Source organism: Nannobrachium achirus (genome assembly GCF_963921795.1).
Source record: "Nannobrachium achirus genome assembly, chromosome: 13".
NCBI lineage: Eukaryota > Metazoa > Chordata > Actinopteri > Myctophiformes > Myctophidae > Nannobrachium > Nannobrachium achirus.
In genome coordinates this window covers 29,641,106-29,785,284 of record NC_137833.1, presented here as the reverse complement: position 1 = coordinate 29,785,284, position 144,179 = coordinate 29,641,106, and the positions used below count along the sequence as shown (strand labels likewise).

Sequence of the window (144,179 nt, the reverse complement as noted above, 5' to 3'; positions counted from 1 at the left end):
GTACGACTCAGTTGTTGGGAGATATGTTGTGAACATATCGTTGTTGTCGGGTGAAAACATATGTCAAAAACTTTCCTTTTTGTTATTTAAAAAAAGATTTAAATGGTGAAAATAGACGATCTACAGTGCGAGGCATCGTGTGCTTGTAGATCTGCTATTTTCACTAGTTTCGTGCAAGAGTCTTGCATGATGAAGCAGGGCTTAACAAAAACAAAATACACGTTTGAAACTTGGAGATACGTGGATTCTGCCCAACAGTGTCAATATTCTATAGCTTTTGCACATCAAAACTCACTGCATTTTCATCAGTCAGAGTATCAGATACAAGAAATAATTAACAGAGGAGGAGGCATGTTTTTGGGGGATAATTAGAAAGGAAGCACATGGATATGGAGCGGCAGTGGCTCAGGGGTAGAGTTGCCATCTTAGAACACGGAGGGTTCCCAGTTTGATCCCGGGCTCCCCCAGAGTTAGTGTCGAAGAGTTCTTGAGCAAGACCCTGAACCCCTAGTTGCTCCCAGTGAGCAGGTTGGTATGGGATTAGATTCATGCCAATAGTCCAAACCTTGAAAGTAGTATTTCAAGACTGTAAAATGATTTTGAATCTCTGAAAAATGTTTTTGAATCTCTGAAAAATGTTTTTGAATCTCTGAAAAATGATTTTGAAACTCTGTACAATGTCTTGGCAGAAATTCTTCAGAGATACAACACATTTTTTCAGAGATTCAAATCACTTTTCAGAGTTTCGCCAACACATTTTCAGAGTGTCAACTTCATCAGAAACACAGTTTCAGAATATGCATTTTGGCACTTTTCTCCCTCTGTGTTTCATGTTTGAAACCTTGTTAACTCCTAAGGTTTCAAAACCTTGAGAGTTATTTTCAATCTCTGAAAATATTTTTTGCAAGACTGAAAAATGATTTTGAAACTGAAAAAATGTGTTGTATCTCTGAAGAAATTCTTCTAAGACATTGTGCAGTGTTTCGCCAACATATTTTCAGAGTTTCAACTTTTTTTTTTTTTTTTTTTTTTTCAGGTATTATTTTCTCAGATCTTATTTTTGGAGCTGTGTGAAGCACAGGCTCCCTATACGTGGCTGTGTGGGTCTGTGTGTGTGTGTGTCTGTGTGTGTGTCTGTCTGTGTGTATGTAGCCTGAACTTCCTAAACTTCGGCACGCCACTAGTCCCACAGTTTTGCCACCACACACTCGCGCCATATGTCAAATCGACCGGCTTACTCGGGAATCGTGGGCTATTACTTTTCTAAGAGAAAGGTTCTATAGTTTAATTGATATTAATTTATTAGTGAATTAATTTTCCCCATTGACTTATAATGGGAATTGCAAAAACTCACATTCAATTATTTGTCTCTCGCAAACCATAGGGGCTAGAGTTTCAAGACTTGGAGAGGAGGTTCATAATGATTTCAAGGATTAAATAAAAAATAATTGTGTCATTTGGCCGCATGGTGGCGCCATAACACCCCACTTTACGTTTTGGCCTGTAACTCTTGAACCGTAGGTCGGAAAATTAAAAATATTTTTTCCCTGGATTCCTTGGGTCATGACGCATCTCCCCATATAGGCCACGCCCATTTGCGCCATGATAGATTTTCCGCCATCTTGAATTTTCTCCAAAACACACTTTTTGCTCCTTTTCCTACATATTTTCTTCAAATGTCTCAAAAATCGGTACACATGATCCACACACACACACACACACACACACACACACACACACACACACACACACACAGCTCCACTTCACACGGGTGTGATTTTACAGATTCAAATAATATTTTTTCGGTTTCAGATTATTATTATTATTATTTTTTCTTACTTTTTCAGTTTCAACATGAAAAGTTTCAAGTCTCAAGTTTCAAGGTGCAGTTCTGGCAGTGTTTATGGCAACCATGCAGGGTTGCCATGTTTGATCTTACCTTTTCAGTTTCAACTTGAAAAGTTTCAGAGTCTCAAATCTCAAAGTGCACTTCTGGCAGTGTTGGCATGGCAACCAGCTAGGGTTGCCATGTTTGCTAGAAGTGAGTTCTCTGGGCTTTCCTATCCATAAGTTTAGCTTAATCCATCACCAGTCCCTGTCCCTATGGAAGAGATCTACATGCCCATCCACATGTTCTATAGATCTATGGAGTCATCATATGTTTTACAGATCTACAGGCCCATCCCCATGTTCTATAGATCCATATTTCTAAGGTCCCATCCATGTGTTTCACAGATCTATGGGCTCATTCCTAGGCCCATCCCTATATCCTACAGATCTACAGATTTACTAATACATTCTATAGATCTATGGAGTCTTCCCTATGTTTTACAGATCTACAGGCCCAACACCATGTTCTATAGATCTATGGGGTCATCATATGTTTTACAGATACAGGCCCATCCTTATGTTCTATAGATATATTGAGTCACCCATGTGTTTTCAGATCTACAGATGCATCCCCATGTTCTATAGAGCCAATCCATGTTTCTAAGGTCCCATCCATATGTTTTATAGATCTATGAGCTCATTCGAAGGCCCATCCCTATATGCTACAGATCTACAAATGTACCCATACATTCTATAGATCTATGGAGTCATCCATATGTTTTCAGATCTAAAGGCCCATCCCCATGTTCTATAGATCTATGGAGTGTAATAAGTGTAATAGTGTTGGCCCTCTTCTAGCGCCACCTTGAGGCCGATTCTTGCAAAACACATTTTTGGACACAGCTCCTACAATTTTTGCCCTAAAATCACGCCAATCGGTACACAGTATCTCTACACTCATGTCATCAACATGGATCTGTCCCATATAGCGCCACCTTCAGGCCGATTTTTTAAAACACATTTTTGGACACTGCTCCTACAGATTTAGCCCTAAAATCACGCAAATCGGTACACAGTATGTCTACACTCATCTCATCAACATGGATTTCTGTCCCATATAGCGCACCATCAGGCCGACTTTTTCAAACACATTTTTGGACACTGTTCCTACACATTTTGGCCTAAAATCACGCTGCGACCTGACGATCGCTTATCTCCTGATTAGGGAGTCTTACTGGTAGTGTAATAGTGTAATAGGGCAATAAGTGTAATAGTGCAATAAGTGTAATAGTATAATAAGTGTAATAGTGTGACAAATGTAATAGTGTAATAAGTGTAATAGCGTAATAGTGTAATTGCGACCGTCAGGTCGCATTTACTATCAAAACCTCCACCGCCTGTCTGTCCGTCAGTGTGTCTGTCACGTCACGTCACACTGTTGCCCTGCTCATATCTCCGCAACCGTTGCCCCGATCCATGCCAAATTTTGCACACACTCCTTGCCTGCCAAACCACAACCTCCACCAATTCTCACATGGCCCTCTTCTAGCGCCACCATGAGGCCTATTCTTGCAAAACACATTTTTGGACACTGCTCCTACAATTTTTGCCCTAAAATCACGCAAATCGGTACACAGTAAGTCTACACTCATCTCATCAACATGGATCTGTCCCATTTAGCGCCACCTTCAGGCCAATTTTTTAAAACACATTTTTGGACACTACTCCTACAGATTTTGCCCTAAAATCACGCAAATCGCTACACAGTATGTCTACACTCATGTCATCAACATGGATCTGTCCCATATAGCGCCACCATCAGGCCGATTTTTTCAAACACATTTTTGGACACTGCTCCTACACATTTTGGCCTAAAATCACGCTGCGACCTGACGGTCGCTTATCTCCCGATTAGGGAGTCTTACTGGTAGGTGTAAAAGTGTAATAGTATAATAGGGCAATACGTGTAATAGTGTAATAGTGTAATAGCGCAATAAGTGTAATAGTGTAATAAGTGTAATAATGTAATAAGTGTAATAGTGTAATAAGTGTAATAATGTAACAAATGTAAGTGTAATAAGTGTAATAGTGTAATAGTGTAATAAGTGTAATAGTGTAACAAATGTAAGTGTAATAAGTGTAATAGTGTAATAGTGTAATAAGTGTAACAAATGTAATAGTGTAATAAGTGTAATAGTGTAATAAGGTAATAGTGTCATAAGTGTAATAGTGTAATAATGTAATAAGTGTAATAGTATAATAGGGCAATAAGTGTAATAGTGTAATAAGTGTAATAGTGTAATAGCGCAATAAGTGTAATAAGTATAATAGTGTAATAAGTGTAATGATGTAATAAGTGTAATAGTGTAATAAGTGTAACAAGTGTAATAGTGTAATAGTGTAATAAGTGTAATGGTGTAAAAGTGTAATAATGTAATAAGTGTAATAGTGTAATAAGTGTAATAGCAGCTTTAATAATTACAAAAAACTTCAACCCTGAATAATTTATTACCAGCTCACATTGTGAAATTGTAGATGTGCTATTTTCAAATGTTTTTTCTACATTGTATTCATAGGAAAACTTGTGAAATGGGACATTCTGCTTAATGAGTACTTTCTACCATTGGTACTTTAAGTGCATTTTGATACCAATCATTTTGTACTTTTACTCAAGTACATTTTAATTCTGAACTTCTACTTGTGGCAGAGTATTTCCACATTGTAGTATTGATACTTTTACATAAGTAAAGAATGTTTGTACGTTTTCCACAACTGTTCATTTAGAAAGGAACGGCTCCCTACTTTTCACCGGATCCCATTTCAAAGAGCCATTCAAAAGACTTGATTCATTCTCAAACATCCCACTTCTACTTCAAACCTTTATTGAACAGTGGAAAATAACATTCCAAAAAAATAAAACGTTTCTTAATAATGAAAAATAACTTTTAATAATAAATATCAGCGGCAAGGGACCCCCGGGGACCCCCCCTGAGGAGCAGGGGTCCACGGACCCCTCCCTGGCTGAGCCACGGCCTGTGGAGCGGAGCTCGAGCTTATTTTTCCATTTCTTTTTTACCGGGGTACACCGTGGTCCGCGTGGTAGTGGGTCGGCCGCCAGGGAGCCCCTGCGGCTGACTCACCATCGGGGGCCCTGTGGCAGCTCTCGTGGACCCCTGGCTCGGCTGGGGAGGGGTCCGCGGACCCCCCGCTTCTCAGGGTTGTACCCCCCACAGAGCGGCTATTTTCAAATGGCAGGTATGTACCTACAGTATATATATATCCGAAATAAATGTATTTAGGGTTGAAGTTATTTGTAATTATTAAAGCTGCAAGCAGCAATGAATGGGCCCTCGCAGGTCTACCCTATTAAACCTATTACACTATTACACTTATTACACTATTACACTATTACACTATTACACTTATTACACTTATTACACTTAATACACTATTACACTTTTACACCGATTACATTTGTTACACTATTACACTTATTACGCTATTACACTTATTACATTTATTGTGCTATTACACTATTACACTTATTACACTATTACACGTATTGCCCTATAACACTAATACACTTTTACAACCATTACACTTATTACACTATTACACTTTTACACCTATTACACTACCAGTAAGACTCCCTAATCGGGAGATAAGCGACCGTTGGTCGCTTATCTCCACAAATAGGCCAAAAGTTTGTTTTACCAAAATGGTCCTGATGGTGGCGCTAGATGGGACAGATGCGTTTTCATTACATGACTGTAGAGATACTGTGCGATTTGTGTGATTTTAGGGCAAACTCTGTAGGAGCAGTGTCCGAAAATGTGTTTAAAAGAATCGGCCTGAAGGTGGCGCTAAATGGGACAGATCCATGTTGATGAGATGAGTGTAGACATACTGTGTAGCGATTTGCGTGATTTTAGGGCAAAGATTGTAGGAGCAGTGTCCAAAAATGTTTTAAAAAATCGGCCTGAAGGTGGCGCTATATGGGACAGATCCAAGTTGATGACATGAGTGTAGACATACTGTGTAACGATTTCCGATTTGCGTGATTTTAGGGCAAAAATTGTAGGAGCAGTGTCCAAAAATGTGTTTTGCAAGAATCGGCCTCATGGTGGCGCTAGAAGAGGGCCATGTGAGAAATGAGGGGTGGGGTCTCCGCGCCGCCGAGGCGGACGAATAGGTACCGGCCCCGGCTCTCCCGGTCGCTCCTAGCCCGAGTTAAGGCATTTTATGTGAGCTGCAGTGGAGGGGGTCCTCCACTGGGGGCGCCACCACTTTTGCATCCGTTCTGGAGCACCAGGAGTCGGTGGTCCCCGGGAATTCCCTGTGAGCAGCCCCGTTGGGGTGGTCATTTTTGCACATTTGGTCATTTTTTTACACCTGGGGGTCCCTGGAGCTCCGGGGGTCCTTGGAGGTTGTAGTTTGGCCGGCAAGGAGTTTGTGTGAAAATTTTGGCATGGATCGGGGCAACGGTGGCGGAGACATGAGTAGGGGGAAAGTGTGACGTGTGACGTGTGACGAGTGACGTGACGGAAGGAAGGACAGACAGACGGACTGACGGCGGGTGGAGGTTTGGATAGTATGAGAGTGTAAAAGTAACTGTGACCTACGGTCGCAATTACACTTATTGCACTATTACACTCCATAGATCTATAGAACATGGGGATGGGCCTTTAGATCTGAAAACATATGGATGACTCCATAGATCTATAGAACATGGGGATGGGCCTTTAGATCTGAAAACATATGGATGACTCCATAGATCTATAGAATGTATGGGTACATTTGTAGATCTGTAGCATATAGGGATGGGCCTTGGAATGAGCCCATAGATCTGTGAAACACATGGAAGGGACCTTAGAAACATGGATCTATAGAACATGGGGATGGGCCTGTAGATCTGTAAAACACATGATGACTCCATAGATCTATAGAACATGTGGATGGGCATGTAGATCTCTTCCATAGGGACAGGGACTGGTGATGGATTTAGCTAAACTTATGGATAGGAAAGCCCAGAGAACTCACTTCTAGCAAACATGGCAACCCTAGCTGGTTGCCATGCCAACACTGCCAGAAGTGCACTTTGAGATTTGAGACTCTGAAACTTTTCAAGTTGAAACTGAAAAGGTAAGAGCAAACATGGCAACCCTGCATGGTTGCCATAAACACTGCCAGAACTGCACCTTGAAACTTGAGACTTGAAACTTTTCATGTTGAAACTGAAAAAGTAAGAAGCGCAAAAAAATAATAATAATCTGAAACCGAAAAAATATTATTTGAATCTGTAAAAATAAGATCTGAGAAAATAATACCTGAAAAAAAAAAAAAGTTGAAACTCTGAAAATATGTTGGCGAAACACTGCACAATGTCTTGGAAGAATTTCTTCAGAGATACAACAATTTCTTTCAGTTTCAAAATAGTTTTTCAGTCTTGCAAAGAATATTTTCAGAGATTGAAAATAACTCTCAAGGTTTTGAAACCTTAGGAGTTTACAAGGTTTCAAACATGAAACACAGAGGGAGAAAAGTGCCAAAATGCATATTCTGAAACTGTGTTCCTGATTAAGTTGACACTCTGAAAATGTGTTGGCGAAACTCTGAAAAGTGATTTGAATCTCTGAAAAAATGTGTTGTATCTCTGAAGAAATTCTGCCAAGACATTGTACAGAGTTTCGAAATCATTTTTCAGAGATTCAATTTTTTTTTTTCAGAGATTCAATTTTTTCTTTCAGAGATTCAAAAATATTTTACAGTCTTGAAATACTACTTTCAAGGTTTGGACTATTGGCATGAATCTAATCCCATAGGTTGGTGCCTTGCATGGTTTCCTCTGCCATCGGTGTATGAATGTGTGTGTGAATGGGTGAATGTAATGCACAATCTCTGTAAAGCGCCTTGGATAAAGGCGCTATATAAATGCACCATTTACCATTTAAGGAAAGTCAACACAGAACATCCACACTCAAATATAACGCAAACTTAAAGTGATACAATGGTGACATCTGGTGGCCTTCCCAGTGATACCTCTCATTGCTATCATTTCATTGTTTTGTAGATAAATAAGTGGTTCTGAACTATAAGTCATGCAAAGGCACTCTTGTTGAGTTCCAGAATTCAAATATAATAATAGCTAAATATTAGAATAATAGGCTTTTTTTGCTGCAAAAACCCAGGCGCTGCCTTTTAGCACCATGGACAGCGCCTCTCTTGTATGTGGCGTACAGTCGGCAGCGAAAATGCAACATTTGAAACTGTACTACCTTTTAAATTAATTGACTGGAGGTAAAAACATGATTGACACAGGAACAATCAGACCTATGCAAGGGCTACCCTGGGATCAATCTGGGAACCCATCATCAAAGAAAAGGGAAAAACAGGACCCTGGGATTAAACCAAGGGGCCCCTGGAAAGGTGGCCCAAAACATATTATGATTCTTTTTTTATATATAATTATTGTCAAATTGTCAGGTATAGCCTACCTACAAATGGGATGAATGAGATGTTTTATCTGCATGGGAGTGGAGTTGAGAGGGAGGATTCCTTGCTGTTCCACTGCTCATGATGCTGACCACCACCACTTTGGACAGAGAAAAAAAAAGGAATAAAAAGATGCATTATATTTTGCTTCATAAACACCCAGTTGGGTCCCCATCAGGAATCAAAGGGGGTAGGTACATTTATTGTAATTTCTGTCTTGTCTGAGACAAAAAACTAAAAATATTATTGAACTCAAGATGGCCTGAGTAATTTGTCATGTTGTGGTTGAACTACTCTTTTAAGCACCATGGACAGCGACTAGCCCCCCCTTGTGTCTGGTATAGGCAGCGAAAATAAGACCAGTGAAATATATTTTATACCCTTTCATTGACTTGAGGTAGAAGAGAAGTCTTTTTGCACACCTACAAGGAACAGTGAACTTAGACAAATAGAGGAATGGATTCCCGCACACCGTCTTCACTCACAAATAGTTTAATTAGGCAACGGTTTGGTCGCTCAGACCTTCATCAGGTATCTACTTGAGGTAAATGCCTCACCAGGCATTTACTGGTAAAAACATAACTGACACAATAATTCAGGGTTTACGGAAAGCTGTTCAAAATATATGCACATGATGCAATGTAGGCTATTTTGAAACATCATTACCTTACATTATATACAATGTACCACTTGCTATCTTAAAGAGGTGGTGCCATGGTTTTTTTCCCCCCTCTAAAACATGATTATCAGGTATTATGATTATACTAGGAGGAAGATCTTTTCCAAAAAAGTATACAGAAAGAGTTAAATTAAGTATGCATGGATGTCATGGTGGGTGGTGGTGACCCAGCTGAAGTTAGCCACATCCCACAGTGTTGGTAATTAGGGGAGGAGTTGATTCTGTGATGTAATCATATCTGTGTTTTTTTAACTGACACTTTTGACCACAAGGTGGCAGCCTCCAAGAGAAAACAAACAAATACCAAGAGAATACATAATTGCTTATAAAAACCACACCAGGGGGTCTAATGAAGTACTTTCAACCTCCTAGACACATGAAAAACAGAAAAAGTACAAAACTATGGCACTACCTCTTTAAGTACTGGCCAATAACCTTTGACATTGCATAGCCTACAAGTCTTTCTGTCATCCTCACAGAGCAGCCTTGCCCTTTCTTCATGTGCTTTACATTAGTTACATTGGTTACATTAATTACATTGGTGTTTATATGCTCCTCTAGTCTCACATAGACTATCTCCACCTGTCAGCAAGAGTGCAGCCATTTACAGTAACACAATGACTGCCAGGCATGTTTTGGGGGGATAATTAGAAAGGAAGCACATATCATGGAAAGAATGAATGACAGTAGGCCTACTAGTTCTACTGAAGCAGAGCTTGGCAAATACGTTTAAAAATATAGTCTACAGGGACCCTCAAGGAGCCCCAGGGCTCCTTGAGGGGTTTACAGTGGGTCCCTAGTAAAATTAGTTAAAGGTAGGTTAAGTGATATTTTTACCCCCCTCACTTTTTTAATCCTGTATGAGTTCTCTCTCTGATGATTCGATAAAATTGGTATCCCGACTTGAAAATACATTTTCTGTATATTCAAAGAGCTGGAGAGACCATTACTGAACAAACACTTCATAGCAACGATTACCATCATTTAAACCTTGTTTTAATGCAGCATTAAAATCAGTTTAGCCACTTGAATCCACATTGGCTATTTGAAATAGCTTTCTAGGTGTTGCAAAGTAGTTGTAGATCTGCTATTTTTTAAACATTTTCAACAACACAAATCTGCTATGGACGTTCCTGGCAGAACATACTTTCAGATGGGGCCAAACACATGTTCATGTGTTGTGTGGGTCCTTGACATGAATTAGTTTGAGTAGAGCTACCACTGGATGTTCCTACCTACCTGCTATGCTGCAGTATTTCTTGGTTGGGAATCTGGGATGTGCCAGTCAGTTGGAGTGAAGTGTTGTTGGAACACTCTGGTGAGCTGCCTGCTAGCTCAGCTCAGTCAGAGACCTATAGGCCTATTTGTTTTTCCTCATTTCCAAAACATGACCTATAGGCCTCCAGTATGACTGACTGCTGCAGTTTAAAGCCTATTAATCGCTTACATACGCACGCACGTGTGAGCTTCGTCGGCTATGTTCGAGGCTAAAGTATCTATCTAGCTCTGAGTCTGAACTGAGCTAGTATCGTGTAACCAAGTAGGCCTATGAATCCTTCCTGAATCGGGTGGTTTATTGTCCATTCACTATGTTAATGGAGCTAATGTATTACTAGCTTAGCTTACTCTGATGTGACACTGCACAGCAGCACTGTAGGCATATGCCGCATATCTCCCAACTGTTGCCTCTGCCTCTCTCTCTCTCTCTCTCTCTCTCTCTCTCTCTCATCAACCAATGGAAATCTCAAGCTCAATTAGCTCAATTAGCTATATTAACTTCGTTTTTGTTTACTTTGTTCATCAATATGAAATGACTAATCTCAGATTTTGTACACAGATCATCAACAGTTTTTGCACATTTCCTTTTCTTGGTTTTTAACATAATTCAATTTCAAATACTTTAAATGATCAATGGTTCCCAAAGTTTTTAGCTCAAGACCCAAAAGAGAAATGAGACGTTTGCCCGGGACCCAAAACTAACTCTCTTAACATTTGTTTATGGAATTTCTTAGATTTTTTTTTCTTTGATTTCTTCATGGAATGACATTGCTTTTGTAATGTATGTTATGAAATAATATTTAAAAATAAAATGTAGGAAACAAATTCAATAAAATAATAAGTCCGCGAACCACAAATGGGTCCCGACCCAGTGTTTGGGAACCAGATTGTTTTATAATAGGAATGGCTGAATTTGGATTAATAATGTTGCCATTTAATACATCCACAGGCAGGGGGCGTTGTTTCACGGCATAACGACAGGAAATCTACGTGGCAGGCAGACGACTCATTTCCTGTTTCCTGACTTCTCTGTTGACAACATCGGTATCACAAGAGAATTCATAGAGATTCCAAACAAAGTGCTATCGATTGTAGGCTTTTAAAAAAAAACTAAGGTACATGTGGAGAACGGTATAGGAGTGGATACTCCGCCTGTGGGGCGGTGGTGACCATGGACGGCCTGTTGTTGGTGTTTCTGGGCGGTTTGTTGCTGGAGGTTTGCAGCAGTGTGTCAGCAAACAGAGGAGGAGGATACCCGTCATATACCGATGAGATCCCCTTCAAGATCAACTGGCCAGGGACTGAATTCACACTGGTATGTACTGTAGTGGTGGAAAAAGTACTCACATTTTTTTTTTTACTTGAGTAAAGTATCAATACTTCTTGACTATATTATCAAAGTCCACCATTTATTCGGCATTTGAGCCACGGATCATCCGGACCACCATTTGATTTGAGTTGTAGCCTCTCAGACCCAAAACTAAGAATATTCTGGTGTCGTTGGATAGGATTTTGTCCACAATTCCATGCTGTATTGATGTTGGTACCATAGGAGAGATAACAGGCAATTGATCAAAATAACAATTCTTCTACTGTCTGTAGTGTAATAATAAGTAATGCAGGTGTTTAAGTACAATAACTTTACTCTTGACATTCAATCAATCAATCACTTTGGAGAGTAAATGATTATGGGTGTCTGTCTAGCTAACCTAATCTTGGCCTTTGCGTTTCAGCCAACGTCTGGTCCACTTTACAATGAAGATGACTTTGTCATTATGACAACAGCAGAGAAGGAGAAATATAAATGTCTCCTTCCCTCCCTGGCAGCTGGTGATGAGGTGAGTTAAGCTCCCTCTCTAATCATAATGTGCACACACACACACACACACACACACACACACACACACACACACACACACACACACACACACACACACACACACACACAACCTTGTTTTTATGCACAATGTGATGATGTGTGTGCTGGTGGACGTGGGCTTGCTTGGATCTTCAATGTGTTTGCTGTCATTTCATATAGCTCAGCCTGTCGCTCTGTTGTAACGCTGCACAGCTAAAGTAATTGAAAGTTATGCTGTTATAAGGGGTTGGTTCTTTATTGTTGCTGAAAGAAAAAACTCCCGCACACTTAAAAATATTGAATGGGAATATAACAATGTTTCTGTCTATTAGACCTTCATCAGGTAATTATTTTCCCTTGCATTTGAGGACAGTGTCTGTGGGATTTGTTTCTCTAATGTTATGTATGCATTGTATACAGCTACTGTAGGTACATAAGAGAACAATTCCTTTTGCAGACCATTTGGCAACATTGGTTGGCAATACAAAAATAAAAGGCACAATAAAATCACAGATGCCAATGCCATTACATAATACTTTGTTAAAATATGATTATTTGGGGAATTGCGGCCTGAAAAGGTTGAGGACCACTGTTGTTTACTGCGTGGTGTCTGTGTCCCAGGGTGATGATAAGGAGTATGCTGGGGCCAGTCCGGCACAACTGCTTGAGCCTCTCTTCAAACAGAGCAGCTGCTCCTACAGGGTAAGAGCCTTCAACGTCACCTTCTGCTTTTCTACTCCCTGGTTACACAAAGTGTGGTAGACATATGCAGGGGCGTCACAAGTGGGGGGGGGGGAGTGGGACTGAGTTACCAGGGCCCAAGGTGCGTGACATTGTTGTGCAACAAAGTATAAAATAAGGCTTACTGTAAGGGGTTAATCAGTTTGTTGTTATATAAAAATAAAAATAACTACTGTGTATATATTTTAAGAACTACATTGGTAGAATCGCTGAGACAATAATTGATAGTTGCAGCCCTATCGTGACTGGTTAGTTGAATGTTCTTAAAGTGTTTATACTGTAATCCCCTTGTGATCATTGCAGATTGAGTCTTACTGGACATATGAAGTGTGCCACGGGAAACATGTCAGACAATACCATGAAGAGAAGGAAACAGGCCAGGTGAGCATGCTGCATCGACAGTATGAAATGTATAACATTGACAGTGTACAAATGAAACCAAATGGGTCCATTTTGTTTCATTTGTAGAAACCAAGTGGTCAGAGTTAAATTGACATTCAGAGTTTAAATGTGTTCTGTGTTGAATGATTTTTCCCCCCCTGACACTTAGTACAGCATCCATTAAAAATTACCCATTATTTTTCTAGAAAATAAGTGTACAGGAATACTTTCTGGGAAACATGGCTGCTGCAAAGAGTCACACCACAGGGACAGGTGAGTGTTTGTGTGTAAACATGAACATGCATTGTATTATGGTTTACTACTGTTAGTTGTTTATATACTTAGAGTATCAGTTAATCGCTGTCTTATGGAATTTCTGCTTCTCGGTGTGATAACACTAGAAACAATTTTTCTTTTTGTTTTGTTTTACAGAGAAAGTCGATGAAGCAGATGACATGAAGGCAGAAACTGTGAAAGAGGTTAGTTTAATAAAGAAACACCTTATTTCTGGAGCCTCTCATCTTCCCCAATCTTCTTCTTATTATTATAAAGTGAACCTGCTTTTTGTTAACGTTTGCACAACAGAAAAGTGAAGCTTTTGGTCATGCTTCACACACTGTTGTCATGCTTCACATGACATCACAATATAATATAATTTAGATTATATAGTGTGATGTCATGTCTTATATCATTTATATATTATAAACTAGACCAGGTCAACCTGGTTGTGCCAGACCCCCTGTCTGTCATCATCATTTATGACATCATGCCTTTTGTAGGCATGTCATCATCATGTCATCATCATATATACCCTTTATATAGAAAACCCGGACCGACATTTGCTTATGTAGGCCTACCCATTTCATGGGTCTGGCAATGATAAGACGAAATTCAGTTCCCAGTGGATTCCTTGCGACTCGCGTTAGTGCAACACACTTGCAATTTCCCAGAATTGCTCTTGGTCCGAGAATATTTTGCCAGCAAAGTGGACCTGCTTTTTATTACTTTGCACATCATCACTTGACATCATAATATATAACATAAATAGTAAGACAGAATTCATTTCCCAGTGGATTCCTCGCGAATCACACTCGCAATTTCCCAGAATTGCACCTTTCTAGTTATTATTAACTTTTTTGGTGCCATGATTTTTTCTCTTCAATGTCCCACGATGCCATGGTCTCCATAGACTTCCATGTAATTTATAGTGCACGGATCGTGCACGCCCATGCCTAGATGATGCACCACGTGTGTGCCCACTGTTCACAGCTTTCAAACAAATAAATCCGCTTGGAAATCCAGTTCAGGCATTCATGATTTATCAGCCATTATGTTTTCTTCAGATGTATGGGGGTTAAACATGCAATTTCGCGATCGCGATCATGCCTAACACATTTCTGGAGGTCCAAAAAACATTTTTGAAAAAAAAAAAAAAAAAAATCAAAAACGGCCCAAACTCGGGAAACTCGGGGTTGGCACAGCGTTGGTACCAATACAAACTCGGAAAACTCGGGGTTGGCACCATATGTGTTAATCACTTTAACCCTGTATACGTTGTTGACCAGGGTGCCCCAAGGGTCTTTACTTGGCCACCTCCTGTTTTCCCTTCATCAAATCTCTTCTCCGAAAAAAGCCAGTCTAGTACAACATATCGCAGCGTGACGGTTGTGTACCTGTAGATCTGTCTATCTGCCTATTGTTATACCCACAAGAGGGACGCTAGGGCTCATGTGGTTAAATGCTATCACTAATTATGATTATTCTCCTGTTTGTCTCGTGTCTAGGTGCCTACTAAGAACATTGAGGGCCAGCTGACTCCTTACTACCCAGTAGGCATGGGAAATGGGACTCCTTGCGTGCTGAAACAGAACGACCCGCGCTCCACGTCTGTGCTGTACGTGTGCCACCCGGAGGCCAAGCACGAGATCCTGTCCATCGCCGAGGTCACCACCTGTGAATACGAAGTGGTGGTGCTGACGCCGCTGCTCTGTTCACACCCAAACTACAGGTAACACCATCCTTATTGTGGGCCGTAAGGCGGCGGGATGGTGTTTTCCTCTGGTGTTTCAGTCCGAGTGTATCAAAGGGTGCGTTCGGAAATGCGCACCGGGTGGACTGCGCGGGCGTTTATCGTGGGCTTGCCCAGGCCTTACGGCCTGGGCATAAATATAACGATTGCATTCACCACGGCTTTGCATTCACCGCGGCCACTCGCGCCTGCGGCGCTCGGGGGCGAAGAGCAGGACCAAGGTCCGCTGGCCTTCGCGCCGCTTGCAATGTCGTGGACAATAAAACGAGCGCACCCTTTGATACACTCGGACTGAATCACCAGTAGAAAACACTCTCTCGTAAGGCGGCCCCCAAACATTGGGCCAAAAATGTATATGATAATATAAATAAATAAAATAAAATAATGTAGAAACAATTACAAGGTATATTTCTTTAAAACATTGGGGGGGAAAATTATTCAATAGGAGCTTGACAAAACTAAGTTAGTTCCATTGATCCAAGCTGGAACACTATCAATTGATTGGTCATTAAAATAAAGATGCTCTTAACTCTTTGACTGCCAGGATCTCTATTGATTCTTGGTGCCAAGATGGCTTTCAAATAGGGTTGGGTCATATCATGACTTAAAATATCATGATCATTTGAAACTTTTGTCTCTATTACTATTTTTGCTCACCATAATAAGTGTACAAAAAAAGTCTAATCAAATTGAAAATATATATTTAAAAAATATATTTCTTGGTTATTCGATTAACCTACAAGAGCTAGATTAAGTTTGTTAGATAGTCTAAATGTTTGTTTTGACATATCTTCGGTTAATTGCCCAGCCCTACTCTCTAATCTCCTACCTTAGGTTCAAGTCCTCTCCAGTGAATGCTATATTCTGCCAGGCTTTGGCAGGCTCCCCACTGCGCCCGCTGCGGCTTGAGCAGCTGGACAAAGAGCGTGAGGAACAACTCAAACCAACCTTCAGCGCCGTCCCAGAGACCAAAGAGGTGAGCGACCGCATGTACAGAAAAGACGAGGGAGTGTGAAACGCGCGTAGGCATCTCACGTGTAGGGATGGGATGATAAGCGATATTATTGTCTATCGTGATAAAAAAACAGATTTAATTTATAGTGATATCGTCCTCCGTCACGCACTGGGATCAATTCATCTTTTATTTGCCGAGCTGCATATCCGGTACCACTTAAACCCTCTATAATTGGTAAAGGTACTTAGGGTATAGTATTTTTTTTTTTCACTCTATCAAATGTCTTTGCCAAAAAATAGCCGATCTACAAGCTCACAACGCGTTGCGCTGTGACGCGTTGTGAGCTTGTAGATCTGCTATTTCTTGGCAGGATAATGGATTTTGATTATCGCGATAATATTGTACAATAATCACAATAATCGTCCCATCCCTACTCACGTGTGATGATAACGTCTGACAATGTTACACAGGAGCCGGTTTCACCCGTGAGAGAGGAGGCCTTCACATCCACTCACAAGCCCATGACTGTTGGGGGTCAGTCTCAAGTCACTGTTGGAACCACACACATCTCCCGTCTGACAGATGACCAGCTGATCAAGGAGTTCCTGAGTGGTTCATACTGTCTTCATGGGGTGAGGCCTGCTGGTTCCTAGTGCTTTAGAAAGGTTTCATGTGCTGCTAGCCAGACTATGTCTAAACCTAAAGGCTTTTCAGGGCCAGTGTCCACTGAAGGCGTTTTATGAGAGGAGGGCCGTTTTGTACATCATGTTATCAATTGTTTTTATTCATTGTATCTTAAAAACTACAATTATGCCCAGCATAACATATACTTTAGTAGGGTAGATCAGAGGCTCCCCAGAGCACCCGAACAACATGTTTTCGAAACCTTTTTTTTTCCTTCTTCTTTTTGAGCCTTATGGTGATTGGAACAAGTAGAAGATTTCTTCTTGTTGCAGTGGTCAACTAATGTCCAATGGCGTTCATTTTTAATGATTTCTTGCACCTACCCATTCACTTACTATACAGGAAACATTCAACATTGTAGGGCAACAAAGATGTATTTTCAAATTAAAAAATAACAATCTTACCATAACCTGTGTTTCAGGGGGTGGGCTGGTGGAAGTATGAGTTCTGTTATGGGAAGCATGTGCATCAGTACCATGAGGTAAGGATCCATCTTTTATTTAGCAGAAGAAATTTAGATTACAATTGCAAAAAAAAGTGTGCCTTAGATGGCAACTGCATCAGTGACTGTTTCATGTGTTGACATATGAAAATGGTTCATTTAGGATAAAGAGCAGGGGAAGAACATTGTGGTGGTGGGGAACTGGAACGCTGAAGAACACCTGGAGTGGGCCAAGAAGAACGTTGCTCGCTCCTACCAACTCAAGGACGATGGGGTGCAGAAAGTCAAGTAAGTCCTCCTCGCTCGTAGTTCACCCCAAAAACGACATATTTATTTCTATCAATTACACACCCCCATGAAACCTTGAATTCATGGAGATTCTTTTGTCACCTAAGCCAATAATTCTTCATATTTTATACTTTGTTGTGCGATGGTGTCACACAGGGGAAATACATCTACAAGCTCAATATGTTGCAACGCAAGCTTGTATTTCTACTATGTTTGCCTCAGGTAAAAGTGACTTTAAAAAATATGTCTGCGTTTGCTCTTAGATTGGTTTCCCACTACTATGGCCATGGGGATGTGTGTGATCTGACGGGGAAGCCCAGACAGGTCATCGTCAAGCTCAAGTGAGTGTCGTTCACAAGACACCGCTAGTCTTTATACAGGTACATCTGCTAAATCGGCTAGTTTCTTAATGCCATTCTTCTGTCGTCTCCGTCAGGTGCAAGGAGTCCGAGTCTCCCCATGCCGTCACCGTCTACATGCTGGAACCTCAGATGTGTCAATATATCCTTGGGGTAAGATAAATATGCGCAATTCAAGAAAATAATATTAGCCTTCTATCTGGAAACATGGGTAGACATCATCAGGCCCTTGGACTTTCGTCAACACAATACATTTTTGGTTTTTACTGTCATTTTCTATCCTTGTTCTTTTCTGTACTTAATTGGAATTTATACATTGGTAGGTTTCTAGTAGTTAAAAATGTATAACATTCGTTTTGAAAAGGAATTACCGGTACAGTAATTATTATTGTTGGTTTCGAGTTATTATTTGTGTCATTATTAGAGCTTAAAGTTACCAAACCACCTAGGTGGTGAGTTTGACATTAATGTTGAAACTTATAAGCACAAAACTATAGTTCTATCCTTCTTCACTGTAGGTGATTTATTAGTTTAGCCCCAAAGCGATTGCTGTAGTAATGAGACTGACTGATGAAAGTATGCATGACACTCAATACACTATCTGTATCATCGCCAAATCACAACAGAAGGCCATGAAACGTAATATTTTAGATAGATGCTTTTCAGGTCTGTAAGTGTACAAATGGAACCCTTATCAATTGGGTTACACTTGTACACCCAAGTTAAAATTAACACTGGACTAGATTGGGATCCCAGAGATAAAACATATGAAATGGGGGTATGTGGCCTAATGCATAGCAAACTGGAGGTCCTTGAAATGGAAAAAAGGTTTAGAATCGCTGCTACAGTCTACCTTTGCTTTCTTGTTATCAGGTTGAATCCCCGGTCATCTGCAGAATCCTGGACACAGCCGACGAGCATGGACTTCTATCAATCTCCAGCTAAACGCTCAAAGGCCCCATGATAGGACAGAGAGAGAGAGAGAGGGGGCAGAGGGCAAGCAGAAAATGGAGCAGATGTAGATGTTCACACATGTTGAGAGGACACTGGTTAATAAAAGACCACATGGTGTTGGAATAGAAGAAGCCCGTGATACTGCGCTAATGGCTTGTCCAAATGGAACCAGAGGGAGGAAGAACGTTTTATCCTGAGCCTTAAAGTAGCCCAGGAGAACAGCCCCCAGCCCCACGCACAGATCTGTGCACAGGGCCTATGCTGCATTACAGCCTTAAGCCTGATTTATTCTTCATCGCACGATGGTGTCGTGTGGCAGAAAAGAAACGATCTACAAGCTCGTAGGTATGAGCTACGACCTCGTAGATTCGTTTATTTTCAGCACGTGACGAGACACCATCGTATGACGGCTTATAAGTTAAGCATCCCCCCATGGACAGACTCATTCACACTCTTGAGAAGCCACACTTAAACATACACCTCACTTTATAAGGCGATGGACTTATTGCCTGTACTTAATTTCTTTAATCTGTTATTCAACGCCGGCAAACAACGGATTGGTGAATCAGGGGATCTGTCATCATCAGGGGAATCGACAATGTTCATGGTGGGGTTTTTTTGTCGCTATTTTAAGTTTATGTATGTGTGTATGTATGTGGGCCATTTGAGTTGACGCTTGACTTTGGCTATATTCAGACTAGCAGACCAGATTGGAATCAGATCTGTCTGAACAGCAAAAAAAAAAAAAACACATGGAAACTGATTTTTGCAAATCAGAATTGCCATTCTTAGGTGGGTGGAAGAGCGATTCAAATTTTCAGTGAGTGACACCATTATATGACGAAGTATAGATTTAGCATTACTCGTGTCTTTGTTGTCACGTCATTAACTGTCAGTCCTTAGTATCAGATTTGATCAACACATTGGATTTGCCTACAGTCTGAACAAAGCCTTTGGCACTTTGCACTTGTAAAGTCAGTTTGAAAATGTGTTCTGTGTGATAGTGTGAATGGGTAGAGTTATGTTATAGGAGTGAATGTAACTTATACATTAGCTGTGCTGTGAGATGGCAGATGGTGAGTGTTTGATAAAAAAAAAGATTTATTCCCATTGATGTAAATTCTCTCCTATGTGGTATTCTGTGGTTTTATGAATAAGAATGCATGCTGGGTTTGATTCTGATCACTGCTGTATCACAGACAATTAATACATTGTGTTAAAGAATAAAATGATGACCTCTTTTAACCCCTAAGTGGTGAAATATTTTCTTTTATACAGCATGCCATACCATTGCGTGTGAAAATAATTAGTGGAGGTGGGGAGGTATTTTGAAAGATTACACCATGAAGTGTTTGGTGGGGCGAGACGAGAGTACATTGTGTTGGAGCAGCAGCCTATTGTCTAATTTAAGCTATGCAGGGTTCGTCGCCATGCTGGCTTGTCAAAATATTGTTTTTACCATGGACATACAACATTGGTGGATAATAACTACCAGAAACACAAAGAGCTAGCCCTGAATGACCATAACAGATCTGTAACTCTAAGAGTATTCAAATGGTTCAATTTGTACAGTCCAAGTTAAGGGGGTCCTTAAAACATTTGAGAACCAGTACTACTAGTAGACTCATGTTCCATACATAGTTGTATTAAATCAGTGTCATACATATTCTTAAGAAAACCATGGAGACTTGACATTCAGTAATTAGGTCTCATGATCAAAATAAGAACATTATACTGTAAAGGTGTGTATTGTGTAAAAAGAAAATTGGCATGTACAACAGTAAACGGCCACCAGAGGGTGTTAATACCAAGTGTTGAATATGATTCTCTCTTGCTTACTAAAGAGACCTGAAACCATAGGCTGATGTTGTGGTTTTGTTTTCCGATCACTGCAGATGTGCTAGTTATATTGTATTAACACATGCTAACATACCTGTAGATTGGTTAACATTTTAAACACAATAATACGTTCAGGATTACTGCTTTAAGCGAGTTTGAATTCAGAATTTCGGTCATGTATTCGTATAGAAAATGTAGCTGGCTGGCCCTTTATCCAGGGATGAGGTCACTCCTAAATATTAACAGTAAATCAACCTAATAGAAACTTGTGTGACCTGTCAGAGACAACATTGTTTTGGGAGAGTTATTACATTTTTGGAGCTGTAAAACACAGCAAAATGTCTGCTTAAAGCTTGTTAAAAAAACAAAATATTAGAGCACCATTACATTTACCTGCAAATTAGAGTAAAATGGTCAGTTCAGATGTCAGGGTACACTTGACCAATTAAGGAAGAACAGAACATGGTAAAGTCCTCGTTGTTCATTTAACTCTTGGGTGTACAAATGGAATCAAATGGACCCATGATGGGTTTAACTCCCAAGAGTTCAATTACCATACCACTGAGCCCTCTACTGTGCTAAGTTAATGCAGTGATTATATAAAAGTTAAATCAGTAAAGCTCAAATGCACTGCTTGCCAAACATTTATTGAGATAAGGAGTAGAAAATGTATGAGGTTCACAAATACAGCTTTCATCGGAAGAGAAAGACCATTTGAAATATACAAATCTGAAAATGCGGCTGCCACATCATCAAAAATAGTTTCCAGCCAGTCCAATAACACTTAAGAAACACTTTAGGACAAACATTTCCATCACAATAATTGTCTTGCATCTGAACAAGACTCTCCTTTAGGGCTGCATCTATCGTGTAACTTCTTAGATATTAATATCAATGTCAAACAATTCTAAATTATTACTTGTTTTTAATCGAGCAATAAATCGATTGGTCTAATTGGTGCAGTAATAGATTTTTTTTGTTAAAATACATCTCTATATTCTGAGAGTTATCATTGCAATAGAGTTTTTGTTCAGTAACAGGAGTCTCCCTGGCTTTCCAGTTCTTTAGCAAACAGAAAATACATTTCTTTGAGGATACCACTTTCATTCTATCAGGATAGAAGAGAACTAATACAGAATACAGGGTAAACAGGTGAAATTGGTGACAAATAAATAAGCAGACAAAACTGGAACTGGAACACTATAATACTATAATTAAAGCCGATAAATGAGTACTCTCTCTTGGCAAACCACCTGAAAAAGATTTTTTTGTTGGAGACAGGGAGACCGTTGTCATTGGACAACACTCTATCTATAGAATAGATAGAGTATAGATTCTATACTATAGCAATGATTACCAAATGAATAAAATATAGAGCATTAACCTTTCCACACAAAACATAACCAAAACATTTCACTTAGTTAGCCCTAGTTTATACTTTGTTCTCATACAACGCCAACGGTGTCATGCAAAAATAGCACGTCTACAAGCTCACAAAGCATCACATTGTGTTTGTAGAGATGCCATTTTATTTGTTTTAGAATTGATTAAATTGATTATTACAATTAACTGTTGCACCCCTACTCTCCTTCCTCATTTCCTTGATATAATCTAAAGTAGTGCTGCTTCATAAATCTTCCTCCGCAATCAAATTATCGTAACATTTATTTAGTTATGATGTGGTGTTTCACATGAGATTTAAAGATGTTCTAGACTGAGGGAATGGGAATCTGATGCACAGAGGTACTTTCAAAGTCTTGCAGTGCTTCCTGGTGAGTGTGGTAGTGCATGGCCACATAGGACTTAGCAAAGCCAAAGGTCTGAGAGCTGACAGGCTGCAGGCTATTTGGAGAGCTGGGTGCCGCAGAGGGACTGCTGTTATATATACTGTAGTAGGGCTCGATACGAGTGTTGATGGGGGTGGAGGTGCTGGGCAGGCGAGGTTTGCGTCCGCCCGTGGCCCTCGGGCTGCCAACACAGTCCCGGGAGTGACTGGGCCCACAGGCCTGGTCCACCAGCCTCCGCTGGGGCTTGGGCGACAGCACGTAGGCCGAGTTGGTCTCGTGGTGGGAGGACTTGTTGCGGTTGACCTCCAGGTTGCCCTTCCCCATGGCGTGCAGCCGGGTCTTCCGCTTGCAACAGAGGAAGCCCAGCGCCGCCCATCGGACGCAGCACAGCACGCGACGGCGGAGGCCCGCGCTGTTGCGCGAGTACACGAACGGGTTGATGCCGGACTTGAGGAAAATGAGCACAAAGCCGCACAGCTCGAACTGATAGTGCGCGAAGGTGCTCTCCGGCGACAGGACGTCCTGCGCCAGCGAGACTCCCATGGGCAAGCAGCAGAGCAGCACGGAGAACACTATCACCACGCAGGTCACCACCGCCTTGGAGTCCTTGGCCGTGGCCAGGTTGACCGTAGAGACCAGCTGGCAGCAGGTGGCTCCAGGGGCAGCGCCCGGCACCAGGGGCACCTGGCTGTTCCTGTTGGCGTACATGGAGTGCGTCTGGACGTGCCGCAGCTTGTCGTACGTCTGGTTGCGGTAGAGGGCGGGCACGGCGACCGCGCACTGCATGCCCTCGAAGCCCGCCGCCACCAGTGCAGGGGGCGGAGGGGGCCGCGTGGCGTCCACAGTGATGACGGGACACTTCCTCACCTGCACATTCTTCCTCAGCGTCTGCGCGATCATCAGGTAGGACACTGACACCACGGCCACGCAAAAGGCAAAGTCCGCCAGGTAGACGTACAGCACGACCCTGGCGCGCCCACCCACCAGGCCGAAGTGCGGCAGGCAGGGTCCTTCTTTCCGCGAGTACGCGCGTACAGTGAGGAGGGCGGCCATGGTGAAGCTGGATGTCCACAGAAGGGCAGTGAGGGCCAAGGTGCAGGGGAAGGAGGCAGTGCGGTTGGGCTGTTGCCCCAGGACCATGCGCAGTCTGTGCAGCGCGATGACGGCCACAGTCTCCAGAGACATGATGATGAACCCCGAGCTGGTCAGGTGGAAGGCCAAGCAGAAGCTCCTAGACACGCCGTCTCCGCCCCCCGCATCTAGGAACAGCACCAGTGCAAACATGGGGGCGGTCACGCAGCAGATGAACAGGTCGCAGAACGACAGGTTGAGGATCATGAAGTCAAAGTTGGTTCGGAACTTGCGGAACGCCGGGTCAAAAAAGGAGAGGAACACCACCAGGTTGCCGTAGGAGCCCAGGCAGAAGATGAAGACAAGCAGGAGAGAGCACAGCGTCAGCGTAGCGGTGTGGATCACGGCCCAACCGGAGGACACCCGTGCGACCAACTGGGTGCCACTACTGGAGTTCAGCTGCTTCTGCAATTCCAAAAGGCCCGATGCCAGTGTGCCAGTGACATTCATCGTGCCCAGGAGGAAATTGTAAAGATCACAAGATTGTTTGGTTTAATAAGATTCCACAGCATGGAAGGGTTACAAAATGATGAGAGTAGCTGCCCCCTCCTCCACCATTCCGGCTCCCATGGTCAGGTGCTAGAGAGGAATACAAAGTCAAATATTAGGCATTCTGGACTGAACCTACACCAGTTGTTACCAAACGTTTTAGCTCAAGACCCAAAAGAGGAATTAGACATTTGCCACGCTGTGAGCTTGTAGATCGACTATTTTCACTACTTCTTAAACATTTGTTTTCTAATTAATTTCTTTTATTTTTATTTTATCTCTTCAGGAAATTACTGAAAAAAAATCATTGCATTGGTTTTTCATTCATGAAAATTGTTATTTTGGAAATGTTTTGAAATAATAACTAAAAACACAATGTAGGATACATAAAATTAAGGGACCCACAAATGGGTCCCGACCCACTGTTTGGGGAAAGGGACACAGTGGCCACACACCGCAAATATGCCATAATAGCCTCTACTGGGTGGGTATTGAGAATAAATTATAATGATACATGAACATTTTTAACCATTATCCATAACTTAGCCCTTCTTTAATGCCCCCTCCCCTCCCCCAAACTCATACATTTCTTGCATAAAAATCCGCGTGGGTGGGTGGGCACTAGAATTACATATGTTCATATTAGCTCATAATGTAGCCTATATTATTCATCATTGACAGTCTCACTGTCTCGCCCTCACAAATTCCATAAACCATAATTCAAACGATAGCGTGCGCGTCCACGTTGAGAAACACAGCCTCGAGTGCATGGTGGACAGTGCGTTTGTCGTCGTTTAATTTAACGTAACTTATTTCCGTCTAACGTTAGTGCATGGCCTGATTGACAAAAATGCGTATTGCGTAGGCCTATATCAGATTCATCACAATTAAAGAATTGCCCATTGGTAAATGTCGAAATATAATTCACATACCTTTCATTTCCATATAATAGTCTTTTTCACGCAAGCAGCATAAACAACAGCCAGGCGGTTTTGGTTTTCTTGTCGACACATCCATCCTTCTTAGCGCTGAACTTGACTGAAGCAGTGACTATGATGCACACAGAATGACTATGAAGTCATCACTGCCCACCTATCCAAGCCTACTACTGTTTCCCAAACACTGGGTCGGGGACCCATGTGTGGGTAGAGGACACATTTTTATGGGTCCCTTAATTTTTTGTTATCTACATTTCTATTTTTATTAGGCTATTATTATTATTTCTAATTCTAAACCTTTTCAAAAAGCTTTCAAAGATTTTCACGAATAAAAATAAAATGCAATTGATAAAATTCAATAAAAAAAATGCAATGATAATCATAAATAAATAAAAGAAAAGAAGAAATTCCATTTAAATTAGACAACAAAATGTTTAAAGGGCCATTTCACCCTTGAGACAACCAGATCTTATTTTATTGTTGTTTGGGACACAATAAAACACAATCCTATGTTATTTTGTGTGTTCAATCTGTGTTTTTAGATATTTTAGGATTTCAAGTGCTCATGATGCATTTTGCATCATGAGAGCACTTCCTCATTTTGTGTGCGTTCAGAAATGTGCACTCAACGCACTGGTGTGCCATGTTCATGTTGTCGTTCATCTATTCGGTGCACATCAGTGCGGTGTCGTACTGTCGTTCGAAAATCCATCAGTGCGGTGTCGTACTGTCGTTCGAAAATCCAGTGCGCTGCGCCCCGGGTGTGCAGACTGCCGAGTGCGCACACCCACCGACTCAACTCAGATGTTGGTGTTTGGCAGTAGTGCGTCAACGTGGTGTTTTGATTGGTTGATTTTTATGACAACAGGTGTAATGGGGTTTGCATTACACAGACTTCGGCACGCGCGTTTCCCGCCGCAGCAGGGAGTATAGTGCCCGGCCTCGACCCGACCCGATACGCGGTTTTACTGAACCGGCATGAAAGGTTCGGAATCTCCGTATGCTGAGCTAATGTCTGACATCAGTGTTTTCCGGAACCGGCACTGTGTCTGTGTAGTGATACGCGGAAGCGGGGATTGAACCTGGGACTCCCACTCGCCAGTCCAACGCACAACCAGTCGTGCTAATAGGGCTGAGCCCGAAAAGTTGATCAGCAGGGAACCCCCTAGTTAAATTGTTGATCAGGCAGTTGACCGGCAGGGACTGTGTTAAGTCTGACCTCACAAGCCCCATATTTGGACCTGGACGACCTCATGCTGCTTAGAAACCTGCAAGCAGGTCCTGGCCGCACTCTCAAGAATGGCACCAGAATGGTGGTAATGCAAATGATGAACAGAGTCATTGTGAGATTGTAGTAGGCACAAAGAGTGAAACAATCTTCCTACCAAGAATACCTCACTATGACAAGAGATGAGCTTCCCTTCACCTTCATTTATTTTTGGATTCCCTATCCGTTTAGCTTTCTCTGTTACCATCAATAATGGTCAGGGCCAAGAGATTGATCGAGTTGGCATCTACTTGCCTAAACCTCATGGCCAACTCTACACAGCCTTCTCCAGAGGTTGTAAAAGTTTTCATTGTGGATAATGACAAGGGCATTACTGACAACATTGTTTATAGCAAACTCCTTTAGGATAATGAGCATAAAGGGACACAGACAGATGGAGATGTCCATATATGGGCATAAAATGGACGCACACAGACAAGATATCTCCATATATGGGCATAAATGCACACAGATGGTCAAAACGGGTCCTATGACAACAGGTATAATGGTGTTTGCATTAGGTGGGGCATTCGTTCCCTATTTACATCATGTCAGGTACCGACCACGGCCGAGTCGGCCGAGTTTCTAGTATATTATAATACACAAACACAGGATTTTTCCATCTACTGTTAGGTTTGTGAAAAACATATTTTTAATTAAAGGCCTGATGACACGCCCCGAAATTATAATAGTTATGATTATGATACAGTAGGTCACGTGGTCTCTCTGAAAACGGTCTGAAATAGTCTGAAACTCATGTCACAGTGTAATCTGCCCCTCGCCTCCCAACAACAGCTGACCAGTACAGTAAGTAGTCTAAGTACAGTCAATTCATTTGATTGGCTTATAATTGCGCATTCTCACAATGACATCATAAACATATTAACTAATATTTTAAGATTACTTTTTAAAGTGACAGTAACCCTTTAGATGACAGACCTACTTTAAGTAATTAATGAATTCACTAATTCATGAATGAATGACTATCAACAAGCGGCAAAAATTTCAACTGCTGTATTTAATGTTGTGATTGACACTCATGTCGTAGATTGGTTGTCTAGAGCAGTGTGTGTGTGTGTGTGTAGAAATTACCAAAAGATTTATCAAGTGCGCCAATTTGCCATGGCAGCTCTTGGCCTGTTGTAAGGTAGGGATTTATTTTCAGGCTCAGCCCCTCTTCGCACCCATTGGTTGCTGTGTCATGGTGGGACAAAAGTCCCTTCTCTCCATCCACTACCATTGAAATTCAGTTGCTTCTTATTGTTATTTTGTGTATTTAATTCTTATTTTAAACTTGGTTTCAGTAAAAAAGGAGCCTCTCAGGTGCAGTATAGTGACTGGGCATGTTTTTAAATGTTTTTCTTTCCCCAAAAATGATGTTTTAGCTAATTGAACACAAAAAAGGCGGAACCAGGGCGGGACAAGGCAGAAAGAGCCTGCTGGTTGGTCAGTCAAGGACCAATCAGAAGGCTGACAAAGGGTGAATTGAAATGAAAGAAGTAGGTTATTTTTAAAGAGATTATTAAATTAGAAAAAGCAGTTATTTGTAAATTACACCAGCACTGGCACGTTTGGGCGGTCACACATGGCCACATTTCTGCATGACATTATTCATTATTTTCCTCATAGCCATATCTGTTCCACCTCTGAGCAGACCGATACAACATGGTTGGCTAGATACCATGTCATACTGTATTGCCAAGGCCTTTAACAGGGCATGAGAGACAGCTGTTCAGCCCCTCCGTTTGTCTGAACAGAGGGCGGAGCAACAGGAGAGGAAAAGACTGACATCCACCCTCCACTTCTTCCTCCCCACTCCCTTCCTCTGATGCTCCTTGAATCCGAACGTTATCTCCATGGCAACATATTACTGCAGCCTGTGGTTTCCTTAGCAACAGCGAGAGGGCCAGAGGGGGAGAGAGAGAGCAGAGAGCCAGAAGGAGCCGAGTGCTGAATCATTACAGTGGAGCTGAAAGACGGTGAGAAGTGTAAACAAGCGTGCACTAACTAGACAATCAGCCAATATTACCGTTCGTTGTGTTCCAGCCTTGAGGCTTAGATCATGCCTTATTAAAATATCTACATTTTTGTGTGTGTGACTGACTATGTGAGAGAGATTCTATCTAGCCGCTCATCCTTTAGCAGTCATATGACCAGTGCCGGCACACCAGCGACTGCTGACTGGTCACTCATGAAGGTGAACAGGTTGTAAAACACCATGATGTGTAGGCTACTAGGTACGTCAGCACCAGGAGCTGCTGCCAGCTATCTGCAGCCGTACCTCGCACAACTTATGTGATTTCAGATTTTCTCTATAACAATATTAAAATATATATCATACAAATGTAGTAGGATAATGGCCTTCTCCTAACTGGTATTTCATCATTTTGGGCCCTTCACACAGGTTGCAGTGTGATTAGCGTGCGCGCAAAAGGAAGAGTTGTGCGCGAGTGATAGAGATGAGAGGCAGAATGACGGCTGTAGCGTGGTTAAGATGACTCACCTCCTGCAGAGCACCGGGAACCATTGGAATCTGCTGTGGGTCGAGCCGAGGAGTCCTTGTGACATCAGAGACAGGCAGGTCTTAGCATCCCTCTTCAGCTCATCATCATAACTTACTGTCGTCATTCTCCACCGAACGAAATGCAACACGAGAAAGATGGGACAGAATAGATACAAAGAGGACCCAAGCCAATTGAGGATGGTCAAGGTTTATCTGTCACTTAGGTGAGTGTAAAAGCCTAATTTATACTTGCAGTGTGACCATGTCGTTCAGGTACAGGTAATGTTCTATTTCCCCAAAGGTCATGTTCAGTTGCCCAAAAAATGAAACATATTCTTATAACAAAACACTTAGATCAAGACATGATCAATACATAGTTACAGTAAGACATGATTTATTGATGCATGTTTGACTGGGAAGTTCTTGCTTAGCCTACATAATAAGGCCAATGATTAGAACCACAGCACAGAACGACATGACCATGAAGCAGGCGTACATATTAACACTGAATCCATCAGTTTCATCAGCATAATGTTCAATGAAGGAACCCACTACATAGGCCTACTGAGTAATTATGGGTTGAGAGAAACAGGCTTATCACCAACTTTCCACTCCTGGGGACAATGAAATGAGTGGAAAGAAAGAAAGGTGAGAAATTCCACAAACTAGGAGGATCATGTGTTCTCACTCAGTGTTAGGCCATGACCCAGAGCAGACTATTTAGGAATTCCACAAACTAGGAGGATCATGTGTTCTCACTCAGTGTTAGGCCAGGACCCAGAGCAGACTATTTAGGACGGGCTAACTTTCTGTATAAAGAAATAACATTTTATGTTATAGGCATATTACAGCTGAGGTATGTGCTCAATTCATTAGTTTCATTCATTTGGTTGTCCTAATTATCACTGACTAGCTGGCTGGGAAAATGACAGCCTTATGGCTACTGGCAGCTTTCAAAATTCACTTTCACAAAACAAGTCTTCTTCAAATGTTTATGGAAAAGAATCTTTAGATATATTTCTCTGGTATGACCTCTATAGGCTACTACAGTGTTTAACCTTTTCAGGCGGGGACCCCCAAAATAATCACATTTGAACTAACGATCCCCCACCCTGACAAGCACTTGGTTCCACGGATAAATATTGTGAAAATAGCATATCGGCTATTTACCCTCCCTTATATAATTTGATACTTTGGCCAATGTTTGACCAGTTCTTATAGTTTAGTTTGTTGATTATTTTTTCTTTTCTTTCCTTGAGGTATTAAAGGGATAGTTAACCCCAAAAAAAGAATTATGTAATCGATTACTCACCCCATGGAGACTTGAATTCATAGATATCTTCTTGTTTGTGTTGCATTCCTAGGCCAATAATTTGATGACCAGCAGTGGTTCCCTATGGATACAAAAAGAGTCTGCTTTGTTCCCTATGGAGACAAAGAGTCTCCTCAAATTATTGGATTAGGAATGTGACAAAACTCCAAAAATATCCATGAATTCAAGTCTCCATGGCGTGAGTAATCGAGAGAAAAAAAAAAAAAAAAAAAAACATAAAATCTCCTTAAATTCATCTGGGGGCCCCGACCCACAGGTTGAGAACCATTGGGCTAGTACACCCTTCTTCCCTGCCATGGCACACTGCCCTCTGCTGTTGAACAAAGGAAGTGAGTGATTCCCTCACCTCTAGCAAGACTCCAGACACTTTGAAAGTAGCTGATCCGATCTGGGTCTAGATCATGGAGAAACTGTGCATGTATGTGTGTGGGTAAATTGCCAGATATGGAAGGCGGGTTCTAAAGCCAAAGCCTGGTTTTCACTTTGTAATCAAGAGCTTCTCTGGTAGGGAATTTTCGATCTCCAAACCCAAGCTGCCTGCATTCCTTTACCAAAGTTAGTTGGCAGCATAGTTAGATATAGATACCCAAACGCCATTACTGCTTTGGCTTGCAAAAAATGAAAGGGGTAGCCCACATCTAAGTACTAATAAGACAATGGAGGATACAACTTTGGAGTGAACTCATTACCTCTCATTTTAGGAAGACCAAGCCTTTGTCACCGGGTCCCCCGTTAGGCCCCCCCAGGATAAGTTGTAACAGTTGTAACAGATTTGGATGTACTGTATTCCTTTGAGATAATTAACATTTTTCTGTTTCCAAACCACTATATGTCTCAGATGTATCTTTCGAGTTTTTCAGTATTATACTCATGCTCTTTCAAAACTGAAACTCAGCAAACATACAGCATTTGTTAAAAACAATTTATTGTTCTCATTAAATAAGCAAACAGTACATCTAAAAAAAAAAGGAAAAAACAAATCACTTAAGTTTTGGCACTACTCTATACATAAGTGAGGTACTAAATGGTTGAATTACACTGATTTCAAGTCTCTGTGAAAAAGCAACCAAAAATTATTTCATCATTTTTAGAAAAAAATAATAATAATGATCTTGAGGAGACAAGATACAAAGTCACAATTATGGACAGGCAGTTTGGTTGTTTCCTTGCATTGAAACATACATGCCATTGTGATCAACCTTGTTGCTCCTAACCTTCACAGCAAATGCGTCATACAGCATAGCACTGAGTTCCTGTCTAACGGTAGATGAACACTAGCTCCACTGCCAAAAGCTTGAGAACCTACTCAATCTGCAACTCACTATGACAACTTAAACCACTTCAAAATTAAATAAATAAATATGCATGCGAGTGTTTGTCATACGTGTTATATACACATATACGATGCATATGATCATATGTAGTTCAAACAATCACACAACCATGTGTGTTCCAGGTTAGTCTAAGCTGGAAAGACTATTGTGCAATAGTCATCTTCTGTGCCTCTTAAAAATGATGGTAAAGACATCTTTGTCCTACACTGGACATGTTGGCTCAGAGCTCACATTCAGGATACACTCCTGAGACGCATGTGGACACCTACAGGCATTCGTCTTTAAAAGCATCTCCACAAACACACGCTCGCGTGCATGCACTCTCGTGCACAGAAACCTGCTATAAGCAAAAAAAAAAAAAAGAAGAAAAAAAAAACTGTACAGTAATGTTACAAACTTGCAGGCAAAACATCCCTGCTATTTAACCTTAAATATTAAGTATAGTAGAAAAGTAAATGAGGGCTAAATACATTAAATACACAATTCAATTCATTCAATCATTACATTGACATGCTTATCATCCTCCGGGGTTGTAGCACTCTGCCTGTTGGCCGTGTTCAGGAGCCTCTTCTCTCATGCAGGCTGGTGTGCACAGTCAGTCTGAGGTCATCCCAGACCAATACAAGCTAAAATCTAAATAAAAAGGTGGCTCACGGATATGAGAATATATCCCTCTAGCAGCAGCGACGGGCCCTAAAAGGACAACATGGATAACATTCAGTGATGATGACTAATACAAATACTTGGACATGATTGGGTGCATGTACAAGTGGCATGTTGACTTCTGTGTGAAGCCTAATTTATATTTAATCATATGACTGTGTGCTCTGATTTAACAAAACAAACACAAGTTGGAAGAGAGTGACATGGTCGAAGTATGAATCAGACTTCAAGTCCCCCTCCGGATTGTGGTTAAAGTATGTAAAACTAGAAGCAGTGCTCTTCCGAGCACAGGTCTCCACCAGGCCGTGCGTCCTGGTGGTGCTACTGTATAATAGGCCAATGTAAAAAGGGTGGCATATGTTCTTCACCTTAGATCTTTCATGGCAATCTGATGCTGCATGCATGATTTGAAGCATTGTGTTCCAAAAATGAGTTTTGCTAAAGTCTACCTGCTGGTGGCGCTATAACAGGCCAATGTGAAAAAGGTAGCATTTGTTCCTTGACCTAGTGGGAATATGTGTGGCAAATTTCACGGTAATCGCAAGCTGCGTTGATGATTTGAGGCATTTTGTTCAAAAACGGAGCAATCCTGCAAGCTTTGGAAGCCAATATTAGCCAATCAGGATGGAATATGAAATACAGACGGATCGGACTTGATCACATGACTATAGAGATACTGTGTACCGATTTGCGTGATTTTTGGATAAAATCTCAAGGAGTAATATCCAAAAATGTGTTTTACATAAGTCGGCCCAAAGGTGGCGCTATAAAAGGCTGATGTGAAAAATGCAGGGTAAAGGTTTATCCTTAGCCTCTAGGGAGTGCGCTTACAAAGTTTGAAACTGATCGGTGGAGTTATAGGTAAAACCACAAATCGGCATGTTATAGCGCCACCATGAGGCTGATTAAAAAAGATTTAAGTGGTATTTCTTCCTCGGCCTAGTGGGAACGTGTGTGCGCGATTTCATGATAATTGCACTTTGCGTTTGTGATTTGAGGCATTTTGTCCAAAACGGCTCAATCCTACAAACTTTGGAAGCCAATCTTAGCCAATCAGGATGGAATATGCAAAATCGGACAGATTCGTGTCGATCACATGACTGTTGAGATACTGCCTACCGATTTGTAGGATTTTTGGACAAAATCTGTAAGAGTAGTGCACAGAAATGTGTTTTGCGCTAGAAAAGGCCCATTTGAAAAATTTAGGGCAGAGGTTCTAGATTGGCATCCAGGGAATGTGTGTGCTCACTTTGGCAGCGACCGGGCCAACGGCAACTGAGATTAGCTGCACACAAACTGCGAGGACGCACGGACGGACGCACGGACACACGGACGGACGGACGGACGGACACACGGACGGACGGAGGGGAAAACATACTCTCCCCCATGCCTTCGGCTGGTGGAGACAATAAAATAAAGATATATATACTCTAGTCCTACAGGTTAAAAAAAAGGAAGCCCATTACGCTTTCTCCCCCAAATAAATATGCTGTATTTACGACTATTCACAATTATGCAAATACCACAGGCAATGCACCCCACCCACCAATGCTGCTCAAAAGCAAAGTGGTTTCATGTTTCACCAAGTGGCTAAGTTGCATATTGCACCATGATGGGTTTGCCAGATTGGTGACATCACACAGCCATACAGTTTCTGTATAGTCAAAGTCATGCCTTTTTCTACAGTATAACTGTAGGGAAAAAAAGCATTTCTGGAGGGGGACTTTACAAATAACAAGGTGGTGGAATGGGACTGCTGTACCAGTTCTAGGCATAGTAGCAGGGTGAGACAAGCAAGTCTGTCAGAACCAGCAGCTGGTCATCTGTAAACTGCTGCTTGTGCTCCTGCCAGTTGTCATGGTGAGTCCGACGGAAATTAGACAGTGTTTTCTTCACGGTCATCTGAAAGATACATGTCAGAGAACAAATTAAAGCATTATCTTTTTATTTCTGTGCCAAAGTCCAATTGAAATGAAGCACATTCAATAATGTCACTGATATATTTGTGGAGTGGCGGAGGTGAGTGACAGTTACGCACTTCAATGGGTTGTGTGTCGTTGAGGTGGGCGCTCAGGTCCATGAGCAGTTGAGGCATCCACGTGGGTACATCATATGGGCTTGAGAGAATACAAGCACTTAATCCCAGCACTCCTGCATGGCGGCGAACCAAATCTATCCAAAAACAATGAAGGGACAACATTTAAAAGAGGATGGGCAGCAGTATACTTTGGGAAAACAGAATTTCTATAGTAAATAGTACAAGGGGAGGTCGAGAATTAGCAAAATATTCAACCATACCAGCAGAGGGGATAAGGTCCACTACAGAGCCCAGTTCCCTTTTCCTCTTCTTGGGCAAACGAGTCTTGCAGAGAGCCTCAAAGTGTGCCTGCATGGCGTCGTCCATGGACAGGAAATTGCACTGCAGGAAGCCACTCAGAGTGGTGGCAGCCATTTCTCGTACCTGCCACACAGGTGCAGCAAGAGGAGAGGATGATTAAAATAAATCACTCCACACTCTTAACCCGGAAAATAGTTTGTGTCCCCAAATGGTAATTTGCTTTTGGAGAAGCCGAGCATTTAGCAGATTCCTTGCTCATACGGTCTTTGAGTGAATTAGTAAAAGGGGTTATCTGTAGATTATGCCAGCCCTAGCACCTGTGGTCACACATGGCCACAATATTGCACGACATCATTAATCCTAATCCTGTTTCCTCATCAGATTGCATTCTTTAAGCCATTTAAAGCCATATATCCGTTCTACCTCTGAACAATAGCAACCATAGACTACACAGAGGTAGATACCATGTCATACTGTATTGTCAAGGCCTTTAACAGTGCACGAGACAGAGCTGTTCAGCCTCCATTTAGCTTAAGAGAGGCGGAGGGAGAGAAAAAAAAGCCTTCTTTCTCCCTTACTCTGATGCTCCTTGAATCTGAACATTATCGCCATAGCAACAGATTACTGCAGCCTGTGGTTTCCTTAGCAACAGTGAGAGGGCCAGGGGGGGAGAGAGAGAGTGGAGAGCCAGAAGGAGCATAGTGCTGAATCATTACAGTGGAGCTGAAAGACGGTGAGAAGTGCAGCTAGTGTAAAAAAGCATGCATTAACTAGCCAATGCTTTCTTGAGTATAACATTGGCAGTAGTGATGTCCGATATTGACTTTTTTACCGATAATCGATAACCGATAATATCCAACTCTTAATTCCAGATACCGATATTAACCGATACCGATACCGATATATGCTAATATTTTATCTAACAGGGATTCTCAACCATTTGAATTTCAAGGACTCCCAGTTTGAAATGCATTAGGCTACTGACCCACATTTAATAGCATTTATTTATCGCTAGGACCCCAATTTATATATCATATTAAGATTGTACAAATGGAATGGGTCCATTTGGTTCCATTTGTACACTAAAAGTTACAGACCCCTAAGGGTCCATTTGGTTCCATTTGTACACTCAGAGTTACAGACCCCTAAGGGTCCATTTGGTTCCATTTGTACACTCTAGTCTAGAGTTACAGACCCATAAGGTTCCATTTGGTTTGATTTGTACACTCTAGAGTTACAGACCCATAAGGATCCCTGAGTCCCCAAACACTTTGAGAACCACTGTAACACTGTGTGTGTGTGTGTGTGTGTGTGTGTGTGTGTGTGTGTGTGTGTGTGTGTGTGTGTGTGTGTGTGTGTGTGTGTGTGTGTGTGTGTCTGTCTGTCTGTCTGTCTGTTGCTGCACGTCTAGCCAAGCAAACTAGCTACTTGTGTTAGCAACACACATCAAAGAGAGGTCGGGTCAATAGTTGAATAGGCCTTAACGAGCGTCAATTAAGAGTACATTCCTCCACGGCTGTGTGGAAGGGTGCTTTGATGGGCCATCAGCGCAGCAGGCAGTGAAAGACAGAGATCGGCTGCATTATGATTTTCATTTTTGAAACTCATTGTAACTTATTACACCTCAATAAAAAATACAATTCGATGTTTGGCACACCCCTAACTACCATACAGTAATAATTCCTGTAAAAAAAAAAAAAAAAAAAAAAAAACATAAAAATATTATTATTTGCCCCAAAAAATACCGATATCGATATTTTCCGATATTAATTTTTATGCTAATATCGGCCGATAATATCGGCCGGCCGATAATATCGGACATCCCTAATTGGCAGACTTTACTGTTTGTTTTTCACTAGCTGTCATCATCATCTACTGATAAACAACTGTTCCATCCAAACTGGACAAAAGGCTTAGTGTAAACTAGTCCTTGCCCATTCGAACATAATGTGCTCAGAATTATGAGCTGTTTGGGTTATGGGGTGTGCACTGTGCACAGTATAATGAGGGTTTCAATGTAGGAGTCTCAGAAGTAATGTTGGGAGAACCCAGACGTATCTGTGATGTCAGTCATCTCCAAATTTGGGCACTATTTCAGCATGCGGCTGTTACCGTGGCGGTGACGCATGCGCAGTACAGCCGGCGGTATCAGTGATGTCAGTCATCTCCAAATGCGGGCACTGTTTAGTATCAGTGATGTCGGTGTATATCAGACAGACATCGGACGAACAGACGGACATTCTGTCGTTTATTAGTAGGATTTTCTTTTTACATTTTAATTGTTATGCCATATTATGATATCTACCCATCTGTGTGCGACTGTGCGTGTGGCCGTGTGTGTGTGCGTGTGTGTGACTGTGTGTGTGTGTGTGTGTGTGTGTGTGCGTGCGTGCGTGCATGCGTGCGTGTGTGTGTGTGTGCGTGCGTGTGTGTGCATGCCTACTGCCTACCTCCAGCTGCTCATCCTCCAGCAGTCGTATGACCAGCGCCCGCACGCCATCGATGGCTGACTTGTCACTCATGAAGGTGAACAGGTTGTAAAACACCATGATCTGGACGTACGTCAGCACCGTGTAGCGGGCGTGCCAGGAGCTGCTGCCAGCAATCTGCAAACACAACGAAAATTTTGATTATTTGTGAGGTCGCGTATTTTGGGGGTCGCGTCCCGAAAAGGTTGAGAACCACTGGTTTAAGAGAGTCGGTCCTGAGACTGGGAGGTTGGGGTTCAATCACCGGCCGAGTCATAGCAAAGATTACAAAAATGTTATTTGGTACCCAATGCCTCTCTGCTCGGCACTTGGCATCAAGAACAGGATTGGCGTCCAGGGGGGAGGGGGTTATGTACATCAATCTGCCTCACGCTATGGAAACAAGGGATAGGCTCCTGAACTAACATGCCTCTGGAAACGTTGGTTCCTTAAGGCTACTTGTACAAAGTCAATAAATATACAAATATTATCCACATGCAGTTCAACTTTCACTTCAATGTAGATTCAACAGCATTATAGCACAGTGGTTCTCAACCTTTTCAGACCACGACCCCCAAAATAATCATATTTGAACTGGGGACCCCCTACCCTGCACAAGCACTTGGAAGTGTAGGAGTTGGACATTACATTTAGTTTGACTTGATCTATTCAATTGTGAAAATAGCCGATCTACATGCTCACAACGCCTCGCAATGCGTTGTGAGCATGTAGATCTGCTATTTTCACAATTTCTGCCGCTAATATTTGACAATTTGGCCAATGTTTGACCAGAGGTATCAAAAGGCCTTTAAAGTCCTTAAATTGTCACTTTAGAAACTTGCAGATACTGTTTGCTGTTGAGTGAGAAAACAATGTTAACATTTAGCTAAACATCTGGGGACCCGCCAAAATAATTTGGGGACCCCTCTGGGGGTCCCCAACCCACAGGTTGAGAACCATTGTTATAGCAGATAATGTAGGGTGTTGGCCTTCTCCCAACTTGTCTTTTGACACTTACTGTCGGTTCTTTAACACAGAGGAGGTTGCAGCGCGTCCCAGAAAAAGGCAGAGTTGTGCACGAGTGACAGACATGAAAGGCACAATGACAGATAACTCACCTCCTGCAGAGTGCTGAGGACCAATGGGATCTGCTCTGGGTAGAGGAGTCCTTGTGACATCAGAGAGAGGCAGGTCTTGGCGTCCCTCTTCAGCTCATCGTAACTGTCGTCATTCTCCACCGGAGCGATCTGTCCCGCAAAGCAAATTAAATGCAACGTGAGAAAAATGGGTCAGATACACGTACTGTACAAAGAGGAGCCAGTTGAGGACGATCGATAAATACATTTATCAGTAATTAAATCGCACAACTGTGGTTTCACAACTTGGTTAACATCAACACAACTAGACAGAAGATAGTACCAACCTTGAAGAGCAAGGGCAGCAACTGGAGCTGTTCTGTGAGGGCCGTGGAGAAAGAACGGCCAGCGCTGGCAATCTGCCACTTGAGCACTTAAATTAAAGAAAAAACAAAAACAATGAGCTAACAAAGAACATCAGTGTTTAAGGCTTCAGTGTACTTACAGGTAAACTAAGAAATAATGTGTTCAGAACAGGAGCCAAAACAAAAAGCGTGGCCGGGGGGGACCATTCATTAATATGGTGTATTTGACTGTAATTCGACCACATTGAATTGTTGTTACCACAGGATTAATATCAGAACCAGGCCTGGAATTGTGTCATTTTAGGGTCAAGGTCACTTGGCCTTTGGTGTTGTCCATTTTTTGAGGACACAAAGGCCAAATGCCAGGGCAGGAAGGACATCAAATAAAACACGATTTTAGTCCATTGAAAGATGATAACCTAATCTGCAGTGAAATAGATACATGATGCTATTTAGAATCTGATCCATGCTCAGCCCAGCACCATTCAAAGTCACTGGATTGGTTTAAATATTGGGACTCGGGAGTTAAGATTTCAGAATCTCAACAAAAGACACCGGTGTCTACTGTCTACATATTGACAAGAAAGAGGCAGAGGAGAAAGTGGTACAGTCAGCTGGGGCATTAAGGCCACTGTGGCCTCAGGTCATGCCATTGGTTTGAGGGGCACAAGGCCAAACTGAGGGGCAACGGCGGCCATGGCCTTCATGGCCTCCATGAAATTCCTGCCCTGATCAGAACTCTAAAAGAACTCTATGGTTGTGACAGTTGGTTTTTAGTCGTAAATTCCTCATTATTCTGCTCAGCTCTGTGACTACTACTTTGCACTCCCACCTGTTTTGAGCAGTTTGATGGCCTGGGTCCTCTCGTCCTGCTCCCCCGCCACGTCGTTCTCTTCCAACACGTGGTTCTGGATCTCCTCGTCGCCCTCCATCAGGGGCTTGAGCTGCGACACGATCCGCACGGTGAAGTCGGCGATGCGCGGAGAGGTGGTGGGCTGAATGCACGGCAGGTTGACGTCGATCATGAAGATGTACGTGAGCACGCTACCGAGAGTTCAGGACAGAGAGACACGGAGAAGTCAATAAGAATATGTACAGAATATCAGTGGTGGAAAAAGTAATAAGATATTTTACTTAAAGAGGCGGTGCCATAGTTTTGTACTTTTTCTGGTTTTCATGTGTCTAGGAGGTTGACAGTACTTCATTAGACCCCCTGGTGTGGTTGTCATGAGCAATTATGTATTCCCTTTGTATTTGAGGTTTCTTCCTGGAGGCTGACAAAAGTGCCGATCCAAAAACACAGATAATATGACATCATATACCGGTAATCATCCTTCCCCTTTTACCATTCACCCAACACTGTGGGTGTGGCTAACTTCAGCTGGGTCACCACCCACCATGACAACCAGGCATACTTAATGAACTGGTGGGTGTGGCCACATAAAAACCTAATTTTAACTCTTTCTGTTCACTTTTTTGGAAAAGATCTTCCCTCTAGTATAATCATAATACGTGATAATCATGTTTTGGGGGGAAACAATCATGGCACTTCTTTAAGTAAAAGTATCAATACTACTGTAGAAACACTCTGGAAGTCAGGAATTCAAAATTCACTTGAGTGAAAGTGCAATTGGTATCAAAATGCACATACATACCAAAAGTACTAAAAGGAGGTCACGTTACCTGCCAATGCGCTCTCGTACGTTCTTGTACACCTGTGTGAGCTTGGGCTCCAGATACTGTAGAAGGCGATGGAGCAGCTCTGGGACGCGCCACTCCTGCTGTGCAAGACCACCCTGCAGCACATAGAGACGACTGCACAGGAAATGACACGGAAGCACAGTCAGCAAAGAGGGACAAAGTAAACACACCCATAAAAAGAAAGTTAAATCTTTCAAAAAGTATATGATGTGATTTTTTTTCTTTGTGGAGGTACTGTACATCTGAGGCCTGTTGTTAATGTGTACAAGAAACATGCTGATTGGACTGGTAGTTTGCAATATTAGCTCACACAATAAAAGTTCTAGACGGCTATACTAAAAGAAAAAAAGTTAAAACCGCTTCTGCTCACCAAGCATCCACAAAGGAACCCCCTTCCCCGGTGACCGGTGACTCCATCAGCATCTCGAACAGCCAGTGCAGCTTACGTGGGTCTCTACTCTCCTGTACAGATCAATAGGAATTACAATACACCTCAGTTAACATTCTTCATGAGATGACAGATCTAAAGTTCAGGTAATAGTACAAGTACAAACAAGACAAAGGCTTACGCAGGCTGTGGCAATGCAGGTGCCCCAATCTGCGTAGGTTTCTATGGTGATGTTCGACAAGGCGGTACGAAGCAGCGGACACAGCAGCGCCCAGAGACTCTCAACCTGTGATGGAAGCACAGCGGTGGGTCAAGTAGAAAGTGCTTGATGAGAGTGTTATATTCCACAGCAGGGGAAAATCTAAGGATAATTTTCAGTCATTTGTGTAAAAGAATATCAAAAGAATATTCAAAGTAGGCATTTATATTGCTTGGAGAGACAAGGAAATGCACTGGTGTGGGATATGTAAATACATAAATCAAACAAATAAAATGCTTTCGTAAATATGACGATTCTTAATCGAGGGCAATTTGGGGGACTTCTTCCAAGAAAGCCCAAGCAAGGCAATCTGGTCACCTCAGTGTGGAAGAGGACGTGTTAAACCATACCTTGGTGTAACTCCAATGTTTGCAGCCCCTGATGAGGCCAGATATGATCTCAGCAACGCAGCGCTGCTTGCTCTCGTGGGAGTCAGCCACCAGACGCTCCATATGTGGTCGCAGCAGAGGCAGGAAGGCATCATGAAAGTTCCGAAACAGTCCCTGCAAAGAATTTAGCAATTTTTTAGTCTTGTTTAGTCCTTTCAAACTTTCCCGGGGCTGTTAACACCTTCTGATGGTGTGGTCTCACCTTGAACAGACAGAACCTGCGGGGGCTGAACTTGTCCTTGCCCTTGCGATCCTCCAGAGAGAGGAACTCGATGAGCTGGTTGATGAACACTGGGTCTGAGAAGTGGTCATAGATGATCTGCTCCCTCTGTTAGGGATATGGATATGGGTAAGGCTCTGCACTCTGGATGCTATGTTAATTTTGCCTGACATTGTACAGATCTAAAAATAATAATAATAATAATGTATAAAAGAAATATTAAAGTTTACATTTCTAATTAAATTATGTACACAATATTCTATTTTTTTTTTTTAGAATCATGTGTAGGTGTTGCCAAACCTCTGTCATCTCCTCTCTGGTCAGGTTCTCTTTGGGCTGCTCCTCCGGTGGGGAATACATCATCAGATTTCTAGAAATAGAGCAATAGAAAATAAAGTTAATTATGCCATCAAGAGAATATAGGAGGATAAGAAAGTGAATGAAACGGGTTGAGCTGCCTAAGGCATGGGGCAGATTGTTGAGTGAGCACCTTGGCCAGCTGTAGTATCCCCAGTGAGTCTTTTCTACAAACACACAGTCATCCCAGTCCTTCTGTGATCGTGGCAGATTCCCACTGTGATACTGGAGCCAACGGTTGTCTGGCCGGTCGCCCGCAATAATGCCATTTGACTCCTTCATCCCACCTTCCAGAGAGACGTCGGTAGAAGTGGGTGAGTAGCATCAATTATCATAATTTTTGCATATTTGAGAACACAAGGAAAAGCTAAAAGTTAAAGGAAATGCTTTTATTTTCCTTTTCTTTTTTACTTAATCACCATTATTGACAAGTGGTGCTCGAATAGAATAGAAAGCACTTTATACTTACTGTAGTACTCGACAAGCATAGAATAATCATACTTACTGAGCTTAAAAGGGCTGACAGGTGATTTCTTGTGAGGTCTCTTCAGCTGCTTCATTATTCCTGCCACGGCCGATATCGCCACCTAATGGAGAAAACAAAATGTCCATCCATGATCCACTTTGAAGGTGAAAGCAACTGATGCAGCTTCAAATGCACTGTTAATATTTGTATTTTTTATTGTGAATGGCTGTGAGAAATTGGCCTAAGAAGACAGACCTTGCGGATCAACAGGGAGTCATGATTGAGGCTTTTAACAAAGAACAGGACAGCTTCTGCAGGGAGTTGGTGGTCGTCCCTCAACAAAAGCGACAGGAAACCGATAGAAATGTGTTCAAACTTCCAAGGCCTGGAACACCAAACACACCAGGACATAAGACCAAATTGATTAAACAAAGCATGAGCCCATGAACCTGACAGACTAAGCGTATAGTGAATTAACTTACATGTTTCTGTTGCTGATGCAGTCCAGGAGATCATTGACCAACTTTTTGTATTTTCTGTGAGGGAGAGAACAATATTAGGCTGATATTAATTACAGAACAGTTAGCTGATTTCAACCTAAAGATGTGAGGAGATACAAAATACAGTGGCCAAACTTCCCTACATATTTGGCATTTTCCTCCATGAAATGTCGACAGGTGCATAACGATGTCAAATGCATAATTTCAGAGTTTATATTATACATACTCAGTTTTGTGGGGAAATTCACAGAACACATAAGCCACACTATATTATTTATCTCCGCAACATCAGAACAACCAGAATAGAATTTGGGTTGAAATTAGTTTAGGGAGACTGGTATGTACTGTATGCAAGCACGCCTACATACACACGTTAAATACAGTCTTGAACTGAAGTTGATGGCAAAATTGCCTTTTATTAAACACTTTTCCTGTCAGGGGTTTATGATTTTGGTAAATAAGTTCTGCCTAAGAAGGTGATCTCCGTTTAAGCGTTTTCTTTTTTTCTTTTTAAATCAGTATTAACATCGCTCTAGTTTATCGTTCGATCAAGCTACCGTTGCTAATAGTTGCTAGGAGACGAAATAACCCAGAAACAAAACATCCGTTCCCCATCCAGTCCCATTATCTGCAGAAGAAGAAATGCCCAGTATCTTCCGCCCCTAGGTTTCGAGAGGGGAATTTGCGCTCTCGTCACAAGGAGTACTTTTGACAGGGAAGCGAAACCACAGCACGCTGACACACAGCAAGGGTGTCAAAATCACCACAAGCAAACGGAGAACACGCACGGCACTGTGCACGCACGCGATCGTCCTCCAAAAAACTGGTAAAAACACCTGAAATACCTGGCACGGAACTAGAAAAAAAGATAAGAAGGAGATCTCCGTTTTAGGCAGATAATGTGTTAAGATGAGGACATGATGTTGGTGGCGTGAACTCACTCTACGGATTCAGAATTCTTGCGCTCCTGCCTTTTCAGGCCATCAGCCACTTCCTCCTCAGAAGGAACAGGCTCTCCTGGCAAAGGACTGGAGGTGACCATCAGCTGGTGTGCCACCCCACGGCACTCATCAGGAATCTAAAGAACACAAACACTTTGGTGAATTACAGTCTGATTTTGAAACTGTTTTCTTTGATCTCTATTCCCCCTTGCATCCCCCCTTCTTCTTTGTTTCTTTTTTTTCTATGGAAATAAAACGATAGACTTGCACAAAAGTGTTTTTTTTTTCGTTTTTTTTACTTAAATCTGAGACGTGACATAAAGCTGATTCTAATTCTGAACAACAAATGCAATTTATAGATGTTTTCACAAGACCTGATTATATAGTTTCAGCCTAATTAAGTGCTTTAATATGCTTGCAAAATATATGAATAACACTAACATATATAACATGTGTATTTTCCATCTGGATTTTTTTTCCCCCCCTGCTTGTCCCTCCAAACAATATATATATATATTTTTTAATTTGGTTGGATATAATTATTTTTTTAATTGCTAAGGATAATCCACCTCTTTCTAATAAAATCACACCTGTGTGAACTGAGCGGTGGTCGTGGGGGGTGCCTGTGTGTGTGGGGTGTGTGTGTGTGTGTGTGTGATGTGTGTGTGTGTGTGTGTGTCTGGCCTGGCCTGGCATGAACAACAGCGCCCCTCCCTTAACATGTGTGGTCAGAAAAGGTACTTCGGGCTACATACAGACACACACGCACGCACACACACACACGCACGCATACACACACGGCCACGTATAGGAGACGGTGTAACCACCGCTCAAAAAAGGGCCAATGTCAATTATTCCATCATACTACTCTTGGGGTGTCTCTTTAGTGCTTCTACTACTTTAGTCTGTATAATGATGCTTTGATTGTACAATCTCCGTTTGAGAGTTTCCCGGATACTTTTATCGTTCCTTACTGAGAAGTCGATGCCAATGGTCTCATATTGGCGGTGGATTTTATCTGCAAGGTCATCGAAGAGGCGTACTATGGAGGGCTTCTCCAGGGACATCGCAGAGCTGAGACCCGAGCGCACAATGGCTGGCCATGTCAGGGCAATGCAGTCCCAGTCATGCAGGTTAGCCAGGCACACACCACTGTGATTTCCCAGAAGACAGTACAAGGCACCCTGAAGATGCACATGGGGAAAGAATGTTAGAGTAAATGCACTCAAGTGAAGCCTGAAGCCTAATTTATACAGCATAGTTTGACAGTGTCGCTTGCCAAAAAGAAAACATCCACAAGCTAACAACGTCTGGCAAGTTGCCAGCTTGTAGATCTTTTCTTTTTTGGTAAGTGACACCCTCGCAAATATAGATTAAGCTCAAGTTTTAGCTAGCTTGCTATCTATAATAGCATTGGGATTTTGTTGTTAATAAAACACAGGGCCATCATACTTTGAATTGCTGCTGTGTGACACCACTTGCATCCGGATTAAGGTACTCCAGAACATGTGGAATCAGATCCCTGCAGCAGAAGTTGTAGGTTCCCAAAGCGGAGAACAAAACAGCTTGAGCTCTGCTGCGTACCTGTTTAAAGGGGGAGCGGGGAGGGGTCATATTGGGGTATTGATTTTCAGCATACGGACACAGGAGAAATGGGTACACAACCAGTGGCACAATAAAATGTCCATTTCTGTAGCATTAATCATTCATCTCACCTGACTGTACGTGCTTGTGGTAAGTCTCAACAGATCTCTCATTAGCTGCTGGTGAGTACTCCTGTACTGACAGCCTTCCACGGTCAACTTACGTAGCTGATGAACCACACGCAAGATTAATATTCCCAGCAAATACTGTCATGGTGTCATAAAATGTTTCAACAGAGAACAGATGATTTACCTCATGTTGGAGCATTACTCTGTCTATGAGCAGGGCTCTGATGTGCTGCTTTCTGCCATGAAGCTGAAAACCCCCCCAAAGAACTAAATTAAACAAACTTATTGTCAAGTAATCTCTGGAGATGTGGACTCTGCATACTGAAAACAAATGCTATGTAATAAAAAACAATCTCTCACTCTGTTCTCCATGGATTTCTTCACAAGACTGAAGCTTTTCCAGCGGGAGTCAAACTCATGTTTGTGAGAGCCTTTGAAGTGCATAAGGTCACTGATAATCTGTGAAAATAATGTCACAGACAAGACAACAAAAATATTATTCGCTGCAAACTGGAAGACGCCATTACTTAAGCTAGGCTACGGCTTCAGGGTATTTGGTCTATGTGAGCATTCATCGCATTCCCATACAGGAATTCGGAGCAAAAAACAGATGCTCTAGGTAATGGGATTTTTTCTAAACATTCCAAAAACGTTGGCTAACTTGGGTTTCATTTCTGTTTTTGACACTGACTAATGCGCTTCTCATTGACGAATGTGGTCGGACAGGTGGCGCAAATGATAGGAGTCAATTGTCTTGAAAGTTGTGAAAATAGACAATGATATCTAAAAACACACTGGGAAGTGTGATGCTTTTAACTGTGACAGCTTTTAAAATTCTATAATCTGAGCCCAGTTTTAGCAGAAACCTATCTGTATTTTCGCCATACCTTGATTATGGAGAAGAGAGACTTGGTGTCATCCTCAGAGTGCTCCAGAATGTAATCTAAAGAGGGAGAGGAACACAGGGAACATTAATGATGGCACATTGTTAGCCTGTTTGCTAAAGCGAATGTGACTGAAAGTCAGTTATGGTTATGGCTCCAGTTCCTTCACAGCAATCTTAATCTTGAGAGTGAAATACTGAGCCTGAGTGTAATTAAAGGCAGGCACACTTACGGAGCAGCTTTCTCATCACACTACAGATAGCATCTCTGTAGTTCTCTCTGCTCTCATCTGAAGTCAAACACAGAAATAGCAGATGAAACGATCAAGTTGCAAACCTCCTTTTAACATCGATGCTGTACACAGGTTTTATCACATGTGGCATAGAGCATCTGTGAGTTTAAAATATCTTACCGTACACCATTCCTGTATACAGGTTTGTCTCATCCAGATTCACCATGCTACGAACGCTGGAGGGAAAAAGAGAAGAGATAAGTTAAAAGATTAAAGAAAACTAAAAACAAACAGACATACAAGTCCAGTCTGGAGCTGGACCCTTTTTTTATTACTTTTTTTTTAAATTTGTGATCAACAGGATAAAGACTAGTCAGAACACAGCAAAAACTATTGCCATATTCATAAGAGAATAATTTGATGACTGGGTGGCTGCTCAGTAGGAGACTCTTTGAGTCTTCTACAGCTGGTAGGTTTATTCGCTCAGGAATGTGTCAATAACACACAAATCACCTTGAATTCAAAGCTTTATGAGGTGTGTAATTGATAGAAAATAAGTAATTTGCGTGAACAACTTCTTTAAACTGATCCTCATCGATCATGTGAAATCAATAGACTTACAGTTCAGGAATGGGATCTCCTTTCAGGGGAGGCAACAGACTTCCAGCTCCCAGGAGGCAGTGCTGAACAATAGACAGGCTCTGCAGGACATCATCTCTAAAAAATACAGAAAATCACCATCAAACCACGCATTATTACCCCGGGCAATACAAAACAGCTGGTCTGGGTGCAGACAGAGAAGCTCATCTGGGACATTGTTGATTTCGTCGACAAAAAATATGACAACAAATGTTGGTCGACTGCCTTTTTTCACTGACGAAAACTAAACAAAAACTAAGCTATTTCGTCTAGACTAAAATGTTAGGGAGGGATTGGGGAGAAGAGATCCAGTAGAACTAAAAGACAAGTCATTCTATGATTGGTTAAGTTCGGGTGTCGGGCGCTCTGAAAATAGCATATCTGTCAGTACAAGCTCACAACATGTTGCTCTGCGACGCGTCGTGAGCTTGTAGATCGGCTATTTTATGCATGCAATCAAGTGTAAAATCTGCCATTACGAAACCATCAAGGCCTGCCAAAATACATTTTAAAATCAACTGTAGATTCCGTCCACTAACATTTTATGATACTAAACTAAAACTAGACTAAAAAGGAAAACATTTCGGATAACTAAAATATGACTAAAACTAAATGCGATTTTATTCAAAAGACTGACAAAAAGAAAAAAAGGAAAAATTCTGTCAAAATCAACACTGATCCAGGGGCGGGAAGAACAAAGCTGTGCGCTTCCTTCGGTCTTCCTTACCGGCTCATGTTCTGCTCGCCCTGTGCGTATCTCTGAAGGCGCTGGAGCTCCGGCTGGAGGATCAGGTCCAGAACGTAGAAAGCAAACGACAACTCCTCCACACAAGGCACATGCCAATGGATATCCAGGTTCCAGAGGTCCCCAGGCCGGCCCCAGTCCTACACGGGATTATTAGTCTTATTAGCCTTTAGGTGATCAACATGTGCAAATATCTTATCTAACTATTAATCGATCAAAGCTTGAGGATTGGTCAAGCTTCACATGACATTTTGGCTATCCAGACAATAAATAGTCAATCACACTTTTACCACACAATGTGAGCACATTTGTTTGAACTGGTTAAGGACGGGTAAGGACTAGTAATGCGTAGTGTTTGTTCGAGTTCTTTTAACTCCTAGAGTGTACCCTTAAGGCTCCATTTGGTTACATTTAAAGGGACAGTTCACCCCCAGCTCAGTGTCCGCCCTGAGACAGGGAGGTCAGGGATTGTTCCCTGGCTGGGTCATACCAAAGACTCTTACAAATGGGACCCAGTGCCTTACTGCTAAAGAAACAGGAGATAGGCTCCTGGCCTATGGGCCTCATGGCCCGGCAAGGTTTACTTATCACCCCCAAAATGACATTTTCCCAGATCAATTACACCCTTATACAGACTTGAATTAATGGATACAATAATATCCGGTAGACACAAATATTCACCTTTGTGTCTCCTACCGATTACACAAGGGTCTTTATTATTATCATATTATTGGCTTAGGAATGCAACAAAAAACAAAATATATCCATGAATCCAATGCTTCATGTGGTGTGTAACTACTCCTTTAAGTCAACACTGACACGTTTACTGTGCTGGGTTACCGAAAGTGTTGATCTCTCAAGACAAATTCTGCCAACAGCAGAATCTGTTAGAAGAACTACAGTACTTTAATAGGCAACATTTCAGTCGTTCAGACCTTCATCAGGCATGCCTGATGAAGGTCTGAACGACCGAAATGTTGCCTATTAAACTTTTTGTATGTGAAGACAGTGTGCAGGACTCCTTTCCTCCATTCGTTAACTACACTGTTCCGACACACCTGTCTTTGTAGGTGTGCATAAGGACTTCTCTAAGAACTGCAGTACTGCTTTAAACATCTAATGTTGCCATTAGTAGGAATAAACACAGAAGCACCCGGGAGGAAGTGGACTAAAAAGGGAGAGGAGACAAATACCAATTCCTTTTCAACACAAAAAAGGAGGTTGAGGAAAAAACAAATGCTTTTTCCCACATATTAACCGAATGTATTCCCAGACTGCCGAAAGCCTAATAATTGACCATTTAATGGCCATCAAGAATCAGTTCTCAAACGTTTTAACTGCCTGGTCCACTTTCGATCCATCCATTTCATGGCTTTGAAAGCCATCTCCCAAGACGGAGAAACATGAAACATGTGAATGAATGAAAGGTCACAGAGCAGCAAGGTCAAGAATGTGTCACTGCATCCTAAAGTAGTAGCACGTGGCGCTAATAAAAGACGCACTTAATACGTAACACCCTGCTGTAAGCCAGCATAGTGCCTTAACAACTTATGTGTCCTGGTGTGCCAAGAGAGCAGTGCTAATCCAGGCAAGTGAACTCCTCTCCAGGGCTCTGGTGGCCAGGAGACATAACAGGATCAGAGCAAAGGTCCCTTTCACTGACTTAACTACACACACAGGGGTCAAAACAACCAATCAAATAGGGCCAGGGTAACAGGTCTGGTTTAACCACATTAATCCTGGTATACGTATTTTGGATAAAGCTTCAAAACAATGCAATAATGATTAAATGTGAATTTGAAATGCACATGCAGTCAGGCGCAGTAACATGAAAATGCGTCTCTGCCCCTCTGTCTCTGTGTGTCCAGTGCACATATATGCATTTGTGCAAATCATCGTGTGCATGAGCATGTGCGTGCTTCTCTCTCTGTCCATGTAAAAATCTTAACCCTGTAACCAGGCCATGGTGTTGAGTTGGTACCTTGATGGGTAGGTAGTCGCCGGTGGGCTGCTTGAAGCCTCCTTGCACACTGCAGTACTCTGTGGGGTAGATGAGGACGGTGGAGCGCAGGATATGGTGCAATAGGTTGCAAGCGAGTGCGTAGCCCTGCTTACACTTGAGGTGGAGGGTCAGCTGCAAGATCTGGACCAGCTGAGAGCGATAGGGCAGGATCTTGTCTCCGTCGACCCGAGTCACCTGAATAGCAGGGAGGCAACAGAGAACAAGGATGATCAGCTTGATGTTTGTCCATGAGGTCTCAGGAGCCCTAGTCTTGCATAGCCAGACAACTATTTCACAATCTCCGAAATGCAATATTGAGTCTGGAACTATACCTCCTGAAATCTGAGTAACAGAAGCTGGCATTTGAATTTAAGAACATTTTAAATATAATTTCTGCTAAGCAGCAAGCTATATATGCTCAGATGATTTCTGTTTATATTAGGATAAATGTGTGTGACTGTAAAAAGGAAATGGATGAAATGAAATTCACATCCGCTTTATCGCTCATGATCAGAGCTTCTGTTCCCCAGACTGTATGACGGGATCATTTGCAAATTGTGGGAGGCAACAGTCTGGCCAAGCGAAACTACAGGAGCCCTAGCGCATCAGTGCAGAAATCTGGATTTTACACTGTACATTTATTCATGAACCGAGACTCTACCTCGGACAGTAGCTGGAGGTTCCATAGCAACTCCTTGTCGAGCTCCTCCTCGTTCAACACCTCCTCATCTATAGGGACAAAGTACAAATCAGGCACCAAAGGAATAAATGATGGCATAAACATGATGTATTGTATAAATCAACCAAGCACTTACGGACTGCAATCTGATTTATGGCATTGCAACAGTGTGGCACAAGTAGCTTGAGAGCCTCTTCGGGGTGACACTGAACAGAGTGGAACAGAAACATGTCAGAGTGAGGGTATCAGAAAACAGGCCTGTGATTTAAGTGTGCCGTGTACCTGTACAGTAGACCAACCTTGGAGGCAGCTCTGCACATGTCCGCTACCATTCTACCAGACACGCGCGTCTCAAAGATGTTGGTGGTGGCAAAGTTGAAAACCTTCTCCAGAGCCACCTATGAAAAGAATGCAACACAAAATGATTCTTATATTTAAACATACTGTAGGTGAGGTTCTATTTTAATCCCTATGGACTGCCAGATGGGGTGCTTAAAGCACTGAATATTCCCCTTTGCGCATGCACAGGGGAATATTGAATGTTAAAACACCATCCCTGGCGGTCAATCTGGATTCACAGAAACATAAGTTACATTTGTAACTTCCATTAAGAGAGAGAGCAGAGTGGACACTCCTCAGTGTTAACTTTAATGTAACTCGAGTCTCACCATGAAGATGTCTACTGAACACTGTGTGAGGATGGTGCTGAATGTGGACGACAGTCCTAGCTCTACTAGACTCTCTAGATGAGTCATCTTCTCCGTCTCCGTCTCCTCTCGTGTCTGCTCCAGTGTGCTACTCTCTATCAGCGCAAAACACCTACACACAAACAAAAACGTTGAGTTTTATACGTTTTCACAATTTCCACTGAAAAGTATGTAGATATTTATCAAAAGCTCCCATTCAGAGGCACTGGAACCTGAGCATAGGCTGTTGAACATTTTGCTAGAGTTAGATAACAAGATATAAAACACATTTCAATTTTTGTATATTGCAGAAAATGTTCTTTAACACAAACACAGTCGTTTGCAAATAGATCACAGTTGTTCGCGCATACCAATGTATAAAGGCAACTTGATACGGATCTGGTTTATTTAGTGTTTGTGCTTTTCAAATATTTCACAACAACAGATTGTTCATCAGTTGGCCAGGAGAGAAAAGCAGCCTGACGTCAAACAGTCAGAAACTGTGATTCACACAATAAGGGGGTTTCATACCAAACCCAAAGAGATACTGTAAAAGCTGGAGGGGTTCAATTCAGCCAGACTAAAGAGGGCTGATGGTGAAAGCACGATTTAATCTATAGGCTCTTTCAGCCATGCTTAGTCCAGTTGAATCAAACCCGAGGGTACCACCCTAAACTCATTCATATGAAGTAATGAACACTACATGTTTTGAATAATTTATAATAAGATTTTTCACAATATTTCTGCAAATGAGAATGTCTTTTTGGGATTTTGGACAAAGGTTATGTAGTTTATCGGTAACCCACATTAGTTTATAGGCCTTATATAAAACATGTTTGTACTTATTTTGTCTTCATACCTGTCCATGAACTGAAGGACAAAATCTTCAAACTCTGCAGAAGCCGAACACAACTCTCTCTCCACCTAAAAGCCAGAGACAAATAATGAGGAACTACTTCAAGTTGGCAGTAAGGTTGAATTTACATTTTCTGTGATTGCAAGTATGATGACTCACTTCTGTCAGGTCAGTTCTTTCGTGGAGGGCAGACGAACAGTCTACCAAAGGCACAAGAGTCACAAACGTAGCAATGAATTGGAATGTTATCTGTAAGGGATGAGAATGGGATTAGGATTAGAGTCAAATGGGGCTTTTCCACAGCACCATATAACAGTTCTGACAGCGGTTATTAACCAATTCCAACTGCATTTCCATTTGTGCACGGAATGCACGGAAGGCATGGAATGGTTTAAATCAGGGGTGTCAAATTAATTTCATGTCTCGGGCCGGTCAGGTAAAAATCTGACTTTGTGTGTGCTCCCACCACTGAAAGGCACGAATGCTATTCTAGTCACGTTACACAAAACATGATGGGTGGCATTATTAGGCAACTGATTTCAGGTATAGGACTAAAGGGGAATGTTTATAATATACTTTTTATTTGCATTACATACATAGATGTGTACAGGAACTTTCTGCATAAAGTGTCCAAGGCCTCTCAGTGTACCTACTGTATAGTGTGATTCAATGATGGAGTGAGTGTGAGCACTGAGTTCATGAGTTAATGATTATAACTAATACGTTCATGGTCTCCTATTGTATTGAAACTAGAGATTGTACTAGATATATCTTATATAGATCAATGCAAATTCATATATTTTGGAAAACAGTGATGGCGTTATCAACAGTTCTTCTCAAACATTCCTAAACAAACAATAAAAAGTAAGCACAATGAAAACACCCCAACAATATTAAAACATAAGGAAAAAGTTATATTATGTTTTGCTTCACAAAACACTTAAACACTTAAAATAAATAGTTTTTGTCCAGAAGTCTATCACATAAATACAATAAATATGCCTATGTCAAGCCTTAGGCATGCCCACCCACCATGCACTTGCTGAAGTCGTTGGGGTCGACACCAGGCAGAGCCCTCATCAGCAGGGGCAGCATGTGAGTAGGGCCCTCAGGAAAGTGCTGACCTCCAGATACCAGGCTGCGTGCTACACCGATCATGCAGCTGAGAGTGGCTGTCAGCTGGTGAGGCTCCGTTAAAGTCTCCATGGCAGGATATGTCCTACAGAGGAAATACACACACTATTGTAATTACCAGTCGCATGCAAAAATCGGCCTGATGGTGGCGCTAAATGGGACAGATCCATGTTCATAACATGAGTGTAGACGGTTGCGCTAGAAGATGGCCATGTGAGAAATAAGGGGTGGAGGTTGTGGTTTGGCAGCCAAGGAGTGTGTGTGCAAAGCTGCGTGATTTTAGGGCAAAATGTGTAGGAGCAGTGTCCAAAAATGTGTTTTGCAAGAATCGGCCTCATGGTGGCGCTAGAAGAGGGCCATGGCAGGGTCGTGACATGGCAGGGTATGTCCTACAGAGGAATACACACACTATTGTAATTATCAATGTATCCATGAATACAGATAGACATTTTGACTATGACAAGAAGGATGTATGTATGTCCTTGATTTGTTTGTTCTGTGTTGTTGTTTGTTATGCTCTAAGGACACCCGTGAAAACGAGTTGATGCAACTCAATGGGATTATCCTCTAGAGAAATTTCAAAAAAAATAAAATACCACTCATCCTACTCCTATATTCAGCATCCAGAATACCAATGGGTCAATCACAGGGGTGCTGTCAAATTTATAATATAAGAACTATTTATAAAACAAGGTTAAAAAATACCTTTTATTCATTTATATACTGGATAGACAGGAAACATGGAATGAGAGACAGGGAGTGACACGCAGCAAAGGTTGTCGAGGTCGGGAATGCATTAGAGCCTATATGTGGTATGCGCCTTAACCAGTAGGCCATCGGCTCCCCAGCTACAAATTACTTTACTGAAGAAAGTCATTAAATAAAACATTTACGGACTCAAACAATAAAACTTCTACATTTTAAATTATGAAAAGGCTTTTTGATGAAAATGTTGTGGTTTTCACAGACAGGAGGCATGAGCTTCTCAGGGAGGTTGTGTTGTACCATTGTCTAGAACAGGGGTCTTCAACAGGGGGTCCGGGACCCCTAAGGGGTCCTCAGAGTTACTACAGGGGGTCCTCCAAATCTTTGTGTGATAGGAACTTGTTTTTTTCCCCCTTTCTTATATAATCACTTGAACCCTAGCGTCCATAATCTGAGAACTTTAGCCAAAAATAGCAGATCTACAAGCTCACAACGCCTCGTGCTGCGTTGTGAACTTGTAGATCGGCTATTTTCTGCAAAGAGCTTTGGTGGGGGAAAAGAGCAGACAGTAGAGTGAAAGGTCAATTTTATTAAGTATTGACCTTTCAAGTGGTTAAATATCTGAAAACACACATTAACATGAATCCAAAATACACTGTTGATCATGCTGTCAAAAAATTTAACTATATCTATGAACAGGTTGTTGGGGTCCCTGCTTCATCTCTCTCTCTCAACTAAGGGGTCCTTGGCCTGAAATTATTGAACAGACCTGACATTATTGAATAAAGGGCTGATGATTGAATTTCAGAATGTATATGTACTGAGCCTTTTGTCAGAGTTCAGCTGATGGAAATGATTTGACATACAATCTTTAATTTCTGCTCGACAGGGCCCTCAACATAGTGGTGTATATCTTTCAAATTGTGAAATACCAGCAAGAGGGGTATGCGAGCTCAGATAAGAAAATGTAATGACAGTTTATCAAGAACTTCCTTAATCTTAAATTCCCACTGGCTAATATAGTCAACTACGCTGTTAGCCAAGTGGTTAAGATGCGTACCGCATAGGCTCTGAAAGCGAGTCCTGGGTTTGATTCCCGAACACAACCTTTTCTGCATGTCACTCCCCAATTCTTTCTCCCCGTTTCCCGTCTCTCTTCACTGTGGACTATCGATGAAGGCCCCAAAAACATATTTAATCATTTATTTATTTTACGAAAAAATTGTCAACTACATTAATCTTACTCTCTCTAGTATCTACCATTTATTCCTTGCACATGCAAACCACCTTGGCTTAATTACAAGATTGTGATTTTGATTCCCTTACTTCTCTAGGACAGGGGGAATGACCAGCTCGGGTCTCATTAGAGCTAGGTTCTGCAGTGCCTGGGCCGCATCCAGACTCCCTGTCTTGCTGAACATGCCGAGCAGCACCGGCTGCATCATGCTCTCCACAAAGTCTGTGATGTCTTGCTCCGTCAGCTTGTGACTGTCCGGTACGGGCGTCAGCCAGGTGGGCTTCCTGTAGCGCTCTCTGTGCAGCCGGCGCACCACTGTGGCCGGAAGACGCTGCAGCAGCTTCATCAGCTTCATCTGGGTGACAAGGGACAGAAAGGCAGGTACGGTACATGACTGCACAAATAGAGGAAGCTAAAAGGTAGTGTTGTGATCATACTGAAGAGGTAACGGGCACACAACAGACATTCTACTCAGGGCTGGGTGCAATAACCGTGGTCGTGTAATGCATTCCGCGTGTCGAGTTCATAACCATGATTATACCACAAATATATATATATATTTTTTTGTATTTAAATGTATTTAAAATGTTCTAATGTATTTTTTTCCATTCACAACTACTTTTTGGGAGATACCGCGATACCCTATACCATGAAGAAGGCAGTTTGCTGCCGAAACGTTGGTTTCACTATACTGTATTCCGCGTCCTAAAATAAATATTGGCACTTTGGCTACAGTGTGTGCGGCCGCTTGTTTGTCTTTTAAAAGACTATTATTGAGATAACACGATACCACCATACAGTCGGTTAACAGTGACTTATTACCGCAATCACTAAAAATCCATACCGCCCCAGCCCTAATTCTACTACACATACAGTACATTCACAACATTTTCTGTTCAATGGGACAAACTCAAACCGATTTAAGAATTAAAGAAATCCACTTTCCACACCAATGTGCAAGACAAGCTTGAGTTGGTGTTACCAACTCAAGTGAACCTGCAACTTTCTATTATTCCTCAAGAAGGTTTAATTGTGACTCCCTGGGACAAATATGTGCAGTGAAATGTTGGTGCAGTATGGTTGGCAGACTGTGCTAACCATATAAATAAATATATAAATAGAAATACTGCACCAAGTGCACCATGGTTGTATGCCTCCACCAACCAGCTGAAAACTAAGTGAAGCCCTTGGAGGAATTCAATAAAAGTTAAGTGGACTGGTGATAAATGTTCGAAATTCCATCTAGTGTGATAATTGCAGTCACAAGAATGGAACGGACCTCAGGCCACAGTGACCTTGACCGCCATAATCTAAACAGTTCATCCTTGCGTCCAAGTGGATGTTTGTAACAAAATGTGAAGAAATTGCTAAAAATGTAAATATACTGCATTCAAAAGAACGGGACAGACAACCTAGAAACAATGTCACCAGCCCGCTTGTCCCTGGCTGAGTCATGAATACAAAACAAGATATAATAAGAACAAGGCAAAAAACGTAGTAGCAATAATAATAAGTAAAGATGTTATTGTGTGGTAACCGGGTACGATAATATACTTAGTACACCAAACAGATTGCAAAACACTGTTTACATGTAATGAAGTTACTGCTAAGATGAAAAACATCCATGAGTTTCCAAGCAACAGTTTGGAAGCCAATCCCCTCCCCCCTTTCCAAAAATAAACGTTTTGTGTATTAAGACACAGCCTGCCAGCTGAGGTGCTGCTCTCGCTCCAACTGAAAACGGAAAGGCATGTGACCCTGATCCTGTTGACCTTTTACAGGAGTTGTGCACAGTCACAGGCATGTGTGCATGTGTCAGCTTGTGATTAAACGTTGATGTAAACCCAGACCACTGTCAGGGATTCAGGACACCACCCAGAAAAACGTTATGGTAACAGAGGTGTGCCAAGAGAAGGACAAGACCAAGGAGCATGTTATAGAAACTGTACATCTCTGACGACAAAGCTGTGTCAGACTTTTTCAAGGAAGTTAGACAGAAGTACACTGTTGGGATGTTTCTATATAATACAGGACAGCAACGTTATGTACCTCAAACAATGTAATGTTTTAATTACTTGTTTGTCACCATCTCACATTACGCTCTTTCCACATGAAGCAACATGTGACTCACCAGCCAGCGGCCATGGTTTGACGGGTGGAAGAAGGATGTAATACTGTTGAAAAGGCCACTGAGCTGTACTTGGGCTTGCTTGTTAGGTCCACCCTGTGAAGTGACACAACATGTATGACCAAGACTGTCTTATACATACATTCTGTCAATAGGTATGAACTTAAGTCAAGGAACATATAGGGCATATATGGCAGTAAGCTGTATTAATGTCTGAGACATCTTTCTTCAGCTGAAAGTGTTTTTTCAATAAACATAAACACACCAGCAGTGATGAAACCCAGAGGACCACATGGCCGATGTCATAAGCATTGGTGACATATCGTGAGACCATCATCTGACTGGCCCCCACCGGGAGATTAAAACTTCTCAGGATACGGGTAAAAATCTGAAATGCAAAAAAATGAAAGGTAGGAAGAGTTAGGCTCTAGTATCTTTTTTTCAAATAAATAAGTTCCTGTTTATGATGGCATTAGTCAGCATTGAGAATCTGCTGGGCAGTTTTTCTTAATTATGAATGAATAAATATGAATAATATTGACTGTAGAACGTAACACAATCCCACAAGGTATTTCAAGATGATCAGTGGGTCAGCATGATGGTACATTTGGGGACTGGTGAGTCATTGATATTAGCGTGGGCACAGAGCAGGAGTCAAAACATTGGTAGCACTTTACAATAATGACCTGTTATAAAGCATTTATAAACATTTATAACACATTAATAAGCAACTTGTAGATGAGTAATAATGAATGAACAAGCGGTTAATACATGTTTATTTAAACATTTATAACTATATTTAATAATCATTTATAAATTGTTAGTAACTAGTGAACTATTCATGAATAAGCCATTTGTAAACAATTATAAATATATTTTAAATCATTTGTAACCAAAGTTATTTAGTATTTATAAGCTATTTAGAGATAAATAACTAATCATTTACAAGCTATTCATATACATTGGTAAATGTTTAGTAAAACATTTATAACCCTTTTTATGCCTTTGTAAATGATTATTAAAACATTAATAACACAGTTATAAGTTATTTGTAGATAAGGAACTAATCATAGACAAGCTATTTATATACTAATTCATTATTTACAACTGTCTATTTATGTGGCCTCCATTTTTGTTCATGTTTAACAAATGCTTTGTAAAGCATTCCTAAATTATCTATAAATCATTGCTAGATGTTATCAAGAGCCCTAATGTAAAGTGAAGACACTTCATAATCTACAACTGTCTGTTAACGTGGTCTTCACTTTACACTACCAATGATTTATAGATATTTTAGGAATGTTTTACAAAGCATTTGTTAAACATGAACTGTCTGTTAACGTGGTCTTCACTTTACACTACCAATGATTTATAGATATTTTAGGAATGTTTTACAAAGCATTTGTTAAACATGAACAAAAATGGAGGCCACGTTATTAACAGACAGTTGTAGATTATGAAGTGTCTTCACTTTACATTAGGGCTCTTGATAACATCTAGCAATGATTTATAGATAATTTAGGAATGCTTTACAAAGCATTTGTTAAACATGAACAAAAATGGAGGCCACATAAATAGACAGTTGTAAATAATGAATTAGTATATAAATAGCTTGTCTATGATTAGTTTCTTATCTACAAATAACTTATAACTGTGTTATTAATGTTTTAATAATCATTTACAAAGGCATAAAAAGGGTTATAAATGTTTTACTAAACATTTACCAATGTATATGAATAGCTTGTAAATGATTAGTTATTTATCTCTAAATAGCTTATAAATACTAAATAACTTTGGTTACAAATGATTTAAAATATATTTATAATTGTTTATAAATGGCTTATTCATGAATAGTTCACTAGTTACTAACAATTTATAAATGATTATTAAATACAGTTATAAATGTTTAAATAAACATGTATTAACCGCTTGTTCATTCATTATTACTCATCTACAAGTTGCTTATTAATGTGTTATAAATGTTTATAAATGCTTTATAACAGGTCATTATTGTAAAGTGCTACCAAAACATTTGCTCAGCATGAAGCACAGAGATGTGCTTTCCGTGTGTGACCAAGGGGGAAGATCAACAAGAAATGTAATAGCTTGTTTCTGTGAGAAGGTATGCATGCCATTGAGCAAAAGGTTGCACAAGTCAAAGTATTGCAAGGGGGGGGAGGGGTACAAACATCCAGACAAACAAGGAGGGAGGATTGCATGATGGAGATGAAACTGGGTCGGGTCAGGTCAGATCAAGCAGGGGCAACCAACCTTGGGAATATAAGGATCCCAGTCAACGTAGCCTATGTTGTCATTGGCTAACCGGGCAAAGAGGTTGACCAAATGCTGCAGAAATACATGAGAAATATATTCATTATCATAACAGAGTATTTAAAATGTTACTTATTGTACATTGGGTTAACTTCAGCATCACTTACCACTTCCCAACTTGGGAGGTTCTGCACAGATGCCCACAAGCTGATAAACTCATCAAACCACAGCCTAACAGAGAAAACCCCACCGTTAGAAGAGCACTATGGCCTGACCTTTTAATTTGTTCATGTATGAACTAATAAGCTGGGATCACATACAATGTTTGGAGGAAGGGAGGGGGGGGGGGGGGGGGGGGATCTTACTTGAAGCCCTTGTGGTGTAACTCCGGGGGCAAGGTGGTTGGGAGAAAGAGCTCAAAGTAGTTGATAGCTTTTTGCATGGTGACATCAAAGGGGCAGAGCAACGGCCGCCACTCTTCAAGCATCTCCTGAGTAGCAGACTCTGGAAAATACCTATATCATTGAGAAACATAACGAGAGTCAGCATTTAGCTTAATGATGTCTTGACTAGTGAATTAATCAGAGACAGAATATCAGTATTGTCATCTTTTTGCTAGGCTATGACATGTGTCACTAGTGAGGGCTAAAGGTCTTAGTTAACTTAGGTGAACAGCTTATTAGCAGATATGTAAGAACACCAGAAGCAACAAGCAGAGGAGCTTAGAGAACATGACACGACACCTCAAGCCTCTTACGAGTCCCACTCAAATCACAACTTCACAAACCACAACACCACAGCAAAGGCTAGTAATGATATCAACAATCAGCATGAAAGACAAATCAGCCTTTCTGTTACATTCCCGTGTGTGTGTGTGTGTGTGTGTGTGTGTGTGTGTGTGTGTGTGTGTGTGTGTGTGTGTGTGTGTGTGTGTGTGTGTGTGTGTTGAACTTGAGCTCAACTGTATTTTTATGTCTGAGTGAGGCTCAACTGTCATTTCTATGTCAGAGTGTTATATTCCAAAAAGGGGAGATTACATGTTAAACACAGGGACATCTTTTTCCCATCCAGGGTAAAATCCTGTGAAACTTCTGGTCTCATATGGGGATTTTCACAGCTTTGGGAAACCAACTGCAGCATTTCCGTTCACTTGCTTTGCCACTTTAATGGACTCACCATCCACACAGTAAAATCCCTGATGATAACGTATCCATTAGAAACAGAGTTTACAAATGTACAGTACGTTAAATGAACACTGAGGATTTTACTGCGCCGTTGCAGAATATGTTGCTGCTTTAAACTAATCCACCTTTGCCTAACCATTGATCCACAGTGGCGTTCAACTTCACCACAAATCACTCTTCTCAAAGTAAGAGGAAATTCTCAGACAAGACAGAATTAGACAACATAATAGGATTATCAGCCTTAGTGCCAACTTGACGACCTGAACCCTAGCGCTGCAGGTTTCAGATATGCATACGCGCAACCTTGTTATCACTACAAAAGACCTTCTAGTGCGGACACAGCTATATTTGCATTGGTATGCTCGTAAGGCCGGTGGCGGTGAGGGATGCCCAAAATGGTGTACTAGAGCACTACACCTGTCATATTGTTCACAATACATACAATGTTTGCCTGGGAGTTGGGTGGAGTTGAGGACGAGGATTCACTAGTCCAAATGCACAAAAAGAACGATAACGGTGCAATACATCTGCACTGCAGTTCAGAGAAAAGTTACTCATGTTCAACAATTCAGACTCGGTTTGACTGGAAACCTAAATGAACTGAGATCAACACCGGGGAACAGACAGACTAAGGCTTCAACTATCAATTATCTTCTTAGCAATTGATTACGTCTCCGATTAAAAGGTAGGGCACGTGATTTTCTTTGGTTAAAATAAGTGTTAAATAGCTCTATATTCTGATAGTAATCATTGGTTGTTTGTTCAGTAACTAGAGTCTCCTTGTCACGATACCAATTGTATCCAATCAGGATAGAGAACTCAGACAGGATACAGATTAAACATGCAGACAAAGTTGGAACTGGGAAAAAAAACATTAAGCTTAATTAAAAAGATTAAGCTCATAAATGGGTACTCCCTCCTTATTGGTTGAAATTAGGGTTGCAACGGTATGAGATTTTTAACACCGAAAATATAGTCTGTGTCAACACCGCTGTTATCGGTAACACCATTTCAACCACCATTGCGTGTCTTGTCGTCTTGTGAGCACTCAGTAGCAGCCAATGCTACCTCAAGCTACAACAACAACCATCCAACCATATTAAAAATTCAGCTTTGTAAAAACACTGTTAGTGTTACAACAGCCCCACGTTTTCTTGTTTGGCTAATCGTAGTTTATCTGCCTACTGCGCGCTGTGACATAATAAAGCCACAACTAGTCTCCTGGAACGTGCCCTGCGAGTGGGGACGAGACATCATGCAGTCTGATGGGCTGTGCCTCGCCCCGTGGATGATCCGTTGATTCTGGATCTGTTCTCGACACTCCCACACAAGGAACAGCTCCCGGCCTCTCGCGATTGAGAACCGAATCCCATCGTTCAATTAAAAGAGCGGAATCGTTGGCGAACGTCACATCTCTACTGTGCTCCTCGCAGCAGAGCAGAGCAGCAGATGCGTTTTCTTTATATTTAACGGTGTTATCGGTGTGCAAGTAAAGTACTCGGTGTTGTGCTGGCTCACCGGTAACACTGTTAACACCGAGTACCGTTGCAACCCTAATTTTACCACACCCCTGAAAATGAACTGTATTTTCTGTTTATCAAAGAGCTGGAGAGACATGAGACTCCTGTTACTGAACAAACAATCTATAACAATTATTAAATTCTATTATATATTATTATTTTGTAATCAATTGAGTTGATTATTTAAATCAAATTGTTGTAGCCCCCTAATGCTGTGTTCACACTGGCAGACACAAAGCTACAGTCTACCATTTATTTTCAATGGAAGTCAGTGACATGGAGATACAAAGCGACACCAAATGTTTGTAGGTGCTACAAAATCTAATATTCAAGTTGAGCTGGCTTCAACGGCAAGTGTGTTTTACCATTTCCACTCAACTATGCTCTCCACACAATTCCTGCTTGTAATGGGGGGGGGGAAACAAGTTATTCCCGTCTGCAAGCTCTGTTCTTTTTAACCCTAGGCTTTTTTATAATTTTTCTCACTCGAAGGACACGCGCTTCACTTTATGGCGTCAACAAACGTGTTGACCAACATTTCAACATACACAGAGTAGTTTTATATCTTTTGTAGCTGCCAGTGTGAAGGCAGCATAAGATGGACAACTAGGTCACATAAAAGGCATACTTACGGCCTGCAGTTTTTCACGAGGGCTTTCAACACATTTTCCACAGAGCTGAAATAAAAAGGAAACGGGAGAGAGAATAAGTACGTGTCTGAATAAAATAAAAGATACATTGATGTTAGGGTGAAAGCTAATCAAAAAATGACCACACCAGTGCAATTAGACTAAAGTCTGACTGCATGCACACAGCAAAATCTTAAACATTTTAAACTAGTGAACAGTGGAACAGCCATTGAAGAGAACATTGTAGGTGCAAAGTGAGGAAATTGACCCTTTTCACGGCAGGCATTTTGACATGATGCCATAGAACAGTGCTTCCCAAACATTTTCAGCTGGAGACCCAAAAGAGACATGTGTCTTCCTGATACATTATGAATTAACAAGTTAATCCCCATTTTCTAAACAGTGTTGATTTCGTCGACTAAAATTATAACGAAGAATGTTCGTCGCCTACCTTTTTTCACTGACGAAAACTAAATAAAAACGAAACTATGACGACTAAAACTAAGACTACATATATTGACAATACTATAAATAAGAACTAAAATGTTATGGAGGAACTAGTGTTGCATCCCGCAATGCCATCAAGGACTGCCAAAATATATTTTTTGAGAATATTTACTCATGGACCCATAAAAAACGGGTCTGTGACCCAAAATGGGTCACACAATCCTGTTTGGGAAATACTGCCAGAAGGGTAAACGCAGCAGAAGCCAATGACATTAGTCTATTTGTCATATGTGTGTTTCTATGTGCCAGTATGAAGCTGACTGAACAGGAGTTGCCCATGCTGGTACACTGTAAACATTGAGATCAAAACACACCTGCAAATCATGCCATTACTTTCAGCTGTGTTTAACCATCTATAACAAGTCAAAATGTCTGCTGTTTAAAAAGGACCTACTGTGATACAATGGTAATCAGACTATATTCACTTCCCTAGAACAACCAATGAATGGTATTTCTTTCTTTTTTTTTTTCTGGGTGGCCTCATGCCAATAAGCATTTGAATGTTGTAACAGATTACTGCCTGTTCATTCATATCGCGCGCGCGTGTGTGTGTGTACTCTATCATTACTACAGCTTTCTTTTGCATAAGCAACTCATGACGTGTTTATCTCAACAGATGAACTGCAAAGATAGGACTCTGGTCACATAACGGTGTTGAAAGTTCTGGACCAATAATAACCCTGCCATTGAGCTCCCCACCCACAATCCTACCTATCTGCTCACATGCTCAAGCCATGCCGTTTGAACTGCCCTGCCACAATCCCATTAATCTTCCCCCTTATTTCCATTCCTTATGTCCATGTCTATTAACTCCAACGGCAGGGCAGACACGTCAGTGATGACCATCCCACGGGCAGATGATGTCTAACAACAACACACGTTTGCCCTATTGCTAGTTAGCTACTAGAAATTCTAAGCTCACAACACACAGGCCAGGGAGCAAACTCATGCAGCGCAAATCCCAAAACAGCCAGATCAGCATCTAAATAGAGTCCCGTTACAAAGTGTGCTGATACTCAAAACCCCCAGGAAGAGGGGATACCCCAGATTCTGTGACCTTTATTAGAGGGTGAAACCTCACGTTCTCACTGCTACATTCCACAAGGGAAGGGGTTACGTGACAAGAGCATGCACTCCCACCATGACTCTTGACTATATAAGAAAAGTGTTTACTATCAAAAGTGCCCAGGAAGTGGGTGATATGTTGTGTGTAGTAGACTGGGATCAACTTGTTTTGAAGTTTTCTGATCCGGTCTAGAGCGGATATCACCAGGCGGCAGAAACTACAGCGGATATCGATATAACCTGTGCTCCTCCAAAATGATTCCCTCGGACATAGGCGTAATTATTTTAGGGACCAACCATAAACCTGTGACACAGTTAGCTCATCTTTGAAACAAGACATATACTAAACATGTGAGTGGCCTGCTTTAATTATAACGCGACAGGCAATGCTAGGCAACTGGATTTGGCATTCATGTGGGGAATGATAAAATTGCAGCTGGATGATATAACAGATACTAGTTGGGGAGACTTGTCTGTTGGGACCGAAAACCAGGCTTTCCTCTGTGTGGAAGGCCTGGTGACAGGATGTTATAAGGGTAGTGGTTAGGGGACCACTGTGTAATTTAAAATAATCCTTTTGCTGTTAGGGCTAGGCTATGTGGTAGTTGTATGAAGATATATGTGGCCTGATCCTCTTCCACTAAATTCAGTATATCGCCAAATGCACAATTTGAACTTGAATGCATCATCTTACATTGATTAAATCAATTCTTAAAGATGCAACTTCTTATTGCTAGGCTGCAGGTATATATACAAAAATGCAACCTAACAATGGTATGGTTTCCCTGTCCCTATAGAACTATCAATTGCAAATAGCAGGTCTGAATGAATCCTAATTCAGTCAGAGTTGTGGCCAAAACGTAAAATCTGAATGACATCGTCCATGTATTCACAAAAAGGCTACAGGTAGTTAAATCATGAATAGCACGGTGACCATGTACAGTATCTCCTTGAGTGCTTGGGCCAAAGAAATAGCTGTTTTTAAAAAGGTACAAAAGTGCTTCAAAAGAAAAATGTTGGTGGAAAAAAAAGTCTTTACATGCATAAATTATCAACTAGCTACTATACAACTTCCACTTTTTGCACGTTGGCTCCTATATACTCGGAAATGCATGATGGGCGGCAGACCGTTGCACCATACAGCAGTAGACTGTGGTGCCTCTTTCATGACATTTGCATTTAACATGCTTTCTATGTCCTGCTCACAGCCAATCTATCCATTCTCTTTACACTACTCTATTATGAGCCTCCCTATCTAAAAGTTCTGCCAATAAGTTGTCTTCAAGGGGGAAAGAATGAAGGGAAAAATACACCTCAGCTGAATGCTAATGACACTCATAATCTTCTGCACTAGTTCTGCGCCAGCATCATCTTTGAAAAGGTTGCACCTCTGAAATGAAGTGCATCATTGTTGCATCACTGAAATGAGAATTTAATAATATTCTGTTTTAACACACCAAACTAGATTGTTTTGGGTATTTCTGGTTTACTGGGACGGGAAAGTGACAGGAAAGTGAGACAGGAAGGATGACATGCAGCACTCTGGGTGAGGAACCCAGGACAACACAGTACTGCGGCCATCAATTGCTCCCGCCAACTGGGTGCCGCCACAAATCACATTTTTTTCCGAAGATCATAAATTGCTGTAATGTGTTCCTAACCAACTGTGTCAGTCCGATAAAATATAAATATAGATATGTTATTCTTTATAGTACTTGTGGCTTATTGGGGGGAAAAAATCACTTGATGAATTTAAATAGACTAAACTAAATCGAACAAACCAACCAACATACCGTACAGTATAGATAACATAAAGTGAATCTGATATGGCTGAGAATAAGATGAGGGGATTGAGGGGGGTATAAAATCTGTTAGCTGCAGTGCGACAGTCTCCAATATGAGTGAAATGTTAACATTGATATGGTACTGATATCTCTACTGTCACATTAGACAAAGCTGCGTGGGGAGGGGGTCCCGTGTGTTCTCTTTTTACACATGCAACATATTAATAAACAAGTACCTCAAAAAGGATGAATTCAAAATAAAAACACAAAGAGAAATATTTTTCTTACCACCTCTGAACCAATTTTAGCATTACGAGTTTAGAGGAAGAATGAGCCCGTGGAGAACTGAATGTGAAAGGAGACAAAGGCATAAAGAACACATTCAGCAGGCTACAAGTTGCCAATTGCTATACACATAATAAACAGTATACACAGTTATTAATCATCATCTTTCAGCATTTTGTAGTTAACAGGCTGATTAATGGTCATACATCATATAACCAGATGATTATTATTACTTGAGCTGGCAATGAGCCATGAAGGCAGCTTGCTTTCCTCAGTTGTAATGGTGATGCTGCACTAGCAAGGCATTGTTGTGAGAAACACAACACAATGTTCCCATAGCACCATAAAAGAGCACCTCGCACTGCTTGCTGGACAAAGGGATAGGGGTTGTTCAAACTGTCACATATGGGTGGGGGTGAAGGCACTTAAATATTACCCTAAGCTAAGGCTCCAGTACAGGCACTTTATATCACCTGAAATTTTTAAGCACAAATCTGGGACCCTAAAATATATTGCTATTCTAATGTCCTACCAAACACTAACAACTAAATCAAAAGTTTGGCTACATAATTAACCACTTGAACCCTCTATACTTGATAAACTGATACTTAGTTGACTGTACTTGGGTCTGCCAGACGTCTCTGCTGAAAATAGCTGATCTACAAGATCACAGCATGCTGCGTTGTGAGCTTGTAGATCGGCCATTTTCTGGGAATGTTGCCCCCAGAATAGGGATGGCGGTGGGATTCAAGAGAATTAAACTACAACTACTACAACTAACTACTAACTGCTAAGTTACGGTAAGGCAAGTTTGGCATTCAATGCCGCCTCCAGGTTCAACATGTTGGTAAGATTCAGCAGAGTAGACCATAAAGCAGGCTTAAAGAATCCAGGGACCTACTTGGGAAACCAGTTAAGTCCCAGATGCTCGGTCTTGGAGTAAAGGATCCTGTCCTGTAGCTCATATAGTGGTCTCCAAGGCAACTCCAAGTCCTCCCTTGAGAGAAGTTCTTTCTTCCTAATAGATGGATCCGATTGATACACACATAATTTTAAAACATGTACATGCACAAACAAGTATGAGGATGCCAGCCAACTGGCAGTGGAACATTCAGGGCCTTGGTTTTCAAACTGGGCTTAATTCTTGAAAAGGCTTATACTTATTAACATACTTTTAAATGGAAATCTGCTGTGTGCAGGTTTGCTGAGCAATAGTGAGTAGGCAAAAAAATCATACTTAAGGAGGTTGATAAGAAGGCGAGCGAGGCCCTGCATCATGCTGATCTCCAGTTTGGGCATCGTCACCAGCTCATACAGCAGCTTGATGAACAGCACATGGTCTTCTTTGCTGAACTTTCGTCCATACAAGCGCATGTACCTGAAGAAGAAGTACAGATTATGGGAAATGTATATACGCTAAATTTGGACAGTGAAATTGAAGACATCCATTTTATACTGCACACAGCAATAATGAGAATTTTCTTCCTTTTGCAGGCTTTTACACCAAGGGTTGCCCACCTGCCCCTGGCAGGTAAATAACAGTAATACTTTCGGACAGGTGGAGTTTGCTTTGTCTTCTGGTCTGTGGAATGTAAAATAAGAGCACTGTTGACCTATAATGTGCCGTTTTCACTGTTGCTACGTGTAAAAATATAAATTATCAAGTGTGAATAACAATTGTGAACCCATATAGCTATGTAGGACAGGTATTAGGCATAAATATTTAGGTATGACATTATTTTATTAAATGACATTAAAGTATTAAATTCTCTCATTTGCAAATCCCGCCCCATTCTGCCCTGTTACTATGGTGGTACAAATGACCCTGGGCAGATTGTTTTTATAGTGGCAGTGAATGGGGGGAGAGGGTATTTTCATTGCCTCACTATTGCAATTTAAAGTACCAAAGGAAAAACATCTAGGTGATATTAATAAAAAGGGAAGACAAAGGTACAGTAGTTACGTTGCAAAACAGGGGGTTTCCCCCGAAAATATATGTTTTAATTTGTTTAATCCCAGTGGGACAGAATCACCATTGCAGATTCTTTTATAGTGTAAGTGGATGGGGGAAAACGATTTTTCATAGCCTCATTACAGCTATATAAAGTACCAAAAAAAAACACATCTACGTAACGTGATATTAATAAAAAGGGAAGAAAAAAGTACAGTAGTTACATAGCAAAACAGTAGTTTTCCCCCGAAAATATATGTTTTAATTAGTTTAATCCTCTGGATCAGGCAGAAGAGATAAATAGAAAGACAAAGCGCAGTGCATCTTGGGTAGGAAGATGACAGCTAGATTATAGTTCTACTCACATAATAGGCTGGCTTTCGTAATTCTGCCCATTTAAAATACTAGAAGCTGGGCCGCCCTTCGGGCGGCCCAGCGTCTAGTCGGCGACCTGGCCAACTCGGAACAATGTAAATAGGGAATGAATGCCCCGCCCTTTAATGCAAACCCCATTATACCTGTTTTTTACCTGGTCATAGGACCCGTTTTGACCATCTGTCTGCCTGTGTCCATTTATGCCCATATATGGAGATATTTGTATCTGTCTGTCTGTCTGTCGGCGTCCATTTTATGTCCATATATGGAGATCACTGCAGTTATAGTTCTGGGTCCATTTTATGCCCATGCATATATGGAGATATCTGTCTATCTGCGTCCATTTTATGCCCATATATGGAGTATCTGTCTGTGCCTCCAACTGTGTTGCAGACACAGTGCCGGTTCCCCCTTTAATGCAAACCTCATTATACCTGTTGTCATAGGACCCGTTTTGAACATCTGTTTGCCTGTGTCCATTTATGCCCATATATGGAGATATCTGTATCTGTCTGTCTGTCTGTCTGTCTGTCTGTCGGCGTCCATTTTATGTCCATATGGAGATCACTGCAGTTATAGTTCTGGGTCCATTTTATGCCCATATATGGAGATATCTGTCTATCTGCGTCCATTTTATGCCCATATATGGAGTATCTGTCTGTGCCTCCAACTGTGTTGCAGACACAGTGCCGGTTCCCCCTTTAATGCAAACCTCATTATACCTGTTGTCATAGGACCCGTTTTGAACATCTGTTTGCCTGTGTCCATTTATGCCCATATATGGAGATATCTGTATCTGTCTGTCTGTCTGTCTGTCGGCGTCCATTTTATGTCCATATATGGAGATCACTGCAGTTATAGTTCTGGGTCCATTTTATGCCCATATATGGAGATATCTGTCTATCTGCGTCCATTTTATGCCCATATATGGAGTATCTGTCTGTGCCTCCAATCTGTCTGTCTGTCTGTCTGTCTGTCGGCGTCCATTTTATGTCCATATATGGAGATCACTGCAGTTATAGTTCTGGGTCCATTTTATGCCCATATATGGAGATATCTGTCTATCTGCGTCCATTTTATGCCCATATATGGAGTATCTGTCTGTGCCTCCAACTGTGTTGCAGACACAGTGCCGGTTCCCCCTTTAATGCAAACCTCATTATACCTGTTGTCATAGGACCCGTTTTGAACATCTGTTTGCCTGTGTCCATTTATGCCCATATATGGAGATATCTGTATCTGTCTGTCTGCGTCCATTTTATGCCCATATATGGAGATCTTTGACCATCTGTTTGCCTCTGTCCATTTATGTCCATATATGGAGATATCTGGCTATCTGCGTCCATTTTATGCCCATATATGGATATATGGAGATCACTGCAGTTATAGTTCTGGGTCCATTTTATGCCCATATATGGAGATATCTGTCTATGGAGAACGCGCGTGCCCGTGGGACGAACGGTTCTCGAGATACGCGGATTACCTACATACATACACACTCACAGATATTTTTTGTTGACTCATGTGGCGTACGTGATGTCAGAGCCTTTTATGAAGTGATGTCACAATGAGTCAGAGCTTTCGCCGATTTCCTCAGAAACAGCCTGATGTCAACAATCAACCCCGCATAAGGAGATTCCGAACGTTTCGCGCCGGTTCGGGAAAACCGCGCGTCGGGTCGGGTCGAGACCCGGCACTGCACTCCGTGCCGCGGCGGGGAACGCGCGTGCCGAATCTGAAGCCGGTGGGACGAACGGTTCTCGAGATACGCGGATTACAAACACACACACGCACGCAGAGACTTCTCGCATTTATAGATAGAATATGTACCCAATCGTAACTCTTAGTTACATTGATAAGGTCCATGTGAACTAGACTGTTGAAGCTTATTCATTATAATGAGCGAAATCGCTATCACCTCGCGAGGCCGTACTGGAAGCTCGCGGTGTCGCGCAGTGCCCACGGTGATGAAAGCCTGAAGCAACATTCTCCACTCCACAAACTCCACCCCCGATAGCAAAAAGTGAATGATTTTTTCTGGTTGGCCAGTCAGGGAGTCTCAGGGACCAATCAGAAGGCTGACAAACGGTGGATTGAACAGTAATTTTACCTATCATATTATAATGGGCGATTTACTTTTCGGGCAAGTGGGCATGACCTTTGGGCAAGTACAACACTAAGTGCCTCTGAGACCTTAGTGTCAATCCCTGAACCTTTGTTACAACACATGCAAAACATGGGATAATGTGACCAAGCAATAGGACTGTGTTTAATTTTACAGAGAAAATGTAGCATTATTCAACTACACAGGTATTTTAAATAAGCCATGGTTTGATTTTAAAAGTTGACCATCTATTCAGACTGCAAGTAAATTTGGTTTGTTTATCAAATATGATCTTCAGGATTAACTTCAAAACTGTTCTTTGCAATTGCAAGTTATCAGATCGGATTATTTGTGATTTTGACATAGCTGAAAATAGCACATCTACAAGCAGCTCACACAACAACATAGAAATGCGAGGTGTTGTGAGCTTGAAGATCTTCTATTTTCAGTTACACCGTCTGATAGATAGGAATTTCCACCTTTTAGTCTGAAAATAATCACGCAGTTGAGGAGAAAGAAGTACAACGTTCTTGGTTTTATTCGTGAGAGCTCTCCAGCATACAGCCAAAACATCATCTCATATACTGAGCCAAGTTCCTCCCACAACCCAGGGAGGCCGGACCAAGGCCCTAACACCTTTGCCAGACTGAGACAAACCTCACACATGGATATTAGAGGACAACACTGTCAAAAGACTTTCAATACATTAAGCTCAGACAGTCGTAAATTAGCAATCTGAAACAAAAGAGCACACACACTACATGGGGTCTGTGAGCCAAACTGGAAGAACCAGTTTGAATATGGGGCTTCAACCATTACTATGTCAGGTTTCAAAAGTTCAGAGAGTGTATATAATGAGAGTTTATAAAGAGTGAAATATAATGTTTGAAATAAACATATACAATTCTCCTTATCACCGTCGTCATACAACCAGGGATACGTCAGGCTTTTCCATCGACCGAATGTCCAGACTGAGAGACATATTTAGAAATCATATTTGAATAGCATTTCAAACCACCCAGGAATGTGATCAAATCTGACTTTCAAAAATAATGTTCCTTGTTCAGGCTTTAATCTGATTCAATTATCTGGATCAAACATTTGGTTGGGCTGCCAGTCTGAACAGTCTTAAAATGTGTGCTTTCTCTACTGAAAAGGCTGCCATAGGCTAATACCAGCAGTCAGAAACTGGGTCATCCCCAGAGCAGACTTTCCATCTCTATGAGCCGGCTGTGACTCACTCTTGGACAGAGCGATCTGCCAGCAACAGGACTGAGACAGATTAAAAGCACAAAAGCAGCCCAGCAAAGAATAACAAAATAAACAATAAATTAAATCATGGGTTATGAGATATCTCATTTGGAATATTTGCAGATCCAACATAGATGAAGGTTGGCCAACATATAATTATACCAAAATCAACAAGGTTTGACATTTGTAGTCTCCGAGTTACTTGAATAGTTCATTTGTATGTTTTCCATATCTCGCGACATGACCAGAAGTGTTTCTTTTTGGGGGATTTTGTGACACCAGCCACGTGTTCTCCCTATGACGCTTCTTTCCTAATGGAAAAGTCTCCCTCCAACAGCCCCACCCCTCACTCACAATAGTTTGTGACAGTGTGTCAACTTGGTGAAGATGACAAGTGCGCAGAGCTCTCTGCCGACGGTTTTGATTGAGAAATGTGAGACGTGTTCTGTCACCTGCTGACTGTCCTACAAACAGGCAGGGATAACCTGGCTGCAGCGAGCAACACTGGCCTGGGTGAACAACTGTGTTGTTTATGCCAAGGATTACTGTCTGTCACTTCTTTTTACGCAGTCACACAAATGTGAGTACCACAAACTATCCAACAGCATCACACTGATGTGTGTGCGGTCTACTTTGGAACTGTGGGCGTTACAGGGCAGAGAAACCCTGCAAGTCAGAGGTAACTTAAAGTACAACTTTAGTTTTTTACAACAAGGGTTCATATTTTAGATTGTAATTAGAGAAAAGAAAAAGTGAGTGTTAAAATGTTTTCATTTGCTTTGTTCTATTGTTTTAACGCATTTACCGTGCTAAAATGTGGGGCATGCGTACGCATGGGGGCATGCGTACAAGTGGCTAAATATGTATTTTTAAACACAATAATCCAGCAGTTTCTTTATTGCTATTTACAGTAAAACGTCTATCCCCCATAAGTCACATCCAACCATGAAAGGTTGCGTTGTATCTTGGAAATGGGCTTATTCTGTGTAAAATAACATATTTAGCCACTTGTACGCATGCCCCCAACCACTGAAATAAGAATCTCTAAAACAATAGAAAGAAGCAAATGAAATAATTTTAACACTCATCTTTTATATTCTTTAATTACAATCTAAAATATGAACCCTTGTTGTAAAAAAACTAAAGTTGTCCTTTAATATTGTTTACAAACAAAACCATAATCAACAATCCACCAACATCTCCTGCAGTGCCCAACTCCCATCCTAACACCACCACTACCACTGTCTTTTCACATCCAGCAGAGCTGGGCATGGGAAGGGGCAGTCTGACTCGGAAGCTGGGGTGAGAATTGGGATAGCAGCGGTCTGTATTGAGAAAGGAGATCCAGACTGGCCTGCTGCTGAGCTCTGGGGGTGGGGTAGCTAGGGGCGGAGGTTGAAAAGGTACTGTATACCATAACATGTAATCATCATGCTTCCTTGACACTACAATCTTTACATTTTCCGGGATGTACATTTCTCGCCTGATTATAAAATGCACTTATTTGTCATAATCTGATTATAAATCAGTTACCACTCAACCCTGAGAATAAGCAACCTAAACGTGTTTACACTGGACAAGACACAAAGAATCGTGTTCATTTATACATTTGTAACTAATTTGAACGTGTACAAATGTATCCAACGGGACATTTTACAGTGTGTATTCATGGCTTATTATTGTGATGACATTAGTGGGGAGATATTCCTTAGATGGCAAGTAGCTCCTTTAAACCTCTCCCTCCACTATACAGCTAGCAGATGAGCTCCTTTAAACCTCTCCCTCCACTATACAGCTAGCAGATGTTCCGAAAGGAACTAGATGGCAACCACCATACAGATATATATCTTGAGGTTTTAAAGCAGGGGTCTTCAACAGGGGGTCCGGGACCCCTAGGGGGTCCTCAGAATTACTACAGGGGGTCCTCCAAAAAGCGATAGAAACTTTTTGTTTCTTCTTTTTAATATTAACCACTTGAACCCTAGTGTCCATATTCTGAGAACTAGCCAAACATAGCAGATCTACAAGCTCACAAGGCCTCGCGCTGCGAGGTGTTGTGAGCTTGTAGATCGGCTATTTTTGGCAAAGAGATTTGGTGTAGAGGGGGAAAGAGCAGACTAAGTACAGAGTGAAAGGTCAAGTTTATTAAGTATTGACGGTTCAAGTGGTTAAATATCTGAAAACACAACTTGACATGAATTCAAAATACACTGATGATTGTGCTGTCAAACAATGAAACTATATTGAATCTGTGATATGGTAGTGGGGGTCCCTGCTTCAGCTCTCTCTCTCAACTAAGGGGTCCTTGGCCTGAAATCGTTGATTAAGACCCCTGTTTTAAAGACTAGAAGGTGACGATAGCCATCGTTAATCCTATCTATGGAGGTGATTTTCAGGCGCTATGGTTTGCTTTGAAGAGCCAACAAAGAAAGGGACACTATATAAATAAAAGCACGGTCACTTACGTGGAGAGTTTCCTGGTCCAGAACAGCACCCCGGGCCAGATCTCCCTGAGCTGGACCGCCCGGGCCAGGTTGCCTTTGATCCGACACAGGATGTCATTGGACTCCTGGTCCAGTCTGTCACCGTAGGGCAGCAATTTGTTGTAGATTATATCCTTCTGGGGGACGAAGCCTAAAGTGTCAGACGCATTGGCTCCTTTCATTGTTGCTCTCGCTCTCCGAAGCCTCTTGTTGTTGTTGTTGTTTCACGGGTTCGATCCCCCCGCCGGCCGGTGTGGCTCTGGCTAGTGATGCTAATGAACGCTAGCTAGCCACTTTCACTGGATGGATGGATGGATGGATGGATGGTGCTGCTAGCTGATTAGCCAACAGGCTAGCCGAGTTCAGTTGCACAAGTTCCCAAGTCACGTTAGCTTAGCCGGGGCTAGCTGAAGTTAATTTTGACAGCACACCGTCCCCAATGGCATCGCACCGGAGTGCAAAGGCTGAGGGAAAAAAATAAAAGTACGTCCAGAGAACGCGTTGGCAACCGTTTTCTTCTTTTTCAAAACTTTTTTTTATTTTGTATTTCCAACCTACTTCTAAATCTAACTATATGTAACGGTAGCGAAAGTTAGCTCGCCGCTAACGACACAAACACCAAGGACTGTCAACGTCGAATGATCGGTGCTGCTGCAGAGTGCCGACGACATCAAAGACAGTCTCGCGAGATGACACCAAAACAAAGCGAAAACTTTGCCATACGTCATTTCCGCACTCATGGAAACTACAGCTACCATCATCCCCATCTGCCCCAAATTGTATTGATTACATATTTAATATTATATTAAGTCTATAGGAGGTTCCAGAGTTCTCCCTTTCCTATAAGATTGTCCAAAATTCACAATTACAGGGTATGAATTGGACCTAAACAAGTTGCAAAATGACTAATGTCATGTTTGTTTGATTTGTTGTTTGGTTTATTGATTGAGTTATTGATTCATTGATTACATTCTTTGTTGACATAAGTACATGTGCATAGTAAAAAGGATAAACACAAAAAGCGTGAAATATTTGGATGAAGTTACAATTAGGGCAGTTATGAATAGGTTACACTGTCTGGGAGCTTGTTTTAGAGATTAAAAAAAAGCTTTGTCTTACATTTCACAATGTGTTTTAGTTTTTAAACTTTTAAACTATTTTTAGCTGTGTATAGTTAGTGGGGGAGGAGGCGGGGTCCATGCAATTGTGTTTTTTTTTTTTTTTTACTTTTTATTTCATTTGGCCTTTATGTGCCAATGCTTTTTACTCACTTGAGATTTGCTTCAAGTGCCTTTAAATAAAATGTATTATTTCTGAATTACAGCATGTGTGTCAATTCAAGAATATGTAGTGGGTATTCAAAAACGAGGCAAAGAGAATAATTCAGTGTGGTTTTACTCAGGTAAGGAGCCAAATTTACATGACAATGCAATGGAAACCCCATTCTGACTCAACTAATGTCACCACTGACCTTGACTTTAAGAACCCACACACACACGCCTTCAGGGTGAGGTGTTGGCTCAAACAGCAGCAGCTATAAGATGGCTTCTATGGTAACTATTTGACAACACAGGAAACTCAGGTGTTACAGATTACAGGTCCCACTAAACATTCCTCAGCTACTGCAGGAGTTAGCTGTTGGTGGAGAGCTCAGATTATCTCTTAAACATGGAATTCCCTTCCCACAAAAGGGGTCTACGATTGGTTGGTTGATTGCAAATCTCTTTGCCAAAAATAACCAATCTACAACCTCTCATAACACATTGCAAGCTTGGATTATTTCCCCTGAATGTTTGCCTATTTATGTTTAATTACATTTTGTATTTACCAATGGATTAAATAATGGGAATATTCATGAAGGAAAAGGGACACTAGTTGTCAGTTACTACTTTCCCACCTCAAATTTGTCTGCTACCTTTTTAGAGTAACAATGACCTCTTGTGGTTGATCAGTGATCGGCATGCATAAAGCAGTGTTCAGGACAGAGCTTCATCTCATGGTATGGAATGGCAATGGAATATTAAAAATGTCAATGATACTTGTGATCAGGCCAGTTCAGACAACTATGTCATGTATGTCATATGGCGGATATGTATATTTTTCTTGTCTTTATTATTTTTCTTGTCTTTTTTTGTCTTAAATTGTCAATTCACTCTCAGGCCAAAATAATGTCCCGACCCACAGGTCGAGAACCACGGCAGCAGCAGTGGGTTTCAAACTTTTTTAATTTAAGGTTTGGAATGTATCCTGCCACATGACACCCATGACTCTTAAGAGTGTAGAAATGGAACCAAATGGACCAGTAAGGTTCCATATAATCTGAGTTCCCAGAATACAATCGCATAAAAACAGAAGGGACTGACTGACTGACTGACTGACTGAGAACGAAAAGGGAAAAGGATTATTGTTCACTCTCCGAACAAAGTGCTGTGATCGGTACCGGCCCGTCAGTCATAATAACCCTTGCACCCTACCCTACAACAGATGGCGTAAGACAGAACTGCAATCATGTAGCCAAAGGCTGTTTCATGTCATGGCGATTGATGGGGTTGCCAAAAATCTGCATAATATGGCGTCGTGGTATACAAAGGTTTGAGAAGCCCTGCAATGGGACATTCAATTGAACATCACAAAGTTGATCAAATAAGAAATAGATACTTATCACTTTTATTATTACATTTTCAACAAAACCAAGTTTATAATAAAGTTTATAATAATACTTGTATAGGCCATCAACCATTAAATGTACTTTTACTGAATAAACAGTAGCAGACCATTGGCAGTATCGCTCAAACTGTTATTGAACAAAAAATAAAATCACTCTAGACATTCTGTCTATTATAATAATACTGTCTAATATAATAATACTTATCACTTATCAAATAAGAAATAGATACTTATCACTTTTATTATACATTTTCAACAAAACCAAGTTTATAATAAAGTTTATAATAATACTTGTATAGGCCATCAACCATTAAATGTACACTTTTACTGAATAAACAGTAGCAGAACATTGGCAGTATCGCTCAAACTGTTATTGTTGAACAAAAAAGAGAATCACTCTACACATTCTGTGTATTTGGTGGGATCATTGGCGCTGTGATCTCAAAGGCATCAATAATTTCCTAGGAAAGATGATAAAATAATTACTACTGTAAGTATGCATTCTTTCAAATTGTGATGGTATACCAAGGGATTGACAGTTGTGGGTCACACGAAACATAGGAATTGACATCAGACTCTTGCAATAAAGGTGCAATTTCTAATTACGTTTGCAAACCCTTACTAAAAATGGTACAACCATGTTAATAAGTGAGGAAATTATTCATTCTCTAACTGCGTTTTAATGATGTCAACTCAATGCAAGTCTTCTTTTTGTTTAGATTTGTGAAGGATTGGCTTGGGTTTCTAGATTCAACTGAAATGAATTGAAATTTGAAATTTGAATTGAGATATCAATTGGATCATTCTCTAGAGACCATACAAATTACTGTATGGACCTTTAACCAGGGTGATTCTTTTGTGATTCTATAGAGCAGTGATGCTAGAGCACTACCAATATTCTTGAAATGGTCCATAATGGCCCACAGATCCTCACCTTCCAGCTGGGCATGCTGATGGATATGATGCATTGTTTACGGACAGCCGATTCTCCCTTGTCACCATGATCCTCCACCTCCATCACAGGAGCTGAACGCACGCGCGCGCGTGCACACACACACACACACACACACACACACACACACACACACACACACACACACACACACACACACACACACACACACACACACACACACACACACACACACACACACACACACACACACACACACACACACACATTTATTTTTGTCCACATAAGAGATACAATACAAGGACACACACATTACAAGGTGCTGTAAATAATGTACTGTACAGTCAGCAGATCTTGGAAAAATATCCATTACCCACACGACCCTCAAGGCCAAGAGTACAAGTATCAATGTCTTCGCCTTATTTGGCGGCTACCAATAATAGAAGAGATTGCACAGAATTTTGCAAGCTGTTTAGCTGCCCTTTTGGGGCTCTTACACATGTACATGTCCTAGGCTTCCAAAGATGAACACAAGTAGATTGCACACACACACACAAACACACGCACGCACACACGCACGCACGCACGCACACACACACACACATACACTAATCCTCATTTCCACAAGTATATAATATATTACCGCTCATCATTCAAAGCAATACCCCTCCCTGCTCAAAGTAAGTTGTAATACAGTATACCTTTAAAGCAATGTTGATAATCCAATTAAGATTAAGTCATGGGGTCGAAGTTCGAACTATCCTGGATGAAGAGGTTTTGAAAATTAATAGACCTCTCCTCAACCTGACTTATGTTATCAGCAGTTATTACATTGTTGGCAGTTATTGGCCGCCTACTACATTTTTACAGTGGCAATAATGTAAAAAACAGCCTTGAACGTAAAACACTTGGCACCCATTGCTTGTACAGTATATAAGCCAAAGGAAGAGGGGGGGAAAAACAAGAGTTCTTCTCACCAATGCAAGGCAACTTGTTTGTGTCCAGGTACATCCTTGCCAAACCGTCCTGCAAAAAAATAAAATAATTAACTACTTAATCCCCAGCACTCGTATTGTGGGGAAAGCTTTTGCTGAAAATAGCCGATTGACAAGCTTCACATCTCAGGGTCTGTTTTCCCCACAATAACAGAAAACTGAAAATACTCTAGTACAATGGTTCTCAATATCTGGGTTGGGACCCCCAGAGGGGTCCCCAGATGTTTAGCTAAATGTTAACATTGTTTTCTCACTCAACAGTTAACAGACCGACATACAGTATAAGTGTATACAAGGTATCTGCACATTTCTAAAGTGTCATTTTAAGGACTTTTTAATACCTCTAAAATGACAAATTAAATATTGGACAAAGATAGGCAGACATTGTGAAAATAGCTGATCTACATGTTCACAACGCCTCGCGTTAGCAGTTTAGCAGTTATCAATAGCTGTTTATATGATGAATATAGTGAACATTTTAACAGAAGACTCACCCTCATGAGGAAAGATGTATGAAACATGTTTTGTACTGAACGGGAGAATGAGGTGGGATCAATGACAAACTCATAGTAGGAAATGGGTGAGGTTGCTGCAATAGAGAGAGACATTATGAGACATTTGTCTGAAACTTCATTACTATTCTCGATGTTGAGTTTGAACCTACAATCCTCCGCATGGTAACTCCTCAAGTATCCCAGAATCCTCTCCACCTCCTTCTCGGTAGCCTCTTGGTGAGACACTTCCATGTTCCTCAACTTGAAGACAAGAACATTATCAAGCCGGTGAATTAACATTGCAGACTTAAAGTTTGAACAACATCTACCTTGGCTTGGAATACTGCTGAATGTCATTGACCTATAATTGTTCAGCATTTAATTGTAGCGAAGCAATCAACGAGATACACAATTTGGAAATTCAACCTAAAGCAGTCAGCAAATTTTACTTAACATTTAAATTAGTTGATTTTCAGTAAATAAATAAATGAACTTGAATGTCAGTTTTATGTTATTTAGACTAGGTACAGTAGGTATGATGACACCCTAGTTATGTTGTAGCAGTAATTCGTTTTCTTTCCACTCTACTTGTACTAGATAAGCAGTCTCAATATGCCCCGCATGGTAATGTGTTAACCATGGATTTGAGAACATAATATCCCGAATGTTTTCAATCCTGACAAGATAATAGTGTTAGCTATACAGAAAGGAAACAAGCAATGTTATAGATTTGAGTTGCCCACATGGTATGTTAATTGCCACAAACTAAATTAATCTACTTGAGTTGGCATGGTCCTTTGGGCCTCTTTAGTGGGTGCCTTCCTCTGGCGCTCTACCCTTTGCTTTGGTGGAGGGGCCTCTGCGACGAATGAGCCCAACCTAACAGAACCAAAACAATGGAAACATACAGTAGACAGTCACCATAAATATAACAGGTTGTTCTGATGCAATCGGAATAAGAACAATTGAAAAACTGAATAACTATCTTCTTCTTTTTTCCCCGGCTCTGCCAACAAATATAATAAGTTCCTTCAGGACTCAATTCACAAAGATGGACTCGATCAGTGTTTCTCAATCTTTTTTGGCTTGAGTACCCCCTTTTGCAGATTTTTTAATCCAAGTACCCCCTTTACCCGACAACATTTTCCCAACTGCAATTGAAACCATAACTAGCGGTATATGATAACCTCCATTTTAAAGAATATAACATCACAACAAATAAAAAAGGGAGTGAGAGTTTCAGCACTGTGGCCATAACATTTCAGTCCAGTTTTCATATCAATAACTTACATTCAAACGACATTCAAACACATACCAGTTGCCTGGTACCATGTAATTTGGGTTGGCAACTATCAGGCTCACACCAAGTGTCATAATTAAACATACTGTAACAGTAAATGTTGTTTCTCCTTCTAATTAAATTGTAGTTAATTGTTTAACTATGCATGATAGTATCATGATTTATACTTCTATTCTTCTTTTTGGGGGGCATTCTTTTGACATACCCCCATTTGAGAAACACTGGACTAGACCAATATTTAAAACAATCAGTCCCGACTATACTGTAGGTAAATAACAGGCTGCTACTGGATCAGTACTCATAACATAACATAATCATGTATGTTCCTCAATGTTCCCTCTTCTAACATTAGTAGGTGAAGTGATCAGTCACTCACATGTAATGAAAGGTTGGAGCTGTCTTGAAACAGCACTGGGCTCTCTTTGCTACCCGATGCCAGGAGTCACGGGGCAGGTTGCCATTAGTTGCCACTCCAGTTTCCTCATCTTTGTCCTCAATCTGCAGTCGGTTAAGCCCCATAAAGTTCAGCTGTAAGTTAAAGAGACAATGATGAGATAAACATCAACCAGCTCGGTTATATGTGAACAACGGGCATGTGAAACGTACAAATTAGTGAAATGTATTTCTGATTTTCACTCATTAGGCTCACAAGGTGCTCAGCAAAGGCAGAAGTGTCAAAGGCATTGCCTCCAGCAAACAGCTGGTTGGCTTTCTCTTTCATCAGGTCTGAGGCCACAACCAGTAGCTGGGCATCCAGAGCTTGTATTTGAGCACCACCTCCTGCCGAGGAGGAAAAATTCATTAGAAGAAGAAACAATTACCAGACATATTCACATGAGCAAAGATAAAGGAGGAGGCTTTTTTGTAAGATATACTGTAAATCCATGTTATTCCAATATGGAATAAATAGGCTAATGTGCTACAAGCACAAAGCTTTTAATTATTTAGTAATACAAATGAACAATAATTGATTAACTCAATGTGGCAACAAAAACAGGTGGTACTGCAATACATTTTATAGTGGCATGTGCTTGCATGTGATTACTTGTGTGGTGTGGTGTGATGTGTCTTGAACCTACCATGTGAATAAAGTGTGGATGCCTCTTGCAAAACCTTAGTGAGCCCATCGCGGGAGGGATCCAACATTTCCTCTCTGTTCTCTGGAAAACATAGATCACAACATGCAAGAAAGCAGAAACTGTCAGGGGTCCCAAACAGAACATGTCTAAAATACTAACTACAGCATGGGTATTCAACTGGCGGCCCGCAGGCCAAATGCGGTAGCATCAAAGCCAAGTTGTTGGCCATCACTAATGTGATGTAGCTAGGCTAGGAGTAGGTTCTAAACAAGATAGCATGTTGTTTACAGTTGTTGCACAGAAATTAAGCACATTTACATTCAAAGTATTCTACTTTACAATGTAGTCACTAGTCAGATGAAAGTTGTGAAAATGTGGTCGCTCGTGTCAAGTGTACATTAGATGGGGCGGTGTCGGCTGGGACTGTTAGTCCGGCCCCCGGCCCCTTGGGTTTCTGTGGCCCCCTGAAAATTTTAGTTGAATACCCCTGAACTACAGCATAGATCACTGGCCTCCTCAGTCTTGTAACTCACCTTTAACTAAGTTGATAAGCGCCCTGTACTTGCCCCGCATCTCTCTCTTTAAGGTCTGATCCTCGTCAGGATGAAGAGTGGAGCCAGAGTTCTCCAGGTCACCAACACTCTGCTGAGATGTGCCCATAGCTTCCATTTTCAATTTCCAGTCAGGGTTTCTTGTGTTGACAAACTGTTGCTTTACTTTTCTCCCAACTGCAAACAACGTGTCGATGGACTGGTGACTATTATTGCATTTATCATATTATTGCACCGACAACATGATAAAAACATTGCAATGGTACTGCAGAGGACAATGTTGTACTGTACAGCTTGTTTTACACAATATTATTATTAATAGACAAGTTATGTACAGAGCTGGATGTCTGTAGAAAGTACAGAAGGTTTCTGGCAGTACATTGTTGCAATGAATGCTATTCTGCTGTTGGAGTGCCACCACATTTGGGAAGAAGCTGGTACAACGGGTTGCTTTGAATTATGAACCATGTGCACTTTTTTACATATTTTCCACTCCAGCCTTATTTAAATAATTCAAACTTAGGCTAAGGGGCTGTTAAGTATGACATCATTTTGTAGGCAGAGGAGAATTTCTGCCCCCAGTTTCCGTGAATCTTTTTGCTATTTTTACTATTTACACATTTTTCTTCTCTTTGTTATTGAAAGGAAAGTGTTAGAATGATACTTTAGTCGTTATTTTTTAGTCGTTGTTTTTTGAAATAGCGAGGGACAGAAAATGCTCTGGGGGCAGATTCTCCTCTGCCTACAAAATGATGTCACGGCTTAAAAGCCCCAAACTAACAATGGCTGGTTGTCTTCTTTAAGGGCTGTCATTGTTTAAAAACTGGAAGAATATATTTGTTATTCCACCCATTAAATAATCTGATGCTAATCTACTTCTTCTTGCCTCTCTAGTGCAAGCATAGCATATAGCCTATGGCCTGCAGTTATCCATAGCCTATGAATGATAAGCAGATTGAAAAGATGACAAAACATTAAACAAAGTTGTGGAATCTAATAGACATTAGAATGTGTTTTCAATGTGCAACACAATTTTAAGGTCATATGTCTGAAAGCAGTTTAATATTCTGCTGTTTAAGAATAGGCCTACATCTCACATACTTTTTCGTCCATCTCACCTAACTTAGGCTACTCCTTTAGTATGGAACAATACTGTTAATTTTTTTTTTGCAAAAAATAATACATATTCATTCAACAGTGGTGGGAAAAAGTACTCGCATATCAGGACTGCCCATAAGTCCTACATCTCATTAGTCCTACTTTTGGTTAGGGTTAGGCCTAGTTTTACTGAGTTTGGGGTTAGGTTTAGGCCTAGTTTTACTGAGGTTACAGGTTAGGGTTAGGTTTAGGCATAGTTTTACTGAGGTTAGGGTTAGGTACTTCTAGGTTTACTTCTACTCCACTGTATCTCATAGGCAAATATAGCCTATATACTTCCCTACAATTTGAAAAATGTAATAGTTACTTTGAAAATATACATTATATTCTAAAAACATACATTTAACCACTTTAGGCCCATTTTATACGTAGGCTGTTTGAAACCACGTGTTGCAAGTTTGTAGATAATCATGCTATTTTCAAACGTTTTGTAGCTACTTTTACTAAGTGGACATTTACTAGTAACGAAGTATTTAAATATTGCAGTAACGATACTTTTACTTACGTAAAACATTGGAGTACCTTTTCAACTACTGTTAGCTGCAGGTAGTAGCTGCGTTTCTATGTAAGCTAGCAAATTAACTGTTTGGCATTTTTACAGTCTGATTTTTACAGTCTGAAGTTAGTTTAGGGAATGTATGTAACCTCGAATGTAAACATGAATCAAAGCAATGCCATACATTACAATTAGTATACTTAAAACTACATATTACGTAAATTACTGTTTCATGGGAATATGTTGGGTTTAGGATACAGTACCTTGCAGTCTCAGCAGATGATTAGGCCAGAGCTGCACCTGTGTCCACTAAACTCCTGACACCAATCAAACAGCACAGCGAAGCATTGCGCAATCCACACCAGCAGGTGGCGCTGGTTCATTCGTTGACGTTGATTTGTTTAGTAGGCTACATTAATCAAATGTTAGGCTACATTAATCAAATGTTAATCCAATAATAGCCTATATATAATGATTGACACATTGATCTAGAGTTAATAGTAGGCAGGCTATATTTGATACCAAAACGTTAATTTGAACCCAACATCAGTTGCATGGTCACTTTGTTTAAAAAAAAAAAAGAATTTCAATGACTAATCAAAAATGTATTTCAATGTGTTGTTTATTAAACACTTTTAATGCATTCATGTTCTGTAGAAAATCCTTAGTGATATCCACAAAGGCATCTCCCCACCTCCCCAGTTCATTTCCAGCCATGCAGAGCCACAACCACAAATGTGTCTTAAAAGCCTGTTAGTAGGCCCATTGCATATTTTGGATACAAACAGTACTTAACCATGACAAAGAAAAAAAGACAGCTACACAGTTCAGACAGAAAGTCCCACACAGATTCATAAACCAATTGAAGAGATCAATATACGGCAATCTGTGCTGACATGGGAATAAGCATAATGCCCGTCTCTCATGCGAAGTGCGAACGCAGTATTTCCACATAGATTTTGATCAGGGATACCATTTAGGATATAGATTAATGGTTTATGCCATCGGTTAAATGCACACCAACACTGAATTAAAAGTAGTAGAATACAGTGGCAGTATTATTGCTTGCTTTAAATGTTTTAGGTAAGAACTCGTGAAATTTAAGTTCAGAGAATAGGATTGATGACAAAAGTGTGCATTATCCAAAGCACTTTACAATATGCATTACATTTCCGCATTCACACAGTGACACCAGCTCATTTGACACAGCTAAGGTTCAGTGTTTGCTCAACAGCACTTTGGCACGGAGACGGAGCGGGGTATCGAACCAGGAACCTTCAAATTCCAAAGCGGCAGCTCGAACTCCGGAGCTACTGCTCAGGAGCAGTGGTGGAATAAGTAAAGAGTCTGATTCTTTTTCCCAGCAATGCCACAATATAAATACTCTTTTACAAGTTAAAAGTCTCATACAGTATATATCCAATATCTTAGTGAAGTCAAAGTACAAAAGTAGCAAACGTAAATGTTTATCAATAACATCATCATTAATTAAGTAGTAACTATAGCTTTCAAATAATTGTAGTGGAGTAATTTGTACAATATTTGCCAATGAGATGTAGTGGGGGAGGTAGTATGAAGAAATAGTAATAAAATAATACCTTACAATTGTACTTACGTACAGTACTTCTTTATTATTTTTAAATGAAATAAGAAAAACAAATTAAAGAAATATTAATAAAATACGCAAATAACTCAAACGTTAAGGAGTAGCTCATCCCCAAAATGACTTTTTTTTCCTATTGATTACTCATGCCATAGAGACTTGAATTCAATAATATTTTTTTGCATTTGTCGCATTCCTAAGACAATCTGATTACAATAAATTCACCCCCATTGATTCCTGATGTGACCCCCATCCGTAAACAATGGGGGTGAATTTATTGTAATCAAATTGTCTAATAAGACAAAGGCAAAAAAATATTATTGAACGCAAGTCTCCATGGCATGAGTAATCAATAGAAAAAAGTCATTTTAGGGTTGAACTATTCCTTTAAATGAACCATTATACCTTAAAGAAAATAGTGAAAATAGATAATATATCTACAAGCTCACAATGCATTGCGATGCTATGCATTATGAGCTTGTAGATCAGTTACTTTCACTATTTTTGTACACCAAAACATTTATTATTTTACAATAGAAAGATTAAGTCATCTTTTTTGCCCAGCCCCCCCAAAAAAAAAAAAAAAAACACACATCACTCTGCAATACTATTTGTGGGGATCATGGGCGCTGTGATTTCAAACGTCTCCACAATTTCCTAGGAAAGATAATAAATTGAAAATTACTGTTTGTTGTTACAAAAATTTGATGTAACACCAAATGTGAGGATTGACCGTTCAGGTTCAACTGAAACAGAATTGAATTATGATAGCAATTAGACCAGCTCTAGAGTAGAACATACAAATGGATACTATACAATGACTCTTTATGCTAATGAATACATACTATGCTATGGATCTTTATAATAGACCAGCCACCCTGTAGAGGGCGCCGCCGCCATTGCTGTGGTGTCAATAACAGCAGACCTCAGTCTGTAGCAGCAGTGTGACTAATATGCTATTTAAGCTTTGCACTGCAACGGCAGATGACAACGGCAACCGGAAATGATCAGCGCTCAATAGATCAACCTGCAGCCGTCGCTGTAGTAGAAATGCGCACCTTAAAATTCCTATTGACAGCAGCAAAGGCGACGGTGCCCTCTACAAGGCGGTGCTCAGGAAAACGGTCTATAACCAATTATTTTGTTTATGCCACAGTGACACTAGAGCAGCGATTATATTCTTGAAATGGCCCATCATGGCCCACACAGTTGCTCACCTTCCAGCTCTGCATGCTGATGGACATGATGCATTGTTTACGGAGGGCAGACTCTCCTTTGTCACCTTCTTCCCTTGATGCCACAGGAGCTGAAAACACACACACACACACACACACACACACACACACACACACACACACACACACACACACACAAATTCACAAAATCTTTTGGTCTATCCCAGGCATAAATCTGGCGCATTCCGACCAAACAGCCTCAGACTTGGCATGTCCCCCACATCAACTGGGGGTGTGCAGTGCAGATCGGACCAATGTTTTCAGAGAAGCGAACAAATTTACAACAGGTAGAATGAGTACATCAGATAACAGGAGTATTGCACAACGGGCGGAGCATGCATTACCAACTCGTTCCCGGTTTTCATTGCATGGACTGGCAAACACACGTTTAGTGAATTACTATCAGCTCTTAACTCTTTGAGTGCCAATCCCGAACTAGTTCGGCTTTATTAGCCTATCGTAGAGTGCCGATCCCGAACAAGTTCGGCTTTAAAAAAAAAAAAAAAAAAAAAAAAAAAAAATTGAAAAGATTTTTTTTGATTTTTTTTCTTTTTTTTTTTTTTTGGACCCCATCAAATCTGGTGAACATGATTTCAATCGCGATTTTGCATGTTCCACCCCCATACAACCCCATCTAACATACAGGGCAGCCATTTTTGTTTACATTACATGTAAAACATAATGGCGATTATCTCAAGAATGCCTGAACGGATTTCCAATCGGATTTTTTTGTTTGAAAGCTGTGAACAAACTGCACAAATCCACTCCAATGCAATCCAGGATTGCATTGGATTTTTTAGAGCTCATTCTTCTGTTTTTTTCCCATGCATGAGGTGTGCAAGGTTTAATCATGGCTAAGTTGACGAAAATAAGGCTTCTAAAATGCTTGGTAGCCAATAGCTAACTTCAAGCTAACTTCATCCTCTTCCTGTACATGCACAAAGGAAAGTGTTCAGGCAAGTCATGGCTCCAGGGCTTGGGCATGCATTACCAGCATATCTCTATTATTATCTGGTCACTGGGCGCCCTCTAGTGGTGATAGGCTGGCAATCAATGAGTTAAGCAATATTAATAATCCGTGGGGTTGAACTATCCTGGTAAGAGGTTAAGAACACAAATCTATTTGGGTCAAGTGGCTGGGAAATAGATTTAGAAACCTTGGTGCAAAGTGTTCTACTTTAACTGACACAAATGAATTAATTTTAAAAGCCATTGAGCATATTTGACCACAAGGAAGGTCAATGACTATCTTTTGACCCTGTAATTCAGACTGGGCAATTCATACAAAAAAAATACAGAACAATATTCTCAGAAGTGCATCTAATTTGGAGAATGTTGAATCCAACTAATGACTGCCCATTACTCGCAGGTTTCCTTTGGAATCAATCATTGAAAAATGGGGTTTAAAGCCTGACAAGCATAGCAAGAGAAGGCAAACAGGGTCTTAACCTATGAATATTAATGTAATTGCCTTGTATCATTGTACAATAGTAACTGAAAGAATATCAATTCAATTGTGTTTGACACTGTGCGTTACTGTACTGATTTGCTGTGCAACTCTTAAAAGGATTGTATTTCCATTAATTCTGTATTATTTACTTTATCTATAGATATGTATAGATTTATTCATTCTTATTGATCTGACAAACAGCAGTCTCACCTATACAGGGCAACTTGTTTGCGTCCAGGTACATCCTTGCCATACCATCCTGCAAAATAAACGTGCTAATTAATGTACAGCCCCCTCAAGAACTCTAATTATTCAGAGCTATGCAGGACAGGTAACAGGAAGAATTAAAATGTGAATATTTAAATAGATGACTCACCCTGAGGAGGAATGACGTGTGGAACATGTTTTCCACAGTATGTGAAAATGAGAGTGGATCAACGACAAACTCATAATAGGAAATGGGGGAAGTTGCTGCAAATGAAAGAAAGACAAGATCAGATATTTGTCGGTTTGAAACTCGGTTATTATTCTTGTTGTAGAGTTAAAACTCACGATCTTCCGCATGGTAAGTGGTCAAATATCCCAGAATCCTCTCCACTTCCTTCTCCGTAGCTTCTTGGTGAGACTCTTCCATTTTTTTTAACTTGAAGACAAGAAAATGTATAACATGCATTAACATTGCAGACTTGAATATACAGTATATCAATCCGACAGGACATACAAATGCAATCTTACTGGACATTCCCACAAAGCTGTAAGTAATTTACTTTACTGAAAATAAACTAATTTTAATGTTAAAAAACCAATGTATGTGAAACAAAGTGACTTTATATATTTTATGTATTCAAAACACTTTGAGCATGTTGTTAATAGACAAATGCTAGGTTTGCCATTTACCTGGCATCCTGTTTGTATAAAATGGAAAGTCATAGATTTGGAGAATCATGACACCCCTAGTATTAGCAAATCAGATAATGTTGTAAGCAATGTTATAGACCTTGCCCAGAGTTGCTCACACAGTTGGTTAAATTACCCCAAAAAAGAAGAAACAAATCTACCTGAGTTGGCATGATCCGTTGGGCTGCCTTAGTGGGTGCCTTCCTCTGGCGCTCCACCCTTTGCTTTGGAGGAGGGGGCTCTGCAAGGAATGAGCCCATCCTACCAGAAACAAAACAATGGAATCAAAGTGCAATAGAAGAACTGCATTCATGATTTTTTGTAAAATAGTCCCATCCTGTCTGATATTGCCTTTAGTTTACACACTAAAAGTTATAAAGTATTGGGAGATATTTTAATTTGCCAATAAATACATAATGAATTTCTTCAGGAATCCACAAAGTTAAGTTACTCGGTAGGCAATGTATAAAACAGTCAGCCCCAACTACAGTAGATACTCTAGGTAAATAAAAGGTAACAATAGCAGGTGAAGTGATCAGCCAGCCACTCACATGTAATGAAAGGTTGGAGCCGTCTTGAAACAGCACTGTGCTCTCTTGGCCACCCTATGCCAGGCGTCTTGGGGCAGGTAGCCATCTGCTGCTACACCGTTCTCCTCATCCTCGTCCTCATTCTCCAGTCGGTTAAGGCCCATGAAGTTAAGCTGTCATATAGAGACGATAATGATAGACATGTAACCAGCACGGTTATGTGTGAACAATGGGCATATGAATAAGGCCATCCCGATTATGACATTTTGGGTTTTTGTCGTTGACAATTACAATTCTGATTGGCTTTTAGGCTTTGAAGTTGCACAGGGCAGATATGACACATAACCTAAATATACAAAGAAATAACTGACATATTTGACACATTTATATTTAATCTAAAAAAAAGAACATTAATAGTGGAAATAGCGAACCACAAGCTCACGACTTGTCCATTATGAAAAAAATAATAGTGATTATGTCAAATAATTGCGATTAGACGAATAAGCAATAATTGTGACAGGCCTACATGTGAAATGTACACATTAGTGAAATGATCCATTTCAGATTTTAACTCATTAGACTCACGAGGTGCACAGCGAAGGCAGACGGGTCAAAGGCATTGCCCTCCACAAACAGCTGGCTGGCCTTCTCTTTACAGAGGTCTGTGGTCACCACCAGTAGCTGGGTATCCAGAGCTGCTTCTCGAGCCTGACGGACTGCCAAGGAACAACTCATGAGAACCACCAATATTGACCTGAAATATGTTTAAATTTTTCCCCCATATACAGGGAGTGCAGTGTGACACATGTACAATGAAAAATGTTTACTGTGCGTTAAGGGTATATCACCGAATATGGTTAAAAAAAATAGTTAACAGTATAGGCTCTGTGAAAAACTTTAGAAGACAAGAGTCCCGCATTTTACTGTTCCAGTCCATTTTCCCATAGCTTTATTTTATCAGCTCAGCAGCAGATTTGAATTGGTAACACTCATAAAGGTGTCATTTGTTTCTAATTCAAATATGCTGCTGAGCCAATCAAATGAAGCTATACAGATAAATGAAACGCCACAGAACTCAGAATGCCAACTTCAGGAAACCTTGGACTACAGTTATGCACAGAGGTGAGAGTTTCTAAGTCTTAAGTTTTAACAGCCATACCACAGTCTTAATTCTCACCCCACCAGTAGACTTTGTCCAAGAGTACATAGAGAGCAGTTGCATTGCACCTACCATCTTTAAAAAGTTTGTTTGCCTCATCCAAAACCTCATTCAATTTGTTATTGGCAGGACTCAGCAATTCTTCTCTGTCCTCTGTAAGAGACAGTGTATCAAACAACATGCAACAAAGTAGAAACTGTCAAAGCAAGGAGCACAATATTAAATATCAATTACAGCATACTCCACTGCCCTCAGTCATACTCACGTTGGACCGAGTTTATAAGCTCCCTGTACTTGCTCCGTATTTCTCTCCTCAGGGCAGGATCATCCTCCTCCTCCTCCATTAAGCCAGCGTTGCCATTCTGCCGAGGTGTGGCCCCTCCTCCTCGCTTTGCTCGTCTCATGTCTGTATCCAGGGGCGTCACAGGGGTGTGGGGGGGGAGGGGAGTGGGACTGAGTTACTAGGGCCCAAGGTGGAGGGGCCTGGAATTATTTTACACTTTAGCTATTGAAAAATAGCAGATCTATAAGCTCACAGCATGGCACTGAGTGCCGCACTGCGAGCTTGTAGATCTGCTATTTTTGAAATGTCGTGAAAATGTGTGCAAATCTTTGAAACATGTTATTTTTTAAGCGAACATTTGTAACTCAAACTTTGCTTCTGGGGGGTCCTTGGAACTAAATATTTTGAGATGGGGGTCCCTGGCCAAATACATATCATTTTGGGGGTCCTTGACATGAAAACGTTTTGAGCACCACTGACATAGAAACATAGGTTTTTCCAAAAACCTCATAAGGATTTGAAATATTCAAAGACTTGACAACTTTTCAAAAATAGCAGATCTACAAGCTCGCAGCGCTGCCGTGCGGTGAGCTTGTATATCCAGTAGTGCTTTGGAGGCCGGACGCCGTGTGGTCAGAAAATTCCCACACGGACGCACGGACGGCACCGAACGGTGCACGAGCGTGTAAACGCGTGCATACCCCCCCGCGAGAGCCGCGACAACCCCCCACCCCGCGATAACTACAAGCTATACTTTAATCAGTGGCTACTACTTAGTACTTTGCATAACAGGTTTCTAGTGGTGAATTTGTGAGTGTCCTCAAGCCCCCTCTATTCATATGGATATAGCCAGAGTCGTCTAATCAGAGAGTTCTGCCACTGCGGGGTCAGAAACAGCGCTGGTCACGTGGTTCATTGTCACTTTACACCTCATAGACTTCAATGCATTCTGTAAACTTCCGGTTCGCCGTTTGTCACTATATGCCAATAGATGTGTGCGTAGAAGACCTGGCCCCATGAAGTGAACGGGAGTGACGCAACTCTCCGAAGGTAGAAGGCTCTGGATATAGCCTACTTTAACACCTAGGTTTCCAGATGTGACTGCATGTGCATGTGTCGATGTGTGTGTCCCCTAATACATGGCTCCATTACTGTGGTTTAGTGTTTGAGATTCGTTCAAGGCAAACTTTGTTTCTCTAGCCTACTGCAGCGCTGTATTTTCTAAATAAATTAAAAGAAAGTAGAACATAAAATCTTAAGTAACAATGCAAATGTAATTAAGACTAGAAAACTATTGTTTTCCCACCATTAGATCTGCTGACATCCTTTCTATGTAAATAGCCTCTAGATGCGCGTGCACGCGTGTGCACGTGACGTCAATAAATGACCATCCGCCCGGAAAAGAAAATCCCAAACCACCACTGTGTATATCTGCTACTTTTCAATAGTTAACGCACAAAATAATGCTTAATAATGCCTTCCCAGACTAAATGGGTTAAACCCCCCTCCCCCTATGAAGAACATTCTCAGGGGGGCCCGCAGTGAATTCTTGTACCCAGGGCCCAGAATTTGGTGCGACACCCGCTGCCTCAAGAGACATGTTTGGGGGAAAAGTAGCTCTGGTCCATAGCGTTAGTGGAGTTCTCCCTAACGCTATGTTCCTCTACCTCCGTATTCCTTGGCAAAACCGGAAAACCCCGCCGTCTGGTCCGAAAATAACAAAAACTGTTTCGCCCCTCATCGAACTACGGTCGCAAAAAATATTTTGAAAATGGCAGATCAACACAGCCTTACACAGGTGTTCTGATTGGAGTAAAGTATTAGTTCTATGCAATCAAACAATTGAAACACCTGTGTTTTTACCCAAAAGATGGCCGCTAATGACTACAATTGCGTCACCGTTGGCAGTGGCACACACTATATGGGCTTAAGTGGTTAATTATGTTTTGTAATAATAATCAATCTACAAAGTAACTAGTAACATAGGCTTACAAGTGGAGTAAAAGTTCAATATTTGACTCCGATATCATAGATATAGTGGCGTAAGTAAAAGCATTGGAAACTCACCTCAAAGTTGTACAGTACTTCTTTAAACTACTCGTTTATAGTGTGTGCCAAAATGTAGTCCTACAAAAAAAGAAAAAAGAAATCAGTTGCAATAAGCAGCGCGGGCAGTTCAGTTCAGTTCCTCTTCCTGAATCTGGAAACCCAAATGCTTGCAAACCGAAACACGCGAAACAAACTGATACATAAGGTATTATCTTGAAATCTGCTTTAGGTTTGCTTAAGCTAATAGTGATATTGTTTCTCTCAAAGTACACAATAGCTAGACAACGACCGTCGTATTTTTTTAATGATGAAACTTTTACTTTTTAATAGTGTTTTCTGCAGAATGGAGGAGAAGATGCTTTGCCAGGAAGTGAACCAACCATGATCTAATTCTAAGTTATCGACTAAAACCTTTAATTATACTTAGTAATAGACGCACGGTGTCTTTTGTTGTCAAATACATATTTTTGATTATAAATATGTTTACCTTCTTCACGCAGCCATAGAGTATGCACGCAGCTGCTGCTGATGCTGATCTCATCAACCGGAAGTGTTGAAGTAACGTATTTTTCTTCTCATGTTATGTCAGTTGGATCCACAGGTTACTGTTGCATTACCGCCACCTTCTGTTCAGTGCAGTGGTGTAAAAGATACTCCAATGTTTTTATGTAAAAGTATCAAATACTGCAATGCAGAAATACTCTGTTACAACTAGTCTGGTAATCAAAATGCACTTGAATAAAAGTACTTAGGTATTCGTATCAAAATATATATCATACCAAAAGTAAAAGTAAATAACTCATTAGGCAGAATTGTCCCATTTCAAGTTTTCAAAATCTTTTAATAGCAGATCTATGAGCTGATTGATTGATTGATTGATTGATTGAAGAATTTATTAGAAGTTTGCAATAGGAAAAAGTACAGTTTAATTACAGCACAAATCACTGGTACAAGATCAACTAAAAGGAGATCCTAGTAAGCTTTACGGCTTATTTACACAGGAACTACTTTATGTATCTCATAAAACATTGAAAGACATATGGATAGAACAGAGTACTTTGCATAGGATAACATCAATTACAAAAGCAGAAAATTTGGGAAAAAAGGGGGGGGTGGAAACATGGGGGCTTAGTCTATTTACAAGTCTTGAGTAGCAGCCACTTGAAGGTGACTTTTCAGACCAATTTTGAAGGTGGCTATAGGGATTTGCACTCCTTTAAGGCTTGTGGAAGGGCGTTCCACATGTTGGTGGTATAGCTGGAGAACAAATTAGAGCCTTTTATAGTGTTAAATCTAGGTTGAACATGATTAGTGGAGCTGCCTCTGGTGTTGTGATCATGGACATCATCCTTGAATTATAAACAGGTGGTTTTCAGGGCTGTTTTAAAGGTAGGGAGGGAGGCGGTGTCTCTGATGCGTTTGGGGAGTTCGTTCCAGAGGGTGGGGGGTTGGGGGCAGCAACAGAGAAGGCCCTGTGAACCCTCTGGGGACCTCTAGATCAGCCTCACTGGACCTGAGGGAACGAGTCGGGACATGTGGCTCGAGGAGGTCGGAGAGGTGGGGTGGGGCATGTACTCTCCTTTCCCTTTGGGACAGTTTATAATAAGGCTATGTTACACACAGGCTTCTCTTGCAGTGGTCAGGTGAGGTCACAGATATGAATGAATGATTATGACTTATCCTCCCATATTGTTTGTTTCCAATAATGTATATTCTAATCTGATTTCATCCACTTTTCTTGATTTCAGCCTATAGCAGTCTCTTTACCTAGATATGAATGCAGGTTTATATTGACATACATTATAACTTTGGTGTGCCTTGGGTACAAATTAAAATGTTCCCTGGCCAATGTACCCACAGCTCCGACCATACCTTTTATCTCAATAGATAGATAATTTCTGAAGTATTATGTTGTGCACTTAAGAACTTAATACAATAAATCTTCCTGACACTTTGACTTGAAGGACATTTTACTTTTAAGGATTGAGCTTGAATCAGGTTTGGTCTCTTCCGCCCATAGTAATGCCAACAATAATAAAGCATACATTTCCACCGTGTTTACTCCCAGATACAGTATACTTGGTTACATACTGTATATAATTTGTCTTAGGACCTACAAAGGCTCCAGTGTCTGAATCCACCACTGACCCCTCTGTGTACTGTATATATCTGTATGTAAGTAAGTAAGTAAGTAAGTAAGTAAGTACATTTTATTTGTATAGCACTTTTCACAGAGATAACTCACAAAGTGCTTGACATACATCAGAGGGGAAAAAAAGAAAACAAAAATAATAAAAACAGGCAAAAGATAAGAAACAGAACAAAAACACAGAAATGTACAGTGCAAACCAGGAGATACATTTCACACCCTGGAGAAGCTCACTGACTTTCCCCAAAAGCATGCTGAAACAGTAGTGTTTTTAGCTGGTTCTTAAAAATGTCCACAGACTCTGCGTCTCTCAGGCCACGCGGAAGGGCATTCCAGGGTCTGGGAGCTACAGACTGAAAAGCTCTATCACCTTTTAGAGATTAGCCTGGTTTGAGGAATGACCAGTAGACCCTGGTCAGCAGACCTTAGGGTCCTACTGGGCACATATGGTTCTAGCAGGTCTGTCAGATATTCAGGTGCTTGGCCAATGGCCATGCAAGGCTCTAAAAGTGAGCACCAACTGAACTCTAAAGTTTACCGGAAGCCAGTGCAAGGAGGCCAGAATTGGTGTAATGTGACACCTTCTGCTTACATTATTTGTGAGGGACCCCATAGAGCCAGCCACCCTTGCTGCAATGTCATCTGAAGCTACAATAAGTATCTCAGTATTAGCCTCATTCAATTGGAGAAAATTACTTGATAACCAGGCCTTAATGGCAGACAGACACTTGTTTAAAATAGTACATTTTGAGTTAAAATCATCAGGGCAGTCAGGGTTAAAAGAGCAATACAGCTGAAAATCATCCGCGTAAAAGTGGTAGGAGATGCCTTTAAAATAATTTATAATAAGTCCTAATGGGAGTAAATAAAGTGAAAATAGAATCGGACCAAGTACCGAGCCCTGGGGGACACCACATGTAAGGTTAGATACATTAGATACAAACACATTCACCAAACCAATGTTACCTCCTCCCCCTCTTTTAAGCTGTCAAATATATTGGTAGCCTAAATCAACTGTTGTGAAGTAAAACCATAATAATCATACTCATAATGATGACAATCTGTGGGTACCTGCCATGGAAATTATAGGTTGCATTCTATTACTGGTATTTCAAGGTTTTCAGTAGCAGCAACAGTGTCTCTGTCTCTGTCTCTGACTTCCACTAGATGGCACACTAACAGTCTGAAATTGGAACTGGACTGACCCTCTTTATTTGACTTACCTTGTTGTTTTTACCATGGTTACGAAAAGAAGCATCTGTTTACTTCTCCCCCCCACTGGTGCAGTTCTAGCACCATAGAGATTAGCACATGTCTGTTTTCATTAAATAGTGGCAAACATAATTATTCAACTATCAGGTTTGTATTTAAATATTGTTTGTTGCTCAAATTCTTATATTTAAATGACCACATACAGAAAAGGGGAAAACATAAAACACGTAAAAAAAATAAGTTTGGTCAATAATTCAGCTCCAGTTTTTGCATGATAAAATCAAATGGTAGCAATTATAAGCCTATTGTTTATATCATACACAATTTTCTAAAGTCTACAATTGCATTATTATTATTATTACCCCCCCCCCCCCCTAGATTTGGGGGGAGTTTTCCTTATTTTTTCTTTCAAACTGTTATTTGTGGTACATGTTACAATGTGTGTTTTGAATGTGTTTAAAGTTGATCCTAATTCGTTTTGCTACTGATCTGCTGTGTAGTGGACCATCGTGGGACAGAAAGGGAATTAGCAGCTAATCCCTTCAAGAAGACGCCTCACCGGTTCGCCCATATTGAAAGCTGAATGGAAGCATGTCTCACTATAATAGCCATGTACAGTAGACCTATATGCGAATGACGTCAAGAAGAGATGCCTGCCCTTAGAAAACGACAACCAAACAAGATCATCAACATTTTGCAAGTAGGCTAGGTTGATTATTGTGTCCTCATGGGGGAAACTAAGTCGCTCTCTCCGATTCTTCACCTGGATCTGAACAACTTTGATTCAACAGAAGCAGAGGACAGTCGGTATGTTTTAACGAGCCCTAGATCCTTAGAATCATGTGCAAGACTTGGTGTCAAGCCCGTTGAACTTTTGATTAAATCATTGAATGAGTTCATTGCTGAACGCCATGACTTGCCATTTGAGGCAATGACAGTTATGCATGAATCCTATGAGAAGGAATGCAGGAGGCGCTTGAAACTGTGTCGAGAGGAGAGAGAACGGATTGTCAAGGAGGCTGAGGAAAGAAGGCAGGTCAGCAAGAAACATTCAACTCTAGAAACGGTCCTTGAGGTTTCAAGTCTGAGTGCCTATTATAAACCAACAAAGGGCTTATGCTCTGCAGATGAGAGAAAGGAACAGGAAAATGGACTGAGACCAGACAAGAGCCCGGCCTCCTCCAGCCTTAGCTTGGGAGATCTCAGACACTCTCCAGCCACCGAGATGCAGCTGGAGAGGCTTACAAGAGACATCCAGAAGGAGATGAATGTCACCATATCAGAGAGGGATCGCAAGATCGCAGCTCTGATGCTGATGAAGCACGAGGAGGAGCAAGCCCGTCTGAAGCAAAGTCTACAGGAGGAGCAGGAGAGACGGGAGGCCCTCAGACAGGAGGAGGTCCAGCGCTCTGAGACAGAGAAAAGGAGGAGAAAACAGTTAATGCAGAGCATGCTGCACTGGCATGACGAGCGGGAGGCCCGCAGAAAACTGATGGAGGGTCAGGAGAAAGATTTAGCAGGACTACGCGAGCAAGAGGTGCTACTGCAGGAAGACCGCTGGAGGAGGCTGACAGAGGAACTCGAGGCTCAGCGGCGGGAAAGAGCAGAGGCCTCCAGGAGAGAGGCAGAGCTACGCAAGCGCTACCAGGAGAAGCTGCTCAGAGACAGAGAGCAGGTGGAGGAGATGGAGAGGGAGAAGGAGAGACAAGTTGCACTGGAGAAGGAGGAGAGAGCCAGGAGGACCAAAATGACACAGGAGAGAAGAGAGAGGAAGAGGCTGCAGCAGGAGAACCGCCGGGAGCTGCTGTGCCACCTCCTACTGAAACAGAGGGCAGAGCAGCAGCTGAAAGAGGAGGAGGCCCTGATGAGGAACACCCTGGACGGCAGGCTGCACCGCTGCTGGGAGAAGCACGTCCAGGCCGTGAAGGCCCGGACGGCCGAGCTCCAGGAGCGCTCGGCCCGGGAATGGGAGCAGATCCAGAAGGCGCAGCTCAGGGCCGAGCTGCAGAGTCAGCAGCAGCTGAGACACAGGCAGCTCTTGGTCCAGCACAGCCAGCGCCGCACGGAGAAGGCCTTGCAGAGTGCCTCTGCCCAGCACCAGAGCAGAGCTCAGAGAGCCCACCAGAGCAATCTAGACAGGCAGCAATGCCACCAGCGAGTCAGAGACCGGGTACAAAGGGAGGAGGAGGCACAGCGAGAGGCCAGAGAGAGTCACCTCAGCATGAAGGAGTGCAGGATGGAGAGGTTACAGAGACAGCGAGAGCAGACGCAGGAAGAGGCCCGCAGGGCAGCTCGCGCCTCCTTCCACGTGAGGGAGAGAGTCAGGCAGCACACGCAGTGTCGCACCTTTGACCGAATGGCCCTGGAAGCTCAGATCACCGCCTCCATGGGCCGTGTCAAACTGTGAGATAAAACACCTGCCGTTTGGCTTCATATCTGCCATATGCACAAACATTCTTGGAATGATAAATGTTATAGTTTGTCAGGGGTTGATAGAAAGTGTTTTCTGCTATATGTCAATGTCAACACACTTCCAAGGACCCTTGTAAACCTTAAATGTCAAAGGTGGGTAGAGATATGTGGACCAGAAGAATAATACTGAGCAAATGATGAATATAAAGTACCACTTCTGAATTCTTATTCATTAGTATCATTATTATTATTGTGTGCAGTACCCCAACAATAGCTACTATTATTTAGATACTTCATCATGTGGCTTACTTAAATACTAAAGGTAGGGTTTTATTTGGTGTGTTTGCATACGTGCCATCAATATGCCTTTGATCATCATGTAGAATAAATAATATATCACGTTTTTATTAGTCAAAATATTTTTTATAAATGTTTTCTTAAAATTTTCAGTTTTCACAATTATTAATAGAAATCTCTGTAATTATCAGTATTCATTTGTTAAAATGTTGCATTCATACTGAAATTCTAAGGACTTTGTTTGAGTGCACTAGTTGAAAAGTAACAGCATAGGTACTGTTAAACTGTAAACCGTCCTAAAGAATGCCCTGGGCATCACATTTTCATCAAAGCCTGGCGGTCTCCTCAATAGCTTCTCAGGGCTCATTTGGCATAGGTACTGTTAAACTGTAAACCGTCCTAAAGAATGCCCTGGGCATCACATTTTCATCAAAGCCTGGCGGTCTCCTCAATGGCTTCTCTGGGCTCATTTGGAGCTGGGATCTTCAGGTCTGTGGGTTCCACATTACTCATATAACGAGTAGGATTTGATTGAGGTTTGTTAACAGTAACGTTACATTTAAAGTTGCCCTCTCCTCCCTGGCTGTATGACACCAATAGTGCACACCTACTGCCCAAAGTAAGACTGACTGACGTCCTGAATAAAGTAAAATAAGAAAATAAAGACAGGGGGAAGAGTCTCTGCTGATACAAAAACTGCTACACTTCTAGTGGGTCATAAGTGATGACCGAAAGGGGTTATTTTTGTGAATACAGTATATAGGAAAATCCTACTCGTTATATCTTTAACTCTCTCATTGTTGTGTTCAGTTTGGGTAAAAAATACATGTTTTAAACTTGTAGTAAAAGAGTATTAAGCATGAGATTTCTTTATTATTATTTATTAAATACTAAAAGGACATTGAACAAAATGTGTCTGACAATGAACAAACTAGCCAGATATACATCTGACATTATTACTACCCTCAATTGTGCTTTGTAGCTGTATTCAGGGAGATACCCTAAAACATGTTTTAAAACAGTTTTGCCAAAACATATGTGATGTAGATCCCTTCTGATCTTTTCAGTCAATCATGGCAAAAGTAGAAGAAAATTAGGTCAGATGTGTGTGAACTTCATGACTTGATCTTTTCCGGGGAAATTAACACACTTCTTGAATTCGATTTTGGCATCAAAACTAAGCCCTTTTCTTGTGTGGTGGTAACTCGGTCTACCAAGGTCAACAATGAGCTAGCTATCAGTTTACAAATACATCAGAATGTGTTAAGAAGGCACAGAAAACAGACACAAGGAACTATCTTGGAATCTCTACAGTAATCCCTTTCAACACTCTCTCTTTCACACACACACATACAACACACTTTAATATTCAGCTCTGTACTATTTCTGAGAACCACTTCCTCTTCAAGAGTGAAAAGGGATTGTCAATGTTTGTCTTGCTCATAAACCACTTGAAACGGAGTGTCCCTATTCTGGCCATGTCAAATATTGGTTAACATGTGTTGAAAATAACCCATCTACAGGTCTACACCCCTGGTGGACCCCGGTCAATGAAGTACATAGGGTTTAAGTGGTTAAATGTGGCGCTTGTCTCTGTTCAAACTACTGAACTGTTAGCTATTATTGTAGCCGTAGGAGAAACCTTGCAAAGGAGCACTTGTTTTCGGTGGAGACGCTGCCGAGCGAGCTAAAGCAATTGAGTCGCCGCGTCCAGTGTTGCGAAGTCAGCTTGAGCCGACTCAGCACCGTCCGAGTTATGTCCCGATAGGGACAGAATCGTAAATCTTTGTCCCTCCGACTTTTGGCACCACCGCGGCCCAAGTGAACACAGTAGAGCGCTCCTTACCTCCGGTTCAGCCAATCAAAAGCCGCGGCCAACAAGGCATCTCCTACGGACACGATAATCGCGAACTGTATGACCCTCTTCTTTAGCCTCTCAGTCATCACTCAAGCCTAAGGCAAGTAACACGGGGAGGCCCATCCCCAAGACAAGAGTGAGGCTCTCCATGAACCCCAGGTTCCCTGACTGGCCTGGCCCATGGCCAGTTTGCTGATGCCCATGGCCAGTTTGCTGATGCAGGTGAGGGGAGTGCTGATGGCCCCTGCTGCTGACCTCTGGGAGGACATGCACCGTGGCCACATAAAGGAAGGTCCCCGCTGAGAAGAGCATCCCCACGCCTGTGGCACTGACCTGGCTCTGTGGTGAGCCACCGGACTGCACAGAGAGCACAAAGACATTCATAAAACAATGCCACTCCCTCAACGTGAGTTTAATAATAATAATAATAATAAATGTAAAAAGAATATGCAGCACACACACAAGTAATTGATTTTTAAAGTACTTCTCACCGCAATCAATATGAAGTACGTGCAGATTGCAAATATAGGTGCTGCAGCTGAGAAGGCCAGTAAATGTCCTTGAATATACTTCTTCTCCAGGCCTGCATGCATCAAAAATGACACCAGGCCAAAAGCTGCAGGAGCCTGGGCAATTGGAAAGTTCTGATCAGTATTTATGCATGCCATTACATCACGTTTGACCTACAGTGGTTGTACCATGCGAAGCTGTGCATTCTCACCTTATGAAGAATCACAGCAAAGAACACGATGACTTGTAATGACACTTGGTTAGTGGCCACTGCTGCCCCAAGAGCAAAGCCATCAGCTATATACGGAAGACATACCAAGTTAGTGGTTTAAGCAATGTTTGCACACGTATCTCTGTATTATTATTGTCACACAACGGATCATACAGCATCATATTTGAGGCTAAGCCTCAAACATGTGAAAGGATAACAAGCGAGGCAAATCACATGGTGAGTCACATGAGGGAGTCCAGAACAAACCTAATACTGTGTTGGGAAGTTGCCATTATTTAAATTGGTGCCGTGGACAAACAAAAGTATAACGTGGCAGAACAGTACCCACCTAATGTCTACAAATGATGAAGGCAAATAGTTATTGTGTACGCATGAATCATAAGTGTAGGGTTGCGTACAGGATGATGTTGAATAATACTACCTGCAGCATGAATCACTAGCCCCAGTGTGGCCGTTATACTGGTGCTAGTAGTCCGTGTGCCTGAAAGATGTTACATGATTACATTACATAACGGTCCTTTCTGTTTAGAGGAAACACATCTAGGGAGAGAGTTCTAGGACAAGGGTCTTCAACAGGGTGCCCAGGACCCCTAGGGGGTCCTCATAGTTACTACAGGGGGTCCTCCAAATCTTTGTGTGATAGAAACTCTTTCTGCTTTTTTTTATATTAACCGCTTTAGCCAAAAGTAGAAAGTACTCATTATGCAGAATGTCCCATTTCAAGTTTTCAAATATATAAAACTCTTTTGAAAATAGCAGTAATGTATATAGGGCTGTAATGGTTCATGTATACAACGCCTCACGCTGCGAGGTGTTGTGAGCTTGTAGATCTGCTATTTTTGGCAAAGGGGTTTGGTGTAGAGAGGAAAAAGAAAGGTCAAGTTTATTACGGTAAGTATTGACGTTTCAAGTGGTTAAATACACTAAAATACACTGATGATTGTGCTGTCAAACAATTAAACTACAGTACATGAAATCTATGAAAGGCTTGTGGGGTCCCTGCTTCATCTCTCTCTCAACTAAGGGGTCCTTGGCCTGAAAACGTTGAAGACCCCTGTTCAAGGAAAGTACTTGCCGCGCTTGGAAAGGTAAGTGCCAATCTGATCCACCACGAACATGAAGGTGAAACCAACCACTAAGGCCATCCCGATGAAGAAACGGGGAGGAAGGCCTTCCTCTGAGGAAGGCTCCTGTGTCCCACTGTCATTCTGACTCTCCTGCACCACGGAGCAGTTTGAATCTGCAAGGAATAGTAAAATATGATTTTTATAACAGTTCACACCAAACAAAGCAATTATGCACACAGGAGGACAAACATGATAGAGCTAACATCAAATATCCATTTCACTTGTGAGACCTCTTTGACCTTGTTCAGACTGCAGGCAAATCTGATTTGTTTCTCAATCAAACTATGATCTTTGTGTCCACATTGTTATCTTGCAGCACACTATTTCCAGAGAGCAGGTGCAACACCGTTGTATGACAAAGCAAAAATCTGGCTTCGATATCAGAGTGACGAGACTGTGACACATTTCAGATTGAATTGCATTTCAACCTATCAGTTTTCCAAAACTCAAGTTTCCCTTTTTTTTCTCTCATCTGGATAGGCCAAAAAGATCTGATTTGGGCTGACAGTCTGACTCTGAACATAGCCTTTAGATATGTGTCTCTATTTTACCATTAATTGTATCCATGTACAGTAGGTGAGAATGGTAAAGGACTACGTTCTTTTGTATGCTGAGCTTCTTTCAACAACATAGATATCAATTTCCACAGAGGAACAGTAGGCAAGACAATAAAGAACAGTACAAAGCCCCAACGGAACCGTGACGTTCTTTATGCGCGTGGTCTGTGATGATCCCTCTCTGCCTGCCAAAGAACAAAATGATGTACCATATTTGCCAATTCTTTTGTTTAGATATTTTGGCAAGACAAGTGTTTGTGTCCAAAATATGGATACGTCAGGGTTCGAGTGGCACAGTATTTTCCTCATGCTGCCTGATGAAACAATCATGAAGAAAATCCAACAAAAATCCTGTGCCAATTTTATTCAAGCATTGACATGACATTTCGGTCCCTCTGGGCCTTCATCAAGAGTGACTCCTCATAACCTTTTTAACCTTTAAGGTCTATTCATTTATATCTGTCTAATTTTGACCATTCTGTTTTATGACTTTTGATATCTTTGTTAAATGTGTTGTTTCTGTCCAGCAGGGTAGCTTGCGTCATGATGGGTGGTACATTTGGGGTCAGCCGTAACGCTGTGTTACATACAATTAACCCTGACGCACCATCACAATGACACCATCCTCCTGACACCATCAAAATGTTGTCTGGCTTAGCAATTACATCAAAAAACAATAATACCATTTGTGAGACATACAACTGTGAAAGCGACTGAGACATGCCCTGCCTGCCAACCTCTCCTCAGAAAACGACAATAAGAATACGTTTCTCCAATCTTTTTAATGCTGTTTATATCCCATTATATGGTTTCCATTTCGTCAGTTGTCAGTTATCCATTCGTTTATATACGTTACATTACAGTATAAACAATATGCTGTGTAAATACAGAATACATACATTTAGCAGGTTGGAAATTGGACTCAAACTGGACTCTCTTATCAGTATGGAGCGAGGCCTTTAAAAACAGGATTAAGGACTATTTGACCACTGCACATGTCCTGTTACTGAACACTGCTAATCTGTTGTTATATTTTTAAGCGATTTGATGTTGATTTGATGTGATTTTGAATCTCAGTGTGACAAAAGGAGGAAAGAAAATGGATTTGGAGTTGATATGGAGTTGAGTTTTAATCAAATGGTTTGTGACTCACATTGTAATACTGATGAGGAGGAAACCCCTTTTTGTGAGACACCATTTTTTTTTGTTTAGGCCCATTGGAAATGGATCCAGTCTATACAGTATGTATGTGTATATATACACATATCTATGTATATCTATAACTATATCTATAAAATAAAAGGTGTGTGTATGGGGGGGGGGGTGATGGGGGGGGTTATTGTGGTGCAGGTAAGCTACTTAATAAAGGTGTTGTTACAATCTAAATCTACCATCATGTGGGCTCGATTGTAACATTAGACTGTGTATCGATCAATATTTGATGACGAACACAGATGCAACTGCAAGTCACATGTATGCAAGCTCCTTCGAGAGGTTTTTGAATAAAATATGAGATCAGTCAAAGCCAACATGTTCTAATTGCCCCCGGTTTGACCCCAGATGAAAGGAGTTGGCTGCAGTCAGTCAGTCAGTCAGTCAGTCCTCACCTGTCTTGGATTCTTGTAGTAAATCTACTCCTTCAGGGATGATGATGGCCAGCGCTGTCCCACATAGGAGTCCTGCCCCCAGGACGGTGACAAACTGCAGCTTTCTCTGAAAGTTGGATATGGTTACAGTGATTTACAGTAACTGTGCTGACTGAGTCATACAACTTGTTCAACAAGTTCACTTCAAATCACAAAGTAACAGTATGTTCTTTATTTGCAGCAGTGGTGTAAAGTAACTAAGTACATTTACTTAAGTTCTGTACTTAAGTACAATTTTGAGCATGTGTAATTTCCAATATTTTTACTTCTACTCCACTACAACTCAAAGGCAAATATTGTACTTTTACTCCACTACAATTATTTGACAACATTAGTTACTAGTTAGGCCTAATTTGTAGGCTTTGATTATTATTATTATTACAAAACATATTTATAGCCCTATATACATTTCTGATATTTCAAAAGATTTGTATACAACAAACTTGAAATGGGACATTCTGCATTCTGCATAATGAGTAGTTTCTACTTTTGGTAGGCTACTTTAAGTAGGCCTACATTTTGATACAAATAGGCTACTGTTGTACATTTACTCAATTACATTTAGAATTCAGGACTTCAACTTGTAACAGAGTATTTCTACACTGTAGTATTGATACTGTCCTGAATTGAGTATTTTTTCCACCACTGACTATAATAAAAAGCAGCACAACGGACAGTTATCCAAGTTCCCAGAAGCATAAACTAAAGTCATTGTCATTTGTCCAGGTCCCTCGAAAGGAACGTATGGGGAAATAACAATACAACGTAATAATAAAAACTATAGATGAAAATCTTTCTTCTTACCTCTGAAAGTCTGAACAGGAGCGGGATGAATCCTAACAAAAAACACCCTACAAACATCGCCGCTGACATGCACGTGATGGCTATGCCCCCGTCCATGACCAAAAGATTGACTTTAGTTAACTTTCACTTTGTTTACAGGGTGCATTTAGCGTCCGTCCGTCCGTCCGTCCGTCCGGTCGCTCCCAGTCCCATTCATAAGTTGTAAGGCTAGTGTTTGTTTGAGTCGGTACTGTTACAGTAGAGGAGGTTTGCCATAGATCTGCCTTTCCACGTCGCAAAGTCTGCATTATATCATACACCACATCCCTCCCAAGCAGCACCTAGTGCTGAATATGGAGAACTGCATGAATTAGAACAGTGTTTCTCAAACACATTTCAAGGTCTCCCCTTAGTAAGGGGAGACCTCGCGTCAGGTTAACCACACTTGCAAATTCCCAGAATTGCATAAGGGGCCCTTACGCAATTCTGGGAATTTGCAAGTGTGGTTAACCTGACGCGAGTCACAATTCTGTCTTACTCCATTTCCCCATTCAAGTCAACAATGGGAAAAAATCATGGAGATCCCTGATGTCATCAATATTAAGCCCATATATTGGAATGGAATACCCATATGGACATAGTGTCAGTCTCATGTGGTCTATGACATCAAACATCTATGTCAGTCAACTCCATATTTGGGGAAAGGTTAGTTTTTGCATTTTCCATTTCAAGTCAGTGGAAAAAAATAATTCACAAATAAACTATTATAAATTCTTAGCCAATGAAGCCAGTCAATTTGACATATGGCCCAAGTGTGACACACGAAAACTGTGGGAGGAGTAGTGTGGCAAAATAAAGTTTATCTGAGAAATGTAATAAATTCCATAAATTAGAAAAAGTCTAATAAGTAGTGAAAATAGACGATCTAAAAGCTTTTGGATCTGCTGTTTTCACTAGTTTGGGTTCCGGGCAAACGTCTAATTTCTCTTTTTGGATCTCGAGCTAAAAAGTTTGGGAACCACTGCATACATCCCTCCCAAGCAGCACCCAGAGCTGAAGATGCAAGAACAAATCACCCCGACCAGTCATTCAACATACTTGATTAAATAGATTTATTGTTCAAAGACCTGGGGGACATGTACAGATAAATCCATTGTATTGACAGCCCTTGGGGAGGAATGAGAAAACAGACTGTTAAATGATAATTTGGGGATCTGTCAATGTTACTCCTACCATCTAGCTAAGGCAGACAACAGTAAAATGCAAAGCGAACAAAACAGACATTCAAAATGTGCCTCACCGAAGAGCAATAAACTACCCCTGATGAATAATTTGTACAATGTTCGAGAACTTGAGAGTACTTGGCTGCTTGCAAAGAACATCCATTTGATGCCGGCCCCACTTAAACACAATCCTGATGATGGTAATCTCCCTAACAGGAAAAAGGGTAGGTATTCACAAGAAAGTAATACAATAATGACAGATTTGTAACAACAAAATAATAAAAACTATTGGAAAAAATTGCCACCATCAGAGAGCGAAGTATAGGATATGCACCCAAATGAAGTTCCACAGACCATGGGAAACTGTTAATGACTTTATTTACAGTATGCAGCCTACATTATATTGTTGCACCTGTTCTTACGTCATTGTAGTCAAACAATCGGACGATTCTTCACAACGGGGAAATAACATTCAGGGCTTTAGGTAGCAACAAAGTCTGCAATTGTTAGCGATCATGAATCTTATCTTAGTATCTCCCTCAAGTATAGGACTGTATTTGTTATTTTTGGACAAGAAACATTTAGAAATGTCTCAACATCTCAAGAGGTATAAAAATGAAGAGGTATTAAAAGAAAATCACCTTGTCATGACTGGAAGAGCTCCAGAATTCAGTGGTGTCAAACATTGTTTAGATACCATAGTACCATAACAGTCTTAAAAAGGGGGAAATCTACCCACGGACAAATTATGGCTACAGTTCAGGATAACCATGTCTGAACCCACAGGGATAATATGGCCTCCTCTGTCAATCATATAAGTGAAAATAATATTAGTAGTGCATGATTCCCCACAATGGTTCACTGAGCAGCTAAATAATCCATCTTTCACATTATGGTCTCATAACAACTGACCCACAGTGCCTTGTTTTACCAAAGATTTCATACAGTGTGTTTATTGGGGCGTACTCATACCGGTGTAGTTAACGTAAAACAAAAAGAAAAATCTCCGCACACACTCACTATATCGTATATATCACATATATATCTCTATATATCTACATATATAGATATATATATATATATCATAAGAAATAGCTAAAAGAGAACACTGATAAATCCTGAGTCAGTTCATAAATGTTGAGACACTACATTGCATTTGTTACTTGGTATTAGCATTAGTGTGTTTGTCTGGGCTGTTGCATGGTCCTTACGGAGACTACAAGAAAATGTACTTGGTAGGTATGGCTGTGGAATTACCAAAATGTACACATTTATCGAAGACATCGAATGTACATATTACAATGTGTAGGGTTTTAAACCCACACAACCCATTTCCTGTGTTCGCACGCAGGCTGGTGGATTGAGGGTTTCCATGGATTATGGCTGTGGACTGTTATTATCGTCATTATTGTTTCTGTGCATCTGTGTCTGTCTAACTGGTCTAACTGGTCAAGGTAATATGACTGCCCACCCAGAGCCAGGTTCAGATCGGTTTCCTTTTAAAAGCAGGTTTTCCCTGGCTTGCTCATGGGGGAATTGTTTGGTCTCTACCCAGTGTTATGAGACAAGCCGTTTAGTGCTGTATAAATCAAATAGACTTGACTACTAAGGGACAAATAAGAATGCTCTGGCAGAGGCATCACAAATCTGGCCATTATGTGTGCAAATGGAATGTAGATTTGTGAAAATAAAAACACTCGATTAGTCCATAGTAACTGAAGGAAACATTACCCATGTTGCGTTCATTGGGCAAGAGTAAATCATTTTCATGGTATAAAGCTACTGTTCTACAATTAAGATGGTACAATTCCACGACTACATTTTGTGTGACCTGCACTAATGTTTGATATGTTTTCAAAAACGAAACTATGCAATTTGACTTAAACAATCGTTAAATCAGCATTGTCTGTAAAAGGCAAGTGAGTAACTGTAACAACGCTCAATTATCATTTTGAATTTGCTGCCTGCATGATGAGGTCTTGTTAATATTGGACAGAACTAAACAGCTGTGTCATAGTGACAGGCTGTTGAGTAGCTCATTCCTAATCCTATCGGTATCCACCTAACACTAATTTTAGAAGCTGACAGAGAGCCCCGGTCTGTCCCCTAACAACTTTATTCTGCTTACACACTGGTGACACTTCATCCAACAAGCCATGACAACCTCAGGTAAAGATGTAAACATCTGGATGAGAACAAAGGTGACAGATTTGAAGAAAAACTGTCTCAGCAGAAAAGCAGGTCCAAAAACATACTGTCTGTCTCTCACCGTCTCAGACAGACAGAGGGCTGGCAGGCTCTCAGTTGCCATGGCCATGACCTGTTTAGAGCCCAACCAATGTCAGATTTTAGGTCTGAGGCCGATCCCGATTTATAAGTGCCCTATGTACAAGCTCACAATGACATTGTGAGCTTGTAGATCAACAATCTTCTTCTTTTTTTATTCACCTATAATGACATGCTCAAAACAGGGATGCGAGATTGAAAGTGGGTAGAAATCGGGACACGTTGCCTGCATAATTGCAGATACCTATGTTAAATAATGGCAGATATATCAACCAGACTGATATATCGGTCAGACTCTAGTCTTGTTTTGGGAGCATTGCCGAGGTTTCTTTCACTCCTTGGGGCCCCCTGTCAGGAGCAGCGGTCCAACAGCAGGTCCAGCAGCCAGGCCCAGACTGAAACGATCCTTATCAAGGGTATACAGAACGCCAAGCCTCAAACCATCATCGTCCACAGTTAAGGGGCGTTTGGAGCTTTCTCGATAGCATTTAAAATACTGTGCCTCAAAATAAATACAGTTAAAAAAAAAAGGCAACTTTACAAATCCAGTTTTGTAGCTGTACAATGTCAAAGAGTCCAAAGCGGGTGGAGTGTTAGTAGCAGTGTTTTTTTTGTGTTATTTTGGAAGCCTTACACAGGGTTATAAGAACCACTCTTCATCAGCGCTTCAGAGTTCCCGCAGGGCACAGGGTAACCCTCTGTGCGGTCAGCTCCTCTCTGCTGCTCTTCTCTTCTTCCGCCGTAAGCTGCTTATTCAGCTATAGCATCTAGTGCAGACGACTGGGGATCCCGGAAAAGGATTATAGGGGAATCCCCTCCACTCTCTGAACTTGATGGCATGCCATATAACCATATTAAACCTCAAGCTTATGGGAGAGCAGAAACAATTGCCACGGCACCTTGCCAGTGCAGGGCACAGGGACAGGTCTTCTGGTTCAAGTGCAATAAAATCAAGGGAATACAGACAAACCCCATCGCAGGGCAAAAAAAGAGAATGGGGAAAGAAAAAACAACTTCTTTGTGCATGAGGGTCATTTTGCATGGATCCCTGTGCCGCAAGTTTGGTCTTTTTTTTTCTTTTTTGGGAGGAAGGGGGTTCCTATGCTGGGTCAGGCGTCATCAAAGTAGGTTCTTTCTGTAGTACGTATATGGATGCCATTGATGTAGTGTGAGTTCCAGTGAAGCAATAGAGTAACAGTTATTTAGAAACTGTCCTGGTAGATAGCGTGCCTACGTTAGTGTTCGAGTCCCTCTATGGAGGTTGAGATGCTTTAAGCCTGATTTATAATGAGTTGCATGCCGGTGTCACACACTGAAAATAGCAGATATACAAGCTCACAACGCATTGCACTGCGACACGTTGTGAGCTTATAGATCGGCTATTTTCGGCATGTGACAAAATGTGCAACCTAGTACAAATCCTGCATTAGAGAACTGTGGGTTCGGTTCCTAGCTTAATACACATCAGTGCGCTCCACAAGTCTTTTTTTTCCTGTCAGTTCCAGGCAGTGTCAGTGCCGCACTTCATTTGCAATGAGGCTGTCCTCACCGGACTGAAAGTCTTCGTTCAGGCCATTCCCAACATTAATTATTTCCTCGTCCTGCGAGGACCCCTGTGAGGACCCCTGGCCGTCGTCCTCGCTGCTGCCTGAGCCAACCTCGTCTGAGGTTGGGTCCTGTAGTACCTGAGCAATGTACATCTGCTGTAGAGAGGAGGGAGAGAGGAAAAAGTAAGTCAACTTTATCTATAAAGCAGCTTTCAATACATTGTTACATGGTGCTGTACAATGAGCTAAGAATTTACACAGCACACATAAAAAGCAACATGACATAAAAACATCATCATAAAACAATGTGCTTATTGAAAAATATGTTTTTCTAACTAATTTATGAAACAGTCAATTGAATGCGGTTTTGGTTTTGTTTTGTCTTTTTTTTTACCAAGGAGAGGTGTTCCTGGGAGTGGGAGCAACCACTCCAAAGGTTTGTTCACCCTTAGTTTCGAGTCTAATCTTTGGGACAGCCTTGGTCAGAAGACCTCACATTTTAAGAGAATGCAATAATTCAGAGTAAGTAATTCATGCTAAGTGGGTAAAGGAGGCAAAACACCTCATCTGCACCCCATTCTAACTGGCAAACAACTTCACCAATCCAACAAAAACAAACGAAGGTGGGAATGACAAGAACGAGAGTGATCTATAATACTTACTGCTTGCTTGTTGGTGGGGGAGGCGCGTGGTGGCTGCCCATTCTCCAGGCCATCGGTCTCCTGACTGTCAATCTGGGACAGACGAGAGATAGTGGACATGAGCAGATGAACGTCAGAGCATTGTGGGGTCAGAAGTATTAAAATGGTACGTTTAGAAAATGACAGTGTTATTACCTTGTAGTTGTGAGCACTGAGATACTTGAAATGCCCAAAGCAGACGTGGGAGAGGCAGATGATGATTGTGATGACCAGAACTACGAACGTGAACATGGACGTTGCAGCCGAAAATCCTTTGGGAGAAGGGAGAAGGTAGAGGGAAACTTATTTGACGACTGCACTTAAAAAACATTTAAAGGATATGTTTTGTACCACCTGCATGAGAAGCTCTACGGCAGTGTCTCTCCAACACTACTCCTAACCTTTTCTGGATCAGGGCCCATTTGAAAACCTCGAAAGCATTCGCAGCCACTTAAAGGGAATGGGGATAGAAAAATCACAGCCCCTCACACATTAGAATGTCCTTCTATAACGTGTGGGTGGGCCGTGATTCTTTTGACACGGCAGGCCTTTCAGCTGGCATTTTAAATGGCCAGATTTTCTTTTAATGTTATATTATCTTGACAATCTTTGGTAATATCCTACTTACTGCCCACAAGTCGGGAATCGCTGAGTCTACAGTGAAATATAGTGAAAAATTAGTTTCTATTTTTTATATCATACAACAATTAGGAAGACATGACTCTACAAACTTAAACTTTGGTAGAGGTTTGCGTAGTTAGCTTGAAAAATGAAGAGGTAGCAATTAACACACAAGGCATATCCTTTTCAGATGTTTAATTTACATCTTATGGACAGAATCAACAGACTCATTTCAACCTAATGGTCTTCCACAGCGTTGTGTAGTTTACCTAGCCTTGGTGTATCAATAACAAAACCAGACACATTTCTTAGTGATTTCATTTTGCAGAATCCACTTTTGTTTGTGTTCTGTTTTTGGGCTGACTTTGAGACCTGTTCAACTGTGTAATGTAACTCAGTGGGACACTGGGTGGGGAGACTATTTTGGATTGGAGTTAAATCATGAAAAGGTAACTACACAACCCAAACAAAGTGTAATCGTAACCTCATTAGAAACAGAAAAGTGTTAGGGATATGTTAGGACAATGAGTCGCCAGTAGGTGGAGCCCCTTTCTTACCCGTGCGAACAGTGGAGAAGAAAAGCAGCCAGAAGAGACAGAGAATGGGAGCTGCCACCACTTGGTTGACGGCTCCAGAGTGGATCTTTTTGTCCAGTTTGGAAGGCAGGTAGGCATAGTACATGTTGTACCTGTCGGCGAGGTGCTTCAGAAGCATGTACATCAGTCCTGAACAGGGGAAAAGGTGCAGCACTGTCACTCCGAGGACCTAATCCTATTACGCCCGTTGATAAGCTTCAGCATAGAGGGAACAGAACCCCCATGTCCTTATCTACTCACAGTAGGCCCTTTTAACCACTTTCAACTCCATTTTGGCCACGTGATGATTATAGAGGAAAATATTAAAACATTTAATTTTTTTGTCACAAAAATGAATACATGGAGGAAATAGCTCACAACATGTGACCATCGCATCATGACACGTTGTGCGCTTGTAGATAAGCTATTTCCAAAATGACACCATTGTATGACAAAGTATAAAATAGGCCAGGGCATAAGTGGTTCAAAGCGACACATTGTCGCAGATGTTCACTCACCAAAAGGAACGATGATCGGGCAGGTGATGCTGTAGGTCATAACTACAGTGAAGACACACATCATCCAGGCGTAGGCTGCCCCAAACTGGAACTCATAGGCTTGGTGCTGCATGGACAAAGTGATGGGTTATGAGATTATATTGGACTGAATCACTGGAAACAGCCTGATTTTAGTTGCCTTGGTTGCTACCGTTACCGACTTCAATCTACGATCACCGGTTATGTTGCAAATAAATAAGCATGTGAACTTAAATGAAAAATGCCTTAACTAACAGTGCTTAACCTTAACTAAAGTAGCTAAACTACATCAAACCGATGCCTAACTTGGCTTAGTGATTACCCTTATTTGAAATTAAAAACACCACCAAACCCATACCTAAACATAACAATAAAATTAAAAAACACACCAAACAATTTTGTGTGGCATAAGCCTATGCAAAGGCTAAAATGTAACTTAGATAGCAAGTAGACAGATGCCAGATTCAATTATAGAACTGTCATTCTATAGTGTGTATAGTTTCAATGTACAGATTTTATTTTATTCTATTGATAGATTCTTGGTTTTATCTATGATCCTAGATTACTATTGCCATCCATTTGTTGTATTACCTTGTGTTTTGCTTGCTTACTGTAAAACGCCCTGGATTAAGAGTGTCTGCTAAATGCCTAAATTGTAAATTGTAAATCAGTGTAGCCTTGTGTAGGCTTGCCTTGTCTTGTTATCAGACTTGATCATGTACGGTAAGATTAGAATGGAATCTGTTTTGGGAGCGATGTTCCTTTAAAAATATATATGTATTCCCAGTGCAGGAATCGTATTCCAAGACACTTTATGCACTCATTTCAACTTGGCAAGAAGAGGACAATCCACTAACCCTCTTGACATTCCTGCGCTCAGCAGCAGAGCGAGCCAAAGTAAGGCGGATCATATACATGAGCAGACCAGGGATCCTCAGCAGGTCCATGGCGTTACCAATGAAGGCAGAAGCAATGACATAATTCACAAAGAATGCTCCATTGTCTGGAAGGAATACACACCTGCAGCAAAGAGAGGAGAGTAGAATGAAAATGTCAATGAAAACTGAATTCTGTCCACCCGATCATCAAGCTAAATATTGTTGCCCTTAATAACAAGTGGGAAACATCTTTTGACCCTTTGACCATCTCAATAGGGCCATCGAAGTCCTCAAAGAAAATCTAAATTACCCGCCAAAAATCTACGAATTAAAAGGCAGTATGTTATGTGGATTGTTTTGAGGAAAATGAATTTAACTAGACTCCAATTAATTGGCATTCAATCCGTATGTACTCAAATGTAAAAAATGTAATGTGACAGTGAAAGTGTCTGCCTCGAGTCCATATCTATAACGCATATAATGCAGTATATTTGATTATGTGAGTAGTAAAGTACAGCTTCAACTTTCAATCCAATAGTCCAACTAAGCCCTTAACTCACTTTATCAAAGTCAGTATGGGCCCCCTGGAAAAAATGCTGCCAATCCCTTGATAATGTGAAAATACTGTATGTTAAATAGACGTTCGATTAAAGCTCATGGAACTATCACAGCAAGTAAAAGTCAATGGCTTCCTAAATTCTGATGCAGTAATGTGGTACTCAAACAGAATAAAACATCAAATTATTGAATTTGACCCAGGCCTGATATTGTTATGACAACATGACCAAACAATTCATCACACGTTTTCATATTTTATTGATGATTCCTGGACATTACTAGTCACAGAGACCAGATGGCACCTTGAGGACAATAGATACCATTGTTATCGCAATCGCATGACTAATGTATTAAAAATAATTTCTGAAGCGAGCCGATATGCAGTGGTGTCATTTATCCAGGTGTATAGTGTTCTGTACAGTGGTCTGGTGGTCATATGGTTTGCTGCTACTTACTCAAATCTCACTGCAGCGTCTGCCAGGAAACTTTTGTCAAAAAGCCAACGGAAGAACACATCAAGACTGTAAAGAGGACAGGAAAAAAAGGTTTTAATTGAAATGAACTAATCGCAGAGTTTCACTATGGATCAACTTAGATGTAATTGCACAAGGCTTTTGTCAAACAACACTTGTCAAAAGTGGTCAGTCAACAAACTGTAACTTTAAGCCAACACAAAACCAAGCCGACATATGCTCTACTACTGTATGTAGAGTCTATATACAACACTGTTGTGTTATTATTAGCACAGCTGTAAGAAGAGACATGCAGTACCTGCTGAGTCCCAGGGAGGGCAGCAAAAGGACCATGAAGATTAAGAAAGTGTAGCATTTGTGCATGGTTGTCCTGTTCTCCCCTGACCTGGAAAACAGAAAAAAGGGGGGAAAAAATCTTTATATTCCAACAAATGGAAAGAAAGAAGATAAACACTTAGGCACATGCATACACAAATCTTACCCACATGATCTTGGGTGAACATTCAGCAAAAAATAGATATCTACAAGATCACAAGCACAGCACATTGCGATGACTATTTTTGAGCAAAGATATGTAGTGTAGAGGGGGGAAAAGGAGCGGACAAACCAAGTGTAGAGGCCAGTGGGATCCCAGTCAACTAAGTATAATAGGGTTTAAGTGGTTTGGTGAAAACAAACAGACGGACAGTAACTGAGAATATGTTGCATTGTGTGAAGGAACGAGCGCAACGCCAGTGAGATGTTGGTGAGGGACCTACCGTGTCCAGTGGGCTTCAAAGAATGAAGAGTAGTATACGATGGTGGGGAGCAGGGCAGAGAAGGCCCACAGCAGGAGGGTAGGAAAGAACTGGGTGATAATTGGATTCTGGAGGACAGAGGACAGAGACATACTGTAAATGTTCGGCAGATAAGATACATTTTAAGAAGACTGTGGTTTTATAGAGACCATTATGTCTAGCGGCTCTCCATTGTAACGTCTGCCGTGGCATGTGTGGTAGGCTCCAGCTTATCGATAACACGATTCTCATTTTAAAAGAGCCCACACACTCCTTTAATGACTTCACAAAACCCTACCATTTTCCTGTATCATTTTGTCAGCGCCATTTTGCAATAAACACTCCTTTTTGCAATGTATTCTTACATGTGCTGTATACTTTTTAAGATGTTAGACGTTTATGGTTGAGAAGCACCTGTGATCATGTTTCCCAACACTGTTGTCCATATCCTCAATACGTCTTTTTTACATCACTCACCTGCCGAGTGAGCTACTCCAAAACAGGGAGAGAACTACAGTAACTCCTCCGAACAAGCTACATTACTTTTGCTGGCATCATTCTGTGGAAATGCTATAAATAAATACAAACCCCTTCCATATACACCTACAATTACACCTAGTATAAAAGTGGAAACAGACTTATCTGCATATTTAAAAAATAAATTACATGTTTTTAGTCAAGATAATCACCAAGATATACACAATGGAAGGAAAGGAATTTGAGCACATTGTTAAAATCCCTGCAATTTTAACATCTCTGCATGATGAGAGGATATCCATGCACTCTTTCCTCAAAAGTATTTTTGGTCTGGTCTTAACAACTCAATGTATTTGTCAGACAAAGCACTGAATGAACCACATGAATGACCCCCTCCCCACCAGGCTGGGGAGATGGAGAGGTAGGAGAACAAGCCAAGACAAAGTTCAACCTGGTGACCTGCAAACAGCAAACTGCAAGAACACCACATCTAAAATCTAATTGTTACTGCTACTGAGATACTGTTGGTGTTGTTGTTAGTTATATAGTCTGTGTAAAACCACATACCAAACAAGTCTAGCCAATGAGACTTTGCATAAAGGCAGGTCTTAGCCGCACAGAATCTCCCACGACTTGCCGCCAAAAAGCATCGGGTGCCGACAGGTAGCTATCGGAACCTTATCGTCAGGTTTTCGGCAGCCTGTCGGGACCGCTATCGACCAGTATCGACTGAAAACTGAAAGACTGGACTTTCCCAGTTTTGTTGAGTCGCCCCTGGCCCGTCTGAAGTAAACAGTGTTGGGTGTAACGGCGTTATGACTAACAGCGTTACGTAGCGCTGTTAGGTTTGGTGGTAAAGTAGTAACTTAACAAGTTACTCTTGCAATATAGCAGGATCGTTACCAGTTACATTTCCCAAAAAATAACGGCGTTAATTAGGTATTTAAGACCTATAATTCCCTGTTCTTTCTGTTGCCACAAAGGAAAAATAATCTATCTGACACATTTGCGCTGTTTCCTGAATGAGCTCTTCTCTCTCTGTCAGAGGAGGAGCCTGAGGAGTCATGCATGCATGCACGCAGCATGGCCTGTATTTTTACATGGAAAAGGAAAAGGGTGACCGACCAGAAATGTGTTGCCAGTCTGTGGTGGTTGCGTAGTCATTCTACAGTTTAAGACAGGTTACAATACAAAATTTGGTGTAACACGGGGTTACCCGCGGTCATCTGACTATTAGCGATATAAGGAGAACTTTGTGCGTGTCTTGTTTACATTAATTTACAGTCGTGCACGACATGGCAGGGCTTGAGAGAAGCCCTTTAGTAAGGCTGTGGAAGGATTCACACTATTTTTGGATTTACTGGTGAGAGGAATTTAAGGATAGATCAATGTCATTACATTATCCACGTTGAAGCTGCACGCAGCCAGTCAAGCACACAGCTGACAGCCACAACAATCCGGTAGGCTGCACTCTTTTTTATGTTTACCAAACTTCCTCGCAGTGGGTTTTAATGGTCGGTAATGGAAAAAGTAACCTAACGAGTTACTTTTCTCATTTGGCAACGGAGTAACGTAAGAGTTACTTTTTAATGGCAACAACGATTGTAACATAACAAGTTACTTCAAAATGTAACGATACCCAACACTGGAAGTGAAGGGGGAGCTACTGCTGCAGAACCATGCAAGCCTAAACAAGCCAGAGACACTTTCCCGTCACACATTCTCTAAATACCATATTTTCAATCTCAACTCTCAATTCCTATACCGATCGACTCCAAAGCAAAACTAGTAATAGTGTAAGAAGCGACCAGTTTCACCATTGAGCTCTATTATATTAGCTATTTTCTAAAAGAATGTTGAAAGCAAGGCCAAATAAGCAACTACACTTCAGAAACAAGCCCAAACAAAAGCAACCCACAACTAGCTCAACATGGCTCAACATTATAATGAGTAGACCTGGCAACACTGACATAACAGCTTTCATGTTCATGCCACAACTAGCAACATTATAGGAAAACAAGATCAGTCGCTTATAATGAGTAGACCTGGCGACACTGCCATAACAGCTTTCATGTTCATGTGATCTCAGTGCGCATGCGCACAAGTGCGTACAGTAACTACAGTCGGCTGATGAAAATGTGCTTCGTTTTTTGCAGTCTGTGTACATTCAGAAGTCACCTTTATTAAGAGTCGACAACAGTGAAGGGAAAAGGAAGCACTCACGTTTAAGTACTCCACAGGTTTGGTGACGTTGAACTTGTCCATGGTGGAGATGATAATGGCCGGGGTGGTGAGGAAGAACAGCAGGAGGAAGAGGACACAGTTGATGATGAAGCAGCGCAGCCACCAGGAGACGCCTCCAACTGACAGATGCTCCCTGTGGGAAGAAGGGCAGTGGTGTAACGCAGTGGTTCTCAACCTTTTCAGGCAGCGACCCCAAAAATAATCATATTTTATCTGGGGACCTCCCCACCCTGACTTAAGTACTGTACTTAAAGGGATATTCCACTTTCAAAAACCTTTTGTCATTGTATGGTCTAATCAGGCTTGTATGAACACCCTGAACAGATTTTAATTTTCTTCATTCAGTATTTAGATATTTGATGTAAATATTATCTGGCCCTCCAGGCTCAGGGCCTCTCCCCACACACACTCATTGTAACTTCAAACTCCATTTTAACCATGATAGATTCATTAAAAACACCCATTATTTTTTCTGGTGACTCATATTAGCCTCCTAATACGTGAGCAGGCCGTATTTTTTCCATAACGTTTTTCATGTATTTTTTAATAATTCTTTGGGAAAATGGAAAAAAATAAATACAATAAAAATATTTAAAAAATACATGAAAAACGTTATGGAAAAAATACGGCCTGCTCACGTATTAGGAGGTTAATATGAGTCACCAGAAAAAATAATGGGTGTTTTTAATGAATCTATCATGGTTAAAATGGAGTTTGCAGTTACAATGGGTGTGTGTGGGGAGAGGCCCTGAGCCTGGAGGGCCAGATAACATTTACATCAAATATCTAAATACTGAATGAAGAAAATTAAAAACTGTTCAGGGTGTTCAAACAAGCCTGATTAGACCATACAATGACAAAAAGTTTTTTTGAAAGTGGAATATCCCTTTAAGTACAATATTGTGGTATTTGTAATTTACTCAAGGATTTCCAATTTCCAATACTTTTACTTTGAGTACTACTACTCTTTATTTGAGGGTTTTAGTTACTAGTTACTTTGTAGATTGATTATTATTACAAAACATACATTAAACACTTCAGCCCTATATACATTTTGGCCATTTGAAAATCGCCGATCTACAAGCTTGAAAGCTTGTAGATCTACTATTTCAAAAGATATTTACACATTTGAAAACTTGAGATGGGACATTCTGCATAACAAGTAGTACTTTTACTCATAGTATGGTACTTTAAGTACATTTTGATGCCAATGCTTTTGTACTTTTACTCAAGTACATTTTGAATTCTGTACTTTTACTTGTAACAGATTATTTATATATTGCAGTATTGGTACTTTTACTTAACTAAAACAGTTGAGTACTTTTCCTACCACTGAAGGAGGGTCACATAGAATGTGGGGTCAGACCGACACTGAGCAACTGATGACCCGCGGTTATGGACACAGCTGTCAAGACACTGGTGATTACAAAGGGGGTTCCTCTTTGAGGGAGAGCATTGCTCTTCAAAAGTGGGCTCAAATCTAATAATTCTGCACTCTGATACTACTCAGGCAGATGGGAGACAAACGTCAAAAAGCAAGCCATCAACCCGTGTTTGAAGACTTCTGTGGGGATATTCACAATATACATTAACCTGCCCTCATTTTCTCATTGCATTGGTAAGACCAGCTCAGTGGCCTTGTGGTTAGAGTGTCCGCCCTGAGGACTGAGAGGTCAGAGTTCGATCCCCGGCTGGGTCATACAAAGACTCTGGGACCCAATTTGGCACTTAGTATCAAGGGTTGGATTGGGGGCAAATTCCTGCGACCTACTGCAACATACTAGAGTCATTACTCATGTCCAGGGGGTGTACTTCAAGCTGACTCACGCTACAGAAACAGCAGATAGGCTCCTGCCCTATGGGCCTCGTGGCTCGGCATGACAGAATTTTATTTTGCGGGATTGTATAGTTTAGCCGTTTGTGGGCACATATTCGTCACTTTCTAATGTGAGGAATATTTGTGTTCTTACCAGTAGACATTCTGTGGATCGGGGGCGTAGCTGACAGTCCAGCTGTGTGCGAAGAGGCTGCCACTGAACGGAGAGGACTTTGGCTCCCGACGACAATAACAGCCCTGACATTTGCAGGCATTGAAGTCCTTCAGGATACTTGAATAGGGACATCCAGGCAAAGACACACAGAACAGCTATTACAACAGTGTCAAAAGCCAAGAAACAGTTCATTTCTTGATCACACAAACACAAACAAATACCCACTCTCTCGCTAAAACACTCACATGGCAGTCATGGACTCATTTTGGAAGGTGACAAAGGCCATTCCTAAGGGTTTACTGTTGACCTTATCTCGTTCTTTCCTGTACTCATCCTTCAGCTTTGACTCCAGCTTGGTGTAGTAGCTCACAGCCTCTTCCTGTGGGAACAACGACAACAACCCTGATTCAGAGGCAACGCTTTAGCTTCCTCACACATTTACTTTTGTCACTGAATTAAAGTAATTGTTCCGACTGTGTGACATTATGTGGTCCTATAAACCAGTGGTTTTCAACCAGTGGTCCTTGGTTCCAGGTGGTTCCCAGCTAAATGATGGAGAGTTGGTGACCAAATGGACCCTTATATATCTTTAACTCTTTGGTCCATCAGGTTTCATTTTATGCTCTCAAGAGTTAAATGATTGTTAAAAATCTGCATTACTTAATTTACAAGAAGTCTACACAATTAGAGAATGCAGAATAATTGTTATTTTGATTGACGTTCTGTCTGTGATCTCTCCTATTGGTACCACTACCACATCAATGCAGCATGGAATTGTGGACAAAATCTTTTTCCAACGTCAACAAAATATTCAACGTTTTGGATCTGAGAGGTTAAATCTCATCAAATGGTGGTCCGTGGCTAAAATGGCAAATGAATAATGGCTCTTGATATGAAAAGGGTTGAAAACTACTGCTATAAATAGATGATCAAATAATACCTTATACATGGTATGTTCGCTAGCACACCCACATATTTGAGTGATTGCACTTAACTCACTTACTGCCAATTAAAAATGCCCTCGAGTGGCATTAGTGCCAGCCCTCTCCATAGACTTCCATGTAATTTGTAGTGCACAGGTCATGCACACCCATGCACAGATCATGCACCATGTTTGTGCAGGCTGTTCACAGCTTTCAAACAAAAAAAAAAGATTGGAAATCCGTTCAGGCATTCTTGAGATAATAGCCATTATGTTTTACATGTTATGTAAACAAAGATGGCTGCCCTGTATAAAGATGGGGTTGTATGGGGGTGGAACATGCAAAATCGCGATTGAAATCATGTTTACTAGATTTAATGGGGTCCAAAAAGATTTTAAAAAAAAAAAAATTTTTTTTTTTTTTTTTTCTAAGTAAAAGTCGCCCAAAGTCGCTTGGCAGGGAAGCCCATAGTGAGAAAGTTGCTCTAAAAGTCGCCTGGCACTGTATGAGTTAAAATAGCAGGTGTGGTTGGCTAAAGTGGGTTTTGTTTAAAGATCTAAGGCGGCGGCACATGTTCGACACAGAAGTTTAGAGACCAATACTGAGCGAAACGGAACGTTTCTTGGTCTCCAAACGATCATGTTTTGTGGTAGAACCAGCCGCAGCAGTTGATTCTCCTGAAACAAGTTGAGATAAAGGAGATCAGCTAGCTAGAGCAAAAGAACCAGCCTGATTTATACTTGTTTAACAGTTGTTCTTAATATGATTTAGTACCATTACTCTTTATTTATATTCAGCATGTTATCTTTTTATTCCACGTGCTCAGTGTTTACTAGGGAGTGGGATCACTCTTTACCTGAAAATGTACATACTGTATGTTACGGTAGGTGGTCTGTTGCAGTTTGTGGGATGTTGGAGAAAGATTTTAGTAGTTGTGTAGCAGACAGAAACAGTCATAAAAGGTACAGATGGGCACAAGGGGTTCCCTGGGTGGGGCATGCATTTCCAACTTGCATTGTTCATGACTTGCATTGTTCCCGAGTAGGGTCTAGTCTTTTATAAATGGATCTAATGTTAATCATTATTTTGTTTTGTTTTGTTTGATGTAGTTTTTTTGGTCACAACAGAAGACAAGCAGAAAAAACTGCACATTCCCGTTAATTATTGTGCTGAACAGTGCGTTCAAGTTTCATTACCCAACATTTCCCGGGTTATTGTGTGTGTGAAATAGGTTCTCTCCCCCCATGGGGAGGGATCTCCATATTTGCATGCATGCCACAGGCACGCACTGCCATAATAGTAGAAATGTTGTTTTAACTTTAAGTGAACTCAAGCACCCTGTAGTGTAGTTGATATAAATAACATACTGCCCATTTAAAAGTGGTATATAATGGATTCAGTAGTAGAGGGTGTCAGTCCTACTATACCTTCTCACAGTAGCCTTTGACAACACAGCAGCAGAGGTGTCCACAGGGGTTTGTGTTGACCAGGGTATCAATATGCTCCCTGGACTTCAGGTCAGTGTAGAACTTCTTGCTGCGCTCTGATTTCTTCCTGCATGCAGACATTACAACCAATCAAAACTTATATCCAAACACAACCCAGGACCAGGGAAAATTAGATGATTGACATTTCAAGCAATGATCAAAACACATATTTGTTACACAAGGTTGTTACCTTTCAGAGTTTAGGTACATCAGCCTAGCCACGTTATAACAGATACGAGCCTCTAGCACGGTGCAGTTTTCATACGCCTGCCTACAGGAGGGAGGGAACGAGGAGAAAGAGTGAAAGATTAGATCTGGTATCCACAATCCTAACGGCACTAATGAAGTCAGTTTCTGTGATATATATCGAATCTACAAAATACAAATCTAGTGTTATAATGCAAAAGTCACACACACACACAAGAAAACACCCACCATCAAGCTTCTATCTTTGGGGGTTCAATTTCAATGGACATTAGGGCTGTCACGATTATGACATTTTACATGACGATTAATTCTCACTCAAATAATTGCGATTAGCGATTTAATTGTGTTTTTGTCGTTGACAATTATATTTCTGTTTGGCTTGTAGGCTTTGAAGTTGCACATGGCAGATATGACACATAACCTAAATATAGAAAGAAATTACTGGCATATTTGACAACTTTAAAAAAAAAATAAAAAAAAAACATTGATAGTGGAAATAGCCGATCCATAAGCTCACAACGCGTCGTGATGCGACGTGTTGTGAGTGAGCTTGTAGATCTGCTATTTCCACAATTTTTGACTTTTTAAAAAAAATATGAACATTTTTCAACATGGAAACGATTATGACGATTATGAAAAATATTCACGATTATGTCAAAAAATCACGATTAGACAATTATGTAATAATTGTGACAGCCTTAATGGACATATTTTGTCATATACTAGGAACATGGATATCTTTTGAGAGAATAGAGAGGGGAATCCTGGAGTGGAGATAAGATTTGCCATAATACTATTTGGCTGAGCAGGAAGTGAGCCACGAGCCCCTCCCATCCCAACACATGACTCCCATGATCCTGCTCATCTGGCTTCCATTAGGGACAATTACAACATATAGACCCACTGTTGTCTTGTCCCAGGCACAAGGCTCAGGTCAAGACAGAGCTTAGTACTGCTAATGTGCAACTTAATTATGAGGTGAGCACCAGTACGTTTGACAGTTTAACGCATGTAAAACATAAACCCAAGGAAAAGCTGTGTTACTGCTAATGTGCAACCTAATTACGATGTGAGTACCAGAGCGTTTGACAGAGTTGACGTATGCGAAACAAAAGAACACGGTAAAGCTGAAGATGCTGAAACAGCGCTTACTCAAAGTGTTGCTTTATGTCCTTCTCCTCTGCATATTTGGAGATTCCATTGACGAATAAAGTGCGTTTCACCTGAAGAAGATAGGAAAAAAGTTGGGAACATTCAGGCAGACAAAGATGAATTGTATCACTTTAATTACAATTTTTACTATTTATATATTTGTATTTTATTCTTTGCTTCAGAATTATAGGTTGAAACATCTATTTTTCCTAATTCCTTTCCCCATTTTATTTGAGTGCACTGACACATAAAAAGGGAAATATGGTTTTGAGATGGAATGCGTAGTGTAGTGTGCAAAGAAAGGATATGTGAGTGAGTGTATGTGCTAGGACAGTGGTTCTCAAAGTGGATTTCAGGACTCTCTAGGTTCCTTTATGGGGTCCAAATTGACCCTTACAAGGCTGTAACTTTGACAGTGTACGGGTCCATTTGGATCCATTTACAAGTACAAGTTAAGGGGAGACCTTCAAATGTCAAAGTTTGAGAACCACTGTGCTAGGAATCCAATCATCTACCATCACAACACAGCACTCGACATTATAAATGGCCCGCTGGCCCGTTTGTACTTTTTAGAGTGACAGGGCCACCAGAACTCATCAGGGACTTGCCCGTTGGGCCAGTGAATTTAATGCCTTGAAAATAAAACGAATAAAAAACGTTTATCTAATTTCACATCAGTATTCCTTGTGGTAGCCTACTGTTTTGTAACAATTTCGGTGAAATCGTCTCGTAATTACCGCTAAAATATAACGTTGCGTGATCCCGATCAAAGACGAGCAAAGTTGCCTTCTGCGTGCATTGTGCGTGTGTACATCAGCTGTTACACAAGGCAGAGCAGCCAGCTTGCTAATTAGAGATGGGACGTTCGTGAACGAATCGAGTCTTTTGAACGGCTCTTTGAAAAGAACGTAGCTATAGTAACTAGAATGAGCCAGTCTTTTGAACGGCTCTTTGAAAGGAACGGATCCCAGAGATCCGGCTCACTTCAAAGAGCCATAAATCCCATCTCAGCTGCTAACAACGTTAGCTTCTATAGATTGTTGACAGCGGAGCGGAGCTCTGTTCAGTATCCAATGTCACCGCGTGTCAGAATCAGAAAGTACAATAATTTGGGGAAAGGTCCAAAACTATACTGAGAGAAAGGAGTAACCTCGCATCACCAGGCTTTCTGCTAGAAAGGAGAGATTGACGCTGTCGCTGTGTGTGTCTAGTGAACGAGAGAGAGGGGGGCAGTCCTGTGTGTGTGTGTGTGTGTGTGTGTGTGTGTGTGTGTGTGTGTGTGTGTGTGTGTGTGTGTGCACACGCGCGGTGCGTGTGGAACGCATTCGGCAAATGTGTTTCTTTTATTCTGTTGTAGGTATTTAGAATCAACGTGTACTGTAGCCTATTGAGAATATGTATATCAAATGAGAAGATCATCTTCTCATTTGATGAGAATGGACTGAGTGTCTCAGTGTCAGAGATGGATGGATGAGGGACAGACAGCTTAGCATGTAACAGAAGAGTGGGAACTTTGATGTCAAATTTGGCAATTATTTTCCTAAATGTTGCATACATGATTAGAACATGATTGAACATTCCACAGTTAAGGTCTAATATTTCTATAATTGCTGTCCTATGCTTCTATCTTCTGTATAACTGACTATCTGGATCAGGAATGTATACACAGTTTGTAAATATGATGCAATTATGCCAGAATAAACCATTAGCCTTGGGTCAAGAATATCATAGATGTATTTTATTAAAAAATGTATATCGTCTATAAAATACAGCTTTGATAGCCTTGATCCTATGCTAATTAACCCCACATTAGGAGATCCTGGGAAGGCAGACAGACAGCTGTCAATCTGGGCTGGGGCCCTCACCAGTTAAACAGGCTACAGCTGGTGTTAAGAGTAGGCCTACATGTTATTGAATCAAATGAGTTGTTTTTATGGGGAATGATATTTTGAATGGCGAAAGGGACAGGATAGTACAGTTCACTCATATGTCCTATGTACTCCATTCATTAAAAAAAGACGCTAGTATCGAGGATGAAGGAGGACGCAAGTTTTGCGCACACACGCGTGTCAGGGCCAGTGATCATCAAAATCCACTGGCCCTGAGGGCCAGTAGTAAATTTCCCTTAATGTCTACCCCTGCAACACTTACCAGATCATCCTCTCTGTAGTGCATTTTGGAAGTGTGTCGTCTCATACTGTACACAGTCAGTAGAAGGTAGAGGAACGCAAAGGTTGTATGCAGCCACAGCAGTGTATTACTGGGAGAGAAAGACAAAAAGGGGTAAATCATTACTGTCAAGACCCATGAACTCAATATCATTTAGGAATTTTGTAACGATGAGTTTACTCACTTGGCATCTAAATTAGCTATAGTTGTTCGCCCGAAACTGTAGGCGTTGTTTTCTGTGGGAAAATATTAAAAACAAGAATATTTCACTAAATGGTGAGGTCGACCTTGTGACATTGCGCACTACGTAGATAGGAACGTGGAAGATACTGTTTACAGTTTAGGCAATTAGCAGACGCTCTTAATCCAGAGCGACTTTCTAAACTTTGCAGTTTAGCAACATTGCAGGAGGTGGCTGCCCATTAGGTGGAGAAAATGAAATGAATGCCTTTATAAAAAGGGCAGAGTGGCCTCATGTGATACACATAAGAGCAAAAGGCCTTCAAATGTAGTATTGGCTGTGCACTGGACCAGCATGATACCGATGAGACTATAAATACTAATTAATAGTAGTTTGTTGAAATCTGATTTAGACTATGAAATCTTTCACTTAAGGCACCTACATCATATGATTCTACTGAATAATTCAAAACAAATGGTACATTTAACACATCAGTTACATTTGAAACTTAGAAAAAGATTAATAAGATACAAAGGTCCAGGACCCGCACTGGCCAGAACAGAATTCTATTAGGATTTTTCATTTATCCAAGATGTCTTTAGGAAGTTAAGTGGCTGCCATAGCCCACAATTCACCAGCGCCTGTGTGCCACTTACCAAGTAGGTTTCCAGAGAAGTTGACAGGCAAGACGATACCAACAGACAGCACGCCCACCACCACCAGCAGGCCGATGATGTGGCGCTGAAAGGATAGGTAGTGGACCGCATCCTCGCCGCACTTCTCCCTGATCTCATCATCCCTACGGAGCGAAAACAACCAGTAAGATAGCAGCGAAACAATCATAACTCATGTATGTGCACAAACAGCTCACACGTGGAGTCCGTCAACAAAACGTGTGTCCTGTATACATTAGGCAGCTCTTACGTAGCTTGTGCAGCACAGCACTATATTTTAACATGTTACATGTTTTTCAGTATAATGTAATCTGTGGATTATGTGTTGATTTTGTAATGTGCTACAGTATGAACAGCACATATGCTACACCCTATACCAATGCCCAAGTTGACAAGACTTCAGTGGAAGTAAGTCATGTGACTTTGTTGTGATATCCTGATTAGATGAATTACTATATGTATATACAGTATACTCATGCCGGTCTACGTAATCAATCAATCAACAATCAAATTCTAACAGTTTGCCATTCAGTTTGTCTATAATATCAAAACTATGTGGTGTGACCAATTGTGAACATTCCCCAAATAGACTAAAATCCAATCAATGTATAGGATATGAATAGGTTGACTCACTTGATGCGGAAGATGGCAGTTAGCCAGGAGCAGAAGCCCTGAAAAAAAGAGGGACATTAGGTTTTGGAGCCGGTACAGTCCAACAGCTTTCAGACGGTATGCACATGAGAGGGACACCTTGTCCTATGTTAACCACATGAACCCCAGTTTCCCTATTCTGGGCTGAACGTTTGCTGAAAATAGCCTATCTACAACCTTACAAGGTGTCACAACTCAACACGTTGTGAGCTTTTTATGTTAACACATAGGGTGCCCAGGATTATTTTAATTGGAAAATGGAAACCCGCCATTTTACCTTGTTTTGAAGGTCCAGCGAAAAGGTAGTCAGAGTAAATGTAATCCGAGTATGTCCTGTTTATTTTCACGATAGTATTTTCTATCACTCAGACAAATAACAATCACGGGCATTAGTGCTTTTGTAACGGCCGGTAGAGAAGGCCGAACTTTAAACATGAACGTGATTTAAAAGTTAGATTAGGAGATAAATGCACTTTTGTGCAGCAGCATAACACTACAGTCAATGAGTGAGCCGGATTTCCTGGTCACGTGATACATTTTGGGAATTGGGGTGTTTCTCTTCACCGTGGTTGCCTGGTACAGTAGTTACAGATTACAACGTGTTGAACGTGTCGTGGGCACACAGAGACATCAAAGAGTTCGATGCATTGGCACGTTGTGGACCTCCTATGTCTTTGAGTTAAGCAAGTATGCTTGATTTCTGCTCTGTAAAGCGCTTTGATCTGCATGAAAGGTGCTATAGAAATAAAGTTTATTATTGTAGATCAGCTATTTTTTACAAAGATATTTGGTGTAGAGGGAAAGGGGAGGGGGCCCATAGACTCCTACTCCGGATCTGGGGCGCCTGTATCACAGGCGCTATTTTGTTGGAGGGCAAGCTTCCGCTTGCATCACAGAAACCGATGTTCGTGATCAAAATAAAATCTTGTTTGAAAAACTGCCTAATGATGATGTCACTGAATTGTGCACAAACAAACACATAAATTAAAAGTGATATCATCGATTGGGGGGAAAATATGATTAAGAAGAAGTGAAAATAGCCAATCTACAAGCTCAAAACGCGGCACAAAGCGACATGTTGTGTTGTGTGCTTGTAGATCTGCTATTTTCACTAGTTTGGGCCCCGGGCAAACGTTGAATTTCTCTTTTGGGTCTTGAGCTAAAAAGTTTGGGAACACTGCTCTACACTGTGACCTTCAATAACGTTTATAGGGTTCAAGGTTAATAGTAGAAACGGCAGGTCTACTTACTTCATCTCTCTGGTCAATGTCCACCGAGCTGGAGACCGAGGTGAGGCGCTCGTAGCGTTCAGGTTTATCTGAAGCCAGGTTGTTGGCTATGCTTTCACTGTGCAAAACAATAACAAAAGGATGAGTGTTGCCCAACGGCCCAGTGGCACAGACGGTGAAGGAGGGAAGTTAGTTTATATACGAGAGTAACACTGGGATTACCGGCATTTAATGGGAAGAGTGGAAAACTTGAACAATCACATAAACAAACTGAAATGGACTGAGGAGGAGATTCATCCCTCTTCATCCGGTGGTTGTCACAGGGTTTGGGGGAATTGTTAAGCCAGCCCAACCACAGGAACAAACCTGAACCTCCGCAGTAGGGCTGTCACGATATGACATTTTACATGACAATTAATTGTCACTCAAATAATTGCCGATTAACGATTTAATTGTGTTTTTGTCGTTGATAATTACATTTCTGTTTGGCTTTTAGGCTTTGAAGTTGTACATGGTAGATATGACACATAACCTAAATATACAAAGAAATGACTGACATATTTGACAACTTACTACTTAAAAAATAACTTTGATAGTGGAAATAGCCGATCTACAAGCTCACAACGCGTCGCGATGCGACGCGTTGTGAGCTTGTAGATCTGCTATTTCCACTATTTCGGACATTTTTCAACATTCACGATTATGATGATTATGACAAAATAATTGCGATAATGTCAAATAATCACGATTATGTAATAATTGTGACAGCCCTACTCCGCAGTCCCATTCCATGCAGTGGGCATAGCTAGGTTTACACACACACATTTACAGACAAACAAACTAGAAACTACACCGTCTCCATTAGGGCAGAAAGTGTGAAAGATAGTTAGGAAGCAAAGGTGAGACTGGGTGAGTTCTAGAGGAAAAGAACATTCACAGAGGAACACAACACAACAGGAACTCAGTGACCATGAAGAGAGAATCCCAAAAGGCCTTTATTCACGTCTGTTCAGCAGAGCCTCAGGATATGTATGGCTCTCGCTGACTAAATTTCAGATTAAGATGGGAACTTTGCCTGTGTTTAACATGAATCATAATTTTGTTCTATTGTGAGGAAGATCATGTGAAAATCAGACCTAACGCTTCCCAACGTGTTCCTGTTTTTCGAGAATTATTTGTACCGGGAAAGATCGCCAGAATGTTGTGATTCATCTCACATTCAAGAATTTGTTTTACTGCATTTCCCCTGAGAGGTCGTGTAGGATCATTGCAGTAGTAGATCTCATTGAGTGGGGCACGTGCTGCTGGATTTCATGCACATAAAAATTATAACGTCACTCTTGAGCTCTACAGTGCTACGTGATCTCAGATGGACTGAGTAGAGAGAGAGGGCCTACGGCTGTATTTCAACATCGGGGCCTTCCTCCTCCTCCTCCTCCTCCTCCTCCTCCACATTCCTCTGAGAGCTAGAGATTGTTTATCACATGTCTATCAGGCCAGATATATACACTTGTGCCCTGTCAGGGACTCAGGGCTCGTCTAGCACACACACAGCTACAGGTTCAGGTACGCGTTACCTCTCCCTGTAAGCATCCTGCCGCTGCAGCCGGCGAGGTGCGCTCACACAGAAGCAGCCCGTGCTTGACAAAAGAGGTCAACACACAGATTAGCATTTAGCACACACAGATCTGATTAGGACAGTGTGACAGAGACTGGGGCACTCAATGGCAGAAGTAGAACAGAGCGATAAGGAGTGAGAGAACAATTAAGGGGGCCTGGCATTGAGAAAAACGCCTGGAAGGACGAGAGAGAATGACGAAAAACAAACACTGCATCAAGAGTGAGGAACAAGTTAAAACCCACACAGCAGCCAGCTGGGCAGAACGGAGGAAGAGTTAGATCATTTGAAAGGTAGAAGGGAAGAGGGGGAGAAAAGGCGGTGAGGGTACGACATGGGGAAAGGAACATACTATTCCCGATCATCCAGGCGGCTGTAGCGCTGATCCGTTCTTCTGGTTTAGACAGAAAAACAAGATTATGACAGTCAGGGTTTGGTTAAAAGGAGGAACAGATACTTGCTTGATGCTGAGACATCCCTGTCAATATAGAGAAGCACCTTAACATTTGGGTAAGGGTTCAGACAGTTTAAGAACGGTTATAGAGGTCATTCAAAGTGTATTTCAAAGCAGTGACTGTTCAATTATATCCTCTAGTGCACTGGTTCTCAAAGAGGAGGTCCCCGGCTAAATTAGTTTATATAGCATCAAATCCATTTAACTACAAAATAAACGATTTACAAGCTCAGTGTGTCACGATGCAACGCGTTGTGAGTTCGTAGATCAGCATTTTTTTGGGGATGTTGCACAATGTCTTTACAAATAATGTAAAATATTATCAATATGGGGTCCTTGACATGAAATGTTGAACCAATGCTCTAGTCTAACATACATATACAAAAATCAGACATAATAAACCAGGTTCAATAGATGTGTTGATCCTCGATCATCATTTGTCTTGTCATGTGTGGGGATTCATGATATAATTACACACACATTAATACAGGTAGTCAAAACGTAATACGGCATGCAAGAACCTAGACTTAGCAATGCCACTCAGCCATCCAAGAATTACAAGACCGTTAAAAAGACAGACAATGACTCCAAGTCAGCACTTTTTAATAGTGTCATGCGGCCTCTGCCTCAATTTCTGTCTGTTCCGAAAGTAAGTCATTCTGCCCCCCCCCCCCCCCCCCCCGCGCGCGCGCCACCGCCACAACCGAATGCACTGCTTTCTACTCTCACATCCAGCTGCACAAATAGTGAAGCAGCAACCGCAGACAAACACATGAAGGAGATGTAGGTGATGGAGCACGGGTGACGTAGTATATAGGTCACGGTCAGGCAGAAAGCTTGTATCTCCAAGTTTCAAATATGTATGTTTTTTGGTGAATTAAAGCCCTACTTCAGCATACAAAAGTGTCAAACTAAAGTAGTGAAAATCTTCTATTTTCACTATTTTAAATCATTTTTAAAATAATAACAAAAAAAGGAAGGTTTTGGACATACAAGGTTTCCACCCGACAATGACGATATTCTGAGTTAGTGAGGCCCGAAGTGGCATCTTCTGATCTCCATTTCTCAGTGGCCATTATTCATTTTCATTCAAAGATGTTTTATTTATATCAGGGACCGTGCACAAAATGCATTAATCTCAACTTCAAGTGAAAGAGAAAAGACACTTTGTACTAGATTTATCTACAAGCCAATTCTCCTCTTTCCCTGGGCTACAACTTCTAAATAAATTTGGTGGGGTTTTTTTTTCCTTCTTTTTTTCATCTTATAACAGCATTGGAACTACAATCTGTGTGTTTTGGATACGGTAGCTTAGCTTGGCAAAAGAAAAGACACTATAGAGAAAGTCATGCAATTAATTATTGGTTGACTTGTTCACAGCTAAGCAAAGTAAGCATGTGATATTGTCGGGAGAGTAACGGAAATTGCTGACACAGACCATCCTGTCTGTGGTAACACAATACCAAACACACATCTGTCTGCTCTTCTGTCTATATACTGTATACTAGTGCTGTCACAATTATAACATTTTACATGACGATTAATTAATTGTCAATCAAATAATTGCAATCAAATAATTGCTCACAACGCGTTGTGAACTCGTTCTCAGAACATGCCCAGGAGCAACCTCTCTGCCTATAAGGACCTCTATGTCATGTATGGATGAAACTGCCTGTGGAGACGCAGGAGTCTTATCTGGGTGCAAAGGAACTCCTTGCTGTGATATAACACACCTCTCTTGGCCAATCGTGTGTGTGTGTGTGTGTGTGTGTGTGTGTGTGTGTGTGTGTGTGTGTGTGTGTGTCTGTGTGTGTGTGTGTGTACTCGTTTTTGTGACATACTCACAAGCATAGTAGAATTGGAAAAAATAGACAAAGTGAGGACATTTGCCGGTCCTCACAAAGTTTAGGGTTAGTGTTAGGGGTTAGGTTTAGGGTTAGGGTTAAGGGTTAAGTTTAGGGATAGAGGTTAGGGTAAGGCCACAGGACTTGCATAAAAATGAATGGAAGTCTATGTAATGTCCTCAGTACGTCACAAAAACGAGAGTGTGTGTGTGTGTGTGTGTGTGTGTGTGTGTGTGTGTGTGTGTGTGTGTGTGTGTGTGTGTGTGTGTGTGTGTGTGTGTGTGTGTGTGTTGTATCCTGGGATTTTAACAGTCCTGATGTTTTGTTTGTCTTCTATTCAACTTATAACATCCCTGATTAAGTTGTAACAGTAATACTAAATGTATAGTACTTAATGCAATGCCAGATTTTTACCTGTCATCATTTTGCACCAACGCAAGACGTCCATAGTCCCAAGCACATTTTCGCAAGAAGGAGAACAAAAACAGAAGCACCTAGAATGGGATAGAATAAACACATGTCAAAACAACTCATGCCATCACACACTACATAGCTGACATCTGTGATGGTACTGAACATTGTGTACAGATACAGTGCATACTGTCGCATCATATTGACAGAATTGTGCTCATCATCTGGAAAACACTAAAGACAACAGGCTTTAGTTATGACTAGGTTATCTCCACCTCCTGCTCTGACCATTAGCTAGTATGACTAAAAGGTACCGTAATTTTATTAGATGTTTTAATTAAAGTGTTAAACGGCTCTATATCCCCATAGTAAGCAATGCTATAGACTCTATAGAATAGCTTACTATGGGGATATATTGTGCTAGTATAGAATGCTTGTAAGTGTAACGGGTCTCCCCGTCACCAGCTGTTTAGTAAACAGAAAATACTTTTTCCAGTGGGGATCATTTCATCCAATCACAAGACAGACCTCAAATAGAATAATGGTTGTACAAGTTAAATTGGAAGTTATAAAATAAATAAAAGAGCAGCGGACATAGTTGAAATTGGGATACTGAATTGAAGCTGATAATGTGTTAACCACGTCAACCCTATCATCCGTATTCTGAGGTGAACATTCAGCGAAGCCAGACTAGCAGAATGCTTTTAATACTATATTGGCTATTTTCACCCAAGATAATTTGGCTTAGAGGGGGAAAAAAATCACACCTGTGTGAACTGAGCGGTGGTTTTACCCCCCCCCCCCCTTCCCCCCTGTGTGTGTGTGTGTGTGTGTGTGTGTGTGTGTGTGTGTGTGTGTGTGTGTGTGTGTGTGTGTGTGTGTGCGTGCGTGCGTGTGTGTGCCTGGCCTGGCCTGAAAACAGCGCCCCTCCCTTAACATGTGTGGTCAGAAAAGGTACTACACCACAGGCTTGAGGCTACATACAGACAGACCCACCCACCCACATACAAACAAACATACCTACACACACGGCCACGCTATGGAGACGGTGTGACCACCGCTCAAAAAGGAGTGGGCCTAGTACAAACCAGTGGGGGACCCAACCTATTCTGGGGGGATACATTCGGTAAACAAATACAACAGATGTCCCCATGTCATTGCAATTTCTTTTGGGTCAGGCCCTTTTTAAGCTTAGATTGACTGGCCTTCAGTAAGTATCAGCAGCTTTTCCGATCATAGTTATCGGAACAACTCTAAACAAAAAGGGCGGATCTTCAAGCTATGTTTTTGCTATTTTCGGTGACCTTTCTCGTACAAAGAAAGAAGTATAGATCCATGAGGGCGGACTCGGTCAGTGAAGTACTATATACTGTAGGGTGGTGGTTATGGAGACTCACCAAGAAACACATAAAGTCCAGGGCAAGGACAGTGGGCACTCCTCCAAAAGGCAGACCCTGGAGCACAGTGCTGCGGATTCGGGCAGAGTAGCAATAGTCCTTGGTGCTGTTGGAAACGTCCGCTTGTATCGCCAAAATGCCCATCTTGAAAATCAACCCTTTGTCAACACTCAGTGAAGCATATTGAGTATCTGAAAAGGGGGGAAAGTATGTAATTTAATAATAATAATAATAATAATAACAGCTTACAAAAGACATTACACACTTTAAAAAGCAATCAAAGCCAACAGAAAAAAACAAATAAAGGAAAAGCTTTTTTCTTTATGGCAACCCCTTGCAGCTGTGCTGCACCCTTACACCCAATCAGAGAAAGGTGGTTTAGACCACTTCATCGTAAAACTTAAAGTAATCCGTTAGTTGAGATCATTATCTGCTGCCCCTCATCTTCTGTTATTACTGTAAAAAAGCATTATTCAATCTGTTCTGTTGTATTGTTCCTCATGTTTTTTCACTATATTGCCCATCCATGCCTAACAGAAACAAACCTTTGAGTACTACCCGTATTGCTTCCAAGATTATCAGACTTCTCACACCCACACTTTCTGATATGAACAATAAAGCCATCACACGCTTAGCTTTCTTACAATAACAAATGACACAGACAGATCGCTACTTCGAACTCCTGTCACCTGGGCGAAGACACAGAACTTTGAAGAGGGAAAAGGTTAGTTTTAGCAGGACTTTTGTCCCCTCAGCTAATGCGGCATTAAACAAACTGCCCTGTCGATAGGATGGTTTTCTGTGTATAGTGGCACTGGGGATCTCATGTATTGTCTTGGTGTTGTGTGATATGTTGTTTTGTACAATATGCTTATATGTTGTTGTTTTTTTGTTGTTTTTTGAGCAGACTGTAAAGACAAATATCCAAAGGCTTTGGGGACAAAGATTATGATCTTGTTTGTGACCAAAGTGGTGGAGGGATGGACCAAATAAGTAAATAACTCTAAATAACAAAAATAAAAGCTATTCTGTAAATGTGTTATTAGTTTGCTATGAAACGTTGGCATGTTGTGCCTATAATCTAGACATTGGATGTCACCGTCAAGCACAAAGCAACAAATATCTTGTTTTCTTATCAACTAAAATAGATACCAGTGATGCAGCAGTGCACTGAGATGTCAAACATCAAGTCAAAGACTAATGACATTTCTGGCTGATCAACTTATCACAATGAGCTCATATGAATCCGGGCACTTCAGGCTGACTCCTTCCCTTGTAAATATAATACTTTGATGCACACCAATGTTTTTCAAAAGAAGAGAAAAATAAAAAGTATCAACTGAAAACTATTCAAGCACCGCTTGTCTCTACTTTGAGTTGCAAATATCATTTTTGCCTAAATATAATTCAAGTTTAAATACTTCAGTAAGTATAGTAGTTGTTTTCATCAGCAAATATAATATAACATAGCCTACACTGAACTGAAAGTGGGATTTTTTAAGACGTGCCTATAAATATTTATCTTACTTAAAGTATCCAAACAACAACCCCTGCCAACGTGGTGAGTAATGCATGATGAGGGGCACAACATGCCCTGGCCTAGAAAGAACAGAACTTCTGATTGCAAAACATCAGAGCCCTCCAGCTTAAACGATACATCATCTTAACAACAATGATACAATATATTCACACTTTAAAACGGCATGTGGAACAGCCAGTTCACCCAACATTACCGCTTCAAGTCCAACAAACAAAAAGGCAGCGATTATTTTTTTTGTCCAGCTCAATATTAAAGGTGGACCCATACCCATAGTAGCCTGGCTTGGCCAGACTATATACTAATGCAGCTAACTAACTGCAGTATATATCCCCACCTTGTTAGAACATGTGTGGATTGTCTGGCTGTGCTAGGCTATACCCATCGGAAATGGAATGGTTGTGTGCCACGTAGCGCACCACAAAGCAGGTCTATAGCTCACAACCCGTCACGGCATGTTGTGATCTTGTAAATCTGCTATTTATGGTGTAGGACGTCACACCGCACAACTATCAGGCATAGGTTGTCAGGCGAGGCGTGCTGCCAAAGGCACAATTTCACATCTATACCCTTCGACCCACTATATCAGTGGTGGAAAAAGTACTTGCATTCATTACTTAAAAGGTCTGATGAGGGTGTATCACATATGCTGTTACTTTCCACTGTGTTTGTATGGTTCCAATGCACAATTTACCATTTACCACGTTAGTTGTTGCGTTCTAAAGAGGCGACGGTTAACAGGAAAGTGCCTGAACAGGAATCTCTGTATATCATCTTTGCGAGTCAAAAGGCTTCAGAACACAGAGAAGAAAACCTGCCATGGCTCGCTGGAGTTGAGTTTTCAAATAAAACATTTTTATACACATTTGACAAAGACTTTCATGTTTGTTAAAAACAGCATGTCATAATAGCTTTAGTCTCAATACTAGTATCAATACTACAATATATAAATACTCTGTTACAAGTAAAAGTCCGGAATTCAAAAAGTAAAAATACAAAAGTATTGGAATCAAAGTACCAAAAGTAAAAGTACTAAAATGTTTGAATCTAGCCGATCTACAAGATCACAACGTGTCACGATGCAACACGTTGTGGACTTGTAGATCGGCTATTTTCAAATAGCCTAGTTATAAAATAGGGCTAAAGTGGTTAAAGTACGTTTTATAATACTATAATTTATATCTGCAAAGTAACTAGTAACTAAAGTTTTCAAATAACTATAGTGGAGTAAAAGTACAATATTTGGATTAGAGATGTAGTGGAGTAGAAATAAAAGTATTGGAACCACTGGAAATACTCAAGGAAAAGTACAAATACCTTAAAATTGTATTGAAGTACAGTACTTAAGTAAATGTACTCAGTTACTTTACACCACTGACTATTACCAGCATTCACGATGCTGTTCATCTGCCTTTAACACTAACTCATTTATGGTCCTCCCAGGAATGCTGTGACATCACAGTGGAGAAGGAGGCTGCTGCCGCTGAACAATAGACTGATAGAGGCCAGAGGGTTCAAATGGACCAGCCTCAACCCATGCAAAGAGACAACGTACCCCCTGTGTCCCACATAAAAATGAAAACCGCTGCATGTCCTCGGCACGCGGCCACGGATTTCTAAACCACTGGAAAAATCAACAACACAAGACTTCTTTGGGAGGACTTGGCAGCTTAGAAAAGAATATGTTGAAATATGACATATACTGTGTGTGCCTGGACTAGATATAGGCAGAGTAGACCCACATCAATGTGATGCAAATTTATGGGCAGATAAAAACAGGCCAGGCTGACATAAAATAAATATCCAACTAAAAGAAATGTGAGGTACAAGCTGTGCTTGTTCTAGCTACTCTTTATTTTCACTTTACATGCACACCTTTGGTAATGATATCCAAAAAGATGATACGCATTCTTAAAACAGCTAAAACTCCAATGGCGTATCTTAAGATGTTAAAAACTGAATGACTCAGAAAGTTCATTCAGACAAAAAAGAATTGTTAACTAAGGATTAAATGGCTCACTCTTGAGACCAGATTTTTGTTGTTTTTCCTATATTTTCATTTGCGTCTCTGCAAGAAAAGAAAAACACTTTTAACAAACAGCTTTTGTCACAAAGTGTTGTGAACATGATTATATATGCATATTTGATCCTATGTTTCTTGACAGCAGTCAAGTACAGCATCATAGGTTACTGTACCACATTTCAAAGCCGGGAAAGGTAGGTGTAAAAACGGGCCATATTTAGTTCTGAATCATGACCAAGCAGCAGGGAAATACTGTGTCACCTCTCTCCACCTCAGGCTGGTTGCTATGGTAGCAGCAGTCTGCCGCACATTCTCAAAATACAAACAAACATAACAGGGATGAAGGCAATGGGGGAGAGAATCACTTGGTAAATTCAATTTTAAAACAGGTTTGCTATTAGAGTGGACTTAACTGTGGTTCAAACTTCAAACATGTTGATACAAGTCATTAAACACATAATAATAAAGCCACTGTGAGGCAATAAAAAAGTGACATTCAAGAGGATCTGCTAGTGTCCACCACCATAAAATGCAACCAAATGTAACATTTTAGACTGTAGCTAATAATGCAGTGACAAACATTTGGATTTTTAGGCTAATTCTTCTTTTATGTGTGCCTGATGCATGCGTGACTGACTTCAGAAAGGTGCAAATACACTTTAGATTCAGAAGTGAACTTCATTAGTGATACTATTCAGAGACAAAGCCCCTGGCATTTTAGTCAAACACTTTCTCAACTGGGAAGCAAAAGCCACCATGGAACAATTTTCAAAGGATTCCTATGAGTGATTCCATAAGGAGGGGGGGGTGTTTGAGGTCAAGGCTATGACCTGTCTAGTCTGAATGTCGAACATTTCTCTCCAAAAGCCAGAAAGAAGTTTGTAGGACATCAACAAGCAGCACTGGCAGCCATGGTTGGTATTTCTATCGTGGCAGTGACTTGGGTAACTATGGGTTCGGTTACCCTGACCAATAACCTGGAAATAACCTGGAAATAACCTGGAAATAACCTGGAATAAACCTGAACCCTGAGGCAAACCTAATATCTGCACATCAAGTTGGACCAAACTGAAGTCCAGTGGAAGAAGAGAGAAGTGTGGGCATGTTCACAAGCAACTTGGAAGATTTGGAACCTATAATCTAGGCTATTACATATAAGGTCCTTCATCATCATAGAAAGCCCCTACATGTCTAAACAAAAAAGCAATACAACAGAACAAACAGTTCATGTTTACATGTACTGCATGTTACCTGAGGAAGCACTTGCGAGTTAAAGGACAAAACATTCTCATGCAACACACACCCACACACACTCATCGATCCAGTCTAATTAGGCCTAGTTAACTGAACATGTCTCTTCAAGATCCAGTTAACAAATACACCCTTTCTCACATCAGAAGAAAATCAAATGCAACTGTGAACTGTGGCCTATTCATTCAAATACTAATAAATGATAATAATAACAACTTTGACATATTGGCTATTGTGAGAGTTACAAGCCCTGGTTTATTGCTGGGCAGAAGTAGCCTAATCTCAACAAAAAGGAGACTTTAAGTGCACAACCACCAGCAAAGTTAGCAAAGCTCTATTCTGGTCTAGTATAGGTTGCCTACACAATGATCTAAAATGTGACAATACATTTCACAACAAGTGGAAATTATGAACACCCAGATGGAATATAGGATTAATTTATATTAGGAGCCGTTGTTATTTAATAAAATAAAGAAATATCCGATTTTAGTAAGCCTATGCAATTTCAGTACTTAGCCTGTCTTCTGACAGACAACATTCCAAAGCTGATATGAGCTACCCAGCCTGCCTTACAATGGTGAGAATTCTTTACATAAGCAAAGAGACAAATGACTTGGCAGATTAGCTAGAATTGATGTTGTTGGCCTTGTGGGTATTAGTCTGTAAATGATTGACAATAGCAAATACTACTGAACACTTGAGCGTTGATTACCACATAATTCTGATAATGTGAAATCACTCGACTAGTACTGGTGCTGTAACCATGACATTAGGACAACAAAATCAAAATGTGAATTTCCATTGGAAAAATTATAAAATATGTTATGGAATCACCGGTGCCAAGAATCAGATCTACAGTATGTGATCAATTTATGCCTGGCTGTCAAAATATGCCATTCATGTCGAAAGGGGACACAATCAAAGGTGGCAACCATTTTTAATGTACTATGATAAAAACTGTTAACAGGGACCAATTTCGGGATTTGGGAAATTACCTGGGACAAACCTTGCCTCAATTCGGATCAGCAGGGGAAAATCAACAGTTGTAGATACACAACAGGGCACACCTCTCGGTGTATGCTATGCACTTAAAACTGTGACACAGATTGTGTGACAGAGAGCCCCTGGCAATCTTGTCATTACAACGGAATTCAATGTCAAGAAGACTGAGGTGGCTGATCCACCCCCTATATGGGGTGGGTTATCTTTTTTACTGCAAAGGAAATTTCAGTTTTGAGATCATAAATAGGTTAGGTACAGTTGTTACTTGTTGCCAAAATCATAATTAAATAGGGCAACATTTGCCACTGAGTGTTAACTTTGCATGGTTAATCCAAAAATGTTCTACTAAACATAAACTTGCTTATACTGACAAAGCGAGCCTGTGTTGTTGTTGTGTATGTCTGACACATAATGCCTGCTGTCAAATATAAAACACTGGTCCAGGGCAGGATGTCAAACTGATAATTGTCATTGAAAAGCATTCCATCAGTGTTTAATATTTCATAGCGTAGTCATCCGAGCCCATTGCAGCTCATGAATACAAAATGAACAGGTGCTGTCTCGTGTTTGTTCCTTTTTGGCCGTTGACCATGACTAGACTATACCATCAAAGAGCCAGATTAGCAGCAAATCAGTCGCATCTACCAGATTGTGGCTGGGCTGGGGTCATCGCCACTCAGTGATGAAGCACATTTCGACGTAAAGACAGCAGAGAGATTAGACGTGACCTGTGGAACTATCAAGGTTTCTCAACAACAATGGTCACACAGACAGCACCTCGTAACCCAGTCAGGATTTACTAATCATAATGAGGTTCGTTATCTATAGCTCTATGTCCAGAATTTTAGCATAATAAATACCATAACCAGCTAAATCTAACAATTAGATCTAATTACGCAGAAACAATCCAGTGCCGATTTTACTCAGGGTGTACAAATGGAAACAAATGGACCCCTTACAGATATGTAACGGGGTGTACAATTGGAACCAAATGTACCCGAGAACTCGACTGAACCATACACCGAAACACCCCCCTGTATTTGTACAATCTCAATTATCTATCTTCATTATTATTATTAAGTATGTCCCCACTTGTTTGGAATGGAAATCACAAAGCAAGTTCTATGTCGCCTTAAAGAGCCTCTGTCGTCGGGGAGTGTGTGACATGCATAAATAAGCACGAATGTCGCGTTTTTAACTGTATGCGGTTACACAAAAAACAGCAGGCCATCTAACATCTATACGAACGATTAATTACGATAGACAACCTCGTGTTAATATAATGAGCTTTACTAGTCTACAGTATAGTGATTAATGGACCTTACAAAGCTGCCGCAGATGCAATCGGAAGGGACCGGGTTGAGAACTGAGAACAACACAAACCACAACCACCACGAAAACCACAACCACATCCTAGAAGATCAAAACAAATAGACAGGGATTTCTTTTTTGTGAAACCGTCCTTACCTCGTCGTCGTGTGGTGGTGTTCAGGGTTGGCTAGTCAATATTAGCCAACGGTCAGGTTATTAACGTTAATAGCTCCTATATATCCGCGGTGGTGCTGCTGTTGAAGCTAATAACAGGTGGATGGAAGCTAGCTGGCTAACGCCCGTTAGCCGCTCTCTTCTCCAGCGATTTACATAAAGCTTATTGTCCCTGTGTGACTGACCACACACACAATGTCCGCCGGGCCGGGGTTGGAATGGCAATGATGACCAACTGACCAGGTCCGTCCGGGAGGTAAACAACGGTCTGTCTGTGCAGTGCACACGGAGGAGGAGGCGGAGGAGAGGACTTGTTGTCACCGCGTTACGTTGTTACTGAGCGATAAAGGGAGCCGGTTGAACAACCACGGCACGGCACTAACCAGTCCGACCAGAGGTAACCTAGGTCTGACCAACGCGAGATTACACGAGAGGTGGGAGGCTCTTCGCTCCCTCTCTTCTTCTGGATTTGTCAGCACAGCAGTTGGAAAAGCAGTTTTTAGAGGTGCATGAATGCCACCAACTGGACTGGAGTTGAGTGTGGAGATGTTGGAGGTCAGGAGGAGAGGAGTGACCACACTCACCACAGCCAGGGAAAAGCTGTTTTTAGAGGTGCATGAATGCCACCAACTGGACTGGAGTGGAGTGTGGAAATGTTGGATGTGTCAGGAGGAGAGGAGTTTGACCACAGAGAGGAGTGTGACCACAGAGAGGAGTGTGACCACACTCACCACAGCCAGGAGGGAGGGAATGGATGTAAAGTTGGAGAGCTCTGAGCCTCTGCAGCATCAGTCTCGCGTAGCCAGACTACATCTGTGAGGATATAGTTAGCAAAATGGCAAACCAGTTTAGAGTTGCATTGTATGTGTGAATTGTAGTTGTATGCTTGCCGAAAAGAACTGATCTACAATTCCTATATGTTGTGTAGAGAAGTGACTGTGTGAGTGTATGTGTGTTTGGAGAGGAGGGGCCCAAAGCCAGTCTCCATGTAGACAAAGAGAATTATAATCAGTGTTGACACCTAACCTATGCTTCAAAGGCTTGAGTAGACCTCATGTCTTCTCAAAATACTGCCAACTCCAGGTGGTCACTCATTACTCAGCAAAGCAAACCCATGTGTTTGTCTGGCCAACAAATTTACGGAAAATATATCTATTCTATATGAATATTCCACAGTTGTGCGGACAGCCAAATGCATCCATGGATG

General features: G+C 41.1%; 8 protein-coding genes across 12 annotated transcripts; 2 read left to right on the top strand and 6 right to left on the bottom strand.

Annotated features, from left to right (window-relative positions):
- The first annotated feature begins 11,306 nt into the window (after positions 1 to 11,306).
- erlec1 (endoplasmic reticulum lectin 1) lies at positions 11,307 to 20,208 on the top strand. The gene is made up of 14 exons (XM_080739974.1): positions 11,307 to 11,594; positions 12,013 to 12,117; positions 12,759 to 12,839; positions 13,182 to 13,259; positions 13,466 to 13,532; positions 13,692 to 13,738; positions 15,044 to 15,267; positions 16,123 to 16,264; positions 16,714 to 16,875; positions 17,349 to 17,408; positions 17,533 to 17,657; positions 17,921 to 17,998; positions 18,094 to 18,169; positions 18,890 to 20,208. Exons 1-14 carry the CDS (start codon positions 11,451 to 11,453, stop codon positions 18,959 to 18,961), a joined length of 1,461 nt encoding a protein of 486 aa, XP_080596100.1. The 5' UTR covers positions 11,307 to 11,450; the 3' UTR covers positions 18,962 to 20,208.
- Positions 20,209 to 22,518: 2,310 nt separating this feature from the next.
- On the bottom strand, positions 22,519 to 24,177 carry gpr75 (G protein-coupled receptor 75; the record flags this gene model as incomplete). The annotated part of the gene is made up of 1 exon (XM_080740669.1): positions 22,519 to 24,177. The coding sequence occupies one exon, from the start codon at positions 24,175 to 24,177 to the stop codon at positions 22,519 to 22,521; it is 1,659 nt and encodes a 552-aa protein (XP_080596795.1).
- A 7,079-nt stretch (positions 24,178 to 31,256) lies between these two features.
- Positions 31,257 to 75,370, bottom strand: LOC308296610 (proteasome activator complex subunit 4B-like). 2 transcript variants are annotated; one of them, XM_080739935.1, is made up of 48 exons: positions 74,753 to 75,370; positions 67,844 to 67,984; positions 67,508 to 67,624; positions 66,610 to 66,666; positions 62,969 to 63,013; positions 59,998 to 60,147; positions 59,800 to 59,863; positions 59,633 to 59,707; positions 57,627 to 57,749; positions 57,365 to 57,457; positions 55,323 to 55,588; positions 53,190 to 53,376; positions 52,317 to 52,406; positions 52,161 to 52,225; positions 51,284 to 51,434; positions 50,915 to 51,013; positions 50,752 to 50,821; positions 50,598 to 50,665; positions 49,916 to 50,131; positions 47,917 to 48,074; positions 47,172 to 47,267; positions 46,731 to 46,786; positions 46,551 to 46,607; positions 46,322 to 46,377; positions 45,795 to 45,893; positions 45,619 to 45,681; positions 45,438 to 45,533; positions 45,175 to 45,306; positions 44,697 to 44,906; positions 43,723 to 43,859; positions 42,764 to 42,817; positions 42,537 to 42,666; positions 42,321 to 42,402; positions 41,949 to 42,102; positions 41,759 to 41,828; positions 41,441 to 41,566; positions 41,200 to 41,352; positions 40,772 to 40,876; positions 40,573 to 40,664; positions 40,185 to 40,316; positions 39,334 to 39,545; positions 38,484 to 38,569; positions 38,179 to 38,307; positions 37,043 to 37,198; positions 34,553 to 34,715; positions 34,293 to 34,426; positions 34,017 to 34,156; positions 31,257 to 32,284 (listed from the first exon to the last, which is right to left on the bottom strand). In XM_080739935.1, exons 1-47 carry the CDS (start codon positions 74,950 to 74,952, stop codon positions 34,022 to 34,024), a joined length of 5,550 nt encoding a protein of 1,849 aa, XP_080596061.1. In that variant the 5' UTR covers positions 74,953 to 75,370; the 3' UTR covers positions 31,257 to 32,284; positions 34,017 to 34,021. The 2 variants fall into 2 exon arrangements, with proteins under 2 accessions (XP_080596061.1, XP_080596062.1); XM_080739936.1 differs by lacking the exon at positions 66,610 to 66,666.
- A 3,399-nt stretch (positions 75,371 to 78,769) lies between these two features.
- On the bottom strand, positions 78,770 to 82,887 carry LOC308297252 (non-structural maintenance of chromosomes element 4 homolog A-like; the record flags this gene model as incomplete). The annotated part of the gene is made up of 9 exons (XM_080740667.1): positions 78,770 to 78,780; positions 79,328 to 79,376; positions 79,840 to 79,934; positions 80,010 to 80,100; positions 80,619 to 80,718; positions 81,516 to 81,667; positions 81,789 to 81,919; positions 82,219 to 82,299; positions 82,752 to 82,887. The coding sequence occupies 9 exons, from the start codon at positions 82,885 to 82,887 to the stop codon at positions 78,770 to 78,772; spliced, it is 846 nt and encodes a 281-aa protein (XP_080596793.1).
- Positions 82,888 to 86,357: 3,470 nt separating this feature from the next.
- Positions 86,358 to 94,168, bottom strand: LOC308297603 (non-structural maintenance of chromosomes element 4 homolog A-like). Of its 3 annotated transcripts, none has more exons than XM_080741108.1 (12): positions 94,117 to 94,168; positions 93,648 to 93,707; positions 91,563 to 91,703; positions 91,370 to 91,450; positions 90,724 to 90,854; positions 90,160 to 90,311; positions 89,770 to 89,869; positions 89,264 to 89,354; positions 89,088 to 89,182; positions 88,922 to 88,970; positions 87,244 to 87,332; positions 86,358 to 86,683 (listed from the first exon to the last, which is right to left on the bottom strand). In XM_080741108.1, exons 3-12 carry the CDS (start codon positions 91,699 to 91,701, stop codon positions 86,621 to 86,623), a joined length of 990 nt encoding a protein of 329 aa, XP_080597234.1. In that variant the 5' UTR covers positions 91,702 to 91,703; positions 93,648 to 93,707; positions 94,117 to 94,168; the 3' UTR covers positions 86,358 to 86,620. The 3 variants fall into 3 exon arrangements, with proteins under 3 accessions (XP_080597234.1, XP_080597235.1, XP_080597236.1); XM_080741109.1 differs by lacking the exon at positions 94,117 to 94,168 and adding an exon at positions 93,950 to 94,019; XM_080741110.1 differs by lacking the exon at positions 93,648 to 93,707 and having other exon boundaries at positions 94,117 to 94,160.
- Positions 94,169 to 97,717: 3,549 nt separating this feature from the next.
- LOC308297251 (coiled-coil domain-containing protein 177) lies at positions 97,718 to 99,397 on the top strand (the record flags this gene model as incomplete). The annotated part of the gene is made up of 1 exon (XM_080740666.1): positions 97,718 to 99,397. The coding sequence occupies one exon, from the start codon at positions 97,718 to 97,720 to the stop codon at positions 99,395 to 99,397; it is 1,680 nt and encodes a 559-aa protein (XP_080596792.1).
- A 2,238-nt stretch (positions 99,398 to 101,635) lies between these two features.
- Positions 101,636 to 106,529, bottom strand: LOC308297250 (zinc transporter ZIP9; the record flags this gene model as incomplete). Its single annotated transcript, XM_080740665.1, is given in 8 exon segments — positions 101,636 to 101,914; positions 102,049 to 102,183; positions 102,279 to 102,364; positions 102,721 to 102,773; positions 102,775 to 102,780; positions 103,371 to 103,539; positions 105,591 to 105,696; positions 106,434 to 106,529. Coding segments are annotated over 8 exon segments (930 nt in total).
- A 971-nt stretch (positions 106,530 to 107,500) lies between these two features.
- LOC308297597 (CSC1-like protein 2) lies at positions 107,501 to 143,287 on the bottom strand. 2 transcript variants are annotated; one of them, XM_080741095.1, is made up of 24 exons: positions 142,955 to 143,287; positions 135,675 to 135,865; positions 134,281 to 134,360; positions 131,921 to 131,962; positions 129,972 to 130,068; positions 128,704 to 128,741; positions 128,053 to 128,195; positions 127,400 to 127,451; positions 127,198 to 127,306; positions 125,047 to 125,117; positions 123,878 to 123,958; positions 123,628 to 123,754; positions 121,523 to 121,656; positions 121,257 to 121,394; positions 119,266 to 119,419; positions 116,548 to 116,654; positions 116,088 to 116,174; positions 115,772 to 115,837; positions 114,738 to 114,900; positions 113,863 to 113,968; positions 113,327 to 113,494; positions 112,305 to 112,420; positions 112,131 to 112,202; positions 107,501 to 111,624 (listed from the first exon to the last, which is right to left on the bottom strand). In XM_080741095.1, exons 2-24 carry the CDS (start codon positions 135,816 to 135,818, stop codon positions 111,433 to 111,435), a joined length of 2,487 nt encoding a protein of 828 aa, XP_080597221.1. In that variant the 5' UTR covers positions 135,819 to 135,865; positions 142,955 to 143,287; the 3' UTR covers positions 107,501 to 111,432. The 2 variants fall into 2 exon arrangements, with proteins under 2 accessions (XP_080597221.1, XP_080597222.1); XM_080741096.1 differs by lacking the exon at positions 131,921 to 131,962.
- Between the last annotated feature and the right edge of the window lie 892 nt (positions 143,288 to 144,179).

Bases quoted from the DNA above. Each gene is read 5' to 3' on its own strand.
- LOC308297603 (XM_080741108.1), bottom strand. From the start codon at position 91,701: ATGAGACGAGCAAAGCGAGGAGGAGGGGCCACACCTCGGCAGAATGGC. The intron at 90,855-91,369 runs GTAGGTGCAATG...GTTCCTTGGCAG, and splicing joins AAACAAACTTTTTAAAGATG to TCCGTCAGGCTCGAGAAGCA. The intron at 86,684-87,243 runs GTGAGCAACTGT...TATCTTTCCTAG, and splicing joins TCAGCATGCAGAGCTGGAAG to GAAATTGTGGAGACGTTTGA.
- erlec1 (XM_080739974.1), top strand. From the start codon at position 11,451: ATGGACGGCCTGTTGTTGGTGTTTCTGGGCGGTTTGTTGCTGGAGGTT. The intron at 12,840-13,181 runs GTAAGAGCCTTC...TGATCATTGCAG, and splicing joins AGAGCAGCTGCTCCTACAGG to ATTGAGTCTTACTGGACATA. The intron at 15,268-16,122 runs GTAACACCATCC...CTCCTACCTTAG, and splicing joins TGTTCACACCCAAACTACAG to GTTCAAGTCCTCTCCAGTGA.
- LOC308297597 (XM_080741095.1), bottom strand. From the start codon at position 135,818: ATGGGCATTTTGGCGATACAAGCGGACGTTTCCAACAGCACCAAGGAC. The intron at 134,361-135,674 runs GTGAGTCTCCAT...ATCCCATTCTAG, and splicing joins TGGACTTTATGTGTTTCTTG to GTGCTTCTGTTTTTGTTCTC. The intron at 119,420-121,256 runs GTAAGAACACAA...TTCTTCCCACAG, and splicing joins GATCCACAGAATGTCTACTG to GGAGCATCTGTCAGTTGGAG.
- LOC308296610 (XM_080739935.1), bottom strand. From the start codon at position 74,952: ATGAAAGGAGCCAATGCGTCTGACACTTTAGGCTTCGTCCCCCAGAAG. The intron at 50,822-50,914 runs GTTGGTCTACTG...CACTCTGTTCAG, and splicing joins TGTGCAGAGCTGCCTCCAAG to TGTCACCCCGAAGAGGCTCT. The intron at 34,427-34,552 runs GTATGGTTGAAT...GTTTTTGGATAG, and splicing joins GGACCTTATCCCCTCTGCTG to ATTTGGTTCGCCGCCATGCA.